A 109,528-nucleotide genomic window follows, 5' to 3' on the forward strand; every position below is an offset into this window, starting at 1 on the left:
AGAAATAACTTCGTAACGGTAACAAATGCCTATTATCTTGAATTAAAATCTTCACAAGTTACCAAATGTGAAAAAAGTACACTTGACGTGTGCATTGAAGTTGATATGTCTGCAAGTGCAAATAAGTAACAAGAGGGTATTAATTTTACTGCCATACATTTTTTGGAATCATGAAGGTTGAGGCTAAGAAAGCAGTATAAAAGATAAAGAGATAAAAGAACCACAACCACACTTCAGTTGAGGCCACACAGCCATCGCTTTTGTGCTTATGTGGATTTTTTTTCAGAGTTTGGCTGTATCCCCCCAAGTTTATGGTGTGGCTGCTTGCAAGTGCTCCACGTAGGAGCATTGGCAATCACAGTGAGTGTAGTGTTCGAACGTATTCTTCGTCTTTTGTTTCTTTCCTTTGGTTGCTGGGTTTGTTTGTGCACCTTTGTTCTCCAACGACTTCACTTTCACCCTTTCTCAAAGTGATAATTTTAAACAATTGGGTACTATATATTGTAGGTGTTAGGCATGAAAAAATATGTTTAGAAGCCATCTATTATACCAATTAATGACTAATTTAAGTTGTAGATTTTAATTTTAAAAAAAATAGTTCAAGCTTTATGTATGAAAAATTATTTCCAATGAAAGTTAGTCTTATCATACTATGAATGTTCCGATTCAAGGAAAAATACTTTTCTTGAAAAATATTTGTAACTAAAAGTCATCTAATATATAAATAATTTCATATTGTTATGCCACTTAAGTATTTAGTGATCATCTATAAGTATTTAAATTTTCTCACGTTTAGTATGACAATTTTTCGACATTTTACATATGAAATGTATGACACTTAGTTACGGTCACCAATGTTTAAATTTAAATTGAAAGCGCATCATGTACCTTGAAATTTAGAAGTACTGAAATATACACAACCGATTACCCAAATCCAAATTTTCACTTTAGCAGCTATATAAACACAGGTTTACGTGACATTTCATATGAAATTTCTAATCATCTTCTGAGTAATCAAACTAGGAAAGAAAACATTGGTTTTATTGCATTGCTAGGTAGCACATGACATAGGAAAACGATTGACTATTTCAAAGGAAAAGGCATTTTTCATTGATATTGCTTCTCCCATAGTTACCTTTTGGATGATAATGCTCCGTAAGTTCTTGCAAGAGACAAATTGTTACAATAGGACCAAACATTATTTATGCTGGATTCACTAATTTTGCTTGTTTTCCTAAATGGTCTTCTTATCCTACCTAGTTAATAGCACGAGAAGGTCATAAGATCTTCAAACAAAATTTTCTAGAAAATGATATTTTAGAACATTAACTCTGACTAATCACAATCGACACCCAACTGCTTATGGTGACAGACGATGTTAAATTCCAAGAAAAAAAAAAAGCTTAAAAAAAGATAAGATAAAACATTTTTCCATTTCAACATAAGAAGAATAGAAGAGGCAGCTAATGAGACTTGAAAGAGCGGAATAAATGAATAAATTACCCCATGGCTCCAACATCTATTAACAGAGATCATAGATGAGCCATATTTGCTGCAACTGAATAGGACTTGGAACATATACTCAAGATAACGCAAGCTTGGATTCATAAGCAAGCATACAGTTCAGTCTGGAAGGGTACCTCGTGCAACATAAGACGTACAACTATCCACACATGTACTCAGTCCAATAATGTAAGAGCACAACTCAGCCAATGAAAACCTGAAATTTCTTGGTTAATTACCATGTCAAAACCACCGCAAAGGCTAGACAAAAAAATATTAAATTATCAAAATCACACTAGATTTCATCATAGTTGGTGACTCCAATAGTATATAACAAATTCCAAGAGAAAGATATAAATATTTATGATCTACAGTGATAGAATAATGTCTACATTTAAAAATAAATGAGAGCTATTCCAACCAACTCCAAATTTCTTAAAAAGATGCTGGACCAATATCACAATGATCTGGATAGCATTCTATGTATTACTAGAAATGTGTCAAACTTAATCATACCGGTAACAAAAAATTTGGGGAAGCCAAAACTTCATTTTCATTAACTACAAAATTTGTTGTAAGGGCTACACAAAATCTTGAGAGGTGATAGCTAAATTTACTACAAGAAAAATACATTTGTGTGGACCAGCTAACACAATTAGCATGGAGTGAAAAATAAAATCCCATAAAATGGCAAAACTTGTAATGTACACTTTCCTAAGTATGTATCTCTATCGAGTAAAATGTGTTTACTTTCAAGATTTATCACTATACATGTAACACTATGCTTGGCTCATCATCAAGGGTAAGAAGAATCAAAAGGAAAGAGAGGAAGAAAATGGGCAAGCCTGCATTCATTTTGCATTCCAAATGCCAGATACTCAACTTCAGCCACTTTGTTCAAGGATGCAAATCCCATGTCTAGGGATATTACTTAGATCACCACAGGACACCAAAATGGGATCAAATATCTTATCCAAAGGATGGACAAAAAATTCCAGTTACACTCAAGGAATCAGCAATTCTGACCCTTAGATAACTCACTACCTGATTCATGAAGAAAATCCTTGTCTTGAAGGAAGTGTCCTAAAATGTTTCTCACTAACGGAACGTTGGTCAGATGGTCCAGCCCCAAGGATACCCACTGAGTTAGGTTAGGATCCATAATTGGAATATCCTTACCTATGGTTCTTTGAGGTGGTAATTGACCCTGAAAATGGACATTACTTTCAACTCTTCGTTTCCATGATTGGGACATGTCAGTAATGGGACACCCTCTACCCCGATATATATATAAATTAATAAAACATATAACAATATTGATTAACAAATTCACGTGGGTAAAAGATTCACATTCACTTCACTATTACCAAATAAGACTTATTAAAAACATATTCAGCTTAAAACAAGACCGTCAAAGTTTACAAAAAAAAAGTTTTGTTAAATCAGTGAGGTAAAATAAAATAAAATAATATCATGCAATTAAAATAAAAATTCATTCTCAATGTCACATCCTATCAGAGTATTGTGTCCCAACGTTTTCTGACACGAGGTTCTATAAAGTCATCCATCTTGTCATCTGCTCTCACGAATACAAGGTTCAAGATCATCACATGATCTAAACACAAATAATCAAAATAAATTATAGAAATATTTATAACATAACTCAACTTAATACAACCCACGTCACTTTACCACTTTATCTTCAAAATTCATTTTTTAATCACTAATCACATTACACATGAATCACACACTCGAGTCAAAACGTAATAACACTCATCAATTTCATAATAAACAATTAGCAAGTGTTATGCAACAATTATACTAAAACTCAAGCCTACATGCAATGTGGTACCATGTCAGTGAGAAATCACTCTGGAACACTTAGGAGTACATACCAAAACACACCACACAATGGGTATGTCAGGGTCACTCCACTTTGCGAGAATGCTCCAATCATATAGGATCAACATAGACTTAAAGGAACACTTAAATCGAATGTCTTTACCCCAAGACCTAGACTCTGAAGAATCCGTTAGGGTCCCACCTTCCTGATTCAGGTCCAACCCCTAAAACAATATTTGCAAGCAGACACTGCTCATAAATTATATAATATCCATGACCTCACACTCGTGTTTCAAACACGTTTAACATATTGCGTTACCATTTAACATTATTTCCTAACTAAGAAGCTACACTTTCTCTTTAACACTGCGCATAAACACTTTTCTCAATATAAATACTGGTCGAGTTATTGTATAATTCACAGCTCACAATACAATTAGTCACATCAAGTGTTAATCACAAACTTATTTACAACTAAAACTCATGTTCACAATTTCACATCTCATTATGTCACAATCAATCATCTCATGTTTACGTGTATCTCGCAATTTAATACATTCAACTTTGCACTTAAACTCAATCTCCATAACAATATTATAATCTCAAAGTAATATATTATTCTACAATTCATCATATATTCAATTTATCACTTATAAATTTCAATCACAATTTCATAATTTCAATATAACTATTTATTATGCTAATCTTATTCAAAACACAAACAAATTATACAAAAATATTTCTCAATCCACGGGGAGTAAAACCCCTCAAACAATTTCACATAATCATACAAGAAGAATTTCAATACAATATACATCCCAAAATAAATCCCAATTTGATCCTTTAAGAACCCCTACACATGTTCACTCTAACCCCAATTGCGATAAACTCATCTCTTACCTCTAAACGGGCTCATGTGTGTATTGTGACAGCTATAGCGGCATCTCTAACGGTTTCCTGAGATTCCTCAAGTTTTTCCTCTGACTGCTCTGATAGAGTTCTCAAACGTTAGGGAGAAGGAGAAGAGATTGAAGCCTCTATTCCATTGTCTACGTGCGATGAGTATTTCTCCTTCCACGGACATTATTTTGCAAATCCCAACTATGCAGGTGTGCGGAAATGAATCGCGAACCACATATCAAAATTTCACGACAATCCAATGGTTAACGAGTCCGGGATCGTAGTTTTATTGAGACAATTTTGGATTTCTGTGGGAAAAGGAAAATCTACGATGCAAAGGGTATTTCTCTCAACTCTGACATGTGTTCGTAATTCTCAATAGTGAGAATGTTCGGAAATGAGTTCCAAACTTGGTGCTCAAATTTCATGACGATCCAACGGTGAATGAGTCCGAGATCGTCGTTTTTCTAAGACAAGTTTGGTGGTATGCGTGAAAAAAATAGGGTTTTTGGAGGAGGAGAAGGGAAAACGAAATTGAAAGGAAAAGGAGTAAGAAACATCGTCAGTCTAGAAACTGACTTAAGATATCTCTATTTTTTGTTTTTTTTTTTGCTCAGCAAAAATATATATATCATTAATAAGAAATAGTACCAGAGGTACTAGGGTTAGAGACATACGGGTAGATATAGGGATAGATATCTCTATTTATAGTTAAGATACTTACAGCCTATTATTTACTTTATTTTTCTTTGTTTATTATTTTATAAACAAATACTCTATTTTATTTCCTATCAAATGAATAAATAAAACATCATTTTTATTTTTCTTCAAATCATTATTTTAATAAAGTTATTTCTCCTTATTTATTTATTTATAAAAAAATCTCAATATTTTTCTAAAACTCTATTTTTTTAAATAAAAGTTATTTTAATTCTGGCATTTGGTAGGTAGTTATGTTTTTCTATCCTCTCTGCTTCTCCATATGGCGAGGGAATGGATAAGAGTGATTAGGGTTTCCATTCCTGCTAAATGGATCAGATATTGAACCATTGGCATGAGAGGGGCCAACCCCTGCAACATTTTGCTCCACTTTAAGTTTTGAATAAATTTGACAAAGTCTCTCTCCTGAAAGATGAGAAAAGGTGGAAACATACTTCCACAATCGCGTGGTCATTCCTGTAAATCAATAAGAAAAAATAAAGATTTAATCATGTACTAAAGAATTCTAAAATACACAGATAAAACCAGTCTTCTAAAAGTAATAGGAAACCACAAGTGCTCGAGAAAATAAAAGGACCCAGACATCATAAAGCATATTTTTTTCCAAGAAAAACGAGGTCACTCAAAAAATATTTAGAACGTGAATAAAGCACATACTATCTTGCTTATAGGGTTCCTCTTCATGTTCTAAGACAATTTGATTTATCCTTCGCCCAAGAAGCTGTAAGTAGTTGCGGATTTTTGAAAGCACCTAAAGTTGAGAAGGAAAAACAAGTAAATAGTGTTCAACATAGGAAACAGACATAATAAAAGGATAGAAGCCCCCAACAAAAAATAGGTGTACCTTTTCCGTTGGAAGATTGGCATTGGTTGTCTGCAATCTGTGTAGACGTTTCAAGGTTTTCATTTCTTCAATCATCACATCTTGACACCATTCCATCCATTTTACTTCCTTGAACTGCTCATATACTTCTTCATCATCAGACATTTCACCCTCCTCTTTTACAATTGGCTCAACTTTTAGAGGTTTCTGAAGTCTATCCTTTCTTATTTTGACATTAAATTTAGAAGAACCCAATTGTTTCTTTTTCTCCTGCCCACTTGACAATGAGATGTTCACAAGATGTTCTCTCTCTTTCTTGGAAGGTTTCTTGCCAACTTTGGTATAGGTATTTTTCACACCCAAAGAAGCAAGTTCCTATATCATTTACTCAAGGCATTAGCTTGAACCATCCAGGTCCATGGACAATAAGAAAAAAAGGAGCACCCATTAACAATTAACAATGCACACACATTTGAGGCACATTGGAGATCAGAATGCATGCAAGAAAGGTACCAATATGATGATTGTTATCAGCTACTTCAAATCTTTTTGACCCAAATTAGTCATTCTATTATCTTTGACTTCATGAATCACAAAATCAGCCTCTAAAAACAACAGCCTTCTCGGTAGAATTATGAAACCAAAAAATGACAAAATGTCATGTCTCAGTCAACACTCATTTGCTCGTCATGCACAAAAGTGCTACTGAACATCGATAATACAAGAGTGAAAAAAACTTAGAGCAAAGTTGGTCCACACAGAAGCCTTTTCCCCAAACCAAGATCACATCAGGACCAAAAGGAAAAGGAAAAAGAACACAATGCACACAATATGACACAGTCTTCAAGAGTGAAATTTACAGTTCAAAAACTTTGATTAATAAGATTCAAATTAAACAAGACAAATGTATACAATCATATACATGTGAAAATGTTAAGTACCAAAATAACTGATGAAGTTTTAGAAGGAAAAGAAGCATATAAAGAAAATAAGAGTAGAGGCAGATTAAAGATGCCTGTTGCTGATAAGGTACATATACAGGGGGGGAAACATAGCCAAGAAAATATGACCGAAGTGACGGCATACCTGTTCCAACAGCGCATTAGAACGGTTTCTCAAATTTGGAGCTCGTGGCAAGAAAGTTTCATGGTGTTGAAGTTCCACTGGTGCAATTTTTTTTGTAAGACCAAGCCTTTCATCTAATCTTATAATTTCCCAATTACCAAATCCATGATAATATACTCCAAGAAGTAATCTTGCATCATCAACTATTAACAAGTAAAGTAGGATCAGCAATTAAGTCTCTCCTCTGAATGAACATACAAACTACATAGAGGATAGCACCTACTTTGATTCCACCCACAACCTTTCGACCAATTTGATGGTTTGAGATATGTTAAAACGTGAAATTGTGCAATGGGATCTTCATACCGACTAATGCGCTTTGCTAGGAGTTGAAGTCCTTGAACACGGGTAAGTATCAAATATCCTGTCAACAGCAAAAAGTTATCCAAGATATGGGATGTCACTCTGAAACTGCTTGGGAATGGAATCTTGAATGGAGAAGACACCTTTTTGATAATGAAGTACAAGCGGCAGTCAGTTTCTTGGAAGACATATCGCGGGGTCATATTGATCGTCGGACAACAGACAGCTGGGTTTGGAAACCAGAACCTAGTGGCCAGTATTCTACAAGGAGCGCATACCTTTTGCTACTAGAAGGAGCAGCAGATCAGACTGTGGATGAGGCATTAGAGGACCTATGGCAGCTTAAAATCCCTTTAAAAGCAACAATTTTTGCTTGGCGATTGATCAAAGACAGAATTCCAACTAAAGGGAATTTGAGAAGAAGACAGGTTTAGCTGAACGATTCGTTGTGTCCTTTCTGCAGTAGACAGGAGGAGGAAGCCTCTCACCTGTTTTTTAACTGTCCAAGAACTCTTCCCTTATGGTGGGAATCCTTATCTTGGACCAAAACCGTGGGAGCTTTCTCCCCCATCCCTAGGCATCATTACATGCAGCACCCGCTTATCCTAAAAGGAAAGAATCTGCAGTCTAGGTGGAAGTGTTGGTGGGTGGCTCTTACCTGGTCGATTTGGCAGCATCGAAACCAGATTGTTTTCCTAAACGAGGCTTTTAATGGATCCAAGTTAATGGATGACGCTATTTTCCTAGTTTGGTCTTGGTTTAGTCAGCTGGAGAAAGGCTTTGCCCAGCCCTACAACTACTGGTCTAGTAATCTATCAATAGCATTTTCTGTCTAGGGTAGCAGTGCAGGGTTTCTGTGTTCTTTTTAGAGTGGCAGGTGGTTCTCAGGACCTTATGGTTCTGCCAGTCTGCTTGTTTCTACCTTGTATTTTTAGTACCCTTGGTACTCACCGTTATTAATAATATTTATAATTTTGCCGATCAAAAAAAAAATATCATTTGCCTTCACTGGCACACCAAAGAAATCCAGCAAAGGCCCCTGGATGCAATATCACATGTAATAAGCATTTAAGCAAATAAAGAAAAAACAAATAACAAAGTATACACGTGCTCAGGGAGAAAGAATTTGATGTTATACAAACCTTGGGATCCAGACTTCCAAGTTCGACTGCTTCTGTACAACTATCAATTAAAGCATTGAAGAGTTCAGTTTGTGCTTCAGGTGGGGCTCCTCATACTGCACCACCAGCCTCTGCAGCAATTAAGCTGATTTGGATCTCATTACCAAATTTCAAAACCTGGTGAAAGTTAGGGATAAGCACACAGCAAAACATATACCTATATAGAAATTAGCTAACATGAAGCATGTACCATATACACACATGCATATAGCAAGCATGAGCTCAGAAGATAAGACATCATTAACACTTCAATTCAGGGTTACTCACAAAAAATGACTGGCAGCTGACCTGATATCAGGTGAGTTTCACAGCAATTCCTGATTCAAAACTGATTTTTACTTCGACGGGTGTAGGGTTGCACAAAATTGCAAAAAGTAAATGCAATTGAGATATCATTTCATAAGTACACGTTAATAAAAATTGCATAAAAACTGTATCGGATCTATTTTCAAATCCTTTGATGTATTCCGAAACTGACTTGTCTGATTTTCAAAACTAGTGGGTGCAGCTGAATGACAATTATTTTTGTGTGCATGCCCACCTCGCTTTTTTATGCTTTTAAAATCCCCGTCACTCTCACTGTCAGAATCATCTGCTGTAGACTCATCATCTTCATCGCCAAAAGATGGTTTAACTCTTCTTTGCCGACTAGACCTGGTATATTTTCGATCTTTGGAAGATCTTATACTTCGTTCAATTTTACCTCGCTGCCTTCCCTTTGCCTTCTTATCAAAGTATGAATCATCATTATCTGAAACATCTATTCCCTCATCAGCTTCAACTGAGACTTCACCTTCCCAATCTTTATCCTGGAATTATAGTTCAACTGCATATTTTAATTATAGTAAAAAACATCCAGGAAAAAAAACTTTATATTTACTCCAACTTTAACAGTAACCAACATATGATCCCTAAATAACTTACACAACACCCTTCTCAGCCAAGAGAAATTAAGATACGAGAATAATTACTTGACACTTGACAGGAAACATTAACAAACATACCATGTTTTTCAATATATATGATCCTCTAAAATCAGAGAAGAGATGTTTACTTTGAGGCCTTTTGGCAGTAGAATCTAAATGTTGCGTGTCACTAAACATACCTTCCATATTTTCAGTCAACTATTTGTTGTCTACATGTGTTCATTTCATGTACACTACAAGAAGACAACCAATTTGATCCAACCATGTAAATTAAACTACATAGAAGGAGCAATTTTATGGTAAAATAGTCATGATAGATTAGGTGAAGGCAGATGTGATGTGCAAATGTGCTTAACTTGGTTCTGGAAAGAAAGCATAGCAGTGCAGAGTACCAAGAGGCATCATTCATTCCATGGTCAGAGGGGAGGGAACAAAGGATAAAAGTAAACAAGAAGATAAGATATATTCCTAAACAAATTAACTATTAACAATAATAAAAAGTTATTAGTACAATACAGCTCTCCAATTCCTCTCCATATCCGTCAGGGTGGCTCACTCTCACCAAGAACACCAATGACCTGCATTAACCCCATACAACCATAAATTTTTTCTCCTCCTTACTCCAAACTCAAAGGGAAAATCTAGACTCAATAAAAAGTTAAAACAGAACAATTTATTACAAAAAAAAAAGTACTATTTCTTAACAATCACTGTTAGTTCTTAGTAGTTAGTGTTCTACTGTTAGAGCAGTGTTCTGCAATTGTAAGTGTAAACTAGTATGCAGTTACTGACAGCTGTCACTCAGTTACAGACAGTTATTCTTTTGGTTAGTTAGAGAAGTAGTTCTAACTTCTAAGCATATAAGTGTGTTGGTTTCTGTAGAACAAACTAAAGAATAATACATCTCAGTTTCAGATTCCAGAGCGAGTATCTTATTCTCTCTCTTCTCTTTCCCTCTCTTTCATTTTCCCGCTCTCAGCTCTTGAATATTAACATGGCATTGAGAACTTAAATTTGATTCAAATTCATGGCTTCCCCTGGCAATGCCATGTCGGAACTCAAAATCCACAGTTCAGGGGTTCCTCCACCCTCAGATGCCTCAGTTAAAGCATCAGTTCCATATAACATTTCACCTTATTAATCCTGCATGCTTACACATAAGGTAAAATGCAAGTGACACAGAACTTATTAGCCATGACACTGGATAGCCACAAATACACCTTATCTGCAGCACGACCCCATGTTGAGGGCTCAAAGTCTGCATCATCAGGATCATCTTCTGCAAGGTATTAACCCCAAAAAAATATTAAAACTTCATAACAGAAGTTCATCTCTAATAATAACAACTGGACAAGGGCTAGATTAACTAATTTCAGGAGAGAAACTTCAACATACAGCTGCCTTCTATATACTTAAATGCAGTGTTCACATTACCATCTGCTTCATCCTCTTCTTCATAATCAGCATCGCCATCATTATCTTCAGCATCATCTGAAATCCTCGACTTATGCATACGACTTTTGACAATAGAAGACATCTGTTGAGGCCGTGAATTTGATCCAGTGGGTTGACGAACAACCCTGCAATGCAAGGAGACACTTTGCTCTTCCCCATTCTGCTCATAATATTCATCAGACAACATCTCTTCAGCAGGAATACCAGAATGGCCTATTGAACCTTTTCCTGAGTCCTTTAGTCCATCATCATCATCTTCTGAGTCTAAACTTTCCCCTCTGTCTTCTGACAAATTATCATCAGACCCATCTGCATTTCAATCGTCTGATCCACTTTTTGATTCATGTGCCAATTCAGAACCATTCGGAGGGCACATAGGTTGGCAGTCCTTCCAAAATGTAGTGCCCCACCCTCCAACAGCAGCTGTTTTATTTCCCATATTTTCTATGTTTGATTCTCTTGTACCAACTCGATCATCAGTAGTTGCCTCCTTTTGCAGCCTGCTACCATCTGGTTCACTGTAACTCCCATACTGTACCTCCATTTTCATATCAAATTATTTTTCACTAGAAGTTGCATAAGCAAATCCATTATCTACCAACCCACGTGATCCATCAGCATTCTGTCCTTGGCCCTTATCTTCCATGACACCATGTGAAACTAACTCATGGGAAAAGTGCTTAAAGAAAGTCATCCTGTCATGCTGGAGTACCTTCAAATTTTCCTTTACTTCATTCAATCTCCTCACTGTAAGAGCAATTAAAGATAGTTAAAAGCCTGGTTATATGTCACCTGCTCATTCAAGTATCTCCGTCTCTACAAAGTCTGAACAAGAGAGTGATAGACAATCAGTATTCAGTAGGACCTCGAACCATGCTCAAGCAACTAGCCAGTAGCCACACAATGATAAGACAATACCATAAAATATAAATTAAATTAAATAACTGAATAGGCAAAACCCATATCTCAAACAAGTTCAAAAGAACCCAGAGAAAGAAAGGCACAACGACAAAAGCATTTTGCATCTTATACATTATTGTAAAAGAATTTATCTCTATAAACAACCAAGCACACTCAGCTGTTACTAGCAAAACTACTAGGCTCAAGTACAACCAGGGGCATCAGTGTGTTGAAATACTTGCCCATACCACCAGTTAACGAGTTACTTGAAATGAAAATTCTTCCATACGTTTTCCACCAAACAAAGTTATATTTCCTAGCAAACCAAGTTGATGGCAAATGCTCGTAGTTAAATTCAAAAGCAGAACTTGAAGCTGACACTCTTTAAACTACTAAATTTAACTCCAAAGTCCAAACCTTAAATACTAGGGTTAAAAAAGGAAACACAGTCATGTCTACATTAAAATTGAATCCCACTGATCAAGGAGGGAAAAAGCACCACTTCAAACAAGTGCCCCAACGGTCAAAACAGAATAACACTAACCCCGCGCAGTCCAAAACGCACGAATTCAATTAATTCATCACTGCACAACCAAAAGCAACTCCAACAATAAAGACGACAACAAAGCCAAATCAAAACAGCGAAACCAACGGATCAACGAGCAAATTTCACAAGAAACGAGCCAAGCTCTCACCACTGAAACTCTTACGAATTTCAAAGCGCGACCTGATTCCGCAATCGGAAACCTAATTTCGCAAACAGAATCGGAAACCTTATCGGAACAAATCCAGAAACAGCAACAACAAGAGGCTCAACCTTCCACCAGCAGGAAGCGCGCGAGACAGAGTTCAAGCGATTAGGCGAAACAGAGGAACCGCGGGGCACAGGCTAGCAATCGTGCGCACCTTCGCCGTCGAGGGATCGCCGGAAACCGAATATCCGGCGGAGAGTATCGAGAAGAGCGAGGCGAGAATATTGGAACTCCGGCGGAGAAGAAGTGCTGCTGGCGGGTAAGATTCTGAATGGTTAAGCGACGGAGGAGGCGTCAGAGATTCGCCGGATACGGCGGCGATTGCGACGCCGGGAATTTAAGTGGGAAAAAATCGAAGCGATTTGAATTAATCGAGGAGGATGGTGTGCAGCGGATGAAAAGAGAGGGGAGAGCTCGTCGCCTCTTACTTTTTCAAGAACAAGAAAGAAAGGGTGGGTTTTTTTTCCTTTTACACATGTGTAAATAAAATTAATACATATTAGGAGGTTTTTATTTACGTCATTTTATGCTATTATTAAATCATTTTTGAGTAAATAATATTATAAAAATATGCATTGGATTTTTAAACCAATACGAAATTTACTGAAAAGCAAAGTTTCTTTGAGTATATGTACAATTTCTGATTAAAAAAAAAAACACTTACACAATGAGGCTCAGTACAAGGAAATGACTAAAGCGGAAAAATGAAAAAAAAAAAAAAAAAAGTACACACATTCAAAGAGTATGAGGATACTTTTTAGGAAATAAAGTACATTTTCACCCTTTCTCCCTCCTCATGCAAAGTAGACACATCAAAAGCATAAAGATGTCAATGCTCCCTTGCATTTAATGCAAAATTAGAACGAGAAGAATTACAAGGGCTCGAACACACATAATGAATCTATGTACTCTTATGCCTTTATAAAGATTTAAGAGACTATATAAAGAAGTTAATGAAGCTATAACTATAGACAAAACAATACTATATTAAAATCATTTCGTGGACGCTATTTTATGCTAAAACTAAGTTATCCTTTGTTTTGTGAAGTCATATGTAATTTGTGTTTAACTTCCATATCCTCTGTGTGAGAATAGAATCTTTGTAATCTTTCAAACACTTTCAAGAATGACTCAAGAATGACTTAGTGTTAAAGTACCTTTTAACTAATTTGTACTCTAAATTAATTTCCTAAATTAGTATTAAATTAACACATATAGAATGACTCTAAAGAGAGAAAATGAGTGAGAGGAAAAGCGAAAGCCAGATGAGAACTACCTATAAATCTCATGACTTTGTTGACTATTCTTGTATAACAAAATAATTGAAGTTTGACATGAAAAAATTGATATTTGATTTGGTTCAATATTCAGAATTAAGTGATTAAGCAGAGAGTCGTATCTATTATCAAGGTTTTACTTGGTTGATTGAATTAAGTGAGTGAATTATTATAAATTCTTTTACATTTATCTTTATTATTTCTACAAAGAAAAAAATAGAAGCAAAGTCACTATTTTAATATTGGTTTAATTGCATTTTTTACTCTCAATTTTTTTTATATATTTTTGGAAAATTTTACCTCCAACAAATTAATTTGACAAATTTTACTTTTATCATTTATTCATTAATAAGCATAAAAGTTGGCAGCAAAATTTGCCAAAATAAAAAAATTAAGGGTAAAAATAACCAAAAAATAAAAAAGTTGGGAGTAAAATTTATCAAAAAAAAATAAAAAGTGGAGGGTATGAAGTGCAATTATTTATGAGTAAATTGACAAAGGGTAAAATTTGCAAGTTTGTTAAAAGTTGAAGGTAAAATGCTTTAAATTAATTTATTAAAAGTAAAATTTATCAAAAATTAAAAAATTAAGGTAAAAAGTGCAATTAAGCTTTAATGTTTTATTTTAATTTTGCCATTTTTAAATGTCGTGGCTCTTTTATAAGGCAAAGTTAAATAGTTTCTAGTTATATAACATGAGTGTATTAGTATGTTAGCTGTCGTTTTTTTTCATCATTGGTAACAAAATTTAAACTTTAAATTTTGTATAAATTGTTTAAATTCTCTGTTAGCCACTAGATTGACTTTATTAGTTCAAATTATTTACTTTACTCATTCTTTAAAGAGACAAATTATTCTAAAATATTAGGTAGAGTGGGGCAGTTATACCAAGAATTGTTACTTTAATAAAACTATATCTTCCTTTTCTAATTGATTTCATAAAATAATCAGATGTTTCTTTGTCATCCAATAATTAATTAAGTGACCTCATGTACATTTCTTATGGATGAATCATGAATCTGTGGTCGTGATTCCTTATATATATATATATATATACGACAGAAAAATAAAGGGGAAGCTAAAAAACGAAACTAATTACAGCGAGGATGGCGAATGCCCATGGCATCAGACAACAGACTGCTATGTAAATCGAGGGGGGGCTGGTTTAGGAGAATGAGATGCGAAGAAAGAAGACCACCTCAAAATTTACACAAATGAGTAAATTTTGAAAATATTACAAAGCTATATATAACTAGATTGTATTTCAAAATACAACTTCACCAAGTTAAAATTGTTAAAAAAAATAATGAAGTTATATATTAAAATAGGACTTCAAGTATTTTATATCTATTTTTATAGAAGTTATATTTTAAAACACAACTTCAAGTATTATTTTTTTTAAAAAAAATATTAAAGTTGTTTTTAATAATCTGACTTCTATAAAAAAAATATAAAACATTTGAAGTGGTATTTTAAAACATAATTTCAGTATTTTTCAAAAAAAAATTATAACTTTCTGAAGTCATGTTTTAAAACACGATATTTTCAAAATCTATTCATTCTTGTAATTTTTTTAAGAAATTAACCCATTTGTGTAAATTTGCCAACATTTGAAGATATAGAAGCAATTTTAAATTTTTTCTGTAGTAAATAATATTTTATGGGCTTTGACTTTTGCAGGAAGGGTAAATTAAATAAATTATGAAAAGGAAAATGTTAGTGATACATCCCATTTTGGTTGGAATGGGGAAGAAAGAGAGAGATAGAGAGAAAAGAAAAAAAAAAGTATACAAAGAAAAAAATAAAAATATAATATTTAATCTGATAGGAAAACTAGAGAGAGATAGAGAGAAAACAATAGGTAGAAATACGATGTACGAGTAATTGTGCACATTTATAATTTAATTTCCAAACTTTGTACTTTTAACAATATTATAACTTAGAAGTGCAAAGTTTGGATAATGAGATAGACAATGCGACCTACCAATATTGTCGGTGTGAAACATGAAGTTGCGAATGATCAAGTCTCCCTGAGTTTGAGATTCATGGAGTAAATTTGTTCAAAGAGTTTTCAATTTTCTCCTATTTGGTGTGATTAGTGTTTATATAATCTTATCCTCTGCACATATGTGATATAATATGATGAATTCATCATAAATTATATCTTATATTTGTATAAATAAGTCATGTATATACATTGCCTGAATTCTCTCTGCATTATAATATCTCTACTCTACTTTGTTATAAAGCTATTTGGAAGGAAGCATGAGCATCACACAAGTTGACGTGAAAAACCACACAGATTCCTTTGTATCACCTTTAGTCATTTATAATAACAAAGTTACAAGAGTTTCTTTAAATTTATCTGTGAATACATTAGTTCCTTAAAAGAGTGCAACTTTATAAAGTATCTTCTGTCTTCTCTGTATATGCTGCATTTTTTATATTCCCCATTTTCTACTATTTCAAACAACTTTATTGCAAAAGATTCTGATTTTCAAATTCCCCCAAATAATCAATTCTCAACTGCCCTATGGATCAGTTAGTTAGAAGACAGAAGATTGATTAGTTTGTTTCCATTATGAGCCAGTTTAGCCACATACATAGTTGTTCAAGTTATGATAACTTTTTGAATATTGAACTATGTTAGTTTATGAGCTTTGTGTTGATTGTAAGTATGAAGTTTATCTTAAGAACCTATGTATAAACTTATTTTCTTTCATTGCCTGAGATGCAGGTGGTGAATAATTATTGCTGGAAAACTGCACATAACAAGTAAATGCAAGTTTAGGGATCTTTGGTTAATTTGAGAAATCATTTTCTATTTTTATGTTCTGTTAATTACAAAATGTCACTATTTTTTATTTTTAAAAAAATTGTATACAAAATAGTAAAAACAAACACTGAAAATAGAAAACAAAATAAAAAAAAATTGTTTTCAGTGTTTCTAGTATAAACTTTTGAAAACAAGAAGCAAAGTGAAAATAGAAAAGGAAAAGAGAAAAGGTTTTCTTAAACCAAACAGGCATACAACACCCATGTATTATACAAACTTTTGACATAATATGGACAGTTGAACAATAATTCTACCTTTCCCATGCATAGCATTTCAACTATAGTGACTCTCTTGCACCCATTGAAGAGTTGAGTGCTAATAAAGTAAAAGGAAAAAAAAAACATTCAAAACTCATATCAAACTAGTTTGCAAAATGGATATACCCTTTAACCACCCATGAAATCAATACAAAAGCATATATGTATGAAGGAAGGACTCATCCTTTCTTTTATAACTTGTTATCTTATACTTTTCTAGATCACTGCATCTGAAATGTGTTTGGTTGCTTTGCTTGTGCAAGCATTTCAACCACTTCCCTCATGGTTGGCCTCTCCACACTGTGTTCATGAACACACAACATTGCCACAAAAAACACCTGCATTGCTTCAGCTAAAGGAATGTGATCTAGCCTCTCATCAAGGATCTTCATCACCATCTCTTTGTTCCAATTGGTTTGCAACTTGGTCCATTGAACAATGTCTAATCCTTCTTCACCAAAATCCCCCACCGGCCTTCTGCCCGTTATCAGTTCTAGCAGCACCACTCCAAAGCTATAAACATCACTTTTCTCATCCACTTTCAATGTGTATGCATATTCTGCAACATAAATTAAAATCAGTTAAAAAAATAGTGGATTTCACAACTTAAACTTTCAAAGTTTAAGTAGCCAACACTATAATAAACAATTTTGATGTGTGTGTGTATATATATATATGCATGTATGTATATGTATAAAATAAGATTAAATGATCTTTATATATATACATGGCACTGTATTTTAGTCCTACATAAGCAAACACTCTTTTAGCTTTGACATGAAAAACATTTATATACTAGTCTCTGTCAATTGCCAAATTATAACAAATTATAGGAAGCAAAATGTAAGATTTTTTTTTTCACGGAAAGATTAAAATGGTATACGGTAAAAGGACCAAATTATTAATTTAACTTAGAAAAAGGAGGGTAAGGAAAAGGAAGACTGGTCCAATGTTATTTTACAGATAAAGGGAAAAGCTTCTTGTTAATTTTCCAAAGTATCAAGTTAAATTTGTAAAAAAGGTAACCAACTTGTGTCTTGTGCCTAAATTCTTCACGTTTCTTTTTCATCTGGGATTTTGAGAAAGTGAATCTTAGATCTCAATCTGGAACTTTGAGGGGGTAAAATATATGCATTTGGTTAATGTGCATTTAGTTAGTGACTGTTACTGATATGATAAAGGAGTCAAAAAGGGGTGGCATTGATTTGTTCTGGGTTAAGGGTTTGTAGTTTCAAGGCATGCAAAAGCGCACACACACAGTTAGCGTGAAAAAAGAAAGTGAAAAGAATTTCCTGTGTTAGTGGAGCCTTTACTCAGTCAGTCTAGGAATCCACGTACATGGTGTTGGACACTGTGGTCCCAGGAAAGAATATATTTGTACCAAAAAATAAATGAAAAAGTATATTTAATTTAACACATGAACCTTTTGCTATGAAATTTTGAATTTTATTATTTAAAAAAAGGAGCCTGAATTCATCATTCGTGTTGTTGCACGTTAGGATCTTCACTCATTTCAATTGGTCAACTTAGTAATCTAAATAATAATGTACTCCAAACTTTTATTTGGAGGGAAAATTTTTATTTCATGGTCTTGGACTACCATATGACTATGGTCTTAGATAATCTCAATATAGCATCCCACATGAAGATTGATTAGTACATTAGTCTAGACAATGTAATATCTTTTTTGGGGAGTTGGTGGTTAAGTAATAATGTCTTCAACTTGAAGTTAGTGATGCTAACCAATTAGATTGAGACAGAAGATATAAATCTACTTGAAGTTATCAATTATGATAACTCAAATTATATAGTTGAATATTTAAAGTACCTGGAGCAATATAGCCATAAGAGCCAGCAATGGAAGACATGCACTCAGATGCCCCATTATCTTGCATGAACTTGGCAAGTCCAAAATCAGCAACATGAGCCTCAAAATCAGAGTTCAGCAGTATGTTGTTTGACTTGACATCCCTATGGATGATCAAAGGGGAACAATCATGGTGCAAATAGCAAAGTCCTTTTGCAGCTTCTATGGCTATTTTGAGCCTAGTGTCCCACTTGAGAAACTCACCCCTCTTCCCATGCAAGACTTCTCCCAAGCTTCCATTTGGCATGTAATCATAAACAAGCAAATTGGTCTCTCTGTTCGAACAAAATGCTAGTAGCTTCACAATGTACCTGTGCCTGATTCTCCCCAATGTTTTTATTTCTGCAGAGAGGCCATTGTCATGGGAAGATCCTTTGTTGTTTCCTAAGAGCTTCTTCACTGCCACTTCCTCTCCCTTTGGCATGGTTCCTCTGTACACAACACCAGATCCTCCTCTTCCTATCACATTGCTTTCCTTTATGCACCCTTTGATGTCCTCACTCCCATATTCCAGCTTCTGGAATGCTGTTAACTTCCATGAATTGGAGTGCCTCCTTGTCTTCCTACTCTTGATGATGGCCAATGTTGCAAACACCAATGAGCACCCCAACAATGCCAATGCAAAGAGGAACTTGAATTTCCCGGGAACACCGGGTTTTGCACTGCTTTTTGTTTGAGATTCCAACACAGCTGTTGAAGAAAGGTTGCATGGTTTGGAATCATATCCACATAGCTGAGGATTACCAACAAATGATGTGGAATTAAATATTGAGAATTGGCCCCCCTCAGGTATTGATCCTGAGAAGTTATTGTGAGAGAAATCTGCTGAAGTTAAGCCCTTCATGGCCCTAAGTTCCTTGGGAAGGCTTTGGTTTAGGTGGTTCCATGAGACATTGAGATAGTTTAATATGTGAATTTGAGAAAATTGGACTGGAATAGGACCTGAGAGTTGGTTTTGGCTCAAATCTAAATAGGTCAGTAAGACACAGTTACCTATCTCAGGTGGAATAGTACCTGAAAAGTTGTTGGCACTAATATCCAACTTGAGGATACTTTTCAACCTCCCTATATCTGGTGGTATTTCACCTGAGAATCTGTTTCCACTGAGCAGAAGGATTTGCAAGTCTGGAAAATTTGCAATTGAGGCCGGAAGAGACCCCAAAAACCGGTTGTTTGATAGGTTCAACTGTGCTAGTTTTGAGGATGTGTTGCTGCTTGTTATTGATTGTGGAAAGCCACCACTAAGATAATTGTTCTGTAGCTCCACAAGTAGTAGCTCAGGCAAATAAAGAAACTCATGTGGCAGTGGCCCAGTTAAATAGTTCTGCCCCAAACGGACTCTTTGGAGTGTGTAGCATTGACCAAGATCATCCGGCAAAGATCCAAACAGAAAGTTCTTGAGTAGGATCAAGATTTTCAGCCTCTTTCCAAGGCATAGAGATTTTGGCACCAAACCAGTGAGCTTATTTGTTGACAAGTCAAGCTCAATCAGCCTTCCATTCTGGCCAAGGTTTGAAGGAATCTCTCCAGTGAAGTTGTTCTGCCAAAGCTTCAGAGTCTCCAATCTAGGTAGCTCAGCAATGAAGTGAGGAATTTCTCCATGCAACTTGTTTATAAACAAGTTCAAGAGGGTAAGCTCTTTAAGTGCAGAGAACTCATAAGGGATACCTCCTGTGAGCATGTTGAATGATAGATCAAGGGCTTTTAACATGGTCAAGTTTCCTAACTGGGGAGGGATTGAACCACTTAGCTGATTGGTTTGCAAGAAAAGAGTGTCTAACTTATAGAGGTTTCCTAACTCAACAGGAATTGGACCTGTCAAGCCACAGTTTGCAATGTCAAGATGAACCAAATTGGTCAGCTTACCAAATTGAGGAGGGATTCCACCATCAAACTGATTGTAGTATCCTAAGTAAAGATGAGTCAAGTTAGTGAGATTCCCAAGCTCACTTGGTATGAAGCCTCTCAAATCATTCCCTGCAAGGGACAGAAAGTTCAGCTGCCACATGGCTCCATAGCTTGGAGGGATTTCACCAGAGAAGTAGTTCCCTCCAAAGTTCAAGTGCTTGATCTTTGGGAGACTGATGACACCTTCAGGAAGTGAGCCATTGAAAGCATTGTCATAGACATCCAGCACTTCAAGTTCCTTCAGCTGAGAGAATTTCCAACTCAAGTTTCCACTGAACATGTTGTTGGACATGTTGAGGAACCTCAGCATTGGTAGCTTGTGAATGTCCCTTGGAAACTCCCCAGAGAAGCCATTTCCCTGGAGTGAGACACTCACAAGGCTCAAGAGTCCTGTGATGGAAGGTGAAAGTGACCCTGAGGCATTCAAATTGGATATGTCAAGTGACACCACAGACATGTTGTCATGATGGTCACACTCAATGCCATACCAAGTGCTGCAAAGGGACATGTAGTTTGACATGTCCCAGCTCCTCAGAGAAGAATTTGCAACTCCAAAATCTTGCTTCATAGAAACAAGGATTGAAGCTTGCCTTCTCAGGGAAAGAGGGAGTGAAGAAACATATGCAGGACTAGTGAGACACACAAGGAGGAAGTGCATGCAAAAGTGTACAAAACTGATAGAAGAAAGGGTAGTAGCCATTTGTGAGGAAGAATGGTTTAGAGGAGTAGGATATGAAAGGAACCAAATACACTATGAGAGTGAAATAGCAATGACAACATTTCGTAGACCTTAAAAAGTTAAACTGATTATACACTAACAGGAATGATAAGGTGATTTCTCTAATGAAGAGCAAAGAAAGCTAACATAACAAAACTAACAGCATCCAATGTTCTCTTTCTTTCTTTCTCTTCCCTTAACACTTTTCCTCCTTCACATTCACGCACACACTTACACACACTGCTTTGGTGTCATCTTTAGCTTTTTAAAAAGGCAAAAGGAAAAGCAAGCGTTGTTGGAATAGAAAAAATTAAAATTAAAAATATGGATAACCATTAACCACAGACAGTTTTCATCACCCAATTAATATTTAGTATTCCACTTTGTGTCGTTTTTTGAGACCAGTTTCACCATTGTCCTTTGCTTTTTATTCATTTTTACTTAATTTTCTTTATTTGATTTGTGAACTTCATAAGAGGGTCCAACATGGCAGTTGATTCAGATTTGGAATCTTCTTTTTCATGCAGCTCTAGTGACATGATTAAACCATCCATGGGAATCTTTAAGTGTCAATCATGGTCTAGAATAGAACTTTATAACAAATTTAAGCGTTTTTTTGTTTCTGGCTTTTGAAAGGAGTGTGGAAGAACACTAGCACTTTTTTTGTGGCTGCCCCCTTGTGCATAAATTGATGTCGGAAAAGCAAAAGAAGAACATGGAGAAGAAATTGAAAGGGCTTCAATCATAACCAACCACTGTTATGTTTGTTCCAAAATGAAGTTGGTTAATGAAAAAGTTGGACGAATTATGTTTCATGTAACTAGAGAGGCTTTGTGTAAATATGGTGGATTTAACTTATATGCACTTGAATTTTGTACTATAGTTTTCCATTGTGCGAGTCATAATTGACCTCTATAATTTATAGTGTATTTCTTGTTTGGAGGAATCAAATTAATGTTTTGATGGTGCTAATGATTAGAACCCTAATTAATAATTAAACATTAATGATAAAAGTAAATATCGATAATTTGTGATATGTATAATGGAGAGATGTGAAAAAAAAAGTGCATTCGAGTTAGATTTACAAGCTACATTAATTTGAATCAACACTACATGTAATTCTACTTTCTCATTTTGCATATTTCATTATTTTAGAAATCTCACTTACGGATAAAGTATGAAGTAAAATTATCATATCATATTATATATATATATATATATATATATTAACGGAAGTAATGATTTTTAAACACCTCCTTTTTTAAAAAATATTTCTTCAACAATTTTCATTTTTTTATATCTCCTTTTTTATTATATCATATCACTTATTATATTTATATTTTTATCTATCTGTCAACCTTTGAAGTGTCTATATATCATTTTTTTTATTAGATGTATACGTCTTGCCAGCGAGAAAAAAAGCTTTAAAATGTAATATGATTTGATGTCTATTAATGTGATATTCTTTTTATATCTTTATTCGTATATACTTGTATCTTTTCAAAACATTTTTCTGGACACTTTTATTTGTTTTTCTCTCTTTCTTTATTTTCAAAAGTGCATGTTATCTTTTTTTTTTTCCTTCAGGATATTTTTTAGAGAGGTTGTAACACCTCCAAGGCTCCAACAAGAATGGCTAGAATAATTAAGTCTAAAAAAAAATGGTTGTGAACTGTGATGCCTCGTTCAAAATGCATGTGGAGTTACTGCTCGGTTTGGGGTATTTTAACTATTTATAAAATATTTAATATATAAATAATAGAAGAATTATTTAGTAAAATAAAAATATCAATTTATAATATATATATATATATATATATATATATATATATATATATATATAGCTTAATTTTAATCTCAACCTTAGATTATTAGAATTGTGTGAATACTCTATACTTCAGCTAGCTAGCTTGTAGAAATTCAGAAGTCTGATCCTGAAATGATTAACAATGAGTCGACATTTAATTAAATTTTAGTCCTTCTTTTGTATTGAAAATGGAATCTATAAGACAACAATAGAATGGATTAAGACATAGAATCTTGCATATGATAAATTGTAAGATTGAGTCTCTATATATCGTCTCTTAGAGATAAAGTAAATATAAGTACTATTTCTTGAAAACTTTTCTTATCCTGAATTTGAGCAACATTATTTTCCTTTAAAAATTTATGCATAAAAAATTAAAAAGAAATGTCAACAACATACTCCTTTTAAACATTTTTTTGATACATTCCATCTTATTGGTTGATATTTGTTGAAAATGATAAAATTTTGAATTCCAATCATATTTAATTATGGTCTCTCTTGATTTTATAATTTTATGTCTTTAATCAATTAAAAAATGTATGTTAGAAAAGTGTGTTAGAAGATGTGTTCCTAATCCTCTTTAAAATGTAATAATTTTTGTGTGTTTTCTCATTATCATGCAACCAATTAATATATTTTTTATAAATATATTTTAAGAACTTTTATATTAGAATAAATTAATATTTTTCAATTTAATTATACAAAATTTCCTTTTAAAACTTGAAACACGGTCCATTAATTGTAAGGAAGATTTCATCATAAAATATCTAAATAATAAAATAAGTTTAATTTATTAATTATATATATTGTGACATATATTACATTCTCCTTTTTTTCTATATTTCCAAACATAATCAAAATAAGTCAACTCAAAACTTTTTTAAAACACTATTTAACAAAAAAGACTAAACTTAGAGCTAATATATATATATATATATATATATATATATATATATATATATATATATATATATATATATATATATATATATATATATATATTACGTAAGAGATGCATATTATTTTATATGCATTTTCATTTATTTTAGCAACTTTCTATTACTGTACCATATTAAATAAGAAGAAGATAAATGCCTAAAAAAATACTTAGCAAGATAGTAAGCAACAACTAATTGTGGTTTCACACAGAAATAATAGTGTTGCGCAAAGTCTCATCTGTTTTGCGACACAACAGAGAGGAAAGTGGAGCCTATATGAATTTTTGGTCTTCCTCTCTACTATTTGCCTTTTATCCAAGTTAGTGAAATTCAACCTTTCATCCTTAAATCACTCTATTCAATTTCTCTGTCTCCTAATTCAATCTATCCAAACACAATGATAAAGTTGTCAACATATTTTTACTAATAAAAGTATAATATAAGCTTAGGCCTTCAATAGGGTTCTTACGCTAGACCTGATCTTCAACAAAATGTCTATATCAAATCATACCTTAGGTTTATGAAATGAATTAATTGGTCATTTGATTTAAGATAAGACTTAAGGTAAACGTACGGAGCTATTTTTATCCTTACTTAAGCACCCATAAATCACCTTTACCAAATTAACCTATTATAAAGATTCCATGATTTTAACCACTATATATCATTGTCAGCATCATTAAGAAAAGATGGAAGATAATGATTGCTAAAGCAACGCTATTTTTATCTTTTTGAAAGATAGAAAATTTACCTCCCAATTATAACTAACAAGTCACAACCCAATCTTCCAACTCCCAATTACATGGCAGCCCCCCAAAGCAACCCAACCATGCCTCGCCCCCTAACGTATTATCCAATTACCCAAACCAGTTAGAAGAGAAACAAAATGTCACAAATTAAGTGAACAATGACCAGAAACCGTGGATTGATATCCATATTGTCTGTTGGCATCATCAAAAATATATTTATTGGGAGAAAATTTTCATTTAATAAATTCGATTTTTAAGATTGAATTAGAATTAAACTTATCTGACCTCTTAAAATAATATTAAAATATATTACAACGATTATTGTTAAACATATGTATCACATGCTATCAAATTATTATTATATCATTTACAAAATGTTCAGTTTTTATACATTTCTGTTCAAAATGGTTCAATTTTCATTATGAATGAGATTTATTGAAGATCTTATTTAATTATTGATATTTATCATCTTATAAGTCGATTTTGTAAAATTGAATTGGTTCAAATTGATATTTTAAAATCATGAATTCTTTATTTGTTTCTTTTTCAATTGTTGCAAAACAAAATAAAACAAGGATAATTTTTTTATTATCACAAGGATAATTCTTAATTTTAAAGTTGAATAAATATGTATTAACAACTAATAATAAATAAATAATAATTATTGATATAAACTTTTAAAATAATTATTTAAAATTTAACAAATTTACCTTACCTAAAAACTTTATACATCATAGTTTAATTTAAGGGAAGTATTAGAGAGATGGAGGTTATTCCAAGGACCCAATTAAAACACGATAGTTGGCAAACACTTTTATCTTCCAAAGTTGCCCTTTCCACTCAGCATTTGTGCCACACGCTCCTTCAGCATCAGAGACCATGTGGATTTAGGCCGATGAAGCCGTTGGAGGAGATAGGTGTTGTCGACCGCCAAGGGCAACTTTGGAAGAAAAAAGCTTTTAAAATGTGGTTGCCAATGAAAGATATCCATTTCTGTAATATTCACAAATTGCTAAAAAAAAACACCACTATAATTTAGATGCCACTAAAATACGAAAAAAGAATACTTATTTAATCTTAAATTTTACTTTTTAGTCCCTTCACTTAAAAATCATCAATTTTATTTATTGTACAATAACTTTATGATCTTTAGTTTCTATTCTTTTTTTTTATAGGTAAAATTTAAGTAATTATAGGAACCAAAAGGAATCTGGAAATATTTGTAAAGAAACTAAAGAAAGATAATATTTAAGTGTATAGACTAAAAGATAAAAATTGTATAATCATAAAAACCAAATATTTTTTTCTAAATTTTTTTTTGGTGCATCTTCTTCCAAACTTTTGACTTCCGACAAACAAAACTTAATTAATATCCACATGAGCAACAATAGAGACAGTATGAAATAAAATATAATTTCTAATTTAATTTGTAATCAGTAATTATCATAATTTTTGTAGTTAACATAATTATTTAATCTCTTTAGGTGACGCTCACTTAAAAAAAATAGTCTTTACATGAAAAGTTAAAACTTAAGTTTTAATCCCTAAAAGATCTTATAAGAACTAAAACTTAAGTCGATGTTTTAAAACCTAAGTATATGTTTGGATTAAAGTATCTAAGTTTAGATAAACTTTACTTTACAAATATTAAGTTTGCAAAAGCAACTCCCCCTTTCCTTTAATAATTTCAAACTAAGTTTCAAGAAAAAATTATAGTAAAACTCAATCGAAGCTAATTAAAAATCAAACAAGAGACTTTTTAGTCTTACCTTTTGAACATACATTAAGGCCTTTAAAGGGTCTCTTAACTATAAATCAAGCATACCTTAAAAGTTAAGAAACAGAGTAAAAATAAGGACCAATATGTGTACTAAATAAAGACATGCAAAGACTAAAACGTAGAGTTTTTTGTCATATTACATCAAATAATTATTTTAATATTTTATAACCTTTATTTTCATGTTCTTCCCATATCTTGATCCGAAGACTTGGGAGTACTAGCCAACCCCAGAATAAGACAGGAAGACTAGTAAAATATAGAAGAGACAATCTATGCTGTTGAATAATGACGATATCAGTATATGAAATCAACCTAGGTCATCCCATAAACTCCACCAATTTAATTTCTTTTTAGGTAGATACTTATGGACCCTCTCTTTGTTATTTACCAGCAGCTTGCACATGAATAAAGTACATTGTGTCCTCTTCAATAATGAACACACTCCCTGCATCTTTTAATCACTCTTTCAGTCTGATAAAAATAAAAGAAAAAAAAATTACCCTTTCAGTTATCACCAAGTAACGTGAAACTTATAAAGTATAGTCCATTGATTCTTTTCAACACAATGTTGGGATCCATCATTTTGTTCTCTTTCTTTTCTCTCTCCCAAAATTGACTGATTTGAATGTTTCTTTCTTTCTTTTAATTTTTTTAGTTTTATATCAATGTAAAGTTTTTATACTTTCTTCACATATCATTAAAAAATAAATCCAAAGAGTTGATATAGTGATATAAAAGTCTGTTATGTTTACATGACTAAAAATAATTTACTTAACGAAAAAATTCATATTTAATTTTCAGAATGTATAAAATTTTCTTATATTAATATCATTAGTTTATGACCCAATGAATTAAAAAATATCTGTGATTTTCGATACAGGAAAGAAATATCATTAAAGATAAACTTGACTTTAAATTATTGTAGTAATGATACAATAATATATAATTAGATAATAATATACAAATGTACAATGATAATTGATTAAAATTACTTGTGTTTTTTTTTTTCATTTTACCTTGGCTGTTTTTTTCATCATTATTACCTGCTAAAATTGGTCAATGGCACTATGGCTGTAAGCTCAGCTTGGCATGATCTATGCTTCGAGACAAAGCATAATAGTTGGGGAATTGATTGCTGTACATGTCGGTCGTCCCATTCTGTGAATTCTTTGTTTTGTTTTGGGTGGTGGGTTTTAGGACCCATTATCTGGCATCATGCACTGAAACAAGTACTTTTGGTACACTGTCTGTCTTTGTTAGGAAAAAAAATTCACACTTTCTCTTTCAGTTGAATAATTGAAGATACATGATTTTGATTTGAATATATAGATAAATTTCAAATTAGTGACAAGGGCAAAGATAAATGATTAATAATAAGTTTGTTTAAATCTGCGTTTAGGATTCAAATTTTCATACAAGTCCACTTCCAAATCTTTAAATTGACGAAAAAAAAAGTATTTTTAACTTCAAGGTGATGCACGTTAATCGCTATCGTTAAAAACGTTTAACCAAAGATAAAGTAAACGTTGTATGTATTCATTGATAATGTGAATTATATTATTATTATTTAATCATAAATCATTCTATATAATAAGTTTAATTATTAGTTCACTGTATATAATATTTTACATTGGTACTTTATAAAAATAAAATTCAAATAAATAAATAAATAAAGTGTGCAATGAAACAATGCATTGCATGGGATCAGATTTATTAGATAGCACCCTATATGGGTCTACATATTCCTTTTACCTACCTCATGTTTATCTCCCACTTTGGGAGGGGGAGAGGTCATGGTGGTGGCACAGAGAATAAAATTGTTGAAGTGTTTGAAATTGAAATGCAGAGAAATCATATTTGTCCTAACTTAGATTCCTAGTTTATAGGCCTTTGTTTTATACGTACATGGAAATAGGATCTCACTTAATTAGACAGCACTATATCGTAATTAGGACGTACAATCGGGCGAATTGATTATTATTTTGTATTAATTGTAGTTTACATATGAAAAAACTCTCGAGCCACACTATATGAATATAGAAAACACAACTTTTAAGTGGGTCAACAATATATTTTGTTAATTAGTTCAAAATCAAATTAGGGAATCATAGCTAATGATACAAATTTATGCATAGCATGCGCATGCCGTATCAACCTATTTTTGTTGATACTGTTTTGATGCATTTTTTCCATAAAAATATGGCCCGTACATTGTATAATAATATGCACCAAGTGGCAAGAGAGAGGAGCAACTTTTTGTTGGTCTGTTTCTAGGGTTTCATGCTCTTCAAGTCTGCGGACATGTTCTCTTTCCTCTTCTATATTTCTTTGCAAAGAAAAAAAAACTGCATCAATGGTTTCTGACAATCCTTTGAATTTTTATTTTATTTTTTAGAGATCATTTTAAGTCATTTATTTCAAATTTTAGCTCATTTAATCTTCAAATGAATGAATTTTAGAATATGAGAATGAAAGATATTAACCATCTTATATTTTCTAAAATTTAATTAGAACTTACATTTATTTTCTTATTTTTTTTTTTGGTTAAAAATGAATTAATTAAAGTTCTAATGAATTATGATAGAAAATTGCAAGAGCATCCATGCTCGAGATGAGAAGATCTGTCCTTAGTGGAAAAGAGTCATGTGAAAGGAGGATATGTACTCCCAAACAAGAGGAAGATGTAAACCAATGAGATTTGAAAAAATTTCTTGTAAGTAATAGTGTTATCATTTCTTTATAATTTTTTATTGAGAGGGAGTAAGGTTTTAGGGTGATATATTATTTGGGGAGATTTTTCAAATTTTTCCTTATAGCTTGTTATCTTATTTTGAGACTGCCAATATTTACTAAAATGTTCGTGTGGACAGAAACAAGAAACATGAGTCACTTAAATTATGTGCCTTTTGTTATTTTTGTGTGGTTTATTTTTATGTGTTCCTATTGGTGATAGCTAACTATGATATGTAACTACAATAAGTATTGTCATTGAATATTTAAATTATAGTGAATTGATTAAATTTGTTTTCTTTTATGTTGCTTAACAACTAATTTAGCACTTCCTTTATTCCAAAATATATGATACATAGTTCCGTTTCTTTTTAATTGTCAAATGTTTTAATAATATTGTCACTTACAAAGTTTCAAATTATATTAATTACTTTTTTATCAATTATAATCTTACTTGTCTCGTAATCTTTATTTTATTAATTTACACATGAATTTATTGTAAAGTGGAAAAAAATAGGTAAAATAAGAAATTTCACAACTATTATATAAGAATAAAAAAAATTATTGCATTGTTTATTTTTACATAACAGCCTTAAAAGATAGATAAAAAAGAACAAAGGTAGTAGTCTTTTAAGATTATGCACATTAATTAATAAAAATCAATTGATACAAATTTAGACAAAAATACTCTTAATTTTTAAACTACTCTTGTCATTAATTATCCAACTATCCACCAATAACAAATACATTTTATCCTCCACCAACTTATTTTTATGGCATATGTCTCTTTCCAATGCAAATATTTATTGATATTCTTAATTACATATAGGATATTATTGAAAAAATAGCTAAAAAAAAGTTAAAAGGACTATTCCTTTCATCCCAAAATACGTGTCATGTTTGGAAAAAAAGTATTTCAAAATACATGTGGCATTTGACTTTTTAATGTAATATTAATTATTTTTTCACTAATACTTCTAATAAATGTTACTTTAATTTTTCAATATAATTAAAATAAGGTTAATTTTATAAAATTATTATTTTCTTTTATTTATTTATTAATTTTTCTTGGTCTGTGTAAATCAACCTAGGATGACATGCACTTATTTTGGGACGGAGAAAATATTATTGTGGAATAAAATAAAATAAAAATATAAAAGACTATTATTTTAGAACAAAAAAGTAACTAGTTTTACCATAATTTAATAAGTGAGTCTATCAATTTCATCCACATCACATAACGTATTAGATTTTGACTTTCAATTTTTAACTATTTTTTTTACAGCACAAACATCTTTAAAGTCCATGTAAATTAGTATTTTTTTGCTTTTCACTTGTGTAATTTTTTTATTTTTACTCTTTGTAAATTATGTTTTTGTCCTTATAACACTTAAAATAACTGTTGTTATATTGTTTAAAATATCATCTAAAATGTTTTAATGACTAAAAATAAAATAAACATAATTTTCAAGGACATAAAATCAAAAAATACTAAATTATAGAGACTAAAAGATATTTAAAATTTTTTTAGCTTATTCACTAGCTTGTCCACTAGCGGATTAACTATTTAAATATTAGAATCCTAATTAAAAAGCTATCTAAAAGCTAAAAAGTTAATAAGCTAATAAGTTAAATTGATGGTGTTTTTATAAAATTAGTTATTTTTTGGTACAAAATGAAATAAAGCAATAAACAAAGATACAAAGTAAGAGTTAGCTAGTTAGCCACGGGGGAATCGAAAGAGAACACCCGAATCATCAACACAAAAATAATGCAAAAGATCCACAAAAGGAGAGATACTCCAAGATGTGCAATCATGATCTTGAACAACACCCTTCTTAGTAAGGTGGTCAACACAAAATTTCCTTCTTGTAAGGCATGGAGGAGCTAAGCATCCCACGAATTATTAAGTTTTTGTTATTAATTAGCATTGCATACTTAAAGGTAGAGGTCTCAGATATTAAGGATATGACATAAGCAAAATCAGAATCAGAATAAGTTATCACATGTGTAATGTGTATCCTAGATCATAAGCAACTTGTAAGCCTTGAAGAATGACATTAGTTTGGCATGAATAGTATCTCTTATTACATGTGTAATAGTATCTCTTAAGAAACCTGTGAAATCAACAACTCAATATTCATGATTGTCTCAGATCAACCCTCTATATATAGTCAATGAGAGAGTGAATAATACCACGATGATGCAAAAAAGGGCATTAGTAGGCAAGGAATTATGACATATGAGCCAGGCAAAGATAAAAATGCATTGAGGCGAAGATAATTGCCAGATCCATCTAAAAGATTCACATGTAATATGGTGGGAGATATTTTGCTTCACTGTCTCGAACACCCAGCTAAATAGAAGGTAGGGGAGGATTGAAAAGATGGCGGATGACATTTTAATTGAGTGCAAATGAGGGATAAGTCCCCACTATTGCAAAAAAAAAAAAAAAAAAAAACTTTTAACAATGGTTTTAGGCTTTTGACAATGATTTTCAACAGTCATTAAAAGGCTTCGTCTTTGAAGACAATTTTTTAAAATCGATGTCATAAAGGTATAAGAAATATTTCTATAAAATATTTTCCAAGATGGACATTTCAAATAACATCCTTAAAAGCAATGTGTTTTTATTTCATCACATATATGCTTCTTTAGGAACAATATGATGTTTGAGATATGATTGGATACTAAATGTGATCTCCTTTTTCAATGAGGAGTCAAACCTTGTGTGTCATATTGTGAGGTACTAACCCTTCTATTAGTTGTTAGACGCAACATTATTTGTCTTAAGCAATATTAAGGCCACTAATTAATGTAAACATATATATGACACATCATTAGAGGATCATGATCCATCCAACTATCAAACCAAATCTCACTACTATGTTTCCAACCCGAATAGAGAATCCACCATCAACAATAATGGTAGCTTTACAAATTACACATAGCTAAACATGAGAGGATTTGGTTGCACTGTAATAATAATCTAGTAAGGTTTTATTTTGATTGAAATTGTACATGCCATGAAGAACTCTAGGCCATAGTTTAGTATTGTTGGAATAAAGATTCCACACAAGCTTGTCCAGGAGAGCAACATTTATCAACCTCATACACAGTCTATAAGCCTAATTCACCAAATCGTTTATGCTTAATGACTTTATTCCAGCTAACAAATGAACCCTATGAACAGACTATCCTTTTCAAATAAAATTGTTCACAATAGCATCCATTTTATGACTGGCCCATTTGGAGAATTGATAAATTTGCATAGGATAAAGAGCAAGAGAAGATAGAGATGAATGAACTACAGTGTGGCTGTGGCAAACGACCAAGTGACTAGATGTAGCACCATTTATGGTTGAGAGTGATAAAAGAAGTGTTGGATACATCGAATGTGAACAAGTGAAAAAGTATAGGTTTATGAAAATATGAGTAAACAGGAATTATTAAAAAAATACCAGGGAAAAAAATAGATAAAAATACTTTCAGCTAATAGTTGAAAAGCTGAAATGCCACTTGGAGTATTTCTTTGAAAACAAGCTATTAAAACTTAAACCTACTTAATTGTTAAAATAAGTTTTTCAATTAGTAAAATAATCTAGTTGTAAAATGTACTTTTAAGTATTATATATTTGACTTAATAAGAGAATTTGGACCGAACAAAATTTTTAAAAAGATTAAAAAATTAAACACCATAATTTTATGATAGAAAAGAAAAAAAAGAAAGGCTTTTTTATAAAAAGTTACATATGTCCCTAAACCCACCTAGGTCCAAAAACTCATACCTTAGAGTATATTTTGTTTCAAATTTTTAAAATTTATTTTCATGTAAACTTAAAAATATTATATTTTCATATTTGTTAATAGTTTAAAAATTTATTCTCAATTATTGTTCTTGCTCCGTAAAGTAACAATAATTATTTTATTCTTTTTTTTTTCATAGTGAAGAATAAGAAAGTAATATTTATATGGGAAAATGAGAAGTTATTTATTTATTTAATTATATTTTCATTTTTATTATAATTATTTTGAATTAAAAAAATATTATTAAAATTTTAAATTTTCAATCTAACGTATTTTCTTTGTAGTCACCAATCGTATTTTTAGATTACACAAGAACAACAACATTCTTGAATACATATTCCTTACAGCTTGAAATAATGTTGATGGGGTAGAATAGACGAGTAGTAGTATTGTTAGGGCATCAAGTAAATAAATGGTAACTTAACAATTTAAAAGATTTTAGTACAAATTTAATTAAAATTATATTTTAAATCATTTTAAAGAATCATGTTTAATATTGTTAAATTAAATGACTAAATTGTGCATTTTAACATAAAAAAATAATGTAATATTCATACCTCTTAGAAAAAAGTATAATTCTCTTTAAAAAAAGAAAAGAAAAAGAAGTATAATTTACTTTAACAATATTGAACTAGACAAACTAAACTTTATATTTTTGACGTAACATAAAAATGTACTGTTTCATCTCTCATTCAAAGACAGTATAATTTATTAAAAAAATTATACTATTAATTAATTAGTAATTACGGTAAGTATAATTTTTAAGATTTTTTTTTAAAATAAACAAACTGTTACACACGATAATTTTTTTAAAAATTACACGCGATAAATAGATTATTTTTTTTTATCTATGTAAGTTTATTTTTTTTTAATTTCAGTCTTTAATAAAATATTTTTCTCATTTTTAGTTTCTTTAAATTTAAGTTTTTCTAATTTCGATCTATAAAAATAAACTTATGAAAAACATAAATAGAAAAAATAAAATATTAAACAATTAAAATTAAAAAAACATAAATATATAAGAACTAAAATTGAACAAAACAAATTACAATAACCAAATCTAGAAAAACACCAACTTAAATTAAAATTAGAAAAATAAAATTACATAAATAAAAAATATAGTTAAATCTTATCACACACGATTGCAACCCTAAAACCCTGAAAGCTAAAACCCTTCTCCGAAGCATTCGAGGGTTTATCACACACTCATTCTCAAACCCTTCGTCAATCAGACGAAAACCGAAAAACGCAAACTTCTTCGTCAATCTCCACAACATGACCAGCAGTGTGATTCTCAGAAGATCCTCTTCCGTAATCTCGCGCCGCTTCTTCGCCGCTCTCGCCTCCGTCGAGCCGCTTCCTCGCAGGTTCCCCGCCGACAGGTACGGTGTCTCCGGCGACGGATCCCGAACCATTCACACGAATCCCGGACCGTTGAATTTCCGCGCGTCGGCGGTTCCTCGCGCGGCGCAGTTCGCTGTCGAGCGCGATTACTCTAACTACGAGGAGGTTAGCGGCGCGAACAGTGACGAAGGACTAGAGATCGCGAATCTCGGGATCGCTCCGCAGATTGTAGATGCTCTGGCCAAGAAAGGGATTGCGAAGCTCTTCCCCATTCAGGCAACGTCTATTCGCTTTGTTCATTAGTTTTCTTTGGGAAAAATTGCGACTTCTTTTTTGTTAATAGGTTTTCTGCTTTGTTAATTGATGTTGCGAGGTTCGTGTGTAGTTTTTTATTTTATTTTTAATTTTGGTAAAGGGAAATGATAAGTAACTTGAAACCGGTTGTTGGAAAATTTTACGAAATTAGTTTACTAGTAGAATAGAAAGTTTTTGGTACATTGCAAGGGCATTTTTAAATTTGAATATTTTTCTTAAATAATGTGCTAAACAAAATATCATTTTTATTACTTATTAATAATGAAGTAATGAAATTAAGTACCTTGAAGAGAAATAAAACAAAACGGAAAGTGTTTTCTTTTTCAATAATGAACATTTTTGTTAGATGTAAAAAAATAGAGATAAGACTTTTGATACTAAGGAGGAAATTATTTAAATGAAGAGAATATAATTTCTGTATCTATTAATTTGATATAGAGGGTGAAGATTCAAATTTAAAAAAGAAACAAATATCTTTAATTTGATATGGTATGCCAAAGAAAATAAGTTTTGACCATGCTCTTGTTTAAGAATGAACACTCAAATTTATTTATTTATTTTTTGAAGAAAAAACACTCAAATGTAAATAATAATTATTATTATTACTAGGGGAAGACACGCCTATCTAATTTTTTTAAATAATAAATTAAAAAACAGAAGTTAAATATATTTAGTTAAAAAGTGAGAATAAAAAAACTAACAATATAGAAATAATGGGAACTTATTATAGGTTAGAAGAAAAATTTGAAAGTTTAAGTGGTTTAAGGGTAAAAATGTCTAATTAAATGTGCATACCAAATGAGGATATTTCCTTTATTATTAGTTTAAAAGTATAAAATATTTATGGTGAAATGTTTATTTTTAATTTGTTTTTTATTGATTATAGATTATACCCTTTATTATTACATTCAGGTAATTTTGTTTTTTTTTTTTTTAATTTGGTTTGAATTTGAAATAGTTTGGGTGAAAGAGAAGGCAAATGTTTGTCTTTGTAGAAATATTGCCATAAGTAGAAAAACCAATTGTCACTATATTTTGTGCTTCGGCTACTCTTTCTTAGTAGTGGCAGTAAATAGCTGGGATGAAATGGGTTGATTTACGTCCAGTCAGTACCGATATATATTTTATTTACTCTTTGGTTGAAAAAGAAAGCAAATGTGTTTATGTTCTTAGAAATTTCATGAAAGCCACTTGTTGCAATATTTTGGGCTTAAGCTACTGCATTATTATTAGAAAGCTGTGGTGAAATGAGTTGATTTATGTTTGGATGTATATTTTTTATATTTTTAAATGTTTTGGGCTTGTAAGAGAGTGCAAAGGTATGTGTTCACAGAAATTACAGGAAAACTAATTTATGCCATATAAAACTGGTGTTTAGACAATTTATTATCTTCGATCATGAGTCTTGAGATACACAATTATTGTTGTTGTTGTTGTAGAGAGCTGTGCTGGAACCTGCAATGCAAGGACGTGATATGATTGGTCGAGCTAGAACAGGAACAGGGAAAACTCTTGCTTTTGGGATACCCATCTTGGACAGTATCATTCAGTTTAATGCTAAGCATGGGTACTTTATATTTGGTTACACTTACATCTTACTTGAATCTGTAGCCTTGTTTTTCTGCTTGAAGTAGGATTTTCTGGTAGTATATAGTCTTGATTTGTGTCTTTAACTAAACAAATTTTTGTGGTTGATTATTCAGGCAAGGAAGACATCCTTTGGCTTTGGTTTTGGCTCCGACTAGAGAACTTGCGCGGCAGGTTGAGAAGGAATTCAATGAGGCTGCACCTAACTTGGCCATGATCTGTCTTTATGGGGGTATGCCCATCCAGCAACAAATGAGGCAGCTTAATTATGGCGTAGATATTGCAGTAGGCACTCCTGGTCGAATTATTGATCTCCTCAACAGGGGGGCACTGAATTTAAAGAATGTCAAGTTTGTTGTTCTTGATGAAGCTGATCAGATGCTTCAAGTAGGATTTCAAGAAGCTGTGGAGAAGATCCTGGAAGGGTTGTCTCCAAATCGTCAGACCCTTATGTTCTCAGCAACAATGCCATCTTGGATAAAGAATATTACCCGCAATTACCTGAACAACCCCCTAACCATTGATCTTGTAAGTATACTAATCTGTTTTAGGCTCCAGGAAAATTGCTATTGCTGTTTTCAAGTGTCATTTCTGTTTGAATTATGCCTAGTCCAGTATGACATTGGCCAAATAGAGTTTTGTGGACAAATTGGAAGAAACCAAACAAAAACTTAAGATTTGGGTTCCAACAAACAATACATTTTAACTAATGAAATCTGCTAAAACTTAAGATTTGCGATCCAACAGTCAATAAATTTCAATTGATGAAATCTTCTTGCGTGGTACTCAGATTCTAATGATTCCCAAAATTGAGGTAAAAGTTTAGAGTGTGCAGAAAACTCCCATGAGAAGGGCTAAAACTTTTATTGTCCAATTGTGATGAAATACAAAGACAGGATATATTCCATAAGGGAGTAACTCAGGTATATGGATGAATAAGTTCACACCACCCTAAGGATATTGGGCCAGTGGTGCCTTTGAGATACAGAACTAAAAGAGAATCTCCCCTTCTTAGGGATTTGTGCAAGAGACACAGGGAAATAAAATAAAGTTTCTAAACATTTTTTGGGAAATCGAAACAAATAAATTTGTTGGTGAACTAAGGCAGTTTACATAGCATAGGAACAACCATTCTGGCATGGTTATTTACTCTGGAGTCTGGATAAATTAACACATTAAATAGTACTTTTTGATTGACATCAACTCATCTTTTACTAGAGGGCATACAAAAGAATCTTGAAAAAAATGACATTAAGGCATAAGATTACTTGAAAATTACAAACACAAATTATTCATATTATATTTCCTTCAAACTGCTTCTGAAACTAGCATATTTGGTTGCCTCTAAACATTCTCTTGAATGCTACTGGGACAAATGCATGTACTGAACTCCAGTAGATTGATTGTGGACACTCCTTGTCCACAAAATTAATGTGAAGAGAGTGAAGCTTGTAGTAAAAATTGTAGGCTAGCTGGGGTAATTTTTCAGCAACAATTTTAATGTACATACTATATAGATGTATATATGTGGGTGACAATGTGTGTTCTCAATCTTCAAAAGAAATTGTAGCTTTATGCATTTATGTATTATATAACTATCTTACTGGGATGTGGTTATTAAAATTAAACGGTGATTCATTATATGGTGACTCTTATATCTGATTATTATATATAATTTTGGAATTTATGCTGCTGCATGAGATCTTCATTCAATATTAGTTTGGTGTTTAGGTAAATCTGATGGATGCTATTGATTTCTTGTCTCTTGACATCTAACACAAGGAACTGAACTGTACTTATTATACACACATTTTTCTATGATTTTTACTTTGTAAGAATGAATAGGAAATCTTGTCAAAAAAAGAATCAAGAGTAAATAAGAATGCTTGAGATTAATGTGCTGAATCCTTATATTGATTGGTATTGGTAATAACTTAACTGGGAACTTATTGGTGCCATAGGTTGGAGATTCTGATCAGAAGTTGGCAGATGGAATTTCGTTGTACTCTATTGTGTCTGATTCGTACACTAAAGCAGGAATTCTTGCACCTCTGATAACAGTATGACTTCAGATACAATCTTTTTCTCTTTATTTTTTTGCATCAGCTATAGTTTGTGTTTTTTGTTATCATTGCTATTTATTTATAAGCAGTTATTTTAGTATATTTTTCTTTTACTAAAATGATTGCAATTTAGTCTGTCTGGTCCATATACAGGCTTCTAATGCCTTTCCTAATGGTATATACTTTGGTAGGAACATGCGAATGGAGGAAAGTGTATTGTTTTCACTCAAACGAAACGTGATGCTGATCGATTATCATATGTCATGGCAAAAAGCCTTAGATGCGAGGCTTTGCATGGAGATATTTCACAAACTCAGAGGGAAAAAACTCTTGCTGGCTTCAGAAACAACAATTTTAATGTTTTAGTGGCAACTGATGTTGCTTCACGTGGGCTTGATATTCCCAATGTTGATCTTGTGAGTTCTGGTTTGCTACACTTTCTTTTTGAAATTGTTGCATTATATTGTTCTGTTATTTCTTGATTAAGGTTCAAGAAAAACTGATATTTTCTATTTGATGGTTCTGCTCCTTTGTTATTACTGTTTTTCGAATATTTGATACTGTATACTGGGGTTGTGTTGTAATGTTTTTTTTTTTGCCTTTATGTAATATATATTGTCACTCTAATCTTTTATGCCTTTATGTAATATATATTGTCATTTCAAACCCATTGACATACACTTCACTTTGTTTGTTGATTTGTATGTAAATATTTTACTTGGTTTTCTCTTACAGGTAATACATTACGATCTTCCCAATTCATCTGAGATATTTGTTCATCGATCTGGACGAACTGGCCGTGCTGGGAAGAAAGGAAGTGCGATTCTTGTTTACACACAAGGCCAATCCAGGGCTGTGCAGACTATTCAGCGTGATGTTGGATGCAAATTTACAGAGGTGATCTTTGCTTCCTTTCCATTTCCATCCTTCTATCTTACTGGAAGTTGTCTTTGTTATTATTATTCTAGTCATTTACTATGCAAAGCTGAGTATCCTATTCTCTTGCCATAAATCCAATCCAGTTCACTCCGAAGGGGGATTTGAACGTGCTGCCTCTCAAAGTTAGGGAACTTTGTGGTGAATATCCCTATTTTGTTACTAGTTTGTGATTGAATTAAGGAAGGCACTCTTTAATTTGACCAAGGTTTTCCACTATCACTGGGTGCCAAGTGCCGATAAAACTCAAGTTGATGAAAATCTTCATTGAGTCTAGTACTCTTCTATATCTTTGTTCAGCCCGCAAACTGCTGTCCGTACATACAACAAGTGTGGTGTTCTACTCATTAAACTTTGGTAGATTATGCAGGATGTTATCTTGATGAGTGCAAAGGGTTATAATATATGAACATGTTATCTTGATGTCTAGGGTCTTCTTTGCCTTTGATGCTCATAACACCAAGTAGGGCGGGATGAAGCTGCAAATTTCAGACTAAAAAACCTCACTGATTAAAATATGATGGCATTTGGATAGGACATGTAGTTTTGGTAAAGGACTAGGATATGATATTACGGCAATGCAGACTACACATTTTATCACAATTCTATGAATTTTGTTCTCAATTACATCTTGCATACATATACATCTATAGTTCTTGGTTGGGTTAAGTAGTAAATTGTATTGAAATATAAGTTAAAGCTTGTATTAAACCTGTTAGTTATAGCCTTATAGATTCTTGGATGGTGAAGGGTATAAGGTCAACAGAAAGTATTTGTTATAAGATATTAAAGGTTAAAACCTAAAATTCTAAACTGTGAGTTTGCTGGAAATGATCCGAGAAAGGCTGAAGTTCTTTATGCACATCTTTGAAGGCTTTAGCCATCATATTCTCAATAACTTCTGATGGAGTGGCAGGGGTTCTTATGTTATGAATTCTCATTTTAACCAAATTGAATTAACACAATTGAGTCTTTGACAAACTGATAATGCTTTGGTGGATGTTTTTTATCTCGATGTTGACTGTGGTGTTACAAATTACAATTGTACTCTATGTGTGCACACATGCTCTTTTACTTAACATGTGAAAGGTCAAATCCTTCTGCTATAACTTTTTTTCTTGACACCTTGAGTTTCTTTGACTCTTGCTATTCTTGTTTATCAGCTACCAAAGATTGATGCTCCTGCTGGATCAGCAGAGATGTTTACTGGCATGGGTGGTGGTCGATCTGGCTCTATGAGGGATCGTCAATCTGGAGGTACAGGTTTTGGTCGCAATCCTGGACTTGGTCGTTCTGGGAGTTACGGAAACTCTGGATTTGGCCGATCTAGCTATGGAAATTCCAGTGAGATGAATAGATATGATGGTGGCTTTGGTTCTGGTCAAGCAGGAACTCGATTTGGTGGAAAGTCTCGCCCCAGTGGTTTTGGAGGATTTGGTAGTTCAAACCAATCTGGCAGTTTTAGAAATTTTGGGTCGGGTCAATCTGGTGCATATGGTGACAGAATGTCAAGCCAAAGCAGCACCTTTGGTAATTTACATGGTGGTGGTTTCGGTGCTTTTGGGAATAATCCAAATGTTGACAGTTACAACAGAGGAAAGGCTTTTTAACTTCATCAACTTGGTAAGTGCAGCATCTTCATTTCTTGATGGTTTAATTTTGGCCTTGCACAGTTTAGTTTACTGTCTTCATCTAAATTTTCAGGCACCTTGAGATGGAAAAGGTTATATGGCATAAGAATAATACATTCTACTCTGAGGCATCACACTTTTTTTATTGGGACAAATCTTCATCTCAAACTTAATTCTAGTGTTATTCATGGCAAAAAGAAGGGAGAAGGCTTGTATCATCTGCATGTTCCACTTCTGCCAATCATTTCTGTGGCTCATTATTTTGCTTTGTTCGGTTGGTAGATTATGACTATGAAAGTACATGTATATGTATATGCCTTGGAAATTTTGTAACAGCAGCTTTATAGATGGGTGATCCAACTTATTTAATACTTGTTCCTCAAAATTCATAATGGGAAAAGATGGAAATTTTTAGAAACAGTAGGTATCATAGAAGGAAATTCTCGTATTCTAATTGATGTAATATATTATGAACAATTTGTTTTTGGTTGCGCCGTGGGTTACTTCCGGGAATGAATGAAATATTCAACAGCATCTAGTTTTATTAAAATTGTATTGCATTAGGCACCAAAATCTCTGAACTGCATTGAATCATCTAGATTGCTAAATGGATAATTGGTTGAAGTTGATGGTCAACAATAACATGATAGTAATTACTTCTTATTTTGTCGCTTTTATCCACTTGCTATTGAGTTGTTCCAAAAGTCGGAAGGAACCTGAATCACTCCCTATTTCGTTAATAAAAACGTAGAGGTTATAATAAACTTTGGTTTATCTGAGAACCACAAGACTAGGAAAATTAGAAAAGGTCGATCAAGTATCTAAAAAGCAAGTTTTACCTTTCGTGTAAATATTCTCACTCAATTCTAAATTCATAAATGTAGTTTAGTATGATGATTTTTGAATTCTAAATATTTCAATTTTTTAAATTTTTGCTTGTAAATGGTTTTTATTATTATCTACAGGGTAAATAAATTATACTTTAGCTGATTAATTTGTACAGTTGACTTTAGGTATTAATCTTATAATAGATGTATAATTTATAAAGGTGCTATCATTTGCATGTTTTTTTTTTTTGTGTGTGTGTGTATAAATGGTTTATCTTGATTTGTGTTTATCCCCCCCTCGGAGGGGCCACCCCTTTCCTAAAAAGAATAAACTTTTTATAATCACAATAAATTGGCCGTGACCTTTTTTTTTAGAAGAAAATTGGTCGTGACTTCTTAATTATTAAGTTCTGAAATTTGGTTACCTTATGTTGGAATCTTAGACATGATATATGACAAATCTTGAAGACTAAAATGCATTTTTGGTTAAGTGGCATATTGTAAAAAACAATTTAATTAGTCTAAAATAAAATTTTGAAAATCTTATAAAAATATAGATATTTAACCTATTTATTTATCAAAATTAAGAATTTTGGTTTAATTGAGTGTTGATCGTTAATAATAAAATGTTTACCACTAAATTTTCACGTGACATTATAATATTAATTTTTTAATTAAATCCTGAGGTGATTAGAATAGGTTTTTTTTAATAATTAATATTTTTTAATTAAATTATTATTAAGTTAAATACTGTTAATTAAATTAATAATTAAAAGCCCAATATTATATTGTCATGTCAACGATTTAGAGATTAATATTTTCTTTTTAAGGGTCTACACACTTAAAATTGATGGTTGAACCAAAAATTCTTGAGTTTGAAATATAACAAATGTCTCTATTACGATGATTGTGTTTTAATCATTTAATTATCACGGTGATTATTAAATGACCTAGTGTCAATTTGCTATTTTCATGCAAAGTATGCATGTTGAGAAAGGTTCATCTTACAACTAAGTGTATTGTAAGAAATTCGAGTGATATAAAGTTAAGTTCGTGAATTTTGTAATTATATAATTTTTACATGGTTGATTTATATTTTACCTCTTTTTTTCTTGGTATATTTGTTTTTATGCGTATTTTTTTGTCTTTTTTTTATTGTTACACATTCTTAAACCTCGAGGTACATGTATGATAACACAAACAACAACCGAATAGGATATTAACATAAAAGAAGAGATTTGAATTTTAAACCAAAAGAACTAAAAGTTGGATTTTATTTTTTTTGGATCCGCATAGGTTTTGAGTAGATTACCTCTTACAAATACGTAATTGATACATTACCTCTTACAAATACGCATGCATATACGATGCCTAAACGTACCTCAATACGGATACACATAGGTACATTACATATTAGAAAACTAGTATTTTAGTTGTATATTGTATCGAATAAATTTTTATTTTAGCAGCAAAAAAATGTTTATAGTATATAATTAAAATTTATAACAAATAAATATTTTTAATATATAAATTATATTAAAGTCAAATTTTATAATAAATAATATATTTTAGATTTATGATTAATAATATATATTGTAATATAATTTTATTTTAAATTATTAATTTAAAAATATAAAATTCAAGTTAGAACTAAAATTAAAAATGGTAAGAAATTAAAAAAATTCTAACAAGGTTGTTGTAAAAGAAAAATACTATCAATAGATAAACTATCTTTTTTTTCCAATACTGATAAACTATCTTCTAAACAATAGATAAACTATGAATAGATAATGCGTACTATCACGAATGTATAAAAGTTAGGGTAATTTTTTTTTACATAATTATTTAAATATCAAATTCTAAAATAATTATTGAGTAAATAATAAAATTTATAATTTTTTATTAATTTTATTTATAAATCTAAAGATATGATCCATCAGTAGAAGAAAATTAAGCAAAAATTAACTTAAAATCCTATTTTTTATTTTATTTTCTTCATTAATATTTTTTAAGTTTTAAATTTTGTTCTCGTATACACAGAAAAAAATCTTGAATTGCTCCCTTTCAATCGCGTAGTATTCTTTAAACTATCAATAGATAAACTATTTTCTAAACAAACTCTACTAGACTTTTAAAGTAAATGTTTTTAACGTAATTGTTCTCACCAACTTTTGGAGTGTTCTTCATATGGATCTCCAAAAATGACCGAATCAATCTTCTCTTCTCTCTTGATTGTTACTCAATATGTCAAGCTCCTCTGATCGAGAAGATGATATCTGAAAAATTACTTTGTCACTTAAGATCAGTTAGTAAATAATCAACATTTTAATAGAGTTAAAAGATAAATTTACATGCAAAGTACTTCTTTATTTATAATAATAGAGTTTGTGAATTAGTGAAATAGATGATTAGCTAGTTGTGAGTTAGTGAGATATGCACTTAATAAGTTAAGTGGTTATTATCCCCTAATAACTCAAATAATCGAGTTATAGGTTCCACCAGTACACTTACGAGTTTTAATCATGTTATTATATATATAATTTTTTATTAAATCAAATCAAATTTATTTAATTTATTTTCCTAAGACATTCTATCGATATCATTTCTAATACATTTGTCCTAACATTCTGTCTTTTCAATTAAAATTTATTAAAAATAGAAAATTCCTTAAATAAAAAATAAATCCACATAAAATTAATCGATATTAAAAAAATGTATTTCACGAATTGTTACTAGAAGAGTCTCATTATTGGTGTAAAAACTTATCTCACCTCACGTCTCATTATTTTATAGCCCCATTCAAAATTATAAAATTGATTAAAAAACAATAAAATCAAGTAGTGATGATTCTCACCGCGAACAAAGTCAAGTCGTGCTTGTGCAACGTGTCTCTCTCGATGTAAAACCAAGAAAATTTCTCCTCCATTCAACTATTCAAGTATTAAACCCTCCATTTCCTCATTTTCACATTCGCATCCAAACACGCCCCAACACCACCATGGCCACAAGAGTCTCCCCTCCCGTTGCCCTTCTCCTCTCCTCCCTCCTCTTCCTCCTCACCCTCTCACGCGCCCGCGATCTCCCCAACCCTTTCTCCCAACCCAAACCTCACTCCGAACCTAAAACCGTTTCGTTCACGATCGACACCATCGATCCCGTTCCGCTGACGCTCCTCCGCTTCCGTCCGATCAACCGCCACTTCCAGCCCGGCCGTCCGTTGCCGCTGTCGCTCCGCACCGGCCACCGCCGTTGCCGCCACCGCCGCGAGATCCCCTACGGCAACGACGCAATCCTGGTCGGCGACGCCGCTGCCGCCAGTCGGATCCATCCGCGCTGGGTTAGGCTTCACTCCGCCGCCGAGACGCGGTTTCCGGCGACGGTGGAGAGGCAGGATTCCGATCACGATCATGATCACGAGCACCACCACCAACACCACGGCGAGCGCCACCACCACCACCACCGCCACAAGGAGAGCTGGTTCGCGAAGAAGATTCGGAAGTTCATGAAGCTGTTCTGATTTTGATGTTGCAACGACGAACGACGATGATGCATATATATATATAGTAGTTATATAGATATGAAGGGTGAGTGTTTGTGTAAATAAGTTTGCATCTGATATAGAGATGTATGATGTATGTGTAAGTTTTGATTATTTTATGTTGTTTATGAGTTGTTAGGGATGTTTTATACTGTAGAATAATATGGTGTTGATCATGAGTGAGTAGAGAAATGTAACTTGCTGATCCTAATACTTGATCTTGCTTCATGTTGGGCTTTGTTGTTGGATTGATTTGGTGGCAAAGCCATAGATACTTACTCCTTATCAATAACATCATAACAAAAGAATAAATGTTGGGTTTTGTGTGAGATACAATAGTTTGTTGGCATAATATTAGAACTGGAGTTTTATAGTAAAAACTATAAACAATTTAGATATATTTCGAAATGAATTTAATTTAAATGTTTTTGTATGCATTAATTTTAAATTGTAAATTTGATTTTCTTAATTTTTAATTATAATATTTGATTCTATTAGTTTATTAGTTTTATAAATTGACGATTTTAGTTTTCTGGTAGACTATTAGAAATATCAAATTAATTACAAATTAGATAAAAATTACTAATCATTAAATTTTTTTAATAAAAAATTATTAATTTTAATGAAACAGAGAAAGGTGAAAGGAGTTAAGTGTGACAATAAAGGTGAAAGGAGTGTGAATTATGATTATTAATAATTTATTATTAATTTTTTTAATAGTTAATGATTTTGATTAATTTATAGTTAATTTAATAACTTAATTAATTAAGATTATTTGTTAATAATATAATTAGGAAAATTAAAAAATGACCAAAATCATGAATTTAAAAAATTAATAAAAATTGTAATTTAGTGTGGGATAATTGACAGATAATAATGTTTGCTGGTTTTTATTTGCTTCCAAGAATGGAAATTCCAGATACACCGAGCAAGTGTTGTGTACGTACCATGGATAACAAGTGTTATGTATCTTAATTTCTAACTGAGGCCAAACAGACATGGGAATTAACAATTAAAACGAGATTCTGAATCAGTCAAATATGAAACTAAGAGACAGAGGCAGCGAAGATGTTGTTATATTAGGGCAATGGATTGGAGATCACAGAAGGAAATTTGAGAATTTAATACAACATTCATTAGATTTCATCTAATACACAAGAAAGTAAGTTAGACGAAGTGGATACATGTCAAACTATGTGGAATGTTATGGGAAAATCTGAACTTTGGTTATTGAGCAGCCTTAAAGATATTGTTCATATCCAAAACTTGCTCCTCAATTGCTTCAGTTTGCTTTTGACCCACTGTTTGCTTACATAATTTCTCTATTTCTAATTTCCTATTACAAATCAAATCTCTGTAGATCTTTTTGTATTGTACTAGACATCACTTTCAGCTGTTTCGGAAACTAATGTGCTGCTGTTAATAAGAACAACTTGTTTAATTAGCTAGGCTGTCCCATAACATAGTTCAAGTGGGTCCCTTGATCTTCGAATAAAATTCTAACCTTGCTTGGTTGTCATCTCCACGAGAACAAGTCAAGAGTTACTTAAGACCTTGCCTAATTTGTCAATTTTTTTTTTATTTTTTTATAAAATCGGTTCAAATATTCCTAAATCATGTTGAGGCTTTGTTATTCTCATCCTGCTTTCTGCTCTTCACACCCCATTCATTATTTGTTTTTTTATTTCCAAAAACACATCTGATCGAATCGTGTTTCTGTTAAATCTAAGAGTAAAATAAAAATGTGTGGGGGTGTAGGAAAATAGGGAGAGGATAAAAGTGTCTTTTTATCCTGATTTTGAAAAGTAGGAGGTGGAAAGAGCAGTCTGTGAGGTGAGAATAGTAGGGGCCTTCATATAGCTGGATAAGAGTCCAATAAGTGAGTCTGATTTGTGTGTATATCTGGCCCAAATATGCAAAGTAAAATTGTGTGCATTTGTTCGCCATTTTGTTGGAGGTATAGAACATTTAACATGGGAGACAAGAAGCTATGAAAAGTTAGTAGAAATAACAAAATTGAGGTTACTAGGAATCATTGATAATTGATTTGAAGGGTTGGCTGTACTAGTCCTTGGGTTAGTTGAGAACCAGTTACTTGGCGACAATAAGAAATAAGCATAGTGGAGATATAAGCATAGTGGCAATTGGTTGAGTTGTTTGGGTAAGCTTACATAAGCACTTGTAGGATAAAAAAATAAGAAAAAAATGAAACCAACTCTCCATAAGCTTAAATTAACTCATGCACAGACTAAATTTATAAAAACTCGTTTTATAAATTAACTTATAAATAAGTTAATTTTAACTTATGAATAAATTAATTAACTTATAAAAAAACTCGTTTTATTTTTTCTTCTCTTAAAAGTGCTTTTGGATAAGCTTACCCAAACAAATGATACAAATTATGATTCATGGCATACTAGTCATTCCAAGCATGTTGAATTCCTTACCTTTTGGCAGTCTCACAGAACCCCTTTGGGCTAGCTAGCATTCAAGCGTGTTGAATTCCAAGCGGTTTTTATACTTGTGGAGAGTTATTGATTGACATGAAGAATAAGGTGAAGGAATATGTAAAATGAATGTAAATGTTTATCAGAGACAAAATTATTTGTCTGTGTCCCCTCCTGGTTTGTTATGGCCTTTAACTACACCAGATCTAGTTGGGAGGAAATTTCATTGAATTTTATATTAAATGGTTGGTAAAGTGGAAGGTAAAGACCAAGTAGGAGACCACTTGGGATGATGAATCCATTATGTGAAGTCAATTTCCAACAATAAGCCTTTAATGATTCACGTGAAGGTGGTGGTTATCTGGCCAGGGCAGAGAGAGAGAGAGGAGAGAGGAAGGTGTGTGTGTTTTGCTAGATTTTGGGCTATAGGGTTTAGTAGCCATATAGGTGTATTATATTTGTGGTTTAAGAGGTTCTATTCTTATATGATATTTTTCTTTATAATTTGATATCCTTGAGCAATACTTGATTTTTAGTCTCTACCAAAAACTTTCCAAAGGAACAAAAAAAGCCAAGGACAGATGAAAGTTTAAATGAAGAGATCATGAGCTATTACTAATTACTGTACCACCTGATTATCATCACTTATTTGGGTTCTACAATCTTGAAAAAGAATCTCAAGACACTTGAAAGAACTTTTACAAAGCTTATTTAGTAATTCCTATAAGCCTTTTTTGTGTGCTTATTTTAATAAGGTTTTTGATGAAGTATATTGGAATAAGTTCTTTATAACTTGTTTCTGTAAATTTCATGATAAAAATTATGACAAAATGGCTCATGTGACAACAACATAATAAATAAGTACTTAATTAAATTGCTTATATATATATTGGCGCTCACAATTAATGCATGTGTTTGGCACATGATCCTCAACATGTTTGACTAAATTTACTTTCATACGATATCATACAATTCAATGAAAGAAGCACTCAATTACTACAACACTTGAAGAGAGTGAAAGTCTCTAAATGGCACATGATCCAGGCTCTTGGCTGCTCAGCTGAGAACATGGCCAAGGGCTAACCTGATGAGCAAATCCAAACACATCAGAACACTTCCAGGAGGGAGATCTTGGTCCTCTCATGCCATGAAAGTTGATATTTGACAGACAAACATCAGTGAAAGGGGAATTTCTCAATCCATGTATCAAACCTGCCTGGTTAACCCTCACTCCCCAAACATTCTTAATTGTGATACCCTTCACAACTGGGAGAGCATTAGGGTTAAATTTTTCATCTGGATGCCCCCCTACGTCACCTGCTATTTTTATTCCCTGCCTTGCATTCTCCACATACACATGAGCCACTGTGATGTTCTTGATGAGCCCTCCCCTGCCACTGTTGGTCTTGATGTGGATACCAACTCCCATGTTGAAGAGGTTGATGTGTTCAGCTAGCACATTCTCCACCCCTCCAGAGGTTTCACTGCCAATTGCAATGCCAGCGAATGGAGATGACCCTGTTAAGCGTCGGATGGTGATACCGTAGCTAGGGCGACCATAGGCAATACCATACTCATCCCACCCACTCTTCACTGCCACAAGATCATCTCCGGTAGATATGTATGAGTCTTCTATGCAGACATTTGAACTTGAATCTGCATAAATGAGTAATATAGATGATTGAGTACAAAGGCCTCTTTTAATTTTCAAAATACCTCACGGCAGATTCATTTACTACATGCATTATAACATGACACTTGATAGTGTTGAACTGCTGATTAGATTTATGCAGTTAGAGAACAACATATAAAATCTTATATTTGAACAATATACTTGTAGGCTCTTGAGCTACATACATAGCATGATAGCACTAGTGGAGTCGGCGATAGTAATCTCAATACTTCCCTTGAACAGTTTGGCTCCAATAAAAGATGAGATACAGTTCTCTTATAAAGGAAAGAGTTCAATACCAAATAAGTGAAACTTAATGAGGTCATTGGCAATAGGATTTGACTATTTGTTGCAACTACTTCACTATTTGCACAAGATGTAGCTTATTTAGAGACAATTTACCTGGATCAATTCCATCAGTATTAGGAGAGTCACGAGGGGCCAAAATTGTGACATATCGAACCACAACATTGCTGTAAAGAAGAAAGGAAGTTTGAAATTAATTTCAGGAAGAAATCTCTACCTCTTCATCCCTTTTTAGTTTGCTTCAAGCTAGTTGTAATCAAGAAAATGAAAATATTGTTAACAAAAAATAGTGCACATTGCTCAATTATAAATACCTGCAATAAACTGGGTGTATATTCCAGAAGGGAGAATTCTTGAAAATCACATTTGAAATAATAATATCTTGTGAATTCACAAATTCAACAAGGTTTGGTCTTGTAAATTGAAGTGTTCTCTGCCTCCACATGTTCCACCACACGTCTCCTTGCCCATCAATTGTCCCATTCTCACCTATGAAAATATGGAGTAAACTCTCAGTTCCCAAGATATCCAATACATTATGGCTACGCAGTAGCATGACATTTTCTTTTCATTTCACTTGAATACTATTTTACATTTCATTCTTATATACCTTAGTAACTTATAATATTTATTTTTAGATAACAGTGGTCTGGTACAAACTAAGAAATCAAAACAGTAATTTAATTTTTCAGAAAATATTATAGATTTGATACCCACCTGTGATTACCACATCACTAAGTCCATCTCCATGGATAAAACTCATATACCTTCCTCCAGGGAGCTCCCTTCCTCTTCCATAAGATGGTAAGGGTGCAATTAAAGGCCAATTCCCCAACTCCTAAAAAGTGAAGAGAGAAAGAACATAAAAAAGTGTGGTAGGAAAGAAAAAAGAGAGAGTTCATCTCAAGATTCCTACCTATCATGTTTCCTTTTCTTCCGTTAAAACAATAAACAGTGCTAGAAGGAAGAATAGAGGTGTTTTGATTTCCACTGGGGACTCTCAGCATTCACTTCAAATCGTATTCTAGCAGCAAAATATATGAAATTATTACTTTACGTCTTAACATACACATGACAAATGAGTTTGATAGTCACAGTCCTATCATATAGATTTATACATTGCATCTAAAACTGAATGTTGAATCAGTCACAAAGCATTGGAATTGATACCATCAGTCAGGTACTTTTAGAGGTTTAGAACCCTTTACAAAGAGCAAATGCTCAATTCTCAAATGATCCAAGACTGAATGAAGCCTTTCTCCTTAATTCCCCTATTTACTTAACAAATCACTCTAACTGTGATTAATGTTATCTTCCCTCTCTCCTAGCTCCTAACAATTACAGTATCACCATTCCACTACTTAATAATGTTAACAGCACATATTCCCTCCAATTAAGTTTATAAGCATAAACAAGATATAAATATGCAGTTTGTATTCTGCTACAGCTCCAGCTGAATAAAGGGCCAGATAACAAAACCTTCCTAGCAAGACTTGATTTACTAAACAATAAGGAGGGCTCTAAGAATACTATTATAATCTATAGCAAACTATGAGTATCCACAAAATAAGTATCATTGTCAGATCTCTGATAACATGGTGCTTTTCATTTAAAATTGCTATGTATGGACCCAAGCACATATAAACAGTACTCAAAATTAATTTTACGTCAATTTATGTGATACCCCTCATTGTCATTTGTCAATGCTTTAAATATCATGCACATGTGGCTAACGCAGACAAGAGACCCACCTATACTTTTCATCCCATTCATCTGGAGGCCCACATAATTCATGTGAATTCTTTGTTTCAGACAACCCATTACCTATTTAGTCCTTTACTTATATTACCAACCGTACATAAAATTCAGACAAGAAGATAAACCTAAACAACATACCAAATGAGCCAATTCATGACACATAGCAGACCCTTTTATAATACAGAGGTTCCTTCTTTCTGTCCTCTCATCATCATTCACAAGTACTGAGTATTGACCCTTGATTTTTTTTTCTTCACAAATTGCTAAATGACTTTAAATTACGGTGTATCAAATTCTACAATTCAATTTTTTGGCTTCTTGAATTTTCAGAAAAATGCTTGCATTTGCTGGCATTTTGCATTGCAGGGACTATATAGTCATTATCACTTTGATTTTAGCGTCAGGTGGCTCTAGTCTACAGACTCCACTATATATTGATCTAGAAAAATTATATTATATTATATAGTATCACAGATTGTTCAGATAGTTTATATTTTTTTGAAGAGAAAAAGTTGTTCAGAGAATTTCTATTAATAAACGGTAATATATTTTTTTCATTACTTTAGTAGTGTATACACGTATTTGTCTGCTTTCAAACAAAAAGTTGTACACCGACATAATTGATCCCAATAAAATAATAAATTAAGATTTCATACACAAAATAATAATAATAATAATAATAATAATAATAATAATAATAATAATAATAGTTTTGGTTAAATTTATTTCTCGCTTCATGGTATCTCATCCTGTTAGTAATTTCCAATTGGGTATCTTTTTATTTGTGATGGGTGACAGCAAAGAAAAAGGGACAAATGAACGCTAAACAACAAATTACAATCTGGGAAAACAACCCAGATGGTAGAAAGAGTTTAAATTACTGAAGTACTCAATTTAACACTATTTAAATCAAAAACAAAATCATTTAAAAAACATAAAGAACAAAATCGTAAATGAAAAGCATTTTCAAAGGATTGAAATGCCGTTTTGTTGCAGTTTACGTCATTCTCGTCCAAAAACAAATGCATCTAATATAAAAAGAAAACTTGGCTAAGTCAATTTATTTAAATGAAAAACGCATATTTGATTGAGTTTCTTTAAAAACAATTAATACTTTTATTAACTTAAAAAAAATTAAGAATAAATAGTTTATGTACTAATAGTGTAAATTATTAGTAACTTTTTTTAAGGAAAAATTACTAGTAACTTACTATCATTTAATCATTATGTTTAGTAAGTTAGTTAAGTTTTATAATGATAGTGCATGAAAAATAAACTAAAAAAATTAAAACATTAGATATTTTAACCAAACATTCGCTTGTGTTTGTATTATTTTAATTTCTAAAAGAATTTTTTATTATCAGTCTTTAAAATGATAAATTTACACATTAATGCTTTTTATAATTTTTTGGTATAGACCAAAAGAAAGATGCAATGCTTTAATACTTTAAAAAAAAAGGAAACACATTAGCAAATCCATAATCTTTTTAATGTGAGATGTGCCTAAAATGAAATTCATCACTTAAGAGATTAAGTTATCTAACAAACATGTCACACCATCTTGAAATTCAGATTCGCATAAGCCCAAATTTTTAAGCAATCAAAACCCATCTTTCAAACAACAAATCGCATTTTTACTCAATTTTTAACAAGATTTTCTTTAAACAAAACACCAATTAAAATTAAAATTATATATATGAAAAAAGGAGTAATAAAAAGAAAACGGTGACCAACGCTGAATGAGAGTTAACAGTACCTGCGTGGCTTTGATAACGGCACCAGCAGCAAGATAAAGGGTCATATGGCTAGTGAGGTTGAAGCTCTCCGTTAAGTACACCCCGGGAGGCACGTAAAGCACCGTGCCACCGCGCCTTCTAAGGTGCTGAATGCGGTATACGGCCGCCCTGAACGCTTTCGTGTTCAGCGTGCGGCCGTCGCCGACACCTCCAAAGTCCGTTACGGAAATTCTGTCGCTGCGATATCTCAGCGACACTATGTTGGAACATGTTGTCGTTGAGTAAATCGCAGCGACGGAAGCATTGAAGAAAAGGAGGAGGAAAGTGAGAGTGAGGAAGGGTGGGAGAAGCATGTTTGGGGATGGTGGGAACAATAATAGTGATGCCAATTATAAAGCGGTGCTGTTTTTTTTGCTGTGAACGAGAGAAAAGAATCAGGGAAGCTTTTTTTTTTTTTTCTTTTTTCACGGTTTATTCTCTGTTGGATCTCGAAAGACTAGAAAAAGTGTTTTTTTTTTTTTTTTTTTTTTGCAAAGAAAAGGAAAACTTAAAATGCTGCTGATTATGATTTTAAAATATTGATCAGGTAAATGAAAATATTTGGATAAATGATTATTTTAGTATTTGAATTTGTAAATTGTTAACATTTTAGTTTATATAAGAATGAAAATTTTGATTTAATTATTAAATATAGAAAACCTGTTAGTTGATTTTATGAGATTATTTTATAATTAAGTTGTAATATTTAAGGATTAATTTAATAATAAATTATAATTTTTGAAATTCAATTTAATATTATCTTGTGAAGTATGAAAATTAATTTTTTATTAAATTATGTGTTATCATATTCTTTTTTATATATTTAAGGATTAAATCAGAAATTTTTATTCTTAAAAAAAAGATTAAAATGTCATTAGTTTACACATCCAGCTAACAAAATAATTATTTACCAAAATATTCATTATCTTTTGAATAATTAAATGATTTGTGGTTTACTTCTTAACATTGTCGGGATAAACTTATAGGATAAGAGTGCAATTAATGAAAAAAGAAATAAAAAACAGGCAGGATAAATTTTGAAAAGGTTTTAAGTGGACATTTATATTATTTGAATTGACAAAATTTAGGAATGAAATAATTTCATCTAATTTTTTTGGATATATTAAAAAAAAAAGAAATAAGTCTATCAAGGAAAGGACACATTTACCCCTAATCTCATAAAAATCATCGTTTTCGATCCTTTTTTAATTTACAACATGCAAACCTTGTAGACATAGATTCTACCAAAAAGTGTTCTGAAATCACCAAGACGAAGGGGAAAATAGTTTTGTGAATCAGAATGGATAAAATATATAACGGACTTTATAGGTCATTGTATAAAGAGCTGCCAATTGTGATTCCAGAATTTTGACCAAGTCCTCTATTCATATCAATAACGCGTAAGATATGTCATTACCACACTTATATTTGGTTCGTAGAATTCTTACCCAATGTTCTTCCTTCTTCGAACAAACTGATCATCCTATTAGAGGATCACACATTCACAATCCCAACCCCCCCGCCTAGGGAAAATAAATAACTTATTAATAATAAATTGAGATTATTCAATTTGTATTACAGAGGTTAATTAATTCAAACTTCAAAACTGTAAAAATATTACACAAAATTAATATATTCAAATTAATTAAAATTATAGTTTTAAAAATAATAAATGGCCATATCTATGTAATATAATTCATACTATTTTAACAAATTTAAAAATATTTAAATTTTTATCATAAATGAACACTCAAATTTAAATAAATATTATAGATTATATATATATATATATATATATATATATATATATATATATATATTAATTATTATTTTGGTTTTGGTTTTGCTGTGTGAACCAGGATGTCGTGGTCTCTCGAAATCGGTTATCCACTCTGTTTCTATCCGAAGGTGATTTTTTTTTTCATTATTATTTTTTGTTTAATTCTGAGTGTGTTTTATTAATTCTATGGTTTGAATTTTGAGTAGGGAGAGAAAACTCTGCTGTGCGTGATGATGGGAAGAGTTTTGAAGTGGGATCTCAGAAAGGCGACTATGAGGTGTGCTCTTTTTTACATAGCTGCTATTGTTTGTTGTGTGATTATGAGTTTTTGCGTTTTGTTTGTTCTTTTTGGATTTTGAAATTTTCTGTTTGTGCTGAGTGTTGGGGCATTTTGTTCCTGTATGTGATTTTTATGGAACTATGTATGCAATTTTATAGTTGAAGTGAAATGAGAACAGGATGAAAGGAGCAAGTAAGAGTAGTTTGCCAACATTCTCGGAACAATTTTAGATTCTCAAAACTATGAAATTAGCACTCGGAGCTGGCTTTTTTAGATTCTGTCCTATATTGTAAAGGGGGTTTGAGAGGAAACTAAGCCCAAGGATTCATTTTGTTTCAACTGGGTCCTAACTTGTTGTTTTCAATTGTTTTTGAGAGGATTTAATATGGATAATGGGATTGTGGATGCCACAGAGCAGTGACCTGGATGGAATCTCTAGTTTTAGTTTGAAGTGAAGTGGGATTTAACATTGATGTCAGTATAGTTATGTTTATTGTAGGCAGTGGCAGCTCTAAATTGTGCAATAGCCTGAGATGCTTTGACTTAGTTCATATGGTGGTCGCAGTTAGTGTTTCAGACTGCCACTCACCATGGCAATCTGGCAAGCCTTGGTGTTACATTGTGTATTTCTACCACGAGACTCTACAGCAAGGTGTCTTGTAGTTAACCTGACTGTACTGAGAAGCAGCGTGTGTGGAAATGGTGGCCACAAAATATTGACTTCTATCTTGTTACAGTTTCAATCATTTTCTAAATGAAATAATGAGTTAGCACTTTTGAGTTTTGAAGTTTTAAACCTTTAGTCATGTCTAATTGTATCAAGTGAGATTTGAATCAAGTGTTTATAGGGTACTGCTATGCGTACCCACACTCAGGCCTAGCAATTTCACATTCTTCCAATTTTGTCCTTTCCTAATCAACTCATACGGATCAATTGATCCGTATAAGGCCCAACTTAAAAGTTTTTTTTTTAATTATTTTTGAAAAATATTTGTGACGAATTAATTTAAAATTAACCGCATCCAGCGAAATTGCGGGTACACTCAACAATTTCGCATTCTTTCAATTTTGTTCTTTCTTAATCAACTCATACGAATCAAGATGGTTCGTATAAGGCCCACGGATCATCTTCATATAGATGAAGATGATCCGTATAAGGCCCAACTCAAAAGTTTTTTTTTTTTAATTTTTTTTGAAAAATATTTGTGACGAATTAATTTAAAATTAATGGTCTAACCAAGAATCAAACTTGTGACTTTCAGATTATTAACACAACGCCCTAACCAACTAAGTTAATAAACCAATTATATTATAAAATAAATAATGTTGCTATACGTAACACTAAAATTTTTAATGTATATTTAATGCGCAGGTATATTTAAATAATAAATTTTGTGACAATTAATTTTGATATAACTCATACGAATTATTTAATCAGTATATTTTTTTATAAATAAAAAATATTTACTACTACAAAATTTAATATATATTAAATTTTGTAATAGTAATTTTTTTTAATGCGCAAATGAGTAATTTAACATATTAGTAATTAAATAATAAAACTTTAAGGAATTAAAAAAAAAAACCAAAAAACCAATACGGATGAACTTCATCCATACAAACCATACGAATCAACTTGATTTGTATGCTCATCCGTATAAACCATACGGATCAAGTTCATCCATATGATTTATACGGATAAACTTCATACTTATGGATCAACTTCATCCGTATAATTCATATGGATCAATTTGATCCATATGTGAAAAATGTGCTTACGGATCACCAGTTAGAAAAAGCAACTTAAAAAGAAACAACAAGTCAGGGACATTTTGGGCATTAAAAAAAATGCTGGATGCACCTAGCAACACCCGTGTTTACAATATGGAATGAAAGGAACTACATTTTGGTCTCACACCCTCAATCTTGCTGTTCTTCTATGTTGTTATTACTATTCTTCTGTGCCTTTTCTACTTTTTGAGGATATCTTTTCAACAAAACAAATGAATTTATTCAATGACAAATTAGAGAACATTGTTGAGTTTATGTCTGCTGGCTCATTCTCTGGTCCATGCCCCTGATTACATTTGTGATGAAGCTAGCAATTTTCAGATGACAGTGATGTCACAATATCATTATGTTAGTTCCATGATATATTCCTGATATGTCTTGTATGAACCATATATCTAGTTATCCCCTTCATATAATTGCCAATATATGAAGTTTCAGGCACATAAATATTTGTAATATCAGCAACTAGATAATCTAAGATGACCAATGTGGCAATGCCTTGCTGGTGGAAAAATAATAGTCTTGATAGAATGTTTCTGTTAATTTGTTTTTGAATTCTTACAAGTTAAATTCTGTTTATCACGAGTGAATATCTTTTCATTATTATACAAGATTATAAAAAAAAAACACTTTTTGAAGTTTTAAGTCACTTTTGTGTTTTATTAAGTTGTTGATTCGTACTTTAGATGGGTGCATATTTACTTATACTTTGTAAAATTTGTTTATATAATCAGATCATCTTTTCTGCAGGCCAAGTTTCTCAAAGCTGGTGATACCTTGGCAAGGAACCCCCTTGAGAAAGCCCACCCTGATGGTCAACCTTTCAATCCCTCAACTCCTGTAAAATGTTGTGAGGAAGGGGGGAAGAGAATTGATTCCTTAGAGCAAACACCAAGCAGGTTATTCGTCTCCTTTGTATTGAATCTTTTTCATGCTGATATTGAGTAATAGTGAATGTAAGCAAGTAACATTTTAGTCAATGTCATATAGGAAGTGGATATTCTGTTCCTTACTCTAAGAACAATGGGAAATAGCTGCAGCTCATTACCATTAAAAATTTGTTTGTTAAAAAGGGTCACTCTCAAAACATGATGAAACTGATTCTCATTTCTGCCCTTTTGTATTTTTTAATGGGAATGTTGTATTATGGGTATGAAGAAGTAACATTTTAGTCAATTTCGTAGGAGGTGGATATTCTGTTCCTTACTCTTAGAACAGTGGGAAGGCCACTTTATTAACAGGGTCTGCAGGTCATTATGATTGAAAAGTCTAAGAAAATATGTTCTTTAATAAGCGTTGCTATAAAAAATGATGAAATCGATTCTCAGTTTTTCTCTAAGATTTCTTTTAATGAAAATTTTCTATGGGATTTTCACTGATTGTACACATGTATTGTGGTCATACTTAGTCCATTTCTGAAAATTACATATTGGTTTGCAGCTGTATCTCCAATGTGCTAAGTACTCAATGTGACACTCTTGATTCTACGGAAGGAATTAGGACAGGGAGTCTTCACAGTTTGGATAAGAATGACAAGACTACAGCTTCTGTTTCACCTTGGCCATCAACCACACACACGAGGAGGAACAAGTCTGTATGTTTTGCATGTGACAGTGATTTATCGTCCTGTGACTCATCTGATTATGGTGGGCGACATATGAAAAAAACAGATTCAGCAAATAATGAGAGTACATATAAACCATCGCCTAATCCTACCCCGATGAAGCTATCTGACGAGATGCAAACTCCTGGAACTGCTTACCCTTCAGCAAAAGACTTGCCAAATGGTGCCTCGAGTTAAGTCCCAGTTTGTGTATCCAATTTACAACCCTGGTCATCATTTCTCTCAGAAGAAATTTGAAGAGAGTGAATCAGTTGAGCAGTCTCAAGTTACAACTTCAACTCCCGAAAAAGGGTTAAAGAAAATGTCTTGTGAAAATGAATGCAAGGTGGAGGAAAGCTAGTCTTAACTTCCTGGTTGAAGCCTGCAGCTGTCATTCTGGAGGAGAGAAACAAGAGAATGCAGACCAGTTATAATCAGGTCCGCAAAACACCTGCTGATAGGCCTATCATTGGGATGGTTGCAGCTCACTGGATTGAGGATGAGGATTCTCAAGCTCCTCCTCCAAAGTGGTGGGATGGTAACGGCATACCAAATTCTACCAATAAGTATAAAAAAGTATGACTTGTATATAATCATTATTTCCTACTTGAAAGAGGTTTGAATCTATATATTGCATTTGCATCTAATTTTTGCTGATTTTTTTCAGGATCAGAAAGTAAATTGGCATGCAACATCATTTGAAGAGAGGTTGGAGAAGGCATTATCTGAGGAGACTGTCATCTCTCAAAGGTATGCATTCTTGTTTAAGCATTCCTTTTTGCTTGAACTATGTTCACTTGTAAAAAAAAGGCGATAAAGAAAAAGTTAGCGTGTCATGCTTGTTTTCTCAAAATATCCTACTCTGAATGATAAGTCCCTCTTTTTGTATCATTGAGTTACTGAGTTTAGCATGAGGGTAATGGTAATGGGGACAAATGATAACTATCATTGGTCACGGAATACTCATTCATAAGAGAAATAATTTATAGGAAAATGCTTATTAGTACGAAATTTTTTCATGATATTTGCACGTTCGTAATTTCTAAGAGTTTATCTGATGCTTTTAAATTTTTTATTTAGTATTGATTTATATTTAAAAAAGGAGAGTGATCCACATAATCATTCATTCAGTTGGGGCAAATATAATTCGTACCAAATAGCAATGTTGAGGAATGAGGAGAGTCTGTAACAACCCAGCTGGAAAAACATGATCAACTTTAGCTTGTTGACATATGACACATTCCCTCACAAATTTACTAATATCACTTCTCATACCATTCCAATAAAATTGAGCACCAATTCTAGTTGTTGTTCTATTAACTTCAGAATGTCCACCAATCTTAGAACTGTGAAATTCCTCCATGATTTGATTAAGCAACCCAACATCATGAGGTAACACAATTTTGCCTTTAAAGAACAATAGGCCATTCTGAATACTATATTCAGAAGATGGATTCTGACCTTGCAAACAGCTTTGATAAATTTTGGATAATTGAGAATCAGTTTGAGTCAAATCCATCACTTTATTAATCCATGAATGTATAGGAGTAGATACAGCCACCATGAAACTCCTAGATAAAGCATCAGTATGTATATTTTCTTTCCCTGGTTTATACTGAATTGTAAAGTCAAACCCTAAGAACTTAGGAAGCCATTGCTGTTGTTCAGGAGTGTGCAACTTCTGTCTAACAATTCTTTGAGGCTTTTCTGATCTGTTTTAATTATGAACTTATGACCCACAAGATAATGTCTGAATTTTGCCAAAGCCTGAGTAATATCATAAAATTCTCGAATATAAGCAGACTGCTTCTGCATCCTTAAGGACAATTTCTTAGAGAAATAAGCAATTGGATGCTTATTTTGGCTAAGGACAACACCAATTCCACTTCCTGAGGCATCAGTCTCCAATACAAAAATTTCGTTAAAATTAGGAATAGTCAATCCAGGAGCAGATGTCATGGCAATTTTGAGTTGTTGAAATGCTTCTGATGCAGCCACACTCCTTTTAAAAGAATCCTTTTTCAACAAATCAGTTAAAGGGGCTGCAATGCCATAAGACTTAACAAGCCTCCTATAAAAATCGGTGAGTCCTAAAAATGCTCTCAACTGTTTGAGATTACTAGGCTCAAGCCACTTTTGAATAGCTTCCAATTTAGTTCCCTTCATAGCTACTCCTGAACCAAATAGTGTATGTCCTAAGTAATCAATATGTTGAACTCCAAAACAATATTTAGAAAACCGTGCACACAATTGATGTTGTTTCAAGATACTTAAAACCACTTCTAAATGGTATAAATGATGTTTCCAATTAGCACTATACACCAGCATATCATCAAAGAAAACCAGTACAAATTTTCTTAATATTCCAACAAAAATGTCATTCATAAGGCTCTGAAAAGTAGTAGGAGCATTGGTTAAGCCAAATGGCATAACCAACCACTCATAGTGGCCATGATGAGTCCTAAATGCTGTCTTATGTTTGTCATCCGGATTTAACAAAATTTGGTGATAACCAGACCTTAGATCCAATTTAGAAAAGAAGGAAGCTCCAAAAAGCTCATCAATCAACTCATCCACAGTAGGAATAGGGAAGTTGTCCTTGATAGTAATTGCATTAAGAGCCCTATAATCAGTACACACCCTCCATGAACCATCTTTCTTTTTTACCAATATAATGGGAGAAGAAAAAGGAGTCTTGCTAGGTTGTATGATATCTTCATCTAACATTCCTGACACCAATCTCTCAATTTCTTCCTTTTGACTATGAGGGTATCTGTAAGGCTTAACCTTAACAGGTTGTTAACCACTCAATAAAGGAATAGAGTGATCATGGGATCTTTGTGGAGGTAAGCTGCTAGGAGTATCAAAAACCACACTGTAAGTGTGCAATAGTAAGGCTAATTCAGGCTCCATTGTAACTGGTAAATCAAGCATAGACTTAGGAACAACATCTGGTTCCATCAATTGCAGACTATAAACTTCAGCAATGGAATTAGTGGCCACTATTCTTCTTATACAATGTAATTGAGCTTGCTTAGGTACCAATTGACAATCTCCTTGTAAGGTAGTAAATTTACCCTTCCACAAAAACTTCAATTGCAGAGCATCATAATCAGCATTGTGAGAGTTAATAGTCTTCAACCAACTAGCTCGTAAAATGAGATCAGCACCAAAAATAGGAAGCAAAAATACTGGTAACTGAAAGGTATTGCCTTGAGCCTGTACCTAATATTGCTTAACCAATCCTTCAACATACATATAATTACCTTTACCAACCATTACTCTAATTTGAGTAGCTGGTTCCACAGGTAATTTCAAAAACTTGGCCACCCTTGGCTGCAAAACATTATCAGAACTGCCACCATCAATCAACACAGTCACTGGTAAATTTTCAATAAAAGCTATAAACCTGATAGTGCCAACTCCCCTACCACCTTTCAAAGCATTGAAGGACAAATGATGATCTTCATATTCTTCTATTTCATCTTCTTGAGTACCTTGAGGTACAATTGTACTCATAGGATCTTCCTTATCATCTTCCATTTGCAACAACAGAAATTGTCTATTAGGACATTTATGATTAAAAGAGAATTTCTCACCGCAAAAATAACACAATCCTTTTTCCCTTCTCAACTGCTATTCAATAGGAGTAATCCTTTTTACACTCGAGGACCGAATTGGAGGGCCTGGTGGAGTAGGTAAAAGCGGAGGTAAACTAGATTTAATTTGTGTTTTTGGTTGAGCATTAATAGAGACTGGGATAGAAGAAATTTGGGAATATTTGTGACTATAGGAATTTCGAAATGGCTTAGAAACATGACCATATTTTTCTTCAAAAATTTTAGCTAAAGCAACTGCACGCAATAAGGTAGGAGGGCACATAGCAACAACATCTCTTCTAATATCAGGATTTCAACCACTAATGAAACAATTAAGGAGAGCCTCATTACTTAATCCCAAAAATCTATTAGCTAGAGACATAAACTTGAGGTAATAATCTGATATCGAACCTATTTGTTGAAGCTTAAAGAGCTCAGTCATTGGACAATTAAAAGGTGAAGGACCGAATTGAGACTCTAGAGCACGAGTCAACTCAGACCAAGTAGACACCAGAGATAATTTCTACGACATCTGGAACCATGCCACTACATCCTTATCAAAATGCATCGTCGCAATATCCACTCTAGACGCATAAGGAGTATTATGATAAGTGAAAAATTTCTCCAGCTTGAAGATCCACTCCATCACCGGCGTCGTTCCATCGAAGTGAGGAAATCCAAGTGAGATCTCCTTAACAGGCAAAGAAGCATTAATCGGTTGCACCATCGGGGAGCCATTGTTCGGAGAACTTCCAGGAGGTTGAGAAGCATTCTGCAATAACAGATTCATCACTAACTGAATTTATCCATAGAATTCTAAATTTGAAGCATCTTATCATTTTGCTCTTGGTAACACATATCCATTGTTTGACCGAGACGACGAATATCATCCGAATGTGTACGAATTTTCGTTTGCAAATCCTTCAAACGTGTGTTCTCAGCCGTGGAAGCACAATGAAAGCACCAATGGAACAATTCAATTATGCAGCAACAGTTTATTACAATGAACAGAGAACGAAAATCGACGATAAGCTACAAAAACAGCGAGGCAACGAAGTAGAGGAATAACGATGATCGCGACACACTCCTCGATCGTATACCGACAATAGAATCACCTGAGAGAAAGGGATAAGGTGAGAGAAAGGAATAACAGGGAGAAGAAACAAGCTCTTAACAAAGAAGAAGAAGAGAACAGAGGAAGGGAATCACCTCAGAATAATCCTACAACATGTAATCCTCCCGTGACACCCTCTACCCCGACATATATATAAATAAATAAAATATATAAAAGTATTGGTAAACAAATTCACGTGGGTAAAATGTTTGCATTTAATTCACTATTATCAATTAAAACTTATTAAAAACATATCCTTCTCAAAATAAGATTGTCAAAATTTACAAAAACATTTTCTTAAATCAGTGAGGTAAAGTAAAATAGACTAACACCATGCAATTAATATAAAAACTTATGCCCAAATGTCACATCCTATCAGAGCATTGTGTCTTGACGTTCTTCAGCACAAGGTTCCTTAAAGCAATTCACCTAGTCATTTGCTCTCCCGAACAAAAAAGTTCAAGATCATCACAGGATCCAAACACGAATAACACATAGGGAGTGAGTTATCACATTCAACAAGATAACATGTAGGTATAAATATCATATAAACAAAATAAAATTTACTTAAACAAAGCTCATGTCATTTCACCATTTTGTCGCCCAACATCACATCACATCACAACACATTTCATTCACTTTCACAACATTCACGTACTCAAGGATCGAAACACAATATCATCAAGTCAATCAATATCGATCAATACACAAGCGTTATGCAACATATACACTAAGACTCAATCCTATATGCAATGTGGTACCATGTCAGTGAAAAACCACGTCGGGCGCCTAGGAGTACATGACAAGACAAACCACACACTAGCAAGTCAAGTCACTCTAACTAGGTAAAATCATAGGCAGATCAATCAGGGTCACACTGTTTTGCGAGAATGCTCCAACCATGCAGGATTGACACATGCTTAAAGGAGTACTCAAACTGGGTGACCCCCAAAGCCTACACTCCGAAGAGTCCGTCAAGGCCTCTCCCTCCTGATTTAGGTCCAACCCATAAAATATTTTAGCACTCAGACTCTATCTATGAACTGTACAAAACACACGACTCCTCAATTATTCTCAAAATAGTTTTAACTCGTCGCCCTTTAAGGGCCTTAGCATTAACTCGCCGCCCTTAAAGGAACTTAGCATTAACTCGTCTCCCTTAAAGGGTCTTATAGTCGTGTGACTGTACAATTCATAATTCATAACTCAATGCACACAACATCTCAATCACGTGTATACTTATTTTATCACATACACTCGATCTCAATCATAATGATATAATCTCAATTTAACACGTTATCACACTTCATGAATCATATGCATTTTACCTATGAACTATGCAATACACACAACTGCTCAATTATTTTCAAAATCATTTCAACTCGTCGGATTCCCACAGTGGATCTCATCACAATATTCATCATCCTTAAAGAGTCTTACAATTGTATGATTGCACAGTTCATAGTTCACAACACATATCTCATCTCAATACACATGTATTTCATCATTCATCACATGTTCAATTTATCACATGCTTACAATTTAAATCTTCGTTTCATAATCTCAACATAACAATTTATATAAAAGGTTTATCACAACATGGGAAGTAAAACCCCTCAAATAGTTTCTCACAATTATATCAAAATCAATTAATCAAAATCATGGATCAAAACACAAAAACATCAAGAGCACTCAAGTTTATCAATCAATTCTCATCAGAACATCAATTGGTATGTAGAACACAACAATATTGTATTTATAATCATAAAGGAAAAAATTGTAATTCAGTAAACATCTCAAAATAAACTCTAATTTAATCTTCTAAAGATCACTACACATATTCATTCTAACTCCAATTACGATAAACTCATCTCTTACCTCTAAGCGGGCTCATGTATGTTCCGGTAGTGATAGTGACATCTCTAGCAATTTCCTGAGATTCTTCGAGTTTTTCCTCTGATTGCTCTGATAGGGTTCCCAAACGTTAGAGATAATGAGAAGGGATTGAAACCTCCATTTATAATGTCTTCGTGCAATTCTGTTTTCTCTCTCCATGAATATTATCTCGCAAATCCCAATAGTGAAGTTGTGCGGAATTGTATTGTGAATCACATATCAAAATTTCACGGCAATCCAACGGTTAACGAATCCAGGATCATAGTTTTACCGAGACAGTTTTGGGTTTTTACGGGAAAAGAAAAGGCTACGATGCGAAGTGTGTTTCTCTCAGCTTCGAAATGATTTAAAAATTTTTAACGGTGAGAATGCTAGAAATTGAGTTGCAAACCTGGTTCTTAAATTTTACGACGATCCAACGATGAATGAGTCCGAGATCGTTATTTTTCTGAGACAGGTCTAGTAGTCTGGAGAAAAAAAGAGTTTTGGGAGGAGAAGGGGAAAAAACGAAAATGAAAAAAAGATGAGGCATCGTCAATGTGAAAAATGACCTAACATGTCTCTACTTATACTCATATACTTACAACTTATTATTTACTCTATTTATTTATTTTTATTATTTTATTAAAGGAAATTCTATTTTATTCTCTATCAAATGAATATCCTTTTTATTTTCTCTCAAACCATTATTTTAATAAAGTTATTTTTTCTTATTCATTTAATTACAAAAACCTCATCATTTTTTTAAAACTTTATTTATTTATAAATAATAATTCTTTTTAAATTAATCTACGAAAAATGGGATGTTACACCTTCACCCTTGGATTCTCCCTTCTCAACCTTGTGCTATGCCTGCCTCCCTCACTTTGCGGATCGTGAGCCACGTGTCCCTTTCTTCTAACAGAATTTCGTGCCAAATCTCCTTCCTTCTTTATGCACATTACAGCATGCAACATCATTTTGAAGAGAGGTTGGAGAAGGTATTATCTGAAGAGACTGTCATCTCTCAAGGAATGCAATCTTGTTTAAGCATTGCTTTTTGCTTGAACTATGTTCACTTGTAAAAAAAAAGGCGATAAAGAAAAAGTTAGCGTGTCATGCTTGCTTTCTCAAAGTATCCTACTCTGAATGATAAGTACCTCTTTTTGTATCATTGAGTTACTGAGTTTAGCTTGAGGGTAATGGTAATGGGGACAAAAGATAACTATCATTGGTCACGGAATACTCATTCGTAAGAGAAATAATTTATAGGAAAATGCTTATTAGTACGAAATTTTTTTCATGATATCTGCACGTCCATAATTTCTAAGAAGAGTTTATCTGATGCTTTTAAATTTTTTATTTAGTATTTATTTATATTTAAAAAAGGAGAGTGATCCACGTAATCATTCATTCAGTTGGTGCAAATATAATTCGTACCAAATAGCATTGTTGTAATTTATAATATCCTTCCAATTTGTTATTTGTTTTGATTCACAGGAAGGATACATGTCAATTCCTTTTGATGAGAACGAAGAAAGTGATACTGCTCTATCTCAGCTGCAATCTTCTCATCCACAGTCTGTGGTGTCATTCTGATGTCTATTGTCCCTCTTTGCTCTTTTGTCTGGTTAAAGAGATAGTGTGGCATTTCTCGAAATTAAGTCTGAATCCTCCTCGTTCAAAATGCTGATTGGTTGGAACAAACAGTGGTTTATTCGAATTTTGTGGTAATATAGAACTATCAAGCTGTGTCACACGGCTTGTATTGTATATAAATTATGGGAATTATTGCGTAAAATAATGGGTATTGGGACTTGGGAGTTTAGTAATGTGTTTTTTTTTCTCGTTAAAAATTGAAGTAGTTCAATTTTGAGATTCACATGAACTTATTTTTTTGGATAAGAGCTTTTGGATCCTGAATGCATATACTTAGATCATGTTATCTTTCATGATAAATGTTAAAAATTTAAATAGACTTGAATAGTTTGTATATATAAACAAAGGAGAAAAATTAATGAAAAGGATAACCTAATAATACAAAATTAACGAGAATGATTAATTAACAATGTAAATGGTCATTTCCAATATTATAAAAATGGTTCTTATTAAATATTTTGTTTGTATCGGAGTTTTAGAAGGTGATACATGAAACATTAGCTTAGCATGACATGTCATTGAGCCTAATGTAGAGAAGTTTCATAGAAATAAAAAAATTATTGTATTGCTGCTAAATGTATTGGACGATGAATGACGAATAATTCATATACAATAAATTGCAATGTTAACTGCAATTGAGTAGTTGCAAATGAAATCATTTTCTAATTGAAATGCTACATCGCATTGTGGGTTTTAGTTGTAGACAAAATAACATGTTCTTGTAAAAAACGATTCCTAGCTTAGCAAAATAGCAGGGACTGACATGATGCTGGTTGAGGCATTTGCTGTAGCACAACATTCTTTTTGCTTAATATGTAAAGATTAAAGAAATGTAGTAAAATGCAAAGGTTCATGGGCATGCTAAATAAAGAGGTTTCATTTGATTAGTAAGGGTAGTTATGGTGAGAGTGCAATAGACAGTGGACAATATGGGATCCAAGTGTGATTGATTTTGTCTGATGTTTGTAGATCCACTAGTTGGTTGTGCTTGTGTTCTGTCATAGGGAAAAATAAAGAGGTCTATTGTGGTGGAAAATGTAGTGTGGGAGCATGATTTTGTAATGTGCTCTTCCTTATGTGTTTGGTTATGTTGGATGTGTAGGCAAGTAGGGGAAAGTAACTCAAAACACATGCTTAGGTGTGTCATGAATGAGTCAATGTATTTCCTACTTGGTGTATCCTTAAGCTTCTTCCCTTGATATTGGTCCATATTAATTTTGTGCCTTCAACTTATTCTGCAGAGTCTTGGGTGATAATGGGTGAGTTTGTTTAAGCTTATCTTTTTTTTTAAAGCTTGTTTTAATAAAATAAGCAGTTTTATATTTTTCTGATGTGTTTGTTTAAATTGTTTCTGTTAAAAAAAAAACAGTTTTCTGTTCCCTCTCTGCTTATTCAATAAGTGCTTATTTTAAAATGACTTATTTTAAGTTTTAAACAACTGTTCCAATAAGATATTATGCAGAAAAATAGTTTCAAGGGGTTGAATTACTTGGGAAAACAGTAAAAAAAAAGAGAGGGCTTTTGTGAAACATTGGCTAGACTAGATGTTAAAGGACAGAACATTGATCCACCAACCTAGAAATTAGGCATTCACAGTTTGTTTGCTGCAACATCTGGTATCATCCTGGATCTTAAAGTGATTCAAGAGTGCAAAAGAAAAGTTAGGATAAGTTGTTGTACAATGGACAATAATGGCTGAGGAAAATTCTTCAATCTTGCTGATATTAGCCTCCTTCCATATCTTGATTATATTGTGAACATGGCAAAAGAGAAAGTGATAGACACCAGTATCATCTATGAACGTCTTAGAAAGGAATAGACATCGGTAAATTCTAAGGGACTTTAGTGAAATACAATTGTTTTCCTTTGTGCAATACTGTGTGGTGTTGAATTTGGAGTTATATCATCGTGTGTTGTAGAAGAATAATAATACTTGTCAAAAAAACAAAATCAAAATAATTTTTATCTTCTTTCTTCCTATTTTGCATTAATTAGATTAAGCTTCATTAAAAAGTTTACCCAATTTTTATATGCAAAATAACTGTTTTTCTGTTGTGTTACTAAAGAAAATTGACTCATGATTTGATTTTCTCTTGTAGAAATCTCAACTTGGGTTTAACTCTAGAAGTTCTTTGATAATCTACACTTAAATAGTATCTAAAATAATTTAGTTAGGGGATCTATATTTGGTTTAGATAATTTGAAAGGTAAATCATACCAATTTGATAAAAAAAAAAAATTGATGTATGCCGATAAAGGTGATGAAATTGTGTTATTATTGACTCCGTTAAAATTTTATTTAAAATACAGGGATAATACAAATTCAATCCTTACAAGTTTATAGAAACTGAACATTTGTTTCGTGGATTGCACAATAATTTGATGGCGGTATTATTTGGTTCACTTATTAAGGTTAATGATATTGATTTTATTTTTATTTTTTGAGAAAAAGGTTAATGATACAAGTTGAGGATAAGTGAGAGACGATAGAAGATGACATAATTTATAGCAACTAACCGAGATCATCAATACAATTTTGTAAACAACATTACTCTTCAGATAACAAGTGTATCGGACAATTTTATTTTTACATAATATAAAGGAGGTTTAAATATAATTTTGATTTTTGCAAGTCTTTTTTTAAATTTTACTCTATATCAGTTTGTATTTTTTTTAAGTGTGAATTTATGGAATTATAAATGAAAAATTTGAATCGATTAAAATTAAAAAAATATAAATTGACAAGAACTAAAAATAAAAAAAAATTACATTAATCCAAATTAAAAAAAAAACATCACCTTAAAGAGACTAAAATTATAAAAAAAAAATTACCAGAACCAAAAATAGAAAAAACGTCAACATACACTAATAATATATTAAAAAAAACAAAAAAAATTATATATGGAGCATTTAATGCTAGACTTATTGTAACCTCTGTTCAATTAATGCTCCATTCAAGGTATGGCTGGTTTAAGATTTGTTTTATTTCTACGTACCTTAGAGAAGGAAACAACTTTCTCAAATGTTCCAAGTCAACATCCAAATCCTTTAGGTACTTGAGATACACCATCTCCACACCCCAATCATTATTTTCACCATGATCCAAACTTTTGAGTTTTCCTCCTGTTATATGTAGCTCTCTCAATGAACAAGATAGTTTGCTAGGCTTCAACCATTCTGGAATATTTTGGCCAGGAAAGCCTTCAAGATGCAACTTTTTCAAACTTGAAGGCACACTTATCTGAATATCAATGTACCTTGTGTCAAATACACCCCATGATATTTTTAGATGCTCAAGTTCTGACAACTTTTTCAAGCTTTCAAACTCGCCTTCTTGGATCACAGCCCCACTTCCTATACGTATGCTGAGTCGCACTAGTCTTTTCAAATTTGCAGCAATATCAGATATTCTGCAGGGAGTCTTGCTAGAACTACCTAATACAAATCCCTTCAGTACCTTAAGCCTAGTCAGGTTCTGAATCCCCTTTGGCATTCTGTCCAACAAGTAGCACTCAGACAAATTCAAATACCAGAGACTTTGCAATGATGAAATATCACTAGGTAGCGTTTCTAGATTGTGACAGGCCTTGAGATCTAGAATTCCTAGGCTCTCAATTTTTACGATGGAAGGTGGAAGCTCGAATATTCTTGATATCCCTCGAAGGCTAAGACAGAGCAAATCCTCGTGACCACTCAACTCCTTGAGGAATTCTTCACTGTCCACTTCAATATGATGTTTTGGTGAATCTTGCATGAAACGACCCAGTTGAAGCACCCACAAATCCTTCATTTTGGCCATCCATCCGGGTCCAAAATTAAGATAACTTGCACCAAAATTATAAACAGCACGGAACGATTTAAAACCAAAACCATCACTTATTTTAATTTTACGTTGGTCAAGTACTAAACGTTGATACCCAATATCACTGGCACGAGATGAAGATGAGGTCTTTATTTGTGAATAATAACCACAAATCGGCACTTCCTCATTTTGAAACAATGGACTTAGTGACTTGTGACGGAGCAACGGATTAATTTTAAATTTACTCGCAATGGGAGACTTGCCATTACCATGGGGTACAATTACTTTACTTTTCAAAATAGAATCAACCCAAACTGAATTCCAACGATAATCACCATACTGAGAGAACCAGAGAGCGATTTCCCTTCTCTTGAAAACAGCATTTTCAGGAAACTGCAAGAGAGATGAGAAGATACGTTTGAATTCAGGACCAAGGCTGTTATAACAGTCCTTAATCCTTTGCAAGTCCTCCTCCTGATGAAGTTGTGGAGTGGAAGAAGGGAGTGGTGTGACATGATGATGAGATGAGGCAGCAGCTTGAGCATGATGAGATGATTGTCCAGATGAGGCAGCAGCTGGCAGCAACTTTAGAGTTGAATTCCATATTTTCTGGCAAAAGTGTCCCTCCTCTTCCCTCAACTTAGCTATGTTTTTGTTGCGAATATAGCCATCCACAACCGCTAACGTGTCAAGGAGTTCTTCTTCATTCTCCTTCACCTTCAAAAACACCTCCTTTATCTTGTTCAACTCAGACTTCAAATCATTCAATTTCCCTTCTTTTTCTACTCTCTCCAGATCCTTCAACACTCTATCCACTGCTTTAAAGCGATTTGTTCGAATAGACATTTTCTTTTTTGCTTCAGGGACAGACTTTATGCTGGCAGATGAAAGACTTTATGATTTTGTGTGATTTTATGGAAAACAGATGAAAGAAACAATATATTTTTACTATAAGATTGAGGGACACAATGGTGAGTGATTTTGTGACTTGATGCAGAACTGAAGAAAAGACCGCAATATATATAGTTTTTTAAAATTATAAATTATGACATCAAAGTTACACTCATGGGATCAAATGACAAAATTGATGTAACTTGGTTTTCACTCAATAGAATTCGTTCAGAAACTTAAAACAGTATTTGCGTGGGAAAATGATGAAAGAAAAGTATCTTTCTTTTTGTTTTCCTCTGACAAGAAATTATTCCAATAGACAAAGACATGCAAAGAATACCAAAGACATGTTGCACGTCATTCTTTCTTCCCATAAAAAACTGCCCCTTTAGTCTATCCTTTGTTTCACAAATGGAATTATTCCAACATACTAAGAATATGACAAGCAAAGAGAACCCAAATACCCAATAATAATTTTGACATCATTATTTTTTCATCGACACAATGGAGGATGATTGTGTGATTTTATGGAAAACAGATGAAAGAAACAATATATTTTTACTATAAGATTGAGGGACACAATGGTGAGTGATTTTGTGACTTGATGCGGAACTCAAGAAAGAAGACCTCAATATATATAGTTTTTAAAAATTATAAATTATGGCATCAAGTGACAAAAGTTTAACGTCATTCTTTTCTTAACTTGGAATTTGATGTATTTAACTTGGTATTCACTCAATAGAATTTGTTTAGAAGAAACTTAAACTCGAAATAAAATTAAATATGAAATTGTCTATGGTAAAAAACATATAAAATTAATGCATAACAAGACAATATTGTTTCATGTATTTTTTTTAAAACTCCAGCATAGAAAATAGAAGATTTGTGTAGAAAATAAAGAATTTATTAAATTGAAACGACAGAAACCATGAAGGAAGACAATAATAAAGAACAGTCATTGCATGGGAAAATGATGAAAGAAAAGTATCTTTCTTTTTTGTTTTCCTTTGGCAAGAAAGTATTCCAATAGATAAAGACATGCAAAGAATACCAAAATCATGTTTCACGTCATTCTTTCTTCCCAGGAGAAAATTTCCACTGTAGTCTATCCTTTGTTTCTCAAATGGAATTATTCCAACAGACTATGACAAGCAAAGAGAACCCAAATACCCAATAACAAGTTTGGCATCGTTCTTTTTTCATTGAGAAATTGTCACAATAGCCCATCCTTTCTTACACAATGGGAGGGGGCCTGTTTGTAATTGGATAGGTTGGAGAGAGACAAATCAAAGTAAGAAGGACTGCATTTATGTGGATCGTGACAACATAAGTTACCTTGGCTCTTATAATATCTTATTGTTTATGTAAGTCATTTCCAGAAAATTTTATCTGCCCCTCCATGAGAATTGTGCCTCAAGGCATCTTACAAGGATAATCTGCCTCATGAGGAAAATCCATTTCTTGGCGGTGAAGTAAGAGAGAATATCATTTTTAATTGTTAATGCTGTAATTAATATCAATTTATTAAAGTGAATACTCTTGCAGCATTCCCTTTACATTTACACTATTTTCAGCACCAATTCCTTAGATTAGTTAGTACCAATCCCCTTGCATGTATATGAGGGTGCTTCCCTCCTACATAGCATTAATTTGAAATGAACCATGACGAACCTTAAATTGAACAAGCAGGGGATATTATACCTGTGTGAAGAAATGTCAACGTACAAGAATAAATTACTGAATTATAAATTTGCTTAAATATTGTCGAATGTATATCATGAATTGTTAGATTATACAGGGAACCGTTTTGTTATAATCTTCAATTCATTTTACTTACAGGTACTTTATTATGTTGCATTTATGCTAAAAGTGATAAAAGAAGAACTCGTTGAATGTAAAGGTTCATGGCACAAGGACATGCTATAGCCATAAGGTCTACCCAAAAGAATCACCGCAATGGCATGTTAACTAATTCTATTGGCAGAGCCCTCAATTAACTAGAAAAAGGTGATTTTTCCATAATTCATTTAGGAGAGTCGAGTCATTCATTTTCAGTAGGATTTTGATCGAAAACCAAACCAAACCAATTACCAAATAAGTTCAGCAAAAGTGCCCAGTAAAGTCAACATTCATGCTCATGTAAACTTTAGCTCACAACTACTTTCCAGCTTTGCTAAATGCTTTGCAAGTCATATGCAGAGGATTCAGGATGGCATTTATTGACGGAACATGACCGATATGAAATTATCTTATATAAAATGATTGTGCGCTATTTATTAATTAAGCATGAGAAGATAGAAAACTATTATTCCTATGACATGAAGGACCAAATGCCTCAGCCAAACCATATACTTCCAAGACTGCTAGTCACTTCAATAGACGATACCAATATATCAACATAATTGATATTCATTGAGTCTATTATACCAATGTTAAATTTTAACCTAAAATTAATTGATATTAATTAAAATAATTCAATAAATATATATAAATCGTATTCCGAGAAGTGAGACATAATATAAGATTTTCTAACAACCAAGATATGATTGATACAAGACAATACATGTCTTTCAAGTTTCAACATGATCCATACAATACAAGTTTAGCAAATAAAATATATGTTTTATATGCATAAATGTTATGCTTCTTTATTTATTTCAACATATACTTTAACAATAATCAATTCATTGTTTTAAAATATTTCTAATATCAACGAACTACATCGTATGCCTTTTTTAACAAACATGCACAACATGGGGTCAATATCTATTTCTTTAATTCAATGGAAGAACTTTTAGTGTGGTTTCCATTTAGTCATCAAGAAATGCAATTTAATTATATGTAATTCTTAGATAATTTCTGTACTTTTGAGTTTTTTTTTTTGTTATATGCTTTTTTTTATCCTACATATTTATAACAAGTAATTATTTTTTATTATTATGTTTCCTCCACTATTAAAAAATAAGATTTTAACATCAGTTATTAAGTACTTTCAATATTGGTTATTAATCGATATTGAAAGTAATAATGTTAACATCGATTTTATAAAACTGAAATTAGCATAAATCTCACAACATTGATTTTTTTAAAAATCGATATTGTATAATAAGAAATAACAAAAAAAGTAAAATTTGTACAAAACACTAGTTTTTATCAAAACCAATGTTAAGTTATACTTACAATATCAATTTTTATAAAAATTGATGTTAAGTTATACTTACAACATTAGTTTTTAGGGGGGGGGGGGAAATCGATGTTGATTTGTATTATCAACATCAGTTTTGAGTCAAAACCGATGTTGCATTATGCTAATCAACATCATTTTTTTAGTAAAAATCGATGTTGTTTTTCAACAACAACATCATCGATTTTGTTATAAACTGATGTTGGTAAGTAGAAGACAACATCAGTTTTTATTAAAATCGATGTTGAGTCAAAGTTAGCATCGATTTTTATAAAAATTGATATGTTTATTGGATTTTTTTAAATATGTTATCTATTTTTTTACTTAATTCAAATTAACTTGCAAATTGAAAATCAGAATCAATCCAAATAATTTTAGTCTATTTTCATATAGTTTTTAATAGAAATTCCATATAAATTGAATATTTACTATGAATTAAAAATAATATTTAAAGTTCATACACAAAATGAATTGTAAAAAATGTAAATTAACTAAACTACAATACTAAAATTACTTAAACAACAAATCTGTTAATAATTCATTTCAAATAGTTTTCTGGCCTATTGTGCAAGGAACAAAACTAGATGACAACATTGTCCTTAAGACATATGATTGTCATTTGCCTATATTGGAGAATAATAAGTTATTATAATACATACATTATTTAAATGTATTTGTTCAGTTTAACTTACCCATTCAAGTAGACTCCTAGATACACATCCCTCTTTGAATTCTACATCCCGTTCTTAATATAACTTTTTAATTCAAATTGTGATTTAACACTAGGTTAAGACAACACAAATTTAAAAAATTAAACCAACATATCAGTCACAATTCACAATAATTAGATAAGAGAAAACAGATCTAATGAGACTTTTAGCTCATTAATCTGAACATTAGAAGTTCATTCCCTATTGTGAGTTTAGCATAGTTAGTTTGACTAAATAATACTCAGAATATAAATAAAAAGTTTGTGCTGTCTCACCAAATATTTTATGAAAGAAAAATAAACAAGTTGATTTTCATTTTAGACAACCATAGAGTCAATAATCTTTTGAAGTCCCTAACCTAATTTTCTCAGGCAACATTTACATTCTTAACCCATTCTCTTTTTGTTAAAACATGGAAAACAAGAAGAAATCAAATTGGCCATATAATTTCATCATCTATTATTTCTATTCAGAGGTACAATTGAAAATTGAGAAAAAAGACCTTACAGAGGCCCAATCCAACTTGTTGCAACAAAGAATAATATAGTGATTCTTTACTTCAACACAAGAGCTTCTTAGGTACAGCAGAGAATAACAACACAAAAAATGTATAGTTCTATGAGATCAAAACGTTTAGACTTTTTCAAGTATGGAAGATGAATTCCACAAGAGATGTAAATGTACTCTGTCTTACTCTGTCCTTACGATTTCACTGGCTTTCTTAGAAGGTTCCCACTTCCTAGTGGGTTGGGGTCCAACATCCTTTGACCAGCACGTTTTGTTAGACTTTATGACAACTTATTATCCCTTTTCACTACTTGAACCAATATTATCAAACTCAAACGCTCATCAATCTAATTGGGCTATTGAGTCATTAAATCATAAGTCAATCAAGGAAATCAATAATTTACTCACATGATCTAGTCCACATTAAAAAAAGTTTAAATATATTTTTCCCCTACAATTTAGTGTTTTTATTTTACTTTTGTCCCTGCATTTTTTCTTCATTTTAATTATTGTAAAATGTGTTTGTTTTGTTTTTCGTCCATAAAATATTTTAGATAGAACTTTGAATGATAAAAAAAATCTTTGAAAAGTGAAAAAGAAAATTATTTAAAGCGTTTTAAGAACGGAAACAAAACAAAAAACATATTTGACAAGGATTAAAACGAAAAAAAATTACAAAGACAAAAATGAAAAAATGTTAAATTGTAAGGACGAAAAATATATTTAAGCAAAGAAAAAATCTATAAATTTATACACTTAAAGTTTAACAAAATTTAATATATTTAGAAGACAAGTTTTGAACTTGTTTAAAAATCATGAACAACATATTTGTTCAAAATTCAATATAATCTGACAGACACAGACATAATCTAGCTTATTTATTTATTAAAACTATCATTGTTTATTGACAAACATAATCTAATATATGAGTAGCAACTATAAAATTCAATGAAGTCAATATACTTTTACAATACCTATTTTATTTTGACAATACAATTTTTCATTCATCTCATTATTATTCTGATAAAGAATAATCATTTTTCAAACCAGTAAGTCAACCAAATGAGATAGAGTAAATATAAGTTTTACTCACAGATAACAAAAAAATCAAGGGAAAGAAGTCAAATTATAAGTGACAACAACTTTATCATCTCAAATCACAAAATGCAATTATACTTGGTAAAGAATTAAGCAAATCTATATAAAAAAAACACAATTATAAGGTATAAATTAAATTTTCTCAAATGAATAATGTTCTTCAACTGTAAAAATGTAAAAATAAAAATAAAAATTACATGACATGCCTGGTCAATTGGGTAAAGGCTGAGTTGCACCAAGTTAGATGTGTGCCAGATCCAAATGATTGGTGTAACGTTATACTTTTCGTAATTTTCTTGCAAGTGACTTAATTGCATTGCAAGAGAATCTAAATTTAATTGAGTGTACATTTATAATTAATTAATTAATTGTGAGGTGATGACACGTGGTGTTTGTATGTATGATTATGTTACATATGAAAAAAAAAACCTTGTTTTAGGTGTAAATAGAAGTTCTAGAATATTTGGAATGAGAAGGATGCGCCTTGGGTGATAGGGATGAGTTAAGTGAATTTAGGAAGTGATGGGGAATGAATAGAGAAAAGGAAAAGAGTCATACACTCACCTTTTGATTTAAGAAAAAAGAATCAAATAAGTGGCCTACTGTCAAGAAGTGAGTTGTAACATCCCAGTTTTTCGTAAATAAATTTAAAAAGTTTTTTAGTAAAAATAAATAAATAAATATAGAGCAAATAATAGGCTGAGTACCCTAGGTATAAATAGTTATGTTAAGTCAGCTGTCTCCTTTTTGGCCTCATTTTCGTTTTTCCCTTCTCTTCTCAAAACCCTTTCTTTTTTCACAGCCCACCAAACCTATCTCAGAAAAACGACGATCTCGAACCCGTTCACCGTTGGATCGTCGTGAAATTTGAGTATCATATTCGCAACCCAATTCCGAACATTCTCACCGTTGGGAATTTCAAAATCATATCTGAGCTTAGAGGAAAACCCTTCGTATTGTAGCATTTTAATTTCCCGCAAAAACCCAAAACTGTCTCGGTAAAACTATGATCCCGGTTTCGTTAGCCGTTGGATTTTCATAAAATTTGGATATGTTGTTCGAAATTCAATTCCTCACACTTCCACCGTTGGGATTTGCGAGATAATTTTTGTGGAGGGAGAAAAAGGAATCGCATGAAGACAGTACAAGTGGAGGTTTCAATCTCTTCTCCGTCTCTCTGACGTTTGGGAATTCTATCGGAGCAGTCGGAGGAATAATTGAAAGAATTTCAGGGAACCGCTAGAGATGTTGCTATCGCTGGCTGAAGACACGTGAGTTCGCTCAGAGGTAAGGGATGAGTTATTCACAGTTGGGGCTTAGTGAGAATATGTCTAGGGATCCTTAGAGGATTAAATTGGGGTTTTATTTTGAGATGTTTATTAAATTGCAATTTTTCCTTTATGATTATAAATAAAATATTGATGTCCTAATGAAAATTGCTTGATAAATTGTGCTCTTGATATTTGTATATTTCGACCTATGATTTTGATATAATTGTGTAATATTATTTAAGGGTTTTAGTCCTAATGTTGTGATAGTCTTTTATATAAATTGTTATATTGAAGATATGAAATGATGGTTCAAATTGTGAGTATGTGATGAATTGTAGAAGAACATGTTGCTTTGAGATTATAATATTGTTATTGAGATTGAGTATAAGTGTAAAGTTCAACATGTGTTAATTTGTGAGATACGTGTAAACATGTGATGGTGAATTGTGATACTATGAGATGTGAAATTGTGAATGAGTTCTACTTGTGGATAAGTGTGTAGTTAACACTTGATGTGAAATTACTTGTGTTGTAAGTTATGAATTGTACAATAACCCAACCAGCGTTATCTTGAGAAAAGCGTTGATGCCCAGTGTTAAAGAGAAAATGTAGGTTTCCTATTTAGGAACCAGTGTTAAATCGTAGCGCAATTGTGTTGAACGTGTTTAAAACATGAGTGTAAGATCGTGGGTATTGTATAATTCATGAGCAGTGTCTACATGTAAAAAAAAATTATTTTAGGGGTTGGACCTGAATCAGGAGGGAGAGACCCTGACGGACTCTTCGGAGTGTAGGCCTTGGGGGTCACCAGGTTTGAGTGCTCCTTTAAGCCTATGCTGATCTCATAAGGTTGGAGCATTCTCGCAAAACATCGTGACCCTGATTGGTCTCCCTATGATCTTACTTAGTGAGAGTGACCTGACAAACTCATTGTGTGGTGTGTCTTGTTATGTACTTTTAAGCGTCCCAGGGTGGTTTTTCACTGACATGGTACCACATTGCATATAGGATTGAGTCTTAGCATAACTATTGCATATGTTTGCTAATTGATGTGTTATTATATCTTGATCGAAGTGTGGGATTCTTGTGTAATGTGATTGATAATTGAAAAGTGAATTTTGAATGACAAAGTGGTGAAGTTACGTGAGCTACGTTTAAGCAAGTGGTATCTCATTTATATAATATGTATATTTAATTGTCTTGTTTCTCTATTAGCTAGGAATGTGATAACTCACTCCCTGTGTGTTGTTGTGTTTGGATCCTGTGATGATCTTGAACTTGTGTTCGGGGGAGCAGATGAATAGATGGATGACTATGAAGAACCTCATGCTAGAGGACACGGGAACACAACGCTCTAATAGGATGTGACATTAGGACATAGGTTCTATATTAATTGTATGAAGCTTAGACGACCTTGTTGAGTCGAGAATGCTTTATTATTTATTTGGACAAGTTTGAATATGATGTAGAAGAAAATGAATGTGAGCCTTTTTCCCCTTTGAAAGACTTGTTTAAAAAAAATGTTTTAAAAATACTTTTAATTAATATTTGAATTTTTTTTTATTCCTTATTAGTATATATGTGAGGGGTAGAGGGTGTCACATGAGTGAAGTTTCATACCGGTTAAGTAATCACAAGAAGATTATCATTTCTGCTGGCATGAAATCTTCCTCCTCTTTGATGTATGTAGAAGTTGTTCCCACTCAATGGATTCACATTCAAAAATTTCTTTGCCACTATTGCTGACCAGCTTCAATCCTGATGTTGTGGCATATACTGGGAAGACCCCACATTCTTTTATCCTCTCTTCATCACCATTCCATCCAAATATAAATATTATATTGCTGAAATGACCATACCAAAATATCACATGATCTGTAATTAAATTTTGGCAACATGCATGTATACCTTCTGTCCCAGCTGACCTCTATGCCATCTTCATAGGTAGAACACCAAACATTACCAATTAAGGCTGATCCCACAGAAAGAATGATGCAGTAAACGAAACCGCACAAGTCAGATGTTGGAAGATGAGGAATAGTTATTGAATCATCTAAACCAAGCTCTTCTAGGGATGGTGGAAGCCTTGGTAGAGACATGAGTTTCTCGCAACCGAAGACTTGTCAGCATTGAAAGGTTTTTTATCTCGAAACCTACTATTATTTTTATCTAATTGCTCAAAGGTAGCCATATCAGAATTACCAAAACTATGGTTTTGGAGCTTGTCTGATTTTTCACTTACATTTGCGAGGAAGCAACAATATTCAAACTCATCAGGTAGTTTGTGATATAAAGTAGTAGCACGGGTGGTTTTACCTATGCCATCCATGCCCCATATTCCAAGGGTTTTAACTTCACTTTGCCCAATTTTTAGTAAATATTCAATCTTTTTACAATGTTCCTCAATCCCGACTAGTCCTTTACGTTGGTTTTGGTATCTAGGAGGCAATTTTCGAAAAACATCTCCAACTATGTCCTTAAGTAATTCAGGATCAGTCCTAGCATATTAAAGGCAAACAAAAGAAATAAATGATGTGTAACTAAAAGTGATTGATTATACATAATCTAATATCAATATGATAGTGCAATAGAGAAACAAACAAGAATATAAGGGGGCAATTAAAGTCAAATGACTTAGAAAAGATAATCAATGCCTATTATTTTTTAAAGATAATCAATACATTGTCTTTCTCATTTTTTCTTTCAGAAAATTTAATCACTCAATTCATTTTATTAATTTACCTATAAGTTCGAGAGTTCCACCCAGCTAAATTGAATGCTTCAGTGAGAACAGCTTTCCATTTCTTGCACCTAGGTTCTCCCTCATGTTTTTCAAAGGCTTGCTCACAGCTCCCTGTCTGCTTCCTCACATGGGATGAATCTACGTTGTAGAAAACTGGTATTACCATTTGTCCTTTTTCATTCTTGCATTCCATAATCTTGATGAGTTCACCCAAGCACCATTTTGAGGAAGCATCGTTCTCTGAGAAAATTAGAATATATACATGAGAATCTTCGATGGCTTTGGTGAGTGCTGGTGAGATTTCATCTCCCTTTTCAAGTTGATCATCTATATAGGTTTGGACTTTTTCTTCATTCAAAGATTTATATAGATGGCTTGTGAAGTTCGGGTGTCTTCACCTAGAAAGCTTAGAAAAACGTCATATCACTTAGATGAAGAAGCAACAAAATTAATGCTTTGGTGGTCATTCATTATGAATTAATTCCTAGTGTCGCACCTGCAACCATCAGAAGAATGTTACAGTTGAAGAAATGAAAAATATTTTGTTTCAATGCATTTTGTACCCTTGTCTTTACTATCTAATATGATCAAGGACAAGGTCATGTTCGAAACAACATAGACAATATTGCAGATAACAGCAAACTGAAAGCTTTTGCGTAGTTTCTACTTTCTAGCTACATAACACTTGCTTAACCGCAGTAAAAAAAAAAAACTTGCTTAACACAAATTATTAGTTTAAAAGGTTAGTCAGAAATCACAAATCATTTCATATCGGACGTCCTCAAGAAAATGTTATAGTTCCGTACTATCATATATCATTGTTAAAATATCATTTCATATTAAAGTTTGTATATATTTTTTATTTATTAAAATAATAATTTCAAAGTTTTAATTCTTTTACATTTTGAGTTTTAGTTGGTGTTTCTTATTTTGTTAAAGAAACATACTGCGAGTCTTTTTTTTTGGGTAATGAAACACTGTATGTCTATTATATACATTACATGTTTATATGTATAGTTAACTGGAAATTCATTTAATATAGATTTATGAATGTAAGAAGAAAAAAAACCTAAATTGAGAGAGTTATATATAGTTTCTAATCACTTGTTACATTTTAATTTGAATAAAAAGAGATAACATAATTGTACATAAAACAACATAAAACTACATAAAACAATATAGAAAACAATATAGAAATTTTTTTTAGTACATATTTATATATTTTCTTAAGTTTTATGTTGTGTCTTTGGGATGGTGACATGAGCTTCTTACAACCATTTATATCAAGCAATCTCAAGGATGGTGGAAGCTCCGGTAGAGACATGAGTTTCCTGCAACCATCTAGCCGAAGGCTTGTCAGCATTGAAAGGTTTTTGATATTTGCAGGCAAGCTCTCAACATTAGTTCCCCTTAAGTATAACTTTTCTAAAGACACCAAGTGACCAATTGATGATGACAATTCACTTATATTGGTGTAAGATAAGTTCAATTTTGTCATTTTCTCTGATGTTACTGAGAATTCCTTGAGAGATGAACAACCATCAAGTTCCATTGCACGGAGAGATTTTGAATGAACATGGAGTTTATGCAAGCTTTTGCAACCTGAAAGTGAAATGCTTTCAAGATTTTCTGCTTCAGATAAGTTTGGGATCTCAATGAGGTCTTCGGAATACGAAAGGTCAATTTCCTTCAAATTTACAAGATTCTGTAACAAGAAAGGTGCATCACATTGTTCATAAATTTTAAAATTCATAATCATGAGCCTTAACTGTAAGAGAAACCTAAGAAAAATATAGTTTGTATAGCCACACATTCTTACCTGAACCCCATCCCAAAGCTTTTTAAGCTTGCTAAATTTCATGTGAAGCACTACTAGCTGTTCAGCACAAAAGTTAGGTGGCAAAGACTCAAGATAACATAGATCCCAGTGAAGGTACCTTAGTTGATTAGACAATGACTCAAGACCACTAGGAAAGTACAATGACTCAAGACCATTAGGAAGGTACAATGACACAGGACCATCAAGAAAGTAAAATGACTCAAGACCATTAGGAAGGTACGATGACACATGACCATTAGGAAAGTACAGTACTAGTGACTCAAGACCAGGAAAGTACAATGGCTCAACATCATTAGAAAGGTACAATGATTCAAGACCATTAGGAAGGTACCCGTTAAAAATTCTGTCACTCAGCCAGCTTTCTCCATCAATTCGAAGAAATCTCAAGTTAGTCATCTTTGCAAGGGAATTGGAGCTCAAATTTAGATCCTCATTTAATCTAGACAAATCTAAACTTATGCCTTCAACAACATCAGTTCCCTGACAAACAAAAATTAGAATAATATTTAGCAAATTCTATCATACTACCTACATTAATTCTAAAAAGACATATGTATATATTCACAACTATAGGCAATTACATCTTCCATTTACCTTGTTATATTTCAATACATCGTGCACTTCCTCATGTCTCCATAATCGGGTTCGTCTTCCAGGGTCTTTAGATTCTTGATGAACAATTTCTCGACCCATTTCTTGTATCAAGTCATGCATTAATATCAGATTGCTATCTGAAATTGTTATGAGAGCTTTATCTAAAAGGATGTTTATCCCAGGTGCTGGAAAGAACTCAAAAGCTTCCAGTACTCTTGTTACCCAACATCTATCTCGTCCTTTGAAGAAACATGCAATGTCTAGAAATATGTCCTGCTCCGAACGATCTAAGCCATCATAACTTAGTTTTAATACTTTATGAATTTCCTTATTTGGAATCTTCTGAAGTTTTCTCAATTCACATTCCCAGATTTCTTTACTTCTTGATCGAAGACTTGCACCCAAGACTTTTAAAGCCAAAGGAATACCTTTGCAATAGGAAACCACCATTCTTGATAGATCCGCATAGCCATCATTAGGTTGTTTTTCTCCAAAAGCAGTCAAACAGAAAAGCTGAAGAGACTTATCAAAGCTCCATTCCCCAACCGGATATATTTCATCAACTCGGCTAAGTATTTGTTTATCTCTTGTTGTAACAATGACTCTACTTCCTGGTCCCAAGAAATCACAATCAAAATCTGGAATTATTTTATCTAATTGCTCTGAGGTAGTGACATCATCTAGGATAATGAGAACTTTTTTATCTTGAAGCCTACTATGATTTTTATCTAATTGCTCTAAGTTAGCCATATCAAAATTACCAAAACTACGATTTTTGGGCTTGTCTGATTGTTCACTCAAGTTTGCGAGGAAGCAAGCATCTTCAAACTTATGAGACAGTTTGTCATATAAAGTAGTAGCAAGGGTGGTTTTACCTATACCACCCATACCCCATATTCCAAGGGTTTTAACTTCACTTGAACCAATTTTTAGTAACGACTCAATCTGTTTACAATGGTCCTCAATTCCAATCAGTCCTTTACGTTGGTTTTGGTATCTAGGAGGCAATTTTCGCAAAACAGCTCCAACAATGTCCTTAAGTAATTCAGGATCAGTCCTAACATATTAAAGGGAAAGTAAGAAATAAACGATGTGTAACTAGATAAATGATTGATTACACATAATCTAAAATGAATATGGTAGTGAAGTAGAGAAACAAACAAAAGAATAATTGGGGAATGAAAATATAATGACTTAGAGAAGATTATACATATGCCTATGTTCTTTTTATGCATCAAACTTCTTAAGTAAACTACCATAAAAGGTGACGTACTACAACAGAAGTATGCTCAATTTAGAATCAAATTTGGCCACAACTCAATTTAAACCAATACATTGTCTTTCTCATTTTTTTTTCTTTCAGAAAATTTAATTATTCACCTGTAATTTCGAGAGTCAAACCCAGCTAAACCGGCTGCTTCAGTGAGAGCAGTTTTCCATTTGTTGCATCTGGGTTCTCCCTCATGTTTTTCAAAGGCTTGCTCATAGCTCCCTGTCTGCTTCCTCACATGGGATGGGTCTATGTTGTAGAAAACTGGAATCACAATCTGTCCTTTTTCTTTCTTGCTTTCCATAATCTTGATGAGTTCACCCAAGCACCACTTTGAGGAAGCATAGTTCTCTGAGAAAATGACAATAGATACACGAGAATTTTCGATGGCTTTGGTGAGTGTAGGTGAGATTTCTTCTCCCTTTTCAAGTCGATCATCTATATAGGTTTGGACTTTCACTTCATTCAAAGATTCATATAGATGGCTTGTGAAGCTCCTTCGAGTGTCTTCACCTCGAAAGCTCAGGAAAACATCATATTGTTTAGAAGATGACATAGATGAAGAGTTAGAGGAAGAAGCAACATCAGTGATCCTTTGCTGCTCATTCATTATGATTTCGTAGTTCTGTACCTGCAACTACCAAAATGCTACAGTTGAAGAAATGAAAAAGCTTTTACGTTACAATGCATTTTTGACACTTGCCCTAGCTATTATTCATTGAAATTTATAAATCTGTCTAATATGAAATCAAATAGCTCAAAGTTCAAAGCTAATATGATTTTGAGGTGTTCTGTGATCCTTGGAAATTGCTTTTGACTTGGTCTAAGCTGATGGTCCATTTGAACATAACATAAGCTCAATAAACTATCAGATATAAAAAAAAAGTCTAAAAAAAGAATAGTGAATCTAAACTACAAATTACATAGACTATACTAGTGCGGATAGAAACCTATACTCCTAAACTTCAAATTCAGATTAATATTTCTTCGACATCAAACTACTGACTGTCTGGCATCTACCTTTGATTGATATTTATGCAGTAAGTTTGAAACATCGCAGCTGTAAAATAGATGGATTGTTTACAAAATACCGTCAACTTTAAATACAAACTGATATCGATGAACAGAGAATTTAATATGACATTAACTTTTAAATCTGCTATGTTTTGGCTTCTTTGTAGGCCAAGTTGTGCTTCATTTTCAGTTGTGTAACCCCACTTATGGACCAGAAAGCAAAGACTGGTAAAACAGAGGAAATACTTAGAATTGGGCCTAATTTGTAATAAAACTTTATTGACTGGCCTGCAATTAAAACCTGATATGTCTTTTCTCAACCAATGTGAGCTTGCTTTCTATCAAACAAATCATGGTGCTGGTAGAACATTGAATTTCTCTTGAACAACCTAGACTGAGAAAAGCATTGAGATTTGAGATCACCACACTTGAAAGAATAACTTGGAAGCCACATGATCAGACCAGGATAGACATTAATGGAATTGGTATCAAGTGATAAGAGAAGGCATTAGCATTGATTCTACTTTCTAGCCATTTAACACTAGCTTAACACAACACGAGTTTAAAAAATTAAACCAACATATCAGTCACAATTCACAAATATAATTAGATAAGAGAAAACAGATCTACCTTAGATTAAAAGATGAGAATTTTAGATGATTAATCTGAACATAAATTAGAAGTTCATTCCCTTAGAAATATTGTTAGTTTAGCATAGTTAGCTTGACCAAATAATACTCAGAATATAAATAAAAAGTTTGTGCTGTCTCACCATATATTTCATGAAAGAAAAAGAAAAAAACAAGTTTATTTTCATTTTAGACAACCATAGAGTCACTCATCTATTGAAGTCCCTAACCTAATTTTCTCAGGCAGCATTTACATTCTTAACCCATTCTCCTTCTGTTAAAATATGGGAAAGAAAACAAGAAGAAATCAAATTGGCCATATAATTTCATCATCTATTATTTCTATTCAGAGGTAAAATTGAAAATTGAGAAAAAGACCTTACAGAGTCCCAATCCAACTTGTTGCAACAAAGAAGAATATAGTGATTCTTTACTTCAACACAAGAGCTTCTTAGGTACAGCAGAGAATAACAACACAAAAAATGTATAGTTCTATGAGATCAAAACGTTTAGACTTTTTCAAGTATGGAAGATGAATTCCACAAGAGATGTAAATGTACTCTGTCTTACTCTGTCCTTACGATTTCACTGGCTTTCTTAGAAGGTTCCCACTTCCTAGTGGGTTGGGGTCCAACATCCTTTGACCAGCACGTTTTGTTAGACTTTATGACAACTTATTATCCCTTTTCACTACTTGAACCAATATTATCAAACTCAAACGCTCATCAATCTAATTGGGCTATTGAGTCATTAAATCATAAGTCAATCAAGTGAATTTACTCGCATAATCCGATATACGTTAAAAAAAAAGTTTAAATATATCTTTTATCCTTATTAATTCTTGTAAAATGTATTTATTTTATTTTTTTCCATAAAACATTTTAGATAGTACTTTGAATGATAAAAAAATGCTTTGAAAAGTGAAAAAAAAGCTACTTAAAGCGCTTTAAGAATAAAAACAAAACAAAAAAAAACAGATTTTGCAAGGATTAAAATGAAAAAAAAATTACAAAAACGAAAATGAAAAAATGCTAAATTGTAAGGATAAAAAATGTGTTTAAGCAAAGAAAAAATCTATAAATTTATACACTTAAAGTTTAACAAAATTTAATATATTTAGAAGACAAGTTTTGAACTTGTTTAAAAATCTTGAGCATCATATTTTTTTCAAAATTCAATATAAACTAACAGACATAATCTAACTCATTTATTTATTAAAACTATCATCATTTATTGACAGAAATAATCTAATATATGAGTAGCAACTATAAAAATAAATTCAATGAAATCAATAAACTTTTACAAAACCTATTTTATTTAGATAATACAATTTCTCCATTCATCTCATTATTATTTTGATAAAGAATAATCATTTTCAAACCACTAAGTCAACCAGATGAGATAGAGTAAATACAAGTTTTACTCATAGATAACAAATAAACCAAGGAAAATAAGTCAAATTATAAGTGACAACAACTTTATCATCTAAAATCATAAGATGCAATTATACTTGGTAAAGAATTAAACAAATCTATAAAAGAAAAAAAAACCACAATTATAAGGTATAAATTAAATTTTCTCAAATAAGTAATATTCTTCAACAGTTAAAATATAAAAATAAAATAAAAATTACATGACATGCTTGGTCAATAGGGTAAAGATTGAGTCGTACCGAGTTAGATGCCCACCAAATCCAAATGGTTGGTGTAACATTATACTTTTCGTAATTTTTTTGCAAGTGACTTAATTGCATTGCAAGAGAAACTAAATTTAATTGAAGTGTTTATAATTAATTAATTAATTATAAGGTGATGATGTGTGGTGTTTGTATGTATGATTTGTTGGACAAGTAGCCTCAATAACTTAAAAGACGGGTGTGAATTAAGTTTCAAAATTTTCCACTAACAAACTTCTAACCCCCTTCTAAATGATAGGCTCAGAATGCAGAAGCAACAACCAATTTAATAAGGTTCTTTAAACATGCAAGACAAAATTGATTGCAATAACATAAATGAGATAAGGGAAGAGAGAAACACAAACTCGATATATACTGGTTCGGCCACTTTCCATGCCTACGTCCAGTCCTCAAGCAACCCACTTGAGATTTTCCACTATCTTTGTAAATCATTTACAGACTTTGAACACACCATAGGATCCTTCACCCTTGTGTTCAAAGATTCTCCAAGAGACAACCTGTCTCTTGATTACAATTCTCACAATCCAAGAGACAACCAGTCTCTTGATTACAATTGACTTTCTGATATGAACAGAAAGATTTCTCTCCTTTAGAGTGGATGATACAAATTGAAGTTACTAGAGGAATTTCTCTCTTTTAGAGATGATAATACAATTTGAAGTTCCTGGATGAATTCTCAATAGATTTGCAAGTGTTTGTCCAAGAGTTGTTGAGAGAGCATTTGGCAATTAAGTTCTCTCAGAATATCTCTCTCTTGTTTTTTGAAGTCAGACACACATATATATAGGTCTTTCGTGCCTTTTCAAAATGGTTTGAAGATATGTGTCTTTTCGAAATGCTTTTTCAGAAATTCTTCCATGGTAATCAATTACAAGTTTATGGTAATCGATTACACAATTATATTTTGAAGGCCCATGACTTTTCAAAGTGTTTTCTGAAGTGTTGTTGCTGGTAATTGATTACATGATTCAAAATTCAAATTCAAAACCATTTTTATAAAAATTGTTTTTCAAAATTGTCTTCTGGTAATCGATTACACTGCTTGGTAATTGATTACCAGAGTCTTGATCTCTTGGAAACACTTTCTTTTGAGGCAAAAGCTTGATCCTGAATTAATTTTGAAGCAATGCTTGTTTGTTGAAGCAACCTTATATTAATCGTGAAGCAATGTTTAACCTTTGAATGTTTGTTGAAGTAATCTTGAAAACAACCTTGTTTGATTATTCTTTAGCATCATCAAAATCATGTATTCATACATTCACATGATTATGTTACATATGCAAAAAAAAACCTTATTTTAGGTGTAAATAGAAGTTCTAAAGTGTTCGGATTGAGAGGGATGCACCTTGAATGATAGGAATGGGGTGAGTGAGTTTAGAAAGTGATGGAATGTGAATAGAGAGGAGGAGAAGAGTCATATACTCAGTTTTTAGTGGAATCAAAACTGAACCAAACATACAACAATCTTATTTCACTCTCTTCTTCCCTTTCAAGAAAAACCCTCTATTGGAGAGCTTGAGGTTTTGATCCTTCTTGTTCAAGGGACCTTGTATTTGTGCTTCCTTTGAGTTTTGGGTTGATTTTAGTGGTAAGAGACCTTCCTCTTTCCCCTTTCATCCTCCATTTTTGTTTTCACCCATGAGCACTTTTAGAAGCTTCATAAAAGTGTTCATTTCAAGGTTTTGGTGTGTTTTGTGTTAGTTTTGAGGGTTTCGGTGGAGTGGATGATGTAGAACTATTGTGTGAGTAAAATAAAGCTTTCATCTTGGACCCAAAGGCTCTTCCTTTCTTCCTTCCGTCATCTCAAAGCAAATTCAATGAGTTTGGATAGGTAAGGGAAACTTTACTTTGATTGAAATGCTTGTTTAAGTGGTTGATGCTTGAAATATTGTTTTTGGGTGTGGAATGATTGGTATGAATGATATATTATGTCTAATTTGAATTGGATTTGATTTAGAATCCATTTGAGGTCTTACTCAAGAAATTCAAAGTTCTACAGACATTTGCATTTAAGCCAATGTCTGCAAGAAAATGTGCTTGATGGATATTTCAAGCTTAAGCGTAGATGAATCTAGGCTTAAGCGTATGTGGATCTAGATTTATGCAAAAATTCAGAAAGGCTTAATTGTAGTTGTCTGCCAAGTTGCCTTTGGTGCATTTCAATTCAATCTTAAATGCTTCTTGAGGTGTATGTGATTGGTGTTTGATTATGAGAACTTGTGGGGTAAAAAATCTCACAATGTCTAGATGAACTATGTGAGAGTTCATGATTGGTGACAATGATATAAATGGTGAATTGATGATGAATTAAACAATATGTGAATAATGAATTGATGATATGTTGAATAAGATATGTTTGATGTGTTGATAATGGATTGGATTATCATGAATGGATTGAATTGTTGATGAAATGAATTACATTAACGATGGTGGATGAATGTAATGATGATGTGATATAATATTTAATCATAACATACATGCATTAATGAATAACATTGCATATGAGTAGGCAGGTAAGTTGGGGTGCTAAAAAGACCCTCAACCTAGTGCTGGAGGGTGGTGGTGGTGGCTAATGGTGAAAGCTAAGCGCCTACAAAATGGATGGGTAGACAAATCCCTGAATAGGTTAAGGTTGTTGCAACCCTTACCAGAGATAAGTCACTACCCGCGCTCATCCATTTTTTATAAAACCACACTACCTCTGTAGAGTTAATTTGAGTCTCACCAAATCATCAAGGTGTGACTATGTTAAGGGATGTATTTAGATTAATCACTCAATGTGAAATCTTCTGAGAATACAAAGTCAACATGACATAACATGATAGTTAGACTCATGTATTGATAATTTGTGACTTGAGAATGATGTGTTACTTGATGAGCTGTATTAGTACATGGTCGAAAGAAAAGTGAAGGATTTTTATATCTCTTTTAACATGGTGATCTTTTATTGTTTCAATTATATGATTTCTTTTAAAATGAGTTTACCCTTGCGTTTTCCGTTGAACTACGATGATCTTATATTATTTCAATTATATGATATTTTTTTTATATGACATGTTTGCATTCATGAAAATTATATGTATTTTCATTAATTAAACTAATTCAAGAGTTTTAAAATGACTAAGTAATTTTCTCTACATTAAAATCTTAGTGTTTCATGTAATGGCATCCGAGGTTGTTATAGTTTGATGCTTGATTCCTAGACCAACGGGTTGACCCGACTAGGAATGACAACAAGCCGGGTCAGATTGGGCATGTGTAGCGGCTTCCTACTACTTGGTCACTGGGGAAAACTCACACTTGCTATATGTCGGGTATCTATTTGAAAATTATCCATGAATTTTTTTATACGTGCGACTGGTATCAATGGGTATTTCAAATTAAAAAAAAACATTTTTAAGAAAAAAAAAAGTGATTCTTTTAAAAGACAGTTTATCAAACATACTCTTCATTTGCTACAAAATTTGAAAATAAAATTAAACTATTTTCAGATTTTGTGTGCAAAAAATTTTATGTTAAAATTACATGTCTTTAATGAAATCGGATTTTGTATTGTAAAAAAGAAATCAAAGAAAAAATAAGGATAACATATATGGTGTGTTTTGAATCTCTTGGACCCAATTCCTACTAGTAAAATGCATCCCAACAACAATAACTAGTGAATCAACGGATGACGGGTATTCACATATACAAATATTATCATACTCGTATTATATCCCTTAATGAGCATGCCAAAAAAACCAATACCCACAACTTGCGGGAAACTATTCATCTTCTATCCATAACAAATCTTATCCAACAATATTCACATACATAATTTTTTTTGTCATCCCTTAACCCAACCTATATTAGCCGAATCTTATGAGTTACAACTATGACTTGAATTGAATTATACATGCCTCCCACAGAATACACCTGTGAAAATTTTACAAACTTGTAATAACTGAATTTTATCAAATTATAAGCATACAATTTAAAATTAAAAGTATTGAAACAATAATAAACAAATAATTAGTTCTGATATGCTGTCAATGAAAAATTTAAATCAGAAACAATTACGTCTAATGTATTGATATTTATATCAATAAAAATTTATTAAAAGTTTACAAATATATAAATCTTATAAATATAAAACTAAACAACTAATATAAACTAGGATATTCTTGAAATACATTAATCAAAATGTTATACATATTTCTTTGACTGTGAAAAAAAAACACGAGTAGAAAATTAAATATACACAGTCCAAAACTAAGGGTGGGTATGCCCTTTAAAGTTGTATCACATGCCTTAAGAGAAACAGCACACTCGCGCAGCAGGCTCCAGCTGTCCAGCATAATTATGAGAAACAGCACACCGCACAGGCAATAGTGGTCTGAATAATGTTGTCTTTAATTGATGTAAAGTAATTGATGATCGTCCGGTCGTCCTGTTGGGATTTTACAGCTATCTGGTGTTAATTAAATAAGGGTTGTTTTGAAATATTTTACCAAAATGGAGCACTCAACTTTTTATTTTAAAAGAAAATAAATTGATTTATTAATGTCTCATATTGATCCCTTTGATGAGAAGGAAGGAAAATAAAAGAGGAAAAAAAGGAAACTGGGTGAGTGCTTTGTATTGTCTTTCTAAATTTTTAAGCTCTACATGTCTTGTATTATCAGGGTGTGAAGTGTCTTGTAATATATTTCAATCATCTATATAATCAAGATGAATCTAATTTTTTTAATTTATAACTTAAAAACTTTACAATTAAATATATTTGATTTTAAATAATTATAAGATGAGTGATATTTTAAGAAATTTTTTAAAAGACATGAATGAAAATAAAATATATTAAAAAGTTTCATATTAATTTATTGAGACAGACAATAATCCTAAAGTCGTTAAAACACAAACTCTTGAGGTCTAACTATTCACTTGAGATATTTGTTAATAGTTTCTTGATGGGGAATAGTTATAAAACGTGCTAGAATTCCATTTTTGCTGGTAGGTACAACAATCCTTGAAGCTACAATACAAACTGTACATTATTGGAAAAGTTAAAAAGGTCACTTCTCCTAGCATGCAATAGTAATAGCTAAAGAAATGTTTCTTGAATTTAGTGTAAATATTAAAAAACCTTCTAACATCGATTTTAAAAGGCTTTCATCTGTGTTATACACCGCACAAAGACATTGAGAGCAGTAAGAATAGCCGCCAAAATCACTGTTATAGACTGCAAAGACATTTAAAGCACTTATGTTCAATTAAAATCTCTCCGTGATCTGTTGCTCAAAATCCAGTCGTGTGCAAGATTAACTGCACCCAAAATCCAGTTCCAGGTTATTCCTAACCCCCAAAGTGATGTGATGTGGGCAGTTGAATAATTAGTCAATTGGGTCATTTCAAATAAGTTTGTGATTTAACGTCATTAACTTTAAGTTGTTAAGTAGTTAAATCAATATAGCAATTAGTTAAAAGAGTTCCTTACATCTTACTTCTTATCCTTTTTCATGTGTACTTTTATTTGGAAAGTTTCAGGAATTGCAATTGGAAGTAGATGGCAAGCTGTGTAGTGGCTTATGTCAACTTGGCTTCTTTCTATGCCATTGGTCTTACTATTGGATGTGTTCTTGGCTTTAAAACAACTCTGGGAGTAGCGTTAAGTGTGAAACATTTCCCAAACTAAATTCTATTTATTATGTTTTGCATGAATATTGTAGCATTATTGTTACAGGATCCCTGGTGGGGGATGATCTTTGAAATTATGATGAAAAACGTAAAAACTAAACAAAAAATGGATGAAAAAATAAAACGAGATTTTTCAACAAAATATAAAAGATACTTTGAAGGAAAGATTATAGTACACAGGTTCTGTTAAGTTATTCTGAGTTCTGACAGGGTTAGCTGTTAAAAGATGAAATCTAAAATACGAGAAAAACACATAAATTGTTGTCCCAATTTTATTATAAGTATACTGATAGAAGTGACAACGCCTCTTAGGTGCGCAATATTCACATTACCAGTTACTGGAAACACTGACTAAGGAAATCCAACACAAAATGTGATTTCACAAGTGGACATATACTCTTAAAGACTATTTGCCAAAACATTTGCTATATAACTTATATATAGGTTGATAACAAAAGAACAAGCATAGATAGATTGTGTTTCTGTCCACTAGTTGTGACCCAAAGACGATTAAAGACGCGATATCTGAAGCGGGATAGACATGGAACCCTCTTCTCCCATCACTGGCTGGAATAAATCAACCTCTCCATATCGCTCGAGCACACGCATCCGGCAATCTTCAGCAGCCATCGTTCCAGTGGAGTATGCCCCATGGACAGATCCTGGATAGCTCATGCTTGTTGCTTCCCCTGCAAAGAACAAGTTATCTACTGGGACCCGTAGCCTCTCATATAGTTCATGGGGTTTCCCAACTGCATCATAGCTATATGAACCTAGTGAATTTATATCTGATCCCCAACGAGACACAAGATACTGAATCTGCATGGTGGAAACAAATAACCAATTTTAAAAATTAAAAAAAAAAAAGCACATTTTCAAAACTGTTACCCTATAGGCAATATGCATGCTTAATTAATCCCCCCATTTTTAATTTCAAAATTTTGGTCCCCTATTATAAAAATTACATGTTTTTTGTTGATCTGTTAACTGGTCATTCAAAACTTGATGAAGATGCTGACATAGCAATTGCACATGGAGTTCACATGTCGATAAGATACTGACATGAGTGGTACACATGGAGTTGACACCATACCAAACACATGAACATGTCAACATCTCCATTGAGTGATGGGTGACAAATTAACAGATAGATTAAGATCACAATATTTTAAAAAATGAGACCAATATCGCAAAAATTTTAAAAATAGATCATCAAAATTGCATATTGTACTAGTGACAAAAAATTGCAATTAAGCTAAATTATATTAGGGCCTATGTATTTTAGACAATGTATTAGTGATGAAAGCATTCATTTTTCTTGCACTGCTAAAAGTGAAACTAATAAGAAGCAAAATTAGTATGGCTACCGGTGAAGAAGCATCTGGAAAAATCTTCTTGAGCTGCATGAAAGCGAAGTTGACAGCTGCTTCATCAGGCATCTTTTCAACGTCTTTGGCAAGCTGCCCAGAAGGCATGTAAACGAGAACAGCACGACCTGTGGCCTTGTGGAGATTAAGGAAGTAGCTACATTCATAAGGTGTATCTGCAACTACTCCCAAGAACTCCACATTAGGCCAAAACACATTTTCAAAGTGTAAAATGATTTTATTCTCAAGTCCAATCCCAAGATCAGCAATGGCAGCTTCCTTCCAGTCTGGAAGCTTTGGCTCAAACAATATTTTCTTCGCCTTAAGCACCCCAAGTGGGACAGCAATAACAGCAGCATCAGCAAAAAACGTTTTCCCATTTTCCACAGTTACCTTTACTCCATTATATCGCCTAACTACTTTTGTGACCCTGAAAAAAGGGAATTCCAAAGCCCGTAAATTTAACTACTCAAAACAGTACATACAAATTTTGAAACAACAATTCAAAATAATAAGTACCTGTGCCCCAATCGAATATCAAGACCCTTGGCTAGGCTATTTACAACAGGCAAGTAGCCACGGACCATAAGACCATGACCACCAGGGAGCAGTACCTCCTGTAAATACACACCAGAAGAGTGATATAATAATAATTTATAGAAGGAAGAGTAATTCAAAAGAAAGAAAGAAAAAAAAAAGCTTACTTGTTGGTTAAGAAGTTTCTAGCTAGGATGCTATAATATATAATTAGGGTCAGTCATGTCTATCTAATATGCATTATTTTTCAACCCTAAATCCCAAAAAGGTTAAGACCACCTTTTCACAATCATGCAATATGATGGTATATTCAGATGACAGGATTCCTATACACCCCACCACATCCACCTAACAAATAAACACCAATTCTCAGTGGAGGAAGAAAATTATAATGATTGTATCTTATTATTATGTTGACTTTTGCTTCAAATCATAGGCAGAAGGCATTTCATTTGACTTTTACATGCAGCAATTTGCCTAAGATTGAAGACTCATGCACCTTATTAGTATGTAGATCAGGAAACACATTTACATGGTTATCGGTCATAGAAAGGCTGCATGTTGAAGACTCATGCACCTGGCTATGAGACAACTTTACAAATTATATAGGACCTAGCTACCTGTATGTAACACCAAAGAGAATAGATCATTCAGTTTATAAAATAGGGGTGATTGGAAGGGTGGGGGAATTGTTGATTTGGAACTCAACCACTAATACAACCAAAAAGATTTTCGACTTCATTTGTTGAAATTACCTGGTCCCATCCTTTCAGTGAAATAGCATCAGTGTCTGCAGCAAACCAGCCCTCCAGTCTACATAAATACCACTGAAGTACCTTATAAGCAATCCCCTCCAACCTGGATTCAAGAATTGAAATAATCTTATCAATTACAAGGTCTAAAAAACCAAAATGTTGTCATGGAAATTAATTCTTATGCCCATAATAACCTCAGTTCTGGCTTCCTATCGAAAACGATTGAAAGACCACGAAGTACAGACATGTCTTCACTGGATTCTTGCCTTATTTTATCTGTCTGCATTTTGTCATTAAGTGATCATTTAGAAATGTGGAATTTATATCTAAAATTTCTTTGAAACTATGAAATACAGTTTAAGTACAAAAATTAGTAAACAAATGCCATACCTCCTGCAAAATTGCCTCAAATATTTCACCAACTTTTGCTACCAACTCTTGAGGAACCTGTTTCCCATCCATATCAAAAAGTCCATAGCTGCAAGAAGTTGATGAATTTCAATCAAAAGGAACTATCATTTAGTAATTTCCAGCATGCAAGATAGTTGCCAAAATAATATTTGAAATAATCTTATACTACGCAATTGGAGTAGAAATTAATAGAGCAAAAAAATCTAATATACTTACCTTTCCAAATCATGGTCATAGAGTATGGAATTATCCCCACTAGTACGGTAAAGGGGTAGACCTAGCCTCCCAATCACCGAAGCCAGTGGATTTTCATTGGAAACTCCATGCAACCTGAAAAATGTGTAACTTTTAGTACTAAAAAAACAAATAAAAAAATGGAAGAAATTTTACATTCTCATAATAAGCAGATAAAGAGAAGTAGCTTTACCATGATGCTCCCATGTCCACAGGAAAACCAAATGAGTAATCAGTGTGAATTCGGCCACCAATTCTTTCCCTTGACTCTAAGAGAACAACCTGACCAAAAATTAAAACATAGGCACCATTTAATAATTGAGGCCATGTAAGTTCAAGTTTACAATTAAGCAGCACACAACACCACAATCCTTGAAAGTTATTAAGTTATTTTGCCACTTCATGATGTGCATTATTTGCGCAAACTCACGAATTTCTGACAGGTTCATAAAAAAAAGATGTGACCCCAATGATCATTTGCTGCTTTCATGCGTTTTGTAGAATCTTATTCACCCAAATGTGAGTACAAAACCAGCTGAATTCTAAACTGACTAGCATCACCCAGGACACTTCCCTAGAAGTCCAGAACATTACAAGCTTCTATTCAACAAACCCATAAATAACCTACAAAATTGACCCAAAACAGGGGATAATCTTAATCATTGATTAAATTAACCCACCAATTTTTTCAGTGAAATAATGCAATTTACTTCAAACTTTGGACAATCTCTTAACAATCAGAATTAGAGTTTCATCTTGGTAATTCAAGTAATCATAAAGACAAGTAATAAAGTTTACGTTGAAGGTTAACAATTAACAAAGGTAAAACTCCATTTGTGATTGGAGACGAACACTATAAGTACACCTATGAAACTATATTTTAAGTTATATCTTATAAAGTATTGTTTTTTCAATAGGGTAACATACAGGTATAACAAAAATTCAAATAAATCATATAATTAGATCAGTTACCTGTAACGAAGCATCATGGAGCGAACGAGCAGCAGCAATCCCAGCCATGCCACCACCAATGACAATAACAGATGGTGACCTTCCCTGCTGATTGCCATCGTTTGCATAGCAAAGAGCTACAATAATTAAAGGGGAGAAGAAACAAAGATTTCATCAGACACAGTAGAACATAGAACATTAAAAGACAATTTTCAAATCATTCCTTCAATTTTTAAAGAAACCAGAGTGATCATGGCCTTATGGGTGTAAAATAATATATTATATTATTCCTAAAATTTATTACTTTTCTCCTTACCTCTTTTCATTACATTATCTATCTTATCTTATAATTATCTCTAACCTCATATGAACATTATTTTTGTACCATGATGGATTATTTATCAAAAAGTATGGTCGGTAAATATCAAAATCATTTCCTAAATTCATTAGTGTATATAGTTTACAAACTACGAAAAAACAGTTGCTTTTTTCAAATCTCCTAACAAAGATTTGGTGTACACATTTGGTATATACAAAACAATAGCGTACAGATATAAAACAACTGACTTTTCTCCTAACTAATCGTCGTACCATGTGAGTCTAAAACATTTATATTATAAACTACAAGAAATTGATTTAAAAAATATTCGTTGTAGAATATAAACTTAAATAAAATTCAACTATAAAAAAGTATAAAACTTAAAAATGTTTCTTTAAGATCATCGTTTCTCTCTCATTTCTTACCCTCACTATGAAGGCAGAGGTGTCCACAAGTATTTTCGGTTTATTTAATCTAAATCATATCCATAAGAAAACTTTATTGAGTTTGCTTTTGCTTAAACTACAAAAAGAGAAATTGATTTTCCAAATATATTTTTAAAACGTTTATTATAATAAACTTATATTTTAAGTATTGAATTAAATATAAATATAATATCCAAAAACAGGTATAAGTCGGCGTCTGGTAGGCTAACACGTGCTCTCACTGTTTCTGATACACGCAAACCTTTCCATCAGCATTTCAACAATAAAACCTAACAAAATAAAATTAAAAATTAAAAACCTTCTTTTCTTTTCTCACCACAACTATTTATTAAAATAATAATGTCAATTATGTAAACTAACTCGCACACGAAGCCACCACCGACATTTGAAAAGGCAAAAAATAATTTAAAAAATTTAAAAGTATAAAAAATAAAAATAAAAATTGATCAAAAGCAAACCTCTTGTTAATTGGGGATTACTCTTAGTTCTCGACTCCATATTCGGAATTAAATTCGAGATTAGTGTTACTATCGAAGGTGGAAGAGAGCGATTGAGGCGAAAAATGGAGGATAAAAATCAACAGACAAGTAACGAAGTGATTGAAGTTCAAGTTCGACGATGATGAATCCAGCTTCCCGAACCAGTTCATGCAGTTAGAACCGAACTAAGCGACGAGTGACGACGATTTGGAGGAATTGCGATCCTCGGCGGACGAACAAAAAGGTTCCAGAGAATTCTAAAGGCTTTAGGAAGCTCTGAAAAATTTTCCGAGAGATGGGAGAGAGAGAGAGAAAAAAAAAATTCTAGAGAGAGAAAAAGAAGAAGAACGGTTGAGGAGCGATATCGGAAAGCAATACTGGTCTAAGATTTATAGAATTTGTTCAAACGCTGGTCGTTGTCTCAGCAAAACTGGAGCGTCAGTTCACGCGCTGGAGACATGCGTGAGAATAACTTCTTATGGAAATTTGACACGTGGTTTGCGTTCTTGGTAATTTGGAACGCAACAAAAAACTTTTATTATTACGCATCGGTCATGAATGCACAGGAATCAAAATCAGATTAAGACACCAAAAGAACTTTCAGTTATATGTAGTAATTTGCAACTGATTTTCTTAACCGATGGTATCTTTTAGTAATACATTTTATTACTTAAATCAGTTAATTGCGTAATTTTTTCCATCAAATTAAGGATATTTTTGTTTTATTTTTAAGATTATACTCGCAGCAGCATACTTTAGTTCATTTTTAACTAATTAAAAAAAATTTTATTTACCTATTTATTAAATAAGTTTCTTTTAATAGTTTTAACATTTTCTAAATTATTACTTGAAATAATATTTATAAAATATTAACTTCTAATTTGTATATTTTTTATTTTTATCTTTAATATATTTATTTAATTTTTTTTTATTTTTTAAAAATAAATCATGATATTATTATTTTTTATTAATTAATATTTTTCAATTATTTTAACATCTAATTTTATTAAATACTTATAATTTAATAAAATATTTTTTAAAACTTTAAATTATAAACTAATTTTTCAGTTAATTTTGGGAAACATTGTTTAATTTTATTTATATTAAATTAATTACAGATGCATTAATATTACAGATCTGGGAGCAGGATTTGATAAGTTCCGGTTTGACCTTCATGGAGATGCGGTTCAGCGGATTACGAATTGGAATGACCAAAATGATGTTGCGGATCTCTTGGGAAAATGGGGTGTGAAGCATTCATGGGACGAGGGAGTCTCCTGATTCTACTCTTGAAGCTGGTGGCAGAGACTCTTTTTCAGCTTTTATCTTTATTTTCCTTTTTGTACCAAAAAAATTACAGATGCATTAATTACGATAATTTAAGTATTTAACTACCACTAATTACTATTTATTCCCTCAATTACGGTATCTGAATCAAAAAAATTGAATGACAAAATTAGTTATTAAAAATTGAAACAAAAATGAGAAATTATAAATTCAAGATCAAATAATCATATAGCCCACCTATTAGAAAATTGACTTTTAACACGGTTCTAAAGTACATTTAATGATGTTTGTGAATAGTCTTTGAAACAAATGACATTAAAATTCATTCACATACCATGACGGTTATAAAATAAATCGTCTTTAAAATATTATTTAGTAAAGATATGATAATTTCATATACTATTATTTATCTTTCTTCTTTTAATAAATATATGATAATTAATATTATCTTGAAATTTAAAATGATAATAAATATAAACAAAAAATTTCTTCAACCGTGACACAAGAAAAAAGCATTCATATGTGTTTAGTTGATAATTTCCATATTTAATTCATACTGATAGATTGCCTATACTTACTCTTGTACTCCATGTACCAACATTTGCAATGTTTTTTAAGTCAATTATTGAATTTAAGAAGAAAAAAAATAATCGCATAAATGCATGATTGGTTGAACTTAGAAGATTACCTAAAACCTTGCACCAACCTGTTCGCGCTCTAGTACTATTGCGAATTTATCGGCAAATGCACCGAGTCGATCAAGTAGTATTAAAACGGTAAGAAATCGAGTATCGAACTCAAGGAACTTGTGTCATTTGGTGAAGTGTCATTCAATAAACAGACATTTGTGTTAAGAAATAAGAATCATGAATCAAAGCAATAATGTTTCTATTCTAGTTACTAATTACAAAAAATATGAACAAGTGGGTGTTAAACTAGATAATTAAAAGTGTTGGATCCTCCTACTGAGTTACTTGATGCAATTAAGGTTTTTTTCTATTAAAAAATGTTCATGTGATCTATGTTGAAGACTAAAATACCAAACATCGATGTCTCGTGAGTTTGGACTAATTCTAATTAAACATCGTTCTCGGATGTCTTGTCAAACTTAGCCTAACCTAACAACATTACAATCACAGCATAATAAAAACTAAAATCCTGCACTTTATGCCTAGCAATGTAGTTATCTAGCCTTGCTCTATCCAGTTCTAAGAATTAATCAATTTTCCAATGATAAAAATCCTAACTTTACACACAAATGGATGATCAGACCAAAAGCATGCAGTAATTAAAGCACAGATATAAGCAATGAACACATAAAAATAACCTCAAATAGATAGGATAAGAATTTACATCAAGTTCTCAACAGAATTTCCCAACAAAGGGGTTTAACCTTCCATCACAAGGCAACACCTTTCACAAGTAAAAAGGGGATTTTCAAAGAAAATAATAGATTACACAGTGGTGGGGATGTCTCCTCCACCTCTAGAAACCTAGAAATCACTCCTAAACCTAAGATCCTCCTAAAAGCTAAGGCTTTTGCTTCCTTGCTCTGTTTTTCGCCTTTGTTCTCTGTTCTTCACACTCTATCCGCCAAGCTCTCTCTTTTCCTTCACTTCAAGCTTTAAAAAGGGTTTTCTGTCCTCGAAGGCGCGCTTAGCGCCATTTTCGCGCTTAGTACAAGTAAGTGAACTTTGGCTTAGTGAGCCAGGTGTGCTAAGCGCCATAAGAAACAAATGACTCTCTAGGCGAGCTGGTGACACGTTGAGCATGTGCTTGCGTGACAGATTCTCTTCTAGATTCACCTTACTCACTAAGCGGGCTAATGTCTCACTTAGCGGATGATACTCGCTAAGCACGTGATCCTCGCTTAGCGAGACAACAACTGCTGCACCTTCCTAATTTTTCACCTTTTTACCTGAAATTGAAGAGAAATTTGCATTAATTCCATGCGGAGAGTATCTACTGAGCAAAGTTTCAACTAAACAAGAAAATATTTACAATCCTACAAAAAGAACCATGAATTGGAAAAAATATATACATTTTGTAAAACTTTTTTATGCAAAAGTTAGTCGTAGATGACGACTAACATAATCCTGTTGTGCTAATGCTACTAGTTACTTTTTCTTTTCTATTTTGCTTGTTGAATTAATGAATCATGTATCAACAATATAAGCATGTGAGAATATAAAGGCATAAAAGCATCATCTATAACAACAATTTCGATTTTTGTTATATATACTTCATGTACACAATGTATTTTTGGATTGGAAAAAAAGTGGCAAGAGGACATTCTAACACAAATAGATACAATATAGGTGGTGATGGTTGTGTAGTCCTAAAGAAAAGTTTCAACCCCACATCCAACTCTTACATCTCTATATATATAGAGAATGCTTCTTCCATTATCTTATCTTGAGCCAACAATTTTGCTCTATGTGTGTCCAGAAGGATGAGTAGAGAAATAATTTCCAAAGGTAGAATCACCAGCAAATTTTCCCAACTCCTCATACACTTTAGGTACCACCCGGGGATCATAACTAGCTGATGCAATTAACAGCAACCCGATGTAATCAGCTTTTACTTCCATCCTAAAAATTATGAACATAGGCTATGTAACAAAATTCATGCTAAGTTTCCATCATAGTTAAGCTTCTATCTTTCCCTTTAAGTGTCAAAGTTAGTATACTTTGCAGGAAAAAGCTTCAACATTTCCACATTAATCGGAATAAGTTCTTGAATAACACTCACATGTCAAAAATAAAAAGTGAAAAAAGAAAAGAGAAGCTAAATTTAGGGTGAAAAATAACACCAACCAGGGTAATGGTTTTCTGTTTTGTAAGAAGTTTTCATCCATAATTATGAGTTTAATACCAGTATCAATCATTTGGTAAAAAACCATTAAAGGAGATGGAACTCCTAATAAACTAACCTAATGCGTTGAATTTACCACCACACTTTGAGCTATCTCCCCTATTAAAGATTGTTCTTGTGATCCTCATTGTCATCGTCGTTTCGAACCTCCTTGGTGTCATTTTGGAAAGGTTGTTATTGTGATTGTGAGAGGGGAGTGATGAGGAACTTGGCGAAGACCTCGTCGGAGAAAGGATCGGCGAGGAAATCGAGGGATGACACGTGGCAGGGGACGAAGGGGAGAGAGCGGACGAGAGGGCTGAGGTAATGCGAGGGAGAGGCATCCTCCATGTGACCCTGGGGAAAGTAGTAAACCCTAGAATGGAGCTTGGGGATTTGCACGACGGTGCCGACACATACCCGCCAGATTTTGGGGTCGATGCGGTTGGGTTGTGGCAGAGACATGAGAGAGAATTGAGGTATAGAGATTTGACTAGGGTTTAGTGTATGTTTAAGATATGAGAGAATGAGAACATGCAAAAATGGAAACGCGAAAGAAAACTATTTTTAATTATAATCGGTCGTAATTTTCATTCCATAAAATGACAGGATTGCCACTAACGTACATTCTAAGACGGTTTTTAATAATTGTCTTAGAATGTGAGTCGTAAAAAAAAATTTCATTTCACTAATTACAAAATTATTACCGTGATACTTTCTAAGATGATTCCATAGATAACTGTCTCAAAAATAGGATCTTAAAAAATAACATTTGTGGTAGTGCCATATATTTAATTAATTAAATGAGTTAATAGAAGTGAATTAATTTAAATTGATATAACTAAATTTTCTTAATTTATTTAATTTTTGCAATTAAACAAGTCTGAAATATATGCATCTTTTAAGTAATAATATTTTATTACCTAATTGGAATCTTTTGTTCATTATATTACATTAATTACCGTCTACATATGGTAGAAAAGTAGTTTAATAACCACTCATTCTTTACACAAATAATTGATTTCAAGGTCAGACTACCGTAATAGTAATTAGTACATATTTAAATTAGTTCATATAAGTTAACTAGTTTTAATTAATATAACTAAATTTAATTTATTTAATTTTTACAATTACACGAGTTTGAAATATATGCATCTTTAATATAAGATTTTATGTTTTATTTTATTTACATGTGAGAATTAATCTAAGATTTTAATTCAATATTATGGTATGAATGATGAGAATATATTATTACAATAAAGATTAATAAAAAAGACTTTAAACTATAATCAATTTAGTTATTAAAAAATATAAAAAAATATATTGATTTTATTTTTTTATCCAAATTTCATATTTTTTATTGTTTCTTTCACTAATTCTTGTAATTTTAAATATATTTTTAAAATTTTATAAAATCTCTTTAAATCATATAAATTTATAAAATCTTTTCAAATCTTTTAAATTTTTATTATATAAATCTATTAAAATTCAAATTATTATAAAAATCTTGTAAATAAATTTGATAAATCATAATATTCTTATATAATCTTTAAAATTCATAAAATGTTAAATAATTTTTTTAAGTCCTAATCAATAAATCTCTATATATACAAATTACAACAAATTGCGTTTTTGTTTTGGTTGCTTTTTCTTTTTGTTTTTTTCATTATAAAAATTCAGCAATAATGTGGCCAATAGCATGATCAAGTGTGGAAAACAAAATATTTGGTAATAAATAATCATTGGATTCTCTGTAAAAAAGAATTATTGGAATCTAGGTGTCGTAGCAATTTATTTATATAAAGGAATGTATAAATAAATTTCATTTTTTTTTTATATTTTTGCTTCAATGATAACAAAAATATCAAATTGTTAACATTTTTACTTTTTCATCAATTTTATGTTTCAAATATAATTTATTTATCAAAATACTAAAATATCACTTTTCAACCATAATTTACGCTGTACAGTTTATATAATGTAGTTATATATTTGTGCATAATTTCCGAGACCATTGGTAACAATTTTTTTAACATATTATTTCAACATTTTTTTAAAAAAAATATACCTCATACCTTGCGTTAAAAAAAAAAAAAGAGAGATAATAGACCAATGACGCGCGAGTGATGACAATTGGATAGGAAAGTATTCTTCTTCTCTCTCTTTTTTCTCTTCTAGTTTTTCAATATGAGGTCACCTTAAGACTAACGTCGATGAAATATTTCAGTGTCAATCTTTTTTCAATTAGTGTTTCAAAATATAATAAAATTTTGTTTTCCACAAAAGATATTATTAATGTTTTTAAGACGACAAAGGCTTTCAAGTTAATTACAGGGCATGTCAGCTTCATAAATAATAGAAGTATTCTCTCTCACCCAACAAAGAAAGTGACGTGAGCACATGTATAAAGAGTGATAAAGAGAAAACCAAAAAAAAAATGTAATGTAAAAAAAGAGTAAATATTAAAGAGATACGAGAAAAAAGAAAATGTAAAAATAAATAAAAAACCTAAAAGTTTAAATGCCATTCTATGTTTGGTATAATAGAAAAATGAAAAGAAAAATAAACTGACTAGAAAGTAAAAAATTAAATTTGAAGGTGCATATCATTTTTATTTTTAAAATATATTTTTAGTTTTAAAAATACAACTGAATAAAGTTATTCAGATGATTAGTGGAAGTGATACAAGACAAGACATAAAACAAAGTGTAGAATTAGGGAAGGAGTTGAATAAGATGAAGACAAACGAAAATGGGAAAACATCTTATATTTTTTTTTAGGTTTTTAAATACTTATTTTAAAAATATAATAAATTTTAGATAAGAAGTTCATTATTGAGTAATGTATAATTGTTTTAGAAAATTAAATTTAAACAAAAAATGAGAAAGAATCATACAATAATTAAAAGTTAGAAGTCAATTTTCCTCTTTCTTTTTTTCTACTTTTCTTTAATTGTATAAATGTTAAGTTTCATCCCTTCTACTATTGTGACGACAACCCTTCCACATAGCCATTTCCATTATAGAAATTTTCATTACTCACTTAAAGACAATGTGACGCGTAGGATTGCACAGAAATAAATAAAAAATAGTGCAATTCTTTTGAGTCCTTATCGATACTGTCTAATGTAGTATTCATTTCATCATCAACTAGGGCAAGTACATTCAAAGATGTGTTTCCAAAAGTTGAAATATGATTTAAAAGTCATATGCCTGGTTGAGAATTGAGATTCAGGGAATATGGATATAACTCATTAACATTGCACAAGCTCGTATATAGCAGGTTTAATTGCAAAATTTGTTTTCCATTAGAATTATTGGTGTTTTAATTTAAATAAGAAGCACGTTGTTTTACTACTATAGCAAAATGTTTATTTAAATATTTGGTGTGAAATATAATATTAATATAAATTTTATGCGAAAATAATTTAAAATTTAAATTTTATTTTTTAAAATTTATTATATTTTTATAATCTTATATATTATCTTTTAAAATATAATATATAATATTAAATTTTATTTTCACATAAATTAAAATATGTATATTTATATAAGTTTTATTTTTATTTCAAAGAATGAGAGAGAGAATTTAAAAAGTTAATGGGTCAAAAGAGAGAATATAAAAAATCAAAGATCCATTTAAAAAAAGTTTCATTAAAATCGACTTTGAATATATTATTTCAAGACGATTTTGTAAAATCGTCTTAAAAATAATGTTGTAGAAAAGTGTTTTGTGAAGATTTATTGTTTAATATATATGAAACTTTCTTTTCATTTTTTATTTAAATTATTTGAAAATTTAAAAATTATTGTTAGGAATATTAAAATGTAACCAAGCATTTTTTAAATATTCAGGAATGATATTCACATGTTATATTCTTGAGAATAATATTCCCGGAAATGTAAAAAAGAATTATGGGAAACAAACATCCCTAAAAGTAGAGGTATAAGTGGTCGTTGGGTTGATTGAATTTCGTTTATTTTTCAATTCAATCCAATTAAACTTAATTGGGATGAATTGAGTATACTTTTTATTTTGGCATCCCAATCCAACTTAAATTGAATTGGATAGGGTTAATTATCGGGTTGATTCATTAAAAAATTGTCACCCCTTTCAAGTCTTCTTAATTTTTTTTTTATTAAACTAAAAAATAGAAAGGATATTTTTTTATAGAATAGTAAGAATATTTTTAAAAACCTATATTCATAAAACATTCCACTATTTATACGATAAACATAAAAAAACTATAAATATATACTTTTCAGTACCATTTATAAAATAATGTATTATTTCAAAATAAATAAAAAATGATAAATTCCAAAATAATATATTAACTAGTATGAGGTGTTCTTATTTTAAAATTTCTATATTTATAACCTAATTCAACCCACAAGAATCTAATTAAATTGAATTAGATTGAATTAATTTGTGGATTACGTTTAATCTCCTTCCACCCCTACTTAAAATAACTAAGTTGAACATTCATAGATATTTGAATGGATCAAAAGTAAGCAAAAACATAACAACATTTAATGAATAAAATAAAACAGAAAACTTACATAATGGTTTTATATGAAAAAAATTACAAACCATACATTACAGTTTTTTCAAGAATAAAATAGAAGACTAAACATATTTAAATCTAAAATCTAAATGCATCCTTGTTATTATTAACATGTTACACAGCTTATGGATATGTATAACCTTTTTCTCTTAAGTTTATAAAATAATGGCAACGTTATTTTTTTTAGAAAAATGGTATCATTTTATTATTTTAATATTTAATTTGTTTCATTAAGCTATTTAAAAGTATTAAATAATGCAGCATTATTTTAGTAACAAAAAACAAAAACGAAAAGAAAAACACGGTTAGAATTCTGGTTTGGGAAACCCGAATTCTTGACCTGTTAAGAAAAAGCCGAGGGTGTGAATTCAGGATTGGTCAATAAAGATAATAATAATTTTGTTATTATTATGTTAAATTAATTATTTAAAGTTTATAATACTAATCATGTTAACAGAATATTGGCAGAGTTAACGAAAAACTAAAAACAACGAAAAGGTTACCTTTAAAAACAAAGAAAAATATAAACAAAACTTTTAAAACTCAAGAGACTAAAATGAAAAAATATTAAAAGAGAAATAACCAAAAGTTGCATTCTACCTATAATAATATATCTACTTTTCCGGGTAACTAATGAGCATATGCAAGTGCAACTATGGGACTCTATACATTAAACAATCTAATGACCATTTTAAGCCTCAAGATGTTGAGTTAGAAGAAGTTATATTAGGAATAGACAATCAACCTCATGCATGCTGAGGGTTTAATTAGTGACTGTGACGCAAATGAATTTAATTAAATAATACTCAAAATATATAAAACAACAAAAAGAAATATAAATCTAAAATATATGTGAATCAATGAATATCCATTTATTCATATTAATGCATTATTAATATAATAAACACAAACTATATAAATTATGTTTATAAAATAATATCTGCAACCCCATGTGAATAATTAAATGAGCATGCACAACGATGGGACTCTAGATATTAAACAAGCTACTTAATGACCTTTCTGATCAAGATGCATGTTAAGTCAGGACTCACGAGAAAATATATTAGGACTTGGGAGTAGACAACCTCATTCTGAGGGTTTAATATTATTGACGCTAGTAAAATTAAAAAAATATACTCAATGTTTTTTGTTTTGTTTTATTTTATTTTCAAGAAAATACACAAAGATTAAGGAACACATTAATATCTTTGTTTATATTAAAAAAATGACTTTGACCTCTAATATCATTTCTTTCTTATTTATGATAAGTGTGTAAAAAATTTAAAAATTATGTAAAAATTAAGATATAATTGAAACAATAATAATTAATATTATTTTAAAATTCTAAATGAAAAGATAAATAAAAACATAATTTAATTCTTGAAAAATGAACGGATAAA

General features: G+C 32.0%; 7 protein-coding genes and 2 pseudogenes across 20 annotated transcripts; 3 read left to right on the forward strand and 6 right to left on the reverse strand.

Moving 5' to 3' along the window:
- Window positions 1-5,167: 5,167 nt before the first annotated feature.
- On the reverse strand, window positions 5,168-12,914 carry LOC102664025 (protein CHROMATIN REMODELING 5-like; annotated as a pseudogene).
- A 3,816-nt stretch (window positions 12,915-16,730) lies between these two features.
- Window positions 16,731-21,517, reverse strand: LOC100815103 (leucine-rich repeat receptor-like serine/threonine-protein kinase BAM3). Its single transcript, XM_003530661.5, has 2 exons — window positions 18,628-21,517; window positions 16,731-17,358 (listed from the first exon to the last, which is right to left on the reverse strand). Exons 1-2 carry the CDS (start codon window positions 21,272-21,274, stop codon window positions 17,021-17,023), a joined length of 2,985 nt encoding a protein of 994 aa, XP_003530709.1. The 5' UTR covers window positions 21,275-21,517; the 3' UTR covers window positions 16,731-17,020.
- Window positions 21,518-34,221: 12,704 nt separating this feature from the next.
- LOC100815635 (DEAD-box ATP-dependent RNA helicase 53, mitochondrial) lies at window positions 34,222-41,510 on the forward strand. 2 transcript variants are annotated; one of them, XR_005892697.1, is made up of 9 exons: window positions 34,222-34,723; window positions 36,202-36,329; window positions 36,466-36,877; window positions 38,311-38,409; window positions 38,604-38,828; window positions 39,148-39,309; window positions 40,512-40,971; window positions 41,053-41,096; window positions 41,141-41,510. XR_005892697.1 is itself a non-coding variant. In XM_003530662.5 (8 exons), exons 1-7 carry the CDS (start codon window positions 34,379-34,381, stop codon window positions 40,956-40,958), a joined length of 1,818 nt encoding a protein of 605 aa, XP_003530710.1. In that variant the 5' UTR covers window positions 34,222-34,378; the 3' UTR covers window positions 40,959-40,971; window positions 41,053-41,510. The 2 variants fall into 2 exon arrangements, 1 of the variants encoding a protein (XP_003530710.1); XM_003530662.5 differs by having other exon boundaries at window positions 41,053-41,510.
- A 3,153-nt stretch (window positions 41,511-44,663) lies between these two features.
- On the forward strand, window positions 44,664-45,673 carry LOC100799111 (uncharacterized). Its single transcript, XM_003532020.5, has one exon. The coding sequence runs from the start codon at window positions 44,805-44,807 to the stop codon at window positions 45,321-45,323; it is 519 nt and encodes a 172-aa protein (XP_003532068.1). The 5' UTR covers window positions 44,664-44,804; the 3' UTR covers window positions 45,324-45,673.
- Window positions 45,674-48,642: 2,969 nt separating this feature from the next.
- LOC100816170 (probable polygalacturonase) lies at window positions 48,643-53,717 on the reverse strand. Its single transcript, XM_006585969.4, has 5 exons — window positions 53,284-53,717; window positions 50,487-50,607; window positions 50,084-50,258; window positions 49,866-49,936; window positions 48,643-49,447 (listed from the first exon to the last, which is right to left on the reverse strand). The coding sequence occupies exons 1-5, from the start codon at window positions 53,614-53,616 to the stop codon at window positions 48,816-48,818; spliced, it is 1,332 nt and encodes a 443-aa protein (XP_006586032.1). The 5' UTR covers window positions 53,617-53,717; the 3' UTR covers window positions 48,643-48,815.
- A 5,371-nt stretch (window positions 53,718-59,088) lies between these two features.
- On the forward strand, window positions 59,089-67,226 carry LOC102668534 (uncharacterized; annotated as a pseudogene).
- Window positions 67,227-69,941: 2,715 nt separating this feature from the next.
- LOC102664151 (uncharacterized) lies at window positions 69,942-71,651 on the reverse strand. The gene has a single exon (XM_006586501.1). The coding sequence runs from the start codon at window positions 71,649-71,651 to the stop codon at window positions 69,942-69,944; it is 1,710 nt and encodes a 569-aa protein (XP_006586564.1).
- A 10,624-nt stretch (window positions 71,652-82,275) lies between these two features.
- On the reverse strand, window positions 82,276-87,221 carry LOC100816690 (disease resistance protein RPV1). 13 transcript variants are annotated; one of them, XM_041004695.1, is made up of 5 exons: window positions 86,940-87,117; window positions 85,024-85,550; window positions 83,644-84,700; window positions 83,029-83,529; window positions 82,276-82,914 (listed from the first exon to the last, which is right to left on the reverse strand). In XM_041004695.1, the coding sequence occupies exons 2-5, from the start codon at window positions 85,521-85,523 to the stop codon at window positions 82,324-82,326; spliced, it is 2,649 nt and encodes an 882-aa protein (XP_040860629.1). In that variant the 5' UTR covers window positions 85,524-85,550; window positions 86,940-87,117; the 3' UTR covers window positions 82,276-82,323. The 13 variants fall into 13 exon arrangements, with proteins under 13 accessions (XP_040860629.1, XP_014634854.1, XP_014634850.1 ...); XM_014779368.3 differs by adding an exon at window positions 86,229-86,321 and having other exon boundaries at window positions 82,276-83,529; window positions 85,024-85,544; XM_014779364.3 differs by adding an exon at window positions 86,229-86,321 and having other exon boundaries at window positions 82,276-83,529.
- Window positions 87,222-94,173: 6,952 nt separating this feature from the next.
- On the reverse strand, window positions 94,174-99,800 carry LOC100799631 (polyamine oxidase 2). The gene is made up of 10 exons (XM_003532021.5): window positions 99,404-99,800; window positions 98,202-98,317; window positions 97,423-97,511; window positions 97,212-97,325; window positions 96,975-97,062; window positions 96,779-96,864; window positions 96,585-96,687; window positions 95,812-95,909; window positions 95,293-95,722; window positions 94,174-94,744 (listed from the first exon to the last, which is right to left on the reverse strand). Exons 1-10 carry the CDS (start codon window positions 99,441-99,443, stop codon window positions 94,436-94,438), a joined length of 1,473 nt encoding a protein of 490 aa, XP_003532069.1. The 5' UTR covers window positions 99,444-99,800; the 3' UTR covers window positions 94,174-94,435.
- Between the last annotated feature and the right edge of the window lie 9,728 nt (window positions 99,801-109,528).

The sequence above is a fragment of the Glycine max genome, chromosome 8, assembly GCF_000004515.6.
Source record: "Glycine max cultivar Williams 82 chromosome 8, Glycine_max_v4.0, whole genome shotgun sequence".
In the NCBI taxonomy this organism is placed as follows: domain Eukaryota; kingdom Viridiplantae; phylum Streptophyta; class Magnoliopsida; order Fabales; family Fabaceae; genus Glycine; species Glycine max.

Bases quoted from the DNA above. Each gene is read 5' to 3' on its own strand.
- LOC102664151 (XM_006586501.1), bottom strand. From the start codon at position 71,651: ATGTCTATTCGAACAAATCGCTTTAAAGCAGTGGATAGAGTGTTGAAG.
- LOC100815635 (XM_003530662.5), top strand. From the start codon at position 34,379: ATGACCAGCAGTGTGATTCTCAGAAGATCCTCTTCCGTAATCTCGCGC. The intron at 36,330-36,465 runs GTACTTTATATT...TTGATTATTCAG, and splicing joins CAGTTTAATGCTAAGCATGG to GCAAGGAAGACATCCTTTGG. The intron at 36,878-38,310 runs GTAAGTATACTA...TTGGTGCCATAG, and splicing joins ACCCCCTAACCATTGATCTT to GTTGGAGATTCTGATCAGAA.
- LOC100799631 (XM_003532021.5), bottom strand. From the start codon at position 99,443: ATGGAGTCGAGAACTAAGAGTAATCCCCAATTAACAAGAG. The intron at 95,910-96,584 runs GTAATTTCAACA...GTGTATTTACAG, and splicing joins CACTGAAAGGATGGGACCAG to GAGGTACTGCTCCCTGGTGG. The intron at 95,723-95,811 runs GTACTTATTATT...CCCTTTTTTCAG, and splicing joins GATATTCGATTGGGGCACAG to GGTCACAAAAGTAGTTAGGC.
- LOC100816690 (XM_014779367.3), bottom strand. From the start codon at position 85,523: ATGAATGAGCAGCAAAGGATCACTGATGTTGCTTCTTCCTCTAACTCT. The intron at 84,701-85,023 runs GTGAATAATTAA...TTAATATGTTAG, and splicing joins TTTGACTCTCGAAATTACAG to GACTGATCCTGAATTACTTA. The intron at 83,530-83,643 runs GTAAATGGAAGA...TTTGTTTGTCAG, and splicing joins ATGTATTGAAATATAACAAG to GGAACTGATGTTGTTGAAGG.
- LOC100799111 (XM_003532020.5), top strand. From the start codon at position 44,805: ATGGCCACAAGAGTCTCCCCTCCCGTTGCCCTTCTCCTCTCCTCCCTC.
- LOC100816170 (XM_006585969.4), bottom strand. From the start codon at position 53,616: ATGCTTCTCCCACCCTTCCTCACTCTCACTTTCCTCCTCCTTTTCTTC. The intron at 49,937-50,083 runs GTATTTATAATT...TCTTCTTTACAG, and splicing joins ATACACCCAGTTTATTGCAG to CAATGTTGTGGTTCGATATG. The intron at 49,448-49,865 runs GTAAATTGTCTC...TCATTTATGCAG, and splicing joins TACTGATGGAATTGATCCAG to ATTCAAGTTCAAATGTCTGC.
- LOC100815103 (XM_003530661.5), bottom strand. From the start codon at position 21,274: ATGGCTACTACCCTTTCTTCTATCAGTTTTGTACACTTTTGCATGCAC. The intron at 17,359-18,627 runs GTACTTTAAATA...TTTATGTTGCAG, and splicing joins TTATGGCTATATTGCTCCAG to AATATGCATACACATTGAAA.